This window comes from Saccopteryx bilineata, chromosome 4, assembly GCF_036850765.1.
Source record: "Saccopteryx bilineata isolate mSacBil1 chromosome 4, mSacBil1_pri_phased_curated, whole genome shotgun sequence".
In the NCBI taxonomy this organism is placed as follows: Eukaryota; Metazoa; Chordata; class Mammalia; order Chiroptera; family Emballonuridae; genus Saccopteryx; species Saccopteryx bilineata.
The window spans coordinates 194906657-195047731 of NC_089493.1; the positions used below are offsets into that span (position 1 = coordinate 194906657).

The window sequence follows — 141075 nt, forward strand, 5'->3', positions numbered from 1 at the left end:
ATTTTATTGTACTCACTTTATTGCATAGCTATCCGACTCTCCTTCCCTCTACCCATCCCACAAGCCATCTCTTTATTTTCGATGCATTTCAAAATGAGTTGTGACATCACTGCCTTTCACCCCTAAACACTTCAGCACACATATTGACTAGAGTCCAAAATTTGTTTACAGTCCTTTCTTTTCTTTTGAGGTAAGTATGCATGCAATAAAATGCACAAACCTGAAACATACCATTCAGTAAATTCTGACAAATGCATACCCCTATGCAACCCATATTACCGTCGAGAGAGAACAGCACCGTCACCCCTGAAATTTCCTTCCTGCCCCTTGCCCATCAATGCACCTCACCCCTTCCCCCTCAGGCAACCACCATCTCTGACTGTCCCACCACAGACTAATTTTTGCCTGTTCTAGGTTCATGGAAATAGAACTCTAGCGGATGGGTGCTTTGGTGCAGCAGTGTCTGACTTTGAGAAGCTGCCCACGTGGTTCTGATGAGCCAACAGGGCTGGGAACCACTCAGGCACAGGCCCTTCTCGTGGCACAGATGAGGAAACTGAGGCTCAGAGCGATTTGGTGTTAGGTCACAGCTAATGAGCTACAGACAGGTCTCAGAACTCGGGCCTCCTCGCCGACAGCCCCTTGTTTACTGTACAACCACGGGGCTCCTGGGAGAGTGGTTCTCCAACACGGGCATCATCGCAATCCCTGGGGGGCCGTAGCTCTGGGGCGGGGCCCAGGAATCTGCATGTCTAACAAGTTCTCAGGCGAGGGTGATGTCGCTGGTGGAGGGACCATGGTTGAGAACAGCTGTTAAAAAGCCAGGAGTGGCCCTGGCCGGTTGGCTCAGCGGTAGAGCATTGGCCTGGTGTGCGGGGGACCCGGGTTCGATTCCCGGCCAGGGCACATAGGAGAAGTGCCCATTTGCTTCTCCACCCCCACCCCCTCCTTCCTCTCTGTCTCTCTCTTCCCCTCCCGCAGCCAAGGCTCCATTGGAGCAAAGATGGCCCGGGTGCTGGGGATGGCTCCTTGGCCTCTGCCCCAGGTGCTAGAGTGGCTCTGGTCGTGGCAGAGCGACGCCCCGGAGGGGCAGAGCAATGCCCCCGGGTGGGCAGAGCTTCGCCCCTGGTGGGCGTGCCGGGTGGATCCCGGTCAGGTGCATGCGGGTGTCTGTCTGACTGTCTCTCCCCGTTTCCAGCTTCAGAAGAAAAAAAAAAAAAGCCAGGAGTAGGCCCTGGCTGGTTGGCTCAGTGGTAGAGCGTCGGCCTGGCGTGCAGAGGTCCCGGGTTCAATTCCCGGCCAGGGCACACAGGAGAGGCGCCCATCTGCTTCTCCACCCCTCCCCCTCTCCTTCCTCTCTGTCTCTCTCTTCCCCTCCCGCAGCCAAGGCTCCATTGGAGCAAAGATGGCCGGGGCGCTGGGGATGGCTCCTTGGCCTCTGCCCCAGGCGCTAGAGTGGCTCTGGTCGCGGCAGAGCGACGCCCCGGAGGGACAGAGCATCGCCCCCTGGTGGGCAGAGCGTCGCCCCTGGTGGGCGTGCCGGGTGGATCCCAGTTGGGCGCATGCGGGAGTCTGTCTGACTGTCTCTCCCCGTTTCCAGCTTCGGAAAAATACAAAAAAAGCCAGGAGTGAAGGTGCCCCGTTGGAAGCCGACCACGCCATTTCCACCACTGGCCAGGATGGGTGAGCATCGGAACAGGTAGGAGCCGGAAGGGAAAGAGATACGGATGGTGACCACAGGGCAGCGGGGTGTCCTCACCCCAAGCTGGCTCTCCGAAGACCTTTCTCAGCATCTCCATTCAGCAGTCACTCTGAAGGGCTCTGATGGGTGTGTTCCAGCAGAAGTGTCCCCACTTCACCTCATTTCTTTCTTGAATTGGGGGGAGTGTTCCCCTCTCTCTGTGGAATTATTTGCATGGGCACCTCCCTGAGGCCAAGGCCCTCCTCCCTTCATTCAGCCTAGTGTATCCAGGTATTTTCAAGACCCACTGGCTACTTCCAAAGGCTGGGAGCAACCCCGTCTGGAGTTCCCCGCCAGGACAGGACCCCTCGCTTGTGGTATGGGTAGCACGGGGGATGAGAGGAGCTTCCCAGGGGGGCACACCAGATCACTTTTCATTCTCACACTTACAAATTGCTCTTAATGGGCATTAAGAAAACAGCGAACCTCTGAAATAGCACCGACCATCTTAGTCTTTAAACGGTTACCCTCCTTAAATGCATTGAAGTTTAAAAGAGGAATTGACTCAAAGAACCGATCTGGACAGACCAACGAAGCAGGTATGTGGCAAAGCGAAGGCCTGTGAGGCTGACTGGCGTCTGAGAAACGCAGCTGGGGTGGACTCCGGGAGAACGCGGGCGCGGAGTCCCGCAGAGCGGCGTGCCCCGCAAGAAAACGCACATCCTTTCTCCTGCAGCCTTGTGATCGAGCGATCAAGGGATCGATCCTTGTGCTCAACACACACACACACACACACACACACACACACACACACACACTGTCCTTCTTTTGCATTTGTATTTTGTGGCTTATTTTGCATATTATTCTCAGTATCTTACAATAACTTCTTTCTCTAAAATATGTGAATTTACATATTCGCTGCAATTTTAAAGTGAGGTTTTTACAATGCTTTGGGAGGAGAATGCTTTGTCCCCGAGGAACACATTTTTCAATATTATAATGAAAGTCAGTTGGAAGATAAGACTCTGCATGTGGAAAATTACTTTAGAGACAAATTTTCAATATCTTTTTTTACTTAAAAAAATGAGTTGTGTTGTTATTAAAAAGCAACTTTATTCAATTATGTTTATTCCTTTTCTTTATTTTACACTCTTACTCATTTCGTGTAGATTCGAGACGACTTCAGAAATAAAAACTTTAAAAAATGAAAACTTAGGCATCAGAAGCAAGAAGTCAAGGTGAAGAAAAATAAAAAACGCCAATATGCAGGTTCTACAGACCCAAGTGGTTAATGTGTTACTATAGCTGAGTTGAGCATTCGGCTCTGAGCTCCCTGGCAGCTGAAGGAAAAAGAGACACCACCTTTCCTTGACTTCCATTTTGGGAAAAGAGGAAACATATCAGTTCCTCGGGGAAAGCAGAGCTTTCTTGTGGGACTTAGCAAAAGATGAAGTTTATTACGACGGAGGGAGCATTGCATGATGTAATGGACCATGACCTTGACACTCCTAAAGCAAAGAGAACACGATTTCTTCCCTGACACCACACCATGTTCCATAATGCTCACCTGAAAGTCCTCTGTGCAATGCTGCACTTGAAAGTTTCTATTTACGACCAACCAAAGTGTTTTTTTCAAACGTTTAACTGTTGACACCGTCTTCCCAACAAGGACTCCCAAATTTACATTCTCCCAACTCCAGATTCATATTCTCAATGTGTCCCCACATATCTCTTCTTGGGCTCTAATCCTAACCAAACACACATACTGCAAAAATGTAAGAAGGAGGTTCTTGTGTGTGTGACAGGGACAGAGAGAGGGACAGAATGACAGGAAAGGAGAGAGATGAGAAGCATCAATTCTTCGTTGCGGCTCCTTAGTTGTTCATGGATTGCTTTCTCATATGTGCCTTAACCGGGGGGCCACAGCAGACCGAGTGACCCCTTGCTCGAGCCAGCGACCTTGGGGCTCAAGCTGGTGAGCCTTGCTCAAACCAGATGAGCCCGCGCTCAAGCTGGCGACCTCGGGGTCTTGAACCTGGGTCCTCCGCATCCTAGTCCGACGCTCTATCTACTGTGCCACCGCCCGGTCAGGATCCTGTGCTATTCTTGAAGCTCATGAAATTATTTTCAAACGTTTTCCAAGGAGAGGTCCCATAGGGTTCCCCAGGTTGCCGAGGTACCTTTAAAACGGATCAAGGGCCTGACCAGATGGTGGTGCAGTGGATAGAGCGTCGGACTGGGATGCGGAAGGACCCAGGTTCGAGACCCCGAGGTTACCAGATTGACCACGGGCTCATCTGGTTTGAGCAAAACCTCACCAGCTTGGACCCAAGGTCACTGGCTCCAGCAAAGGGTTACTCGTTCTCCTGAAGGCCCACGGTCAAGGCACATATGAGAAAGCAATCAATGAACAACTAAGGTGTCACAACGCACAACGAAAAACTGATGATTGATGCTTCTCATCTCTCTCCTTTCCTGTCTGTCTGTCCCTGTCTATCCCTCTCTCTGATTCTCTCTCTGTCTCTGTAAAAAAAAATAATAATAATAATAATAATAATAATAAAACGGATCAAGGACTGATCCATGAAGGTGAAGATGTGGGGGGTGTCAGGTATCACACCAGAACGCACAATCAATATTAATGAGGGACTGAAGGATAGCAGGCGAGTCGCTTCACCTCTCCGTGCCTCAGTCTCCTCACCTTGGAACTGGGCTGCCTGTGGGGATCAAATGAACAGGCGCTGCCCATGCTGGCAAGGGTCTTACAGAAGAAGAAGCTGGACTCTCCTTGGGGAGGTGTGCCGCTCTCACCTGTGCAGCCAGCGCGCCATCTAGTGGGCACCGAGGGCAGTGAGGGTGGCCAGCATACACACACCTGGCCCTTTCCTGTCCCACGTGGCTCCATGTCTATGCAAACCAGGAAGTCAGACGAGTCTCTCCGTCTTCCGGGCAGGGCAAGGTGGAACTCCAGGGCTGGGCTGCCTGGGGCAACCACCGCCTCTGTCCCTCCATGCCTCACTGGTTCTCAGACAGTGACCCACCAGGGCTGGTTCAGAAGAAACAAGACTGGACAGGTGAGGTGAGCAAGACCCTTGACTCAGCACTAAACCGAAGAGCATGCCAAATGACTCGGTCATCAAGACATTTTTTAAAAAATTTTTGTTATTGAATTTATGGGGGTGACGTTGGTTCATAAACCCAGATATCTCCGTGTAACAGTTTGGAAAAATCCAAATTAGTGCAAAAAAAAGATAACGGTGAACAACATTTCAAATGTTAAAATCAAGGCTGGCGGAGTATTCCGACATCTCCATCGGCCCCAGGTTATGATAGGGCCCCCAGGGCAGGGGGACAGATCCTATGCCTTGTCACCGTGGCCCTTGCGGGACCAAGGGACTCCTGCCACACCAGCCAGGTGGCCAGGCTGGGCCAGAGCCTGGAGCCCTGCAGTATGCCGTAACCAGGAATGACGTGACCCTGAAGAAACTCCAGTCCCTGTGGGGACTCAGCGTAGAAGGGGGAGAAGATTGGTTTAAGCTCCCCCTGCAGTGAGGAGGCGCCCACGATGAAAGGGGCCACCCCTGCCCTCTGGGTCCCACTGTCTTTCTGCTGAGACGTACATGGGACAGGAGCAGAGTGGCGGGGACCTCTCTGTCTGGGCTTTGAAAATCGGCGACCCGGGGGAGACAGCGCCCAGCCTCAAGCAGCAAACTGGGTCTCAGGAACAGCTGCCACCTGCCTAGCGGCCCCTTGCAGCAGACAAGGACACACCACCCCCCACCCCACCCCATCACTGCAGCAAAGTCCCTGAGCTTCCCGGATCCCTTCACAGATGTGTCATGGCATCGTCAGACAAGGTTAACGCCCACGGGCTTGGTGTGCTTTTCCCACCCTGCGGAAGCCCAGCTGGGGCAGGGGGTGGGGGTGGGGGTGGGGGTGGGGGTGGGGGCAGCGGGCAGCCTGTATCTCCAAGGCAAACAGAGCTGCCTCCATACCTGTGACTGATCATGTTTACCTTACCGATGATATCACCTCCGTGGGGCTTCCTGATCGGTGTGACTCAAGCTGCTGGTCAAGGTGACTCATGCCCTGAGCCACCCAGACAGGCGAGAATCTGGCTGGCTCCGGGGCGGAGGGACCCAGTCTTGGGAGAACCAAGCTGGAGGGAAGCCCAGACAGCAGCTTCTGTCAGGAGGCATGTGTGTAAATCTCACGGCATCTCATCACCATTTCTCAAGGGCTCCGCACTGGGGGAAGCGTCTTGTCCAAAGACGCACAGCAAGCATCAGGAGGATTTGCTTACTGTCTGGTGGCTCAGGCCGCCAAATCGGGCCAGGAGCCATGACTGCAAAAGGCAGGGAGGTGACAGGGGTACTACTCCAAGGAGAGGCAGGCAAAACTAGGTCGGAAAAAGACCTAGCAGTCCCAAGGTCACAGCATCCCCCTGGCTTTCTCCAAAGCAGTCTCCTCCCAATGGTGACCTGGGAGCCCCTGGTGACCCAGGAATAGTGTCTTTCGGCCTGGTCGCCTGACTCAGCTACAGCTGTCCCCTCCCCTACCATCACAACTGCTAAAGGTGGGTGATTCAGATTGGGTGGGTCACCAAAATGTAATGAATCAACAAGTGTTATAAAGGGTGGAAAAGGTGGAGGGGTTAGGACAGGGTTTGGGAACCTATGGCTCGCGAGCCAGATGTGGCTCTTTTTTTTTTTTCATTTTTCTGAAGCTGGAAACAGGGAAAGACAGTCAGACAGACTCCCGCATGCGCCCGACCGGGATCCACCCGGCACGCCCACCATGGGGCAACGCTCTGCCCACCAGGGGGCAATGCTCTGCCCATCCTGGGCGGCGCCATGTTGCGACCAGAGCCACTCTAGCGCCTGAGGCAGAGGCCAAGGAGCCATCTCCAGCGCCCGGGCCATCTTTGCTCCAATGGAGCCTTGGCTGCGGGAGGGGAAGAGAGAGACAGAGAGGAAGGCGCGGCGGAGGGGTGGAGAAGCAAATGGGCGCTTCTCCTGTGTGCCCTGGCCGGGAATCAAACCCGGGTCCTCTGCACGCTAGGCCGACGCTCTACCGCTGAGCCAACCGGCCAGGGCCCACATGTGGCTCTTTTGATGGCTGCATCTGGCTCACAGACAAATCTTTAATTAAAAATAATAATAATAACGTTAAAAATATAAAACATTCTCATGTATTACAATCCATTCATTTCCTACCGCTCATGTTCATGGTTACTGGTGACTGGAGCCAATCACAGCTGTCCTCCGGGACAACACCAAATTTTTATTGGATAATGCCTAACATCCACGGGTCATTGTATGGCTCTCACGGAATTACATTTTAAAATATGTGTCGGCCCTGGCCAGTTGGCTCAGTGGTAGAGCGTCGGCCTGGCATGCGGAAGTCCCGGGTTCGATTCCCAGCCAGGGCACACAGGAGAGGCACCCATCTGCTTCTCCACCCCTCCCCCTCTCCTTCCTCTCTGTCTCTCTCTTCCCCTCCCGCAGCCGAGGCTCCATTGGAGCAAAAGACGGCCCGGGCGCTGGGGATGGCTCCTTGGCCTCTGCCCCAGGCGCTAGAGTGGCTCTGGTCGTGACAGAGCGACGCCCCAAATGGGCAGAGCATCGCCCCCTGGTGGGCGTGCCGGGTGGATCCCGGTCGGGCGCATGTGGGAGTCTGTCTGACTGCCTCCCCGTTTCCAGCTTCAGAAAAAAAAAAAAGAAAGAAAGAAAAAAATAAAATATGTGTCATGGCCCTGGCTGGTTGGCTCAGTGGTAGAGCGTCGGCCTGGCGTGCAGGAGTCCCGGGTTCGATTCCCCGCCAGGGCACACAGGAGAAGCACCCATCTGCTTCTGCACTCCTACCCCTCTCCTTCCTCTCTGTCTCTCTCTTCCCATCCCACAGCCAAGGCTCCACTGGAGCAAAGTTGGCCCGGGCGCTGAGGATGGCTCTGTGGCCTCTGCTCAGGTGCTAGAATGGCTCTGGTTGCAACAGAGCAACACTCCAGATGGGCAGAGCATCGCCCCCTGGTGGGCAGAGCGTCACCCCTGGTGGGCGTGCCGGGTGGATCCCGGTTGGGTGCATGCGGGAGTCTGTCTGACTGCCTCCCTGTTTCCAGCTTCGGAAAAATGCAAATATATATGATATATATATCATATATATATATGTATCATTCATGGCTCTCTCAGCCAAAAAGGTTCCCGACCCCTGGGTTAGGAAGTACAAGTTGGTTGTCACAGAATAGTTGTGGGGATGTCAAGTATGGCTCAGGGAACATATAGTCGGTACTATTGTCATGACTACGTACAGTGTCGGGTGGGTACTAGATATATCAGGAAGATTACTTAGTGGGTTATAGAATGTCTAACAACTGGGGTGTGCACCTGAATCTGATATAACGTTGTATGTCTACTGTAATTGAAAAATAAAAAATTATTTAAATCTTTTAAAAAAAGTGTTACAGAGACTAAGCTGATGGTTGCCAGAAGGTGGAGGGTTGGGAAGGTAAGGAGAAATAAATATCTTATGGGGGAAAATAATATTGGCTTCCCGGATAGCTAGATCCAGGTGAGCCAGAAAGAAAAAGAGAAGTGTTAACTCTGCAAAAAAAAAAGTGATGGTGATGATGATGATAATGACAATTACTTGAAATGCATCTGCACAGTAGTCGCGCAACCTGTGAGGAGTGGGGGAATTCCATGTGACTTCACCAACCAGACCGGGAGCCTGAAGGTAGGGGGGGGGGCGGTGACAGAGCCGGCCAACCAATCCCAGCGTGAGCTGTAATCTCTGTTGACAGGGGAAAAGGGATGGAGTGATCTGGAGATCAAAGGCGGATTTAGAAAGGGGAGGAGCGGGGAACAGGCGGCTGCCTCAGAGAGTAAACCCAGGATCCTCTGGCCGTCTCCACGGAGCCCGCCCAGCCACACCGGGCCTCCTCCTGGCCAGCAGGCCCAGGAGCAGGGTGACTGCCCAGCCTGTGCAGCTGCTCATCACCCCTGTGTCTTCTGAGGAGGAGCCTGGCTGGGTGGCTGTGTCTCTGAACAAGAGCCAACCGGGAGAGCAGGCCCCTCGCTGCCCTCAGGGTCATCTGGGGTAATGTCTACCCCCCCACACTCCTATTGATCAGGACATGGAGGCTCGGGAACACGATATGACTTGATCCAAGTCACCCAGGGATCGTTTTCACCGAGTGAGAAACTAACTTCACAAGACCTTCACCCTGCCCACTATGTCAGTGTGGGTCAAATCAGTTTGTAAATATGATATATATGTTTGCTCGCAGGGTCGTTACAGCCTAAGGCAGGGGTCCCCAAACTTTTTACACAAGGGGCCAGTTCACTGTCCCTCAGACCGTTGGAGGGCCGGACTATAAAAAAAAAAACAACTATGAATAAATCCCTATGCACACTGCACATATCTTAAAGTAAAAAAAAAAAAAAAAAAAAAAAACGGGAACAAATACAATATTTAAAATAAAGAACAAGTAAATTTAAATCAACAAACTGACCAGTATTTCAATGGGAACTATGGGCCTGCTTTTGGCTACTGAGATGGTCACTGGCCAGTTCCATATTTGTCACTGCTAGTAACAAGTGATATGACGCGCTTCCGGAGCCGTGACACGTGCATCCCGTGTCACCGGAAGTAGTACTGTACCTGAGCCACGCTGCGCTTTGCGGTGCTGCCACATACAGTACTCCAGGAGTACTCACTGACAACCAATGAAAGAGGTGCCCCTTCCGGAAGTGTGGCAGGGCCAGATAAATGGCCTCAGGGCCACATGCGGCCCGCAGGCCATAGTTTGGAGACCCCTGGCCTAAGGCTTAGTTTTAACGCTAAGCCTTTCCCACCCTTTTAATACTAAGATCTTCTCAACACTAAGCTTTTCCCCACACCCTTGACTGTTGCATGCTGTGGGGTGGTGCACTCTCATGAGGAATCCCATTATGCCTCAGATAAGTGACTTTGTATCAGAGACTTTCTTGTTTGTATATTGGATTAAAGGTTTTGATTTCTACAATATAAAATGGGTCAGAGGAGCCCATGCTAGAGGAGAGCAGAGAAAGGCCATGTGGAGGAGAGAAGAAGCAGACAATATGGCGGAGTGCTGAAGGAGAAGCCAGTTTGTGCAGAGAGAAGGAGATGGGGAACAGAGGTGAATAAGGCTGGTGAGGTAGAAACCTTTGATTCTAGGAAACTCGGATAAGTCAGCAGCTTTGGGAGCCCTGAATGGAAAGGGAAGTGTTTTCCCACTGTGTGTATTTCTTACCTGCCGGGTGCAAGCTAGGATTAAAGCTAATGGCCCACCAGTTCTTGGCTCAGTTGTTGCATCACAGTCTGTCCGAATCAAATGCAAACCTGCATGGGCCAGGTGGCTGTGATGGTGGCCGTGGATACTGGCTTTACAGTCAGGCACCCTGCCCTCGGGCCCTAACTCATCTCAGTGGTGGAGACCCATCACCAACTCACAAAGGGGACAGACCCGGAGTATAGGGCTACTCTGATGTCAATGTCACGCTTACTATGGCTTGGAAAGGTTACAAGGCACCAATGCTTCCTCCTCCCAGCTGCCATTTCTACCCAGAGGGAGAATTCACTGAGTCTACACTCAAGAGCAGGGGTCCCCAAACTACAGCTCGCAGGCCACATGCGGCCCCCTGAGGCCATTTATCCGGCCCTCGCAGCACTTCCGGAAGGGGCACCTCTTTCATTGGTGGTCAGTGAGAGGAGTATAGTTCCCATTGAAATACTGGTCAGTTTGTTGATTTAAATTTACTTGTTCTTTATTTTAAATATTGTATTTGTTCCCGTTTTGGTTTTTTACTTTAAAATAAGATATGTGCAGTGTGCATGGGGATTTGTTCATAGTTTTTTTATAGTCCGGCCCTCCAACGGTCTGAGGGACAGTGAACTGGCCCCCTGTGTAAAAAGTTTGGGGACCCCTGCTCGAGAGTCTACTCCATCACCCAGCATCGAGTTCAATCAGAATGAGAGGAAATGCAAGACACACAAGTGTTTTGTCTGCAGAGTATCGAAGATCCAACCTCTGGAGCTCTGGACGACATGGTGCCATAAAATCTCATCTCCTTTCACGTTTGGGAGAAAACCACTGTGTGAGGAGAAATCTTCCAAGAATTATGAACTCAATTACAGGTCCAGAGACGGGTCATCATTTTAGCTAATAATAATAATGCAGCAATGCTTTCCTACCCGGCACCCGTGGGGATACTGTCATTGTTGTTGCTGTTGTTGTTTTGTGGGAACAATAACTGACTCCAAAGCAAAGTGGATGATTAGTCCTTACGAGATTTTTATTTCCCAGGTTTGAAAAATGATCCAGAAACATTTTATTTTCTTGGAAAAGTGGGTGTAAAAATGATGTTCTTCAAAAAAAAAGTAAAATAAGAGTGCTTTTATCAAGTAGCCTAAGGAAATGAACTCACAGATAATCGGAGGTTTTCCCCGGGAGTGTCCCGACGGTCATAACATTCCCCGCTTTGTCTCCATAATTTTGTTCTTATTTGGCAGTCCATGGGTCTTTTTGTTTTATCTCCAAAATATGGTTATCTCCCAAATAAAGAAATCGAAATGTATTAAAATTTTTAAGAGCCATCTCTCCCCATTTGGATTTTTTTATTGGGAGATTCATTCCATTTGTGTATGTGGACTTCAAAACAATCTCACATTCCTCCCAATTTTAATAACAATATATGTCACTCGTGAAGGCTTTCAGCTGCAAAGAACACAAAACGAACGCTGTGCTCTCTGATGCTGTCAGGCTCCCTTCTCTCCCTCTCCGCTTACCAGTCTCAATTTGTTCATTCCAGCCTTGTTCACTGCTGCTGTTTCCAAGCTTACAAGGTGATGGCTACTTCTTCTTCTTTTTTTTTCTTTTTTTTTTTTTGTATTTTTCCAAAATGGGGGGGGGGGGGGCGGCTGCAGACAAGACAGACTCCTGCATATGTGCACAACCGGGATCCACCCGGCATGCCCACCAGGGGGCGTTGCTCCATTGCAACCGGAACCATTCTGGCACCTGAGGCAGAGAGGCCATGGAGCCGTCCTTAGCGCCCAGGCCAACTTTGCTCCAATGGAGCCTTGGCTGCAGAGGGGAAAAGAGAGAGAGAGAGAGAAAGGAGAGAGAGAAGGGTGGAGAAGCAGATGGGCACTTCTTCTGTGTGCCCTGGCTGAGAATTAAACCTGGGACTTCTTCTGACCTGTGGTGGTGCAGTGGATAAAGCGTTGACCTGGAAATGCTGAGGTTGCCGGTTTGAAACCCTGGGCTTGCCTGGTCAAGGCACATATGGGAGTTGATGCTTCCAGCTCCTCCCCACCTTCTCTCTCTGTCTCTCCTTCTCCTCTCTAAAAAAATAAATAAATAAACCTGGGACTTCCACACGCTCTACCGCTGAGCCAACTGGCCAGGGCCAAGATGATGGCTACTTCTTACACAGACATCACATCTGCTTCCTAGGAAGTTATTAGGGGGTTGCCTGAACCCAACTGTCTCACTTTGGATCCTCTCAGCAGACCTTTGTTTACTTTCTCTCTTAGACACAGAATAGAACTATATCTATTCTGCCACTCCCAGCTGCAAGGGAGACCAGGAAAATCATGAATTTTTTGCTCTCCAGCCCCTACCCAAGGAAAGAGTGTAAGGTCGGTGGATAATGGGGGATGGTCATGTGGGGAACTCAGACCCACGAACTTTGGCTAGGACCGCCCACAACCAAGCGCGCCAAAAGGGGCTTTGCAGGAACCGTTTGGAAAAAAGCGACTGTCTACCAGCCAATGGGATTTTACCACGTCATGTTAGCTCGACTTCCCTAGAGGGACCCCTTTAAATATCTCCCACACGGTTTAATTCGTACAACTTCCCCGGCCTCCATCTTACCTTGGGGCCAGGGAAACTTGCCGGGCGGGATGCGTGCTCTGTACTCAATAAAGCCTTTTGCTATTCCACACTTGGTGGCTCGAGCCCCATTCCTTCCTTCTCGGCGGGGAAAAATACCTTACAAAGAGGGATGGAATACCTGCAGTCAGAGGTCTGTTGGTTACCTTACCAAGGCTATACAGCAGTTACAGACTTTAAATGAATCTGAATCCAACAACTAGTGTACAGAACGCATGCTTTTCATTGGTCAGTGCACCCTACTGAAGACTATTAAAATAGGGAAGCACTTTCTGCTAGTAAGAGGTGTTAGACCGCGGGCCTTGAGTTCGGCTGAGAAAGAATTCAGAGCTAAGAACTCTAGTGAAAGAGAAAATTTATTTAGGAAGTCACAGAGGTAATAGAAATGAGCCCGCTGGGCTGCGTGGACCCAGGACACAAGTCACAGAGGCAAAAGAAGGGCCCGTGGAGCTTAGGAGAAAGAAAGCAAAAGATGCATTCCTAAAAGAAGAAGGGGGAAAGGCAGGGATATGCGAGAGAGAGAGAGAGAGAGAGAGAGAGAGAGAGAGAACATACTGGGTTATTTGCCTTAGGGTTTTTATCTGTTTTCTAAAGGTAAGAACCCTAGAGGAAGTTTCAGGAGAGAATTTCAAGAGAATATTCATCAGCTTTCCAGCTGTGTCGGTTCAGGGTCAGGGTCTCTGCTGACTGGCTGGCATTAGAGTCGAGGGTCAGTGGTCACTGCAGCTGGTCCGGAGGTCAGCCATGACATGACTCCATCTGGTTTTGCCGCTTCTCTGGGCCTGGAGCTGAAACACAAAATGAGGCCTAGATGCTATCTCTAGTTTGACCCAAACTCTTTCTTCTCTGTGCTCAACTGACCAGGCTGAGACTTTGTTCCTACGATCATTTGATGTGGGTCAGAACTCTACTGTCCCGAGGGCTGAATGCTTAAGGGAGAAGGAGGCAAGTGAGTCGGCTTGAATCAGCTGTCTGCCTCAGTTTCCCCATTCCACTTGCCAAGGAATTAATTCTCTTTGCTTCTTACTCTCCTGCTTCATTTCCACCGCGAAGTTGTGATTTCCACTCCCGGGCCCCGCATGCTGCCTGACATCATAGCCAAATGCACGCTAAAAGTTTTATAGTGATTAGAGACTCATGGGACATTACTCCCGGCTTAAGTGGTGAAGTCTGCCTTTCGCACTCAGCAGACTTTGCATTGATTCCTAAGCCTTCTTGGGCTCCCTGCTCAATGTCAATATGTTGGGGACATTTTTAAAGAAAGACATAAATTACTGCTCAAGGCTTTTGCTTAATTATTTATAATTGCATGCATTTGCCTAATGGAAATTTTCATCTCATGCTGAATTTCAAGATCCTCGGAAGCTAATACTTCCCCTTTGAGCAAAAACTGTCACATTCTCTCATCATGGATTGCTCTCATAGATCCACGGAAATTCAGAGTCAGAGCAGAGAGGCACAGCGACAGACACCGGGAAAGGTTACAGAAGGTCTGAGCTGTTTTCTGGGAAAATTGCACTAGCAATGCCAGAGCCCAACGTTGAAAGGGCTTGTGTGGTGAGGTGGCACCTGGCAGGTGTATGGACACAAACACAGGTGTGCGACAGGTGGGAGGTTCAGACAAACAACAACAACAACAATAAAAACGGTCATCAAAGGCCAGCCTTTACTCTCCCTGAAAGAGAAAGTGTTGGAAATCGACTCATCCTCATGGAAAAAGAATATTTCACTATTTTCCACCCCTTCCCGCCCTCTGCTGTTCACTCTAGGGAACTGCTTGGCAATCCAGTTTCAGCCTTCACCGCGGTGAGGAAGGCAATAGGGCAGAAAATGAGAATTGTTGTTCCTCAGGCTGGACAGATTTCTGTAGAAGCAATTCGGAGTGTCTTTTCCCAAGTCTTCCCTCTCAAGAAAAGCCCCAGCTGAAGGTAAACGTGTCCCGGAACGTACTGCACCCGTGGATCAAGAAAAAGTATTGGGTACACTGCGCAATGATTTTAAGAGCTATAAAAGAGGAAATTTGCCGATGCGGTCAATGCCTGGAACTTGCTAAATAGAGAAAACAAATCTGCTTAGGAAAGCAAAACCTGGAACTTTCTCTGCTGACGTTTTCCCACGGGGAGGAAAAAAATATCAAGACAAGGCCAACGAAGATTGGCGGGATCCCCTTCCACGCATCGACCGTTTCCCCCCATGAAAGCCAGATCTCCGAGGCGTTTCCAGGACAACAGCCCACCCCGCGTCTCTCCCTTCCTGCCCTTGGAAAAGTGAAGGACGTTCCGGTTATCCTGGCCTCTGGCGGACAGCCTCTCTCCCCAGCGGATCACCCGCACCCGGAGGTAGACAGCCTTCAGACTCAGTGCTGGGAACAGTGTAAAAAAGACAAAACGTTTTTTTCAGAAAATGTTAAAATTAAAAGTAACTTGAAGACCAGCTACCCTCGTTCAGAGGTGAAAAAACTGAGGCCAAAAAGTGGAAAAACGCCTGGCCCGGTCCTACTGCCCGGGTCCCACTTACTGGGTCGAGGCGAACGGGAACACGATCCCCGGCCTCCCGGCCCGGCCCTATCGCTCTAGGCGCTGTCTCAAGTGGAACCGACAAAGGGCCTTTCAGGCTTCTGGGTAGACAGAAGAGGCAGGATTCCTCCAATTACGAGCATTTGAAGTTATGGGTCAGAGGTAACAGAAATATTTTAACAAATAGCTGAGTTTGCAAGAAAAAAAAAAAAAAAAAAAAAAAAGGAAACCTCTCCAGTCCAAAAAATCACAAAGAGGAGAAAAACCAAGCCCTGGAACAGATGATGTGGCCACCTCCGGGGCGCGGATGGCAGGACTGGAGCCGGAAATGGGCCCAAACGGTTGGACGTTTCAAATGTTACCTGTTTCACGGGTGTAAGGACTTGAGACCTGTGCAAGGTGGAGAGTGGACACTACGGCCCCTTTACACAGGTGGGGGGCCTCAGAAGACCGCACGTCAGCCAGTAGGAGGGGCAGGAGGGAAGGACAGAGGAGTTTGACTTAACTGAAGCATTATTAGGAGAAAATAACATCCTAAGAGAACTTATCTCATTGGGCCTGTGTCACGGGGCGGGTGCAGAGTCTATATTTTATACTTCCCCGTGGAATGCCTGCCAGGAAATAATGCAAAACTTTTCTGGAGAAATACTTTACAACTCAGGTCCACAGGGTTCTTCTTACAGAGGAAATGGATCACCACCAAAGGTGGCTTCATGATAACAAGGTGGATTGCGTCCGCAATCCACCACGACAGAGAACCAGCAGGCACAACCATGGCAGAATAACACAACACACGACCAAACAAGATAAAACAAACAGAAACCACACAGAGACACCTGGTAGAGACTATAAAAGAATACTGTAAATGATTAAAGAGAAAAGGAATAGGAACCATAAGGAAATAACACTCCGAAAACGAAACAAAGACCTATATAACAAGAGACTGGATTAGTCATTTAAAACCTTTCCACAAAGCAAAGTTCAAACCTAGATGGCTTCCCTGGTGAATTCTACCAAACATGTGAAGAAAAATAAATACCAGTTCTTCATAAAGTCTTCCCAAAAACAGAGGATAAGGGAACACTTCTCAACCCCTTCTATAGGGCAGCTATTACCCCTAATATCAAAACCAAAGACTCACAAGAGAATAACAGATGACTATTGCTTATAAATATAGACACAGGCATCACCAGCAAAATATAATATTAGCAAACTGAATCCAGCGATAATATAGAGGGATATATACCGTGACTAAGTGGAATTTAATCCAGAAATGGAAGGTTGATTCAACATATGAAAAATTAATCATTGTAATAATATGTCACATCAACAGAATAAAGGACAGAAACCATATGGTCATCTCAATAGACACAGAAAAAGCATTTGACAAAATCTGATACCCCTTCATGGTAACATTCAATAAACTAAGAATTGAAAGGAATTTCCATTGTTTCTTGACCTTTCGGCTAAGATGAAGTGTAAAGGGAATTTCCTCAGTCTGGTGACTATTAGAACTAATAAACAAGTTTAGGCCTGACCAGGTGGTGGTGCAGCAGATAGACTGTCGGCCTGGGATGCTGAGGGCCCACATCCAAAACCCTGAGGTTGCTGGCTTGAGCATGGGCTCATCCGGTTTGAGCGCAGACTCACAAGCTTGAGTGCAGGATCATAGAGACATGACCTCGTGGTCGCTGGCTTGAAGCCCAGGATTGCTGGTTTGAGCAAGGGGTCACTGGCTTGGCTGGAGCCCTCCAGTGAAGGCACATATGAGAAAGCAATCAATGAAGAACTAAGGTGCCACAACTATGAGTTGTTGCTTCTTATCTCTCTCCCTTCCTGTTCTCTTTCTCTCTCTCTCTCTCTCTTTCTCTCTCTTACTCGCTAAATGCTCACTAAAAAAACAAACAAAAAAAAACATGTTTAGCAATGTTGCAGGTTACAAGATCAATATACACAAATCAATTCTATTTCTATACACTCAAAATGAACAATCTGAAAATAAAAATAAGAAAACACTTTCATTAACAATAGCATGAGCCCTGGCTGGTTGGCTCAGTGGTAGAGCGTCGGCCTGGCGTGCAAAAGTCCTGGGTTTGATTCCCGGCCAGGGCACACAGGAGAAGCGCCCATCTGTTTCTCACCCCCTCTCCCTCTCCTTCCTCTCTGTCTCTCTCTTCCCCTCCCGCAGCCGAGGCTCCATTGGAGCAAAGATGGCCCGGGCGCTGGGGATGGCTCCTTGGCCTCTGCCCCAGGCGCTAGAGTGGCTCTGGTCGCTGCAGAGCGACCCCCCGGAGGGGCAGAGCATCGCCCCCTGGTGGGCAGAGCGTTGCCCCTGGTGTGTGTGCCGGGTGGATTCCGGTCGGGCGCATGCGGGAGTCTGTCTGTCTCTCCCGTTTCCAGCTTCAGAAAAATACAAAAAAAAAAATTAAAAAAATACAATAAAATAAAACAATAGCATGAAAAAAATACTTAGGAATAAATTGAACAACAACAAAAAAAGTGCAAAACATATACTCTAAAAGCTAAAAAAAACATTGTTTAAAAAATATGTGAGAAGACCTAAATAAATGGAAGAACATTCATATTCATGGACCAGCAGACTTTTGATAAGGATTTTATCTGAGTGATTAGGGCTGAAATCCACAGGACCAGAAAAGGCTGTGCTGTGAGGGTGGGAGAGGGGTGGGGTAGAATGTTTTAGGCAGAGGCAACAGCTAAGGGAAAAACTGTGCAGCAGAAATGAGCTGGGCATGCTGGAGAAGTTAGTGCTGCCTGGATTGGAAGAGAGTTACAAGAAAGTAAATGAGTGTTCAACTCACATTTGCTTTTTCATAACAAAAGCACTCCTTCCTGCCTGATAGTTTAGCTGTGTATAGAAATCATACCTCTCTTTCCCATCCTCTCTCTTGGTATGTTATGTAGGAATGTGCCAAAATGACCATTATCAGCAGGGACCTCCTTCGTCACAGACGGTAGAATTCTCGTGGACACCCCAGGGTGCCCCTCACGGCAGAGAGCCCCTCAACAGGCCCCACAGTAAGTTCCGAAGAAGAAAGACATCAACCTCAAAACCACAGCCTGTTTGGAGCGTGGCTTTTCAAAACCTCACTGATATTATCACCGGCAATTGCGTGTTACAACTTTGGTTAACGTAAACAGGACATCTGATTATTTAATCTCAAGCAGGATCTAACCGAGGAAAGCAACCTTGGTCGTCCAGCCCGGGGGAAGGTGTGGTACCGATTTCCTCTTCTTCAGGTCTGTGTTCTGGGCCATTGGAGAGCGGCTACAGGGCTGTCTCGGCACATAGAGAAGACTGGTTTGTGTTTGTTTGTTAGGTTTTTTTTTTTTCCCCTAGTCCGAGGCAGCTTAGGCCCGGCGGGTCAGAGTGTGACGTCACCACATCAATCTGGAGACCTGTTAAAGCCAGAGGCCACTCCTTGCCTTCTCCTGAGTCATTCCGTTCTATTGATTCACTTCCCTTCACTCTGAGCATCATGAAGTCTCAGGACAAAGATGTTGACCTGAAACTCACAAACATACTTTAAAGAACCGCACGCGAGTGGCCTTTTTGAGAGCGCTCCCACCTTGTGACACCTCTAGCACGCCTGACTGCACCTCTGCTGCAGCTGCCATTGCCGTGTCCCCGAAATTCTGCCTCCTGCACATGTATTCCGGGCTCGGGTCAAGCCCTGTTCAGTCTGCACTCCTGCGGCCCCAGCACAGCGCTGGGCACAGACCAGCTCATCAACCCTCACTTGTTCTTTTGTTCAACAAACACCTGCCAGGCATTCGGGTGCCAAGCACTGAGCCGGGGGCTGAACGGCACTACCCTTAAGGTCGGTACCAACCAAGAACTGACGCTTCTTGAAGACTTCTAAAGGAGCAGATTGGTCCTGACCAGGAAATTATTTCTATAAAGGAAGAGTTTTAAATGGCCAAATGTCTGAAGATTTGCATACCATTATGAACCTGGTCGTTCGATCAAATTCCAACTTTGGCAATCAAATCGGGCCATCTGAAATACTTTCCAGTTTTATGGAGGCTTGTTAATCTGTCTCTTCTGGCTCTAAATCACACTGCTGAGCCTTAGGGTGTTAAAGGTTAAGCCTCTGTTCTCTTCCCAGCTCCTCAGGTGACTGCCTGGCAGCTGAGGTCACATGACCCCATCCATCAGAAGGCACAGAGGGAAGTTCTAAAGGGTGATCTTCAAAGGCAAGGCAGTGATTTTCAAGTTTAAATGAAAATGGAGATTTTTGAGAACCCTAATTCTTAACGGAGGTGATTATAAGGACACAAGCACATCTCCATTGGCAAGTACAAACCCAATTGGCAAATATTATGAGCCTAACGCTAGAAACCTGTTAAAATAGGAGGCAGCTGCTTCAGCTGCCCGAAACCTAGATTGATTTTCCCCAACATCCAAGAACATGTAACCTTTTGGTTGCTAAGCGTGATACATTTTATACCTTGCAAATCTGATAACATCGCCCCGGAGTCCAAGTGTCTGTTTCTGTTCTAAGTCCAGCAGCATCTCATACACTTGGAGTTCTCACCTGGGCCACACAGTGCCTTCTTTGTCTGCATTTCCTAGTGAACTTTATCACAGGAGCAGCTGAGACGCCTCTTATCCTAACAGCCCATAAAAGATGCAATTGCACCCAGATAAGAGTTTAAAAAATGAGACTATTGCCTCCCACCAAGTTTGTTGAGTGAATGTTTCAGAGGCTAAGTGGTGGTTCCGACTGGGAGACGCCTGTTCTGGATCCTCCGGGTATAGGCTGGGGCGGGGTAGAGACAGAACAGGAAGTGTCAGGAGCCACTGCACCGGCTCAGACTCTTGAGTCCTGAAAGGAGTTGCCTCCACACCTCAGCTCGGCACGGATTTCTGAATCTTGTCAATATCATGGTGAAATTGCACTGAGTTAAAAGGTCGTTCCTAACGTAGAGTTTAAACACGCACTCCCATTCCCGTAACCAGATCTTGGCATTTGTTAATGTTTGACTTTATGAGGAGCTTCCCAAACTGCACACGGTAGGCTCCCTTTCTTCGTCCATGGAAACCCGGGCCATGGGGTCCCTCAGATCTTTGGAGTCAGCGAGAGGGTGGCGCGAGGAGGGGGCAAGAGGGGAAATCCAGGCAAGTGGTGGACGGGGGCCCCTCTCCCCGCGGTCTGCAAAAAGGCAGGGTTGGGAGTAGGAAGGGAGAGCCTGCGGAAAGGGTGGTCTCGGGGCCTCCGAGACCGGCTCCGTGCGGGAGCCAAGAGGGTTCTAGGACCACAGAGGCCTGATCGCCCAGTGCTGGATCTGTCCAAGCGGAACTGAGCCCAGGACTTACGGTGTCTGCGCCACCAGGGGCTTCCCGCCGGAAGCGAAAGGGCACAGGTTGGCTGCCTCCTTCTGCCCTCTGCCCGCCCCCCAACCAGAGCGCCACAGGTGAGGGACGCCCCGCCCACGTGGTCCACCGCGCCTCCGCCCCGCCCACCCAGGCCCCACCCATTGCCGCCGCAGGTGGGACGCCCCGCCCATCCTGGCCGCACTCCCCCGTGCCGCCCCGCCCACAGAGGCCCCGCCCGCCGCCGCCGCCGCAGGTGGGACGCCCCGCCCACCCTGGCCGCGCTCCCCGTGCCGCCCCGCCCACCCCGCCGCTTCAGGTGGGGCGCCCGGCCCGGCCCGCCTGTCCAGCTGGCGTCAGGCCGCGCCTCTGTGCTCCTCCGGGTCTTCCGCAGCGACGGCGGCGGGGCGGCGGCGCTGCGAGTTTTTGACATTTCGGCGGCGGAGACGCGCGCCGACGCTCGCGGGCCCGCGGCTGTGGCGGCAGCCGACCCTCGAGGGCCTCTCCGTCGCGGCCCGGAGCTCCTGCCGTCCCAGATCGGGCGGCCACGAGGCCCGGCCGCGTCCTGCCCGCGCGCCCGGCGGCCGCAGCCATGTCGAAGGGCCCGGAGGACGTGAACCGGCTCACCGAGAGCACCTACCGGGTACGCGGGCCGGAGCCGGGGCTTGGGGCCGGGGGGCGGAGGGGCCGGATACGCGGGGCCGGGGGGCGGAGGAACCGGGACGCGGGACGGTGGGTGCAGAGGGGCCGGGACGCGGGACGGAGGGTGCACCGGGGCCGGGACGCGGGACCGGGGGTGCAGAGGGGCCGGGACGCGGGGCCGGGGGTGCAGAGGGGCCGGGACGCAGAGAGCGCCTCCCCTCCCCGCCCCCCGCTGCAACCGTCGGAGCCTCGCCGGGAGCTGCTTCGTTTGCCGCCCGGGGGCCTCGGGGGAGGCGGCGGAGGGCGGGCCGGTCGGGGCTGTGTCGGGGGCCGCGCGCGGCTCCCAGCGACTCCTCGCAGCCCGGGCAGCACCGGAGCCCGGGACCGGAGCGCCGGAACCGGCGCTGCGCGCGCTTCCCCGGGGCCGGACGGCGCGGGGAGGCCAGAAAACCGCCCCTCCGACCAGCTGCACTCGGCCTTCCCCACGGGCCGTCCCCTAAAGTCCGCGGGGTCGGAGGAACGCCCGACGGCGCCGTCCCGCTGACCGGACCTCGCGGGGCGCCGTGGTGGCCGTTCTCCGAGCCTGAACAGTCCTCATGACACGACTCTCCCAGTAACAGAGATTTGGGATTAGCGGCCCGCGGAGGAAGTTTTAAGTCCTTCCTAAATGAATTCCCATGGAAATAAGATACGTGTGTAATCATCTGCTATTAATAGAACACAAAACGACTTTTGTTTTACGTGCGGCTTAGGCTCCTGGAACCCCGGAGACTTTTCACCCTTTTCCAAATTTATTTATAGTCCTTTCTGAGGCCCACAGAGTGATCCTTTTTATAGACTTTTTGGTGGTGGTGGTAACCCTAAAACGTGGTTTCTAGATTTGCAAGGTCTGTGTGAATGAATTCCTGAAGGAAGAAGGGTTGGTTGACTTTTGTAGGGTAAGGATTTTGAAAGAGCATGAAAATATATTCATAATCCATCTTTAGAAGTTCCAAGAATTTAATTTCCTTCTTCTGAATAAAAAGAAGTGCTGTAACCTGGGAATTGTAATCTGTAGATACTTGGGCACCGCGGACACAGCATTGTGGGGCTCATGACGTCACTGTGACCAAAATCTGGTTTCTTAGGTGTTTCTTTAATAGAGGGGTTTAGAAACCCCGGAAATTTGAATGTTAAAAGTTTTACATTTGTATTAGGGTCGTTAATATTTAACTTCCTGAAGATGCCGGGTCAGGCCGCAGTGGTGCCTTCTCAAGCCGTGTAAATGAAACAGTCTTAGTTAAACTGGGGGGGGGGGCTGGGGAGTAGCAGCTACTCTGATGACTTATCAGTTAAGGAAAAACTGCATGTAATTGAGGAATGCAGATCATTGCAAATTTGAGGCAGAGTCCAAGATTCCGCAGGGCCACCAAAGCTTTAAAAAGTGAGCACACAGATTCCTCTCCTCCTGGCCCCTCTCCCTCCAAGAATCAGGCACATTATCTTTGCTATCTGAGAGGAGATAATCAACTGGAGACAAGCAGTCAGGTGCTCCGAGGTAACTTGGCTTTGCTTTTCTCCTCCACTTATTCCTGACTTTCACTTTCAGGGATGACTCAGTTATACCCAATTACAGTAGTGCCTCCAATGCCAATCACGTGGGCATGTCACATCACCCAAGGAACTGGGGCAGGAAGGGAAAAGTGTGGGGTTCATGGTTTTGGGTTACTTTACATGTATTTGTCGATGTCAGGCAATGTAAATAGTTTGCATAGTTTGCGAAGTTATCCCACACTGAAGATCAGAGACCAGTACATCCCTCATGGCTGTTCATTCCCGGGTGATTTAAAACATGCTAAACGCTCACAGATGGTTGTTGATGGATTTTTTTTTTAATCTTTTTGTTTAATCTTTTATTTTTATTGATTTTTAGAGAGAGGGGAGAGAGAAAGAGAGAGAGAAAGGAGAGGAGCAGGAAGCATCAACTCCCATATGTGCCTTGACCAGGCAAGCCCAGGGTTTTGAACCGGCAACCTCAGTGTTCCAGGTCGACGCCTTATCCCACTGTGCCACCACAGGTCAGGCCTGTTGATGGATTTAATCGCCATTTCCTTGTTAATATTTTAGGGTCCTTTGTTTTGTGTTGAGATGATGGAATAAGATTTTTCAGTTTACTCTGGCCACGTGGCTCAGTGGATAAAGCTTCCAGCCAGTGCACCAGAAGTCACAGGTTTGACCCTCGGTCAGGGAACAGGGCACATTAGGAGAAGCAATCAATGAGTACACAACTAAATGGGACAACCTAGTGAAACAATGAGCTGATGCTTCTCTTCCGCCCTCTCCCTCTGTTCCTCTCTAAAATCAATGGGGAAAAAAAATTTAAATAACTTAAAAAAGAACTTACAGCTCCAGACAAGTGTATATACCAGGGGTCCCCAAACTACGGCGGGCCGCATGCGGCCCCCTGAGGCCATTTATCTGGCCCCTGCTGCACTTCCGGAAGGGGCACCTCTTTCATTGGTGGTCAGTGAGAGGAGCACATTGACCATCTCATTAGCCAAAAGCAGGCCCATAGTTCCCATTGAAATACTGGTCAGTTTGTTGATTTAAATTTACTTGTTCTTTATTTTAAATACTGTATTTGTTCCCGTTTTGTTTTCTAATTTAAAATAAGATATGTGCAGTGTGCATAGGGATTTGTTCATAGTTTTTTTTATAGTCCGGCCCTCCAACGGTCTGAGGGACAGTGAACTGGCCCCCTGTGTAAAAAGTTTGGGGACCCCTGGTCTATACAATCTGTGACATGAATACTGCTAGCTCCTGCTTTGGCTGTGATGGAAGTGCATGCACAGTGAAATTCTACATTCCTGGTTCTAACTGGAAGCCTGACTGACATCTTTCACCTCCTGCTCCTGGGGTTCCTGTTCGCCAAGTCGCTTCCCCACTACCAAAACGGAAAACAGTGTAAGCCTAATATGGTAAAAATCTACTGGCAGTGTGTTGATGAGTCTAGCTAGGTCTTAAAAAAAAGAGAGAGAGGGAGGGAGACTTCCTTCTTTGTTACCTAGCAATCTACAGTGTTTTACTAATTGAACCATAACCTAACCGGGTGTGTTTACAAAAGCCGCCTGCAAATGAGATTTTTATGACTTGCTTGTTTGGGTTTTTTTTGTTTTTGTTTTTTAAATACTCAGATTTCTTCAACTTTGAAATAGGGGTAAATTCTTTAGAGAAAAATGGGGATTGTAAAGTAGCGCGATCTTCTGTATGCAGTATTAAATATCTTTAAATATTTACATATTTGCAGAGTTTTCTAAATATATACTTAGACAAATGGTTACTGGAGAGCCGCGCTGAATCCCAGGAGGATATGTGTTTTACGGCCTCACAAACAAATGGCATGATAATAAGCCCCAAAATGTCAAGTAATGTTATTGTTGCTAATGAAGAATTAAACCAAAGATTCTTCCCTTTTCCCAGACTTCCGTCTGTAGTATATCCCATAATTTGCAGCTTGCTTGTGACTTTGCATGGTTTTCTGATGAGTATATGTATATGGTTTAGTGGCATGAGAAAGATATAAAGTTCAAAAAAAAAAAAAAAAAAAGAAAGTCTTTCAGAGTAACCACAACCTTCCTAAAAGTTAGATTTGGTCAGTCTTAGGAAATTGAGGAGGGATGAGTGACATCATCCAGGGATGTCATACCTACATTCCTCTCGCTAAAGCAGCAGTGAAGGGGGAAGATTAAAAGAGAAAGAAGGAATGGGGACACAGAAGCCTTTGCTTAAATACCACCTTCTTGGGGAGGCCTGCTCAAACACTGTTTAAAATTGCAGACAGCGTCATCCATCTTGAGACCCTACCTGACTACCTGTTCCCTTGGAGCTCTTACTGCCTTAGGGTATAATATATTTATTATGTTGATCTCTCTTCCCACACCAACTAGAATGTGAGCTCCCAAAAGAAAGGGCTTTGTTTTCGTTGTATTTGACCACTTAGAGCAGGTCCTGGCACATAGTAGGTGTGCGTGTGTGTTGAATTTATGGACCTTTAGTAAGCACCTATCTTATGCCAAGTTCCCACCCTGCCTTGACACTTTATAGAGTGTTTGTTTCATTCTAAATATACATCTGCTGTCAAGGTCGTGTGTTTACCGTGGAGAGACTGAGTCCCAAAGCCTGTTTGAGTGGCCAGTGCCCACATGCCATTTACCCTGCCAGCCTCTGCCCCTCCTGTTTTTGTCTAGTAATTTAATTTTTAGAGACTAACAAATGCACAGACCAAATACCTTTTTTTGATGTGGTGATCTCAGATGTCACCCACATTTTCTGTCATTCTGGTACTTCATCATCACTGGCATGTTTTCAACAAAACCTTGTTGTTGTTGTTTTAAAGACTTTATTAATTTTACAGAGAGGGGAGAGGGAGTGAGAAGTAGCAAGTCATAGCTGCTTCACTTTAGTTGTTCACTGATTGATTGCTGTATGTCCCTTGACTGGGCAAGCCCAGGGATTCGAACCTGCGACCTCAGTGTTCCAGGTTGACACTTGATCCACTGTGCCACCACAGGTCAGGCCTTTCTTTTTCTTTTTTTTTTTTTTTTTTTTTTTAAGAAAATAAGGTCCTGCCCTGGCCGGTTGGCTCAGTGGTAGAGCGTCGGCCTGGCGTGGGGGGGACCCGGGTTCGATTCCCGGACAGGGCACATAGGAGAAGCGCCCATTTGCTTCTCCACCCCCCCCCTTCCTCTCTGTCTCTCTCTTCCCCTCCCGCAGCCAAGGCTCCATTGGAGCAAAGATGGCCCGGGCGCTGGGGATGGCTCCTTGGCCTCTGCCCCAGGCGCTGGGGTGGCTCTGGTTGCGGCAGAGCGACCCCCCCCCAAGGGGCAGAGCATCGCCCCCTGGTGGGCAGAGCTTCGCCCCTGGTGGGCGTGCCGGGTGGATCCCGGTCGGTCTCATGAGGGAGTCTGTCTGACTGTCTCTCCCCGTTTCCAGCTTCAGAAAAATACAAAAAAAAATAAAAATAAAATCCTACAAATAATTGTGGGCACACTATATACAGATGTCTGAGAAATATGTTATAATAACTAAGTCAAATATTAAAGAAAAATATATAAAGTCCAAGTGTGATTTTATGGTAATTAAACAAAATAAATACGACAAAATTAAATTTATTCTGACATTAAAAAACATTTTTATGTTACTTTTTTGAGTTATGCTTTTTAGAGTTTGTAAAAAGGAGTTAAAAATTAAAAAACGACAAAAAAGTTATCTTTTTATTTATATAGCTACATTCTTAGTAAGATTTAGTAAATTCGGTTGGTTCCGGTGCAAATGTGTTAAGTTTTTTCATTCTTATGTTTATGAGAAACATGAGTCTGATGTGTCCTAGCAATTTCTTCAATGTTTGGGCATATATTTGAAAGGCAAACTCTTATTTCCTCCCCAATACATTGAAGAATTCCTCTCTTTTTACTCTTAATTGTGTTGAGTGCAGAAAACCCCCACCATACATATATCATCTTAACTTTACACCAAACAAAGGCTAGAGGAAACTTGCCTCCAGTCTTTCTGGGGAACATGGGGGGTAGTGTAAACAATCCAACACCACAACTTAACAGTCTTTTGCAACCTAATCAGGCAAGTAAGTGAGGTGGGGGGTTGGGCAGACTGTCAGCTTACAGCTAATTCCCCACACCTCTGTCCCCCAAAAATCTAAACTCCAAAACTCTGTTGGTTTTTTGGCCCCCAACAGGCACATATTTCTCTGGAATACCACAGGGCACACCAGTGCGCCGTGGCACATACTTTGAGAACCACTGGTTTGATGGTTCGCTTTCTCCACTTGGGTTTAGTTGGGGATGTGTAAGTGACCGTCCCTGCCTAGTTGGTTTCAGTGTGGCCTGTGCTGCACAGGTCTAGCTTTTGAAGCTTAAAATTGCCTGTTAGGTTTATTGTTGGAACTTTACACGATGTCTGATCATCTTCGTCCGTTCCCATCACACTGCTGTCTTCGGGTGTGCTGAAGATAAAATGGGATTTGCAGAAGCCCAGCCACCTTGCTCTTGGCACCATGGTGATTAAAAAAAGGGGGATAGCAAAGTCACGTGCTGGGCACAGGCAGAAAGGCTGCCAGGCACCACTGTTAAGCTGAACGGGCCCCATGTCGTCGCCTTTTGTCTGAGGAAAATGGAAATACAGAGCCAAACAATAGATATCTTTTTCTGTCATAACATTTTTTTCTTGGTTAGAAAGAGGTTTTAAAACTATGATAACATGATTGCCCGGCAGATAGAGCAGCAACCTTTATTATGAAGCCTGGGAGACTGGGACCACTTGGACACATGACACCGTTCGCAAGTGTCAGGTTGCTTCCAAGTTGACATTGGTGACATTATTCCAGTTTTGGGTATGAATTCTTGCCTCGCATGTCTGTTGCAATGAGCCCCTGGGAGACTTGCAAGGGAGTCCTGATGTCTGTGGAATTGCAACAAATTGGATTTTTGTTTTCCTCGGCATTCCACACAGCTGTTTCCTCTGCAATTCCAAATTAGAAGTGGCTCTAAAAGCAGCACAAACATTGGCTGCTATTGGCATTTGCAAAAGTCTTTTTGCTTTCTAAGGCTTTATTACACTATAATATATGCACAGAAAGGTGTACTTTGGTGTGTGTAGGTCACTAAATTATCACAAACTGAACACGCCTGTGTAACCAGTACCCAGATCAAGAAGCGGACCAGGACCAGCTCCGTGGACGCCCCTCACATCCCTCCTTCCCAGTCCCAGCACCCCTTCCAAGGGCGTCTAACTTCTGAGAGCACAGAAATCAGTTTGGCCTGTTTTGTCTGCCTCTTTTCACTCGGTGTGCTCATCGGATTCACCCATATTATTGGAGTGATTGTAGTTAGTTCGCTCTTTCTTGCTGGATAGTATTCTGCTGTGTGGATAAATCGCACTTTATCTCTTCTCCTGAGAGGCGTTCGGATAGTTTTCAGACGCCCCTAGATTTTATGAACATTCTAGTACGTGTCTCCTGGGCATCGGCCTTCCTTTCTCTTGGCTGTATATATAGACGTGGATTTGCTGGGTTATGAGGTATTTGAATGTTTAGCTTTGGTAGGAACGGCTGGGCAGTTTTCCAAAGTGATTGTACCAGTTTACATTCCCATCAGCAGTGTGTCAGAGTTCCTGCTGCTCACTGCATCCTCGCCAGAAGTTGATATTTTCCTTTTCATTTTGGCCACTCTGATGGGTGGAAGGAAGCAAATGAAAAATTGTAATTGAAAAACAAAACAAACAAAACGATTTGACCCACGCTTACCAGACATCCGTAACCTCAGCAGAAGCCTGATGTCCATATGAGTTACTTAACGTCAGAAGGACAGAACCAAGACCTGGGAACGTGGTTCCGAGACAGGCCTACGCTTGTGGTGTTCAGTAGAATGAAACACAAAGTAAACTAACCTATCATAGCTGAACACATCAAAAGGTTTGTGTAAGAGGTGTTGGCGGAGATGAGCCATATTTGAACAAACTGGAATGCTGGGGGGCATGCAGTGTTAGGTTAATTGAGTTTTCCTGTTAATTGAGTATTAATGAAAGTACCTTTTACGTTTTCTATGTGACTTTTCTTGACACTGTTCCTACTTGACTGTTAAAGGCATGATCGACTAGTTTTTAAAAAGAATTTTAGTGAGTTGCAGTTGAGTCAGGAAGTTTAAAGGCTAGTACTTTCTAATGTTTTTATTTATTCATTTTGTTTTGTTTTTTGGGGGGTTTTTTGTGCCTTTTTTTTTTTTTTTTTTTTTTTTTTTTACAGGGACAGAGTCATAGAGAGGGATGGATAGGGACAGACAGACAGGAACAGAGAGAGATGAGAAGCATCAATCATTAGTTTTTCGTTGCAACACCTTAGTTGTTCATTGATTGCTTTCTCATATGTGCCTTGACCGCAGGCCTTCAGCAGACTGAGTAATCCCTTGTTTGAGCCAGCGACCTTGGGTCCAAGCTGGCAAGCTTTTTGCTCAAGCCAGATGAGCCTGCGCTCAAACTGGCAACCTCGGGGTCTCGAACCTGGGTCCTCCGCATCCCAGTCTGATGCTCTGTGCCACCGCCTGGTCAGGCCTTTCTAATGTTTTTAATTTGAGTCTTCTCCCCACTTAGGTTGTACATACTTGAGAACAGGTCCCCCAAATTATCCCTCTTAGCATTTACAACATTCATATTTTTGTGTGTGTGTTTTGGTTTTAATCTGTTTCTCAAAACTATATTTTTCTCTGATGCCAGAAAATTTCCAAAATTTCTCTTGAGTATTTATTATGCTGCAAGTAAGTCATGAAACCCACAGCCCAGAGATAACAGTATTCGTTCTTGTTGACCCTCTTTTTAATATTTTTCAGTACATCTTTCCATGTCCATCAGTAATTCTGTGCCTTGTTCTGATGGCTCTACAGAACTCCACTCTTTGTCATAATTTATTGATCCTGTCCTGGGTTGCTCGGCATAAGATCGTTACTGGTACTTTGCTGTTAAAGCGCTGCAGGGAACATCATTGCAGGTAAAGCTTTGTAAAGCTTTGCACAGATCTGTTGGAGTCTTCCTTAAACTAAATCTCCAGGAGGGAGTGTGGGTCAGATTGTAGGTACAAGCATGTTTGCTACACAACACAATGCAAAAGTCCCTCCAGAAAACATACCCCAACCAGTGAAGTGGATCTTTTCAAACCACTTCCTTTTCTATAACCCCACGAGGACTTTTGAACAGTAGTAAAACAGGCATACTTGTAACATACAGTAGTTTATGGACGTTGGCCAGGAGAAGACTCGATATTTTGTGTCTACCACTATTGGGTATAATTTCCTCCATAAACTTTGTACGTGTGGACGTGTACAGAGTAATTACAGCTCTCTGACCTTTCAGGCTTGTATACTTTTGTTATTTTCCTCAACCTTGACTTGATCTTTCTATTTATGTTTTCCAGACCTTGAGTGTCTTTCTAGTTTATCGTTTTGGGGGGGGGACTGTGTTCTGTTTGTAAGGGCTGCCTCAAATCATTGTAGATAAAGTGGAGATGTGTAAATAAGATAAAATGTTGCTGGTTTCTCATTCAAAACTAAATGAAAAGTATTTCTGGAATGTGTTTCCCAGCCCAGGGAACAAAAATAAAAGAACACCCCACTGATACCTAACCAAGGGTTCTCAGCCTTCTGTTCGAGAGCTACCTGTGCTTTCGGGGGAAGAGCAGGCAGGAGAAGGTGCTCAGGTGTGTTGCTTTTATTTATTTGGTACTTTGCAGGCTTAAAAGTTCCTACACAATGGCAGTTCCTTCACTAAAACTATCAAAGCATAGTAGTCGTTAACTCCCGAGTTAAAGTTAAAGGAGACTTTACTTCTCACTTGTAGTCTACCTTCTGGAGTGTTTACATTTTCTTCTGTGTGTGGATGATTTTTATGTTTAAGTAAGCTTTTAAAAAAACATTGATTTATAGATTCCATTTTAATGGGTAAAAAGTTCTAAAAAACTAAACTAATATGTACCATTCCCTTTCTCCATTTTGCAAATTAGTATTTCAGAGAGCAACTTAATTTAAAATCTTACCTTTTTCTTTTAATTTTGACTTGTAGGGAGTCCTTTTTTTTTTTTTTTAAGATTTTATTTATTGATTTTAGAAACAGGAAGGAGCGGGAAGCATGAGCTTGCAGTAGCTGCTTCTTGTACATGCCTTGACCAGGCAAGCCCGGGGTTTCAAACCGGCGACCTCAGCATTCCAGGTCGATGCTTTATCCACTGTGCCGCCACCACAGGCCAGGCAAGAGTACATTTTTAACAGTTACTCACCTGAGACTATGACTGGAACAGAAAAAGAAATTCTAAACTGAAAACACCCCAGTTCCAGTTCTAACAGTTATCTTTTTCAAGTCTTGTTCCTGATGTTACAAGCAGCAGTAGCCTCAAAAGGTGCAAAAGCAGTGAAGACAAGGGCAGGAAAAGGCACAGAGGAGTAACAGCCTGCCCAAAGTAAGTAGGGATAAAAGTTCAGCTGATTAGAACGCGCGGCCCAGAGTAAACATGAGAGAGATTGGGGTTAGGGGTCAGAACAGATCTCAGATGATGAGGCAGCCATCAGGCACCCGAAGTGCTCCTCTCCCTCCGCCCTGCCCCGGCCCTGGGTTATGAGAAGGGAAACCCCTGCTAGTAGCAGGAGGGGAAGGAGAAGTTCAGGAGATGGCCCTGGTCACCTTCCTGTGCTTATCAGAGACAGATGCCTGGGACCTGAGCTAACAGACCCGTTCATTTCTGGCAAAAGAAAATCAGGAAAATCACAATGATGATTCCTTATACTTAAAGAGCTGTGATTTTTCCTTTTTTTCTTTCTTTTCTTTTTTTTTTATATAAAACTTGAATGGTTTTAATAGGCTAAATAGCATTTATCACAGCTTGGGCTTCATGGTTAAGGTGCAGGACACCAACTGTGTCTGACAGTGCTTTGTATTTCAAGATGTGAAAACCACTTGAAACATGCAAGGCATTGCTCCTATTAGACACTCATTCCAGCCCTTTGAGAAGAGGACTTCTGTAGCTAGCCGATCCATCCTTCCTGCTATCCCAGATTTTTGTACGTACTTGATTAATGTCATATTCCTCCACTTGCCCTTGGGCCCCAATTTTCTTATCCGAAGTAAGGGTGATAACAGTACCCTCCTCCTATGGTGGTTGTGAAGATTAAATATGGTAATACGGGAAAGCACTTAGAGCAGGGTGCCAGCTGTTTGCAGGTGGTGGCCTGTGTTTGCTTCACTGTAACCACCACAAGAGCGTTGGTTTTCATCTGTTTACTGTTTACCCCTGGTATCTCATTCTGGGGGGGGAGGGGTGACTGACACAGGCGGAGCTGAGCAGGCATCAAAGAGTGCTGAACAGTTACTGACAGATTTTCCTCTCTGTCAGTGAGCTCTCCACTCCTTGAGAGGTTTGGGGGGTTTCTTTCTTTTTTTTTTTTTAAGCCTTCATTGTGCTGTTGCACAGTGAGAACTCAACCATCTGTTGAATAAACACTGAAGATCTATGCTTATCACACAGTTGTAACTAAAACCCTCAGCCACTCTGTTGTCATCGGGACTAAGATAGTGCTCACAGTGATAGCTTCCCTGGTTTGAGCACCTGTTACAGATGTGCCTGGCTTATACCACCTACACTCCTCCTCTCAACATCTTTTGCATCACAGCTGTGCCAAGCGCAGTGGTCACCACTGGGACCCACCCTGCAGGAAAGACTGTCTGTCCTTATGAGAGGACAACAGGGCCAAATTTTAGTATCTCGGGCCTTTCCACTCCACCTCGGCCTGCCCGGCGCCATCAATTAATTGTGTCCTTGCCCCTGCCCCACCCTCTCTCCCAGATTTCTTTGGACTCTATTTTGTCTCGTAATGGAAATACTGTAAGAGAGAAGGAAAGGGATAATATATCAATACATGCAGGTTACGTTCAAAAGGAGGTGTTTTTTTGCCTGACCAGGTGGTGGCACAGTGGATAGAGTGTCGGACTGGGATGCCGAGGACCCAGGTTTGAGACCCCGAGGTCGCCAGCTTGAGCGCGGGCTCATCTGGTTTGAACAAAAGTTCACCAGCTTGGACCCAAGGCCGCTGGCTTGAGCAAGGGGTTACTCGGTCTGCTGAAGGCCCACAGTCAAGGCACATATGACAAAGCAATCAATGAACAACTAAGGTGTCGCAATGCAAAACAAAAAACTAATGATTGATGCTTCTCATCTCTCTTCGTTCCTGTCTGTCTGTCCCTGTCTATCCCTCTCTCTGACTCTCTCTCTCTGTCTCTGTAAAAAAAAAACAAAACAAAAAAAACCAACAACAACAAAAAGGAGGTATTTTTTGTTTTTTTGTTTTTTTTAAGGCAATTTGTAAGAAGTCTTCGGCAAGTTGGACAACAACAAAGGAGAATTTTGAAGTTTTGCTTCCCCTTGCTGGTATCTGAGAAATATCAGTAATAAGCTGGACCCATTTTTAAATTATTTTGGGGTTTAGTGCTCAGATAGTAAGGACTGTTATTTTCATACAAAGCAGAATGACCCTTCTCATGGAATCTGGTTGAGGGAACTTTTCTAGAGTTATTCCGTGTGTTATTATTATTAGAGACATTTGGAAAGAACTGGTGAACTTTAAAAAAACAGCAACGATTGGCTCAGTGGTAGAGCGTCGGCCTGGCATGCAGGAGTCCTGGGGTTTGATTCCTGGCCAGGGCACACAGGAGAAGCGCCCATCTGCTTCTCCATCCCTCCCCCTCTTCTTCCTCCCTGTCTCTCTCTTCCCCTCCCGCAGCCAAGGCTCCATTGGAGCTAAGTTGGCCCGGGCACTGAGGATGGCTCCATGGCCTCCACCTCAGGTGCTAGAATGGCTGCAGCTGCAACAGAGCAACACCCCAGATAAGCAGAGCATCGCCCCCTGGTGGGCGTGCTGGGTGGATCCCGGTCGCGCGCATGCGGGAGTCTGTCTGACTGCCTTCCTGTTTACAACTTCAGAAAAATACAAAAACAAACAAACAAAAAAAACAACGAATGTCACTTGCTATATGAAATCAGCAACTTACTTTGATCTAGGAAAGTTCCTATCACCTGTTACATATTTGGGGGCTTTCTAAACAAATGATAGTGCCCATAAGACATTCTGTCCTGTAAATTCATTGCTTGCTCTTTATTCCGTGACACGCCTTTTAAAAACATCTAGGCAGGCGGGAACCCTTAGCCAAACAGTCTAGTATGCTGCATAGCCTTCAAAGTGTGTGTCTTTTGATAGCTATTTAAAACCCAGCAACTAAAGTTGCTCTTTCCTTAACCTGTGACATTTGCCTGTGATAAAGTTATGTATTTCTAAGTGATATTCAAGTAATAAATACTAAAGGTGTTTGCATTTCTTATTTTTGTCACATTAATCTGGATTACCTTGGTATTTTTTTTTTTCACTCCTGTCTCCCTAACAGAACGTGCATTATTTTCAAGAGCCTGGCCCTGTCCTCATTTATCTTAGTGTTCTCTAGAGCCCGTGCGGGGCTGGGCTCGGCTCACTGTAGGTGGACAATAAAGATTGAACAAGTCTATGTTGTTTCGAAGGCCCAGATGTGAGAAGGGCTTGACAGAGAGAGTGGAGTGAATTGTAAATGCACACGTTATCTAGTACTTGCTGTGATCTCATCCGTGTCCCCTCTCTCTCTCTCTCTCTCTCTTTCTCACACACACACACACACACACACACACACACGAAAATACCAGAAAAGAGGCACATTTTCAGATTCTGATGGAAAGTTCTACAGTAGTCGTCGTCCTGGTATGGAGCTGGCTATAGGAAGGATTGTGTTTCCATTGTTTCAAACAAGAACACGTACCTCTAATGCACCAAGCAAAAATGGATACTCGTATTATCAGAGTTGGAATTTGAAGAAGTGGTTTTTACTTCACTCTCACTATTCTGAAGTTCAAGGTCCAAAAATTGCTTGAATTCTGGGACAGGGTCCCTAAATCTCCTGTCCGATGGAAGCCAGTGTGGACTGGATGTTGTTACAATATCTGATATCTTGCTAATTGCTAGGTTTAGGAATGCCTGCATTCAGCCCCAAAGCTTTCTTGGCACTTCCAAGAAATGTGGTGGGTGTATGTGTGTGTGTGTATAACTATGTGCAGTTAAAGGATCTGCTGGACTTGGACCCAGTGTAATCGTCTGCACTTAAACTACAAGGAAAAGCAGTTTCAAATGATTCCCCCCTCAGACAACTGTAAAACTTCTGTCTAGTGTTAAAAGTAGAATGAGACTTTCTAGTATTAAACGAGGTTCAGACCATTAGTTTTTCTCCGGGTAATTTTTATCAGATGGTCATGAACTCAGATTTCCTGCAATTTAGTTCTCCCTCCCTCATTTAAAAAAAAAAAAAAACAATTGAGAACATATATTCTTACACTAATTTACTGGGCGGTGGAGCTCTGGGACTTAATTTTCTAGATACGCTTGATAATTTCTGCCACGAGGTTTGAACAGTTTCTAGGGCACACTTCTTGCTTTTCCCCACCAGCGTGTGGTAGCTGGGCTGTTTTGCTTGATTATACTTCTACTTCAGAATAGCTCCTGACACCTAAATGAGGAGGGAAGAGGGGAAGTGGAGTGTGTCACAGAAATCTCTTTCTTTAAACAAAGAAGTAAAATGGAGGTGTGCTTTTAGTAGCGTATCGATGTGGCGCTGTACACACCTTTCGGAGTAATCGCACTGGTTCTGATCACTTGGCGGGTATTTAAGGAGCTCAGGATCTTCTAGCAGGTGTTTTCAGAACTCTCTGAGAACACGCTAGGAGAGGGGAAGCCCAAAACGGTGGCTCTGTGCCTTCATTTCTAGCATGCCCTTTGCGCTCTGAAGGACCGCTCTGGCAGAAATAACATTGTATCAACCAAAACCTGGACTATGGGTAAAAGAAAGGAAGAATGAAGGCAGGACAGTGATTAAGTCATGGAAAGTTTTCATGGAGCGTTTTCTCTGGGGGCTGAAGATTTCCTATGAAAGTCTCTTAGCAGGACACAGTAATTACCAAAACTTAATTTATTTCCTGGAGACACATATATGCCAAGCTCCTTCCCCTCTCACACCTGGAAAGACAACTGCTAATCCAGCAGGAGATCTGTCTCAGAATAGCTTGGTTATCTTTTTCTACTAATGGGTCCAGTTGATTTTCACCATGGGAGGGAAAGGTGCTGTGATAGCTACCTGGGCATAAATGTTTTTGCAGACCAGTAGCACTTTTTCTGGCAGGTCGAGAAGAAATAGCTTTATTGAGGTATGAGCTATGAATGTAAAATTCATTCATTTTAAATGTACAAGTCACTTGTTTTCAGTATAATCACAGAATTGTATAACCATCATCACATCACAGTCCAACTTGATAACATTTCCTTCATCCCCCAAAGAAGGTCCTTTGTGCCTGTCTGCTGTCGTTGCTCCTTCTCGGCCCCAGGCAATCACTGATACAGTTTTGGTCTCTATAGAGTTGACTTCTCTAGACATTTTGTAAAACTGGAGTCATACAATTCGTGGTCTCTCGTGACTGGCTTCTTTTACTTAGCACAGTGGAGTTCATCTGTGCTGGCCGTGTGTGTTAGCTCTGTTTCCTTTGGTGGCTGGACAATATTCCAGGGATGAATGTAGCAACATTTCATCTGTCCACCAGCTGATGGGCATTTAAGTTGTTCCCAACCAAGGTACTTTTTAAGGGCCGTATTACTGTCTAATGCCTAAATCATTGAAGTGTCAGCTTGGGAAAACCATAGGGTTGGGAAGCAGAATTCAGAAAGGAAAGCTGTGGTGTTTTCAGGCGTTGTAAGCCAGTTACGACTTCATAGGTCGAGACAGGGCAGAACCTTGCAGCTTTTGTGACCCTTGGTTGGAGCTGTTAAAACGGTGAGCTAATGACGTTGAAAGCGGTGGCCCCATTATGTCGTCCCCGATTTTCGAGGCTACTTGGCCCCCTGGATAATTGTGTGTGTGGCAGTGTGTTCAGACGAGCTGAAGTCACATCATGCAGCTGATTCATCCATGAGCGTGTATGCTACATTTCTTATCTAACTGCGGCTGCTGAGTAAGTGCACTCGGGGCATTCGATGGTTCTTGGTGCTGCTGCTGCAGTGGTCCTTGGCCTTCATTCACAGGCAGTTCCCACTAAAGACACGGAGTAAACAGATAGTAGTATCAGGTGAGGTAGTGACAGGCCTTTTGAGAAAAGAGAATCATAGAGCAGCAGCCCTGGCCAGTTGGCTCAGCGGTAGAGCGTCGGCCTAGCGTGCGGAGGACCCGGGTTCGATTCCCGGCCAGGGCACACAGGAGAAGCGCCCATTTGCTTCTCCACCCCTCTGCCGCGCTTTCCTCTCTGTCTCTCTCTTCCCCTCCCGCAGCCAAGGCTCCATTGGAGCAAAGATGGCCCGGGCGCTGGGGATGGCTCTGTGGCCTCTGCCCCAGGCGCTAGAGTGGCTCTGGTCGCAACATGGCGACGCCCATGGTGGGCGTGCCGGGTGGATCCTGGTCGGGCGCATGCGGGAGTCTGTCTGACTGTCTCTCCCTGTTTCCAGCTTCAGAAAAATGAAAAAAAAAAAAATAGAGCAGCGAGAGAGGGGGAGGCTGGAGCTGCCACCCTCCACAGGAGGGGAGGCTGGAGGGAGGTGTCTGTGAGAGGTTTGGAGCCGAGACCCAGCTGGGTGGGTCCCCAGGAGAAGAGCTTTCCTGCGGGAGAGCAGGTGTGATGGGCTGGGTTTGGCCTGCTCCCAGAGTACCCCAGAAGGGAGCCCTTGTGCCCGGAGCAGTGATGGCGTGAAGGCCGAGTGGCCACAGCCCAAACCTGCTTGATGGCAGGAAATACCCACCTGTCTTTAAAATGACAAGTCTACTGTTGACATCTGTGATAGACATGAGAGTGGAGGATAGCTTTTACAGTCACGCATCGCTTGACAATGGAACCACTGTGAGAGAGGCATCACTCGGCAGTATCGTCACTGTGTGCACATCAGTCGCACAGGCCTGTATGATACAGCCTACCACACACCTAGGCTACAGACCCGCACAGCACGTCACTGTACTGCACGTTGTAGGCATTTGTAACCCAAGGGCAAGTATTACATTTGTGTATCTAAGCATATCTAAACATAGAAAAGGTCAGGTAAAAATGCAGTATAAAAAAAGATACAGGTGTGTAAGAGCACTTACCACGGATGGGGTTTGCAGGGCTGGAAGTTGCTGGTGAGTCAGTGAGTAAGTGGTCAGTGAAGGTGAAGGCCTGGGACATTACTGTACACTACTGACTGGAGGCTTTATAAATACCATACACTTGGGCTACTCTAAATGTATTCTTTTAAGCCCTGACCGGATCGCCCGGTTGGTTAGAGCATTGTCCAGAAGCACAGAGGTTACTGGTTTGCGCCCCGGTCACGGTCCAGAGACAGATGTTCCTGTCTCATGCTCATTCTCTCCCTTCCACTCTCTAAAATCAATAAAAAAACAACAATACACATTTAAATTCATTTTTAATAGGGTTATTTTATTCGATAATAAATTAATGTTCGCTTAATGTACCTTTTTTCCCATTGATTAGGCGGGCGGTGGAGGGAGAGAAGCATCACTCTCGTTGTTCCACTTAGTTGTGCGCTCATTGATTGCTTATTTGTTCCCTGGCTGGAATCGAACCCATGACCTCGGCACGCTCTGTCCACGGAGCAACCCGGCCAGGGCTTAATGTAACTTTTTTACTTGATAAACTTTGCAATTTTTTAAAAAGCTTTTTGACTCTTAGAACACTTAGTTTAAAACAGAAATATATTGTACAGTTGTGTAAAAAAATTTTTCTTTATAACCTTATTCTAAAAGCCTTATTCTTATTTTAAAATTTTTTTATAACTTTAAACTTTTTTTGTTAAAAACTAAGACACGCACAGTAACCTAGGCCTACACAGGGTCAGGGTCAGGATCAGGGTCATGGTCATCGTTATCGCTGTCGTCCACCGTCCACCTCCACACCTTGTCCCACTGGGAGGGCTTCAGGGGCAATGACCTGCGGGGAGCTGGCTCCCCTCTGACGGGGCCTTCCTCTGGAATACGTCCTCAGGGGCCCGCCTGAGGGTCTTCCCGAGCAGGTGCCGCTCTTCAGAAACCTGTCCTTGGTGCTGGTCGGGTTTGTTCCCTCTTTCATGGTCGACTTGCTGACAAGCAGAAGATTCCCCTTGCACATTCCTAGTAGTGGAAACCTTGTCATGTCGGTGTCCCTGTTTGAAACTTTTTAAGGAGCTTGTTGAGGTCTACAGAAGTTTCTGCTAAACGCTTCACTTGAATTCTCTCGGGGGGTTCTTTTTCTTCTGCAGTTTCTGGGATACCATACATAAGTTAGACAGGAATAAAGTCAGTCAATATGTACCGAGCTGGACAGGTCTCAGAGGCGTAATGTTATCAATAAAAAAAGTAAGATGTAAAAGTGAAATTATTACATGATGCCATTTATCAACTGCACAAAGCAACATTAAATGTTAATTATGACTAGTATACATGTGTGTATAAAAGTATAAAATACATCTTGGTAAATTAGAAAGTTAACATCAGTCTTAATTAGCAGTTCCTTCTGGGGAGGAAAAAAAAAGGGTTATGAGACTTGGCTGAGGTGGTTAAAACCTCATGTGGTTTTGTACTCTAGTTCTGTAGTGTTTTAATTCCTTTTCAGCAAAGGAAATCGGTATGACGGTGTTAACCATTATTCTTGTGAGGTAGTCTGGGAATCTTCGTTTTCTTTTCTTCCTCCCCTCCTTGTTTGCCCGGGCCGAATTGGTCCCCTATATTGTGATGCTGTTAGATTAATTAGAGCCATCAAAAAAATCAGGAGCAAGATTACAAGAAAGCTTCTGAAAAGAAAGTATTGTAGACACTCCCCATAATTTCTTACACTGAAATGGTGCTCCATCCTAACCGTTTTTAGCTCACTTTGTTGCATAGCTCACTTTAAGGCAGTGGTCCTCAACCCCCGGGCTGCGGACCGGTACCGGGCTGTGGGCCATTTGGTACCGGTCCGCAGAGAAAGAATAAATAACTTACACTATTTCCGTTTTATTTATATTTAAGTCTGAACGATGTTTTAATTTTAAAAAATGACCAGATTCCCTCTGTTACATCCGTCTAAGACTCACTCTTGACGTTTGTCTCGGTCATGTGATACATTTATCCGTCCCACCCTAAAGGCCGGTCCGTGAATTAAACTGGTCCGTGGCCCAGAAAAGGTTGGGGACCACTGCTTTAAGGAACTTGTACTGAGGCCGAGGGGTGAGTGCAAAGATTCGTAGGAAGGTTCCCCGGGGCCTGACACCGCTCCTGCGGCCTGTGGGACCTCCCGCAAGGCTTTTAGATACAATGCCTCAAAGATTTGGTGTCTCATCTGTAAAATGGGGATGATAGTAGTCATGTTGTTAGGATCTAGTGAGACAACCCGTGTGAAATAGTAGACGTCGAGCCTGAAACATAGTAGCACCCCTTAAATGTCAAAATGTATCTCAGATGGAAAAAGGAATAAAATGTTCTTAACTGAAGAAAGCAGGTAACACTTTCAGTGTCCTATGTACTGCCCACTTCTCTAGCGGTTTTTGTATTCATGGTCTCTCTCATCCTAAGGTGACACTTTGAGTGGAAGAGCCAGTGTCATTTGTTTGCATGTTACAGAGCAGAATTTGAGGTGCCTGGAGACATCTGTAGAAACAGGAATGTTCATTCACTTGAAGACTGGACTAACATTTTAGAGCTCTTGCGGGGATAATTGACTACACCTGGTATGGTATGCACTAAGTGTCAAGTGCTTGGAAGAACACATAGGAAGTGCTCCATAAGCATTAGTTATTATCTCATTGAATCCCCGCAGGCCTCATGAAGTAGAAATGATGGTTACTCCCATTTTGTAGGGGAAGAGACTGAGGCTTAATGGGGTGCCGATGTGATTTTGTTCAAGGACTGGAGACCAAAGTTCTTTTTCATGTCGTGTCTCCTTATTCCCCACACCAGCCCCAGGCCCATTGCTTTGGGGATAGCGTGTTATACATTATAGACAATACAGACTGATTTGTAATGCACATTGATAGCTAGTAGCAAAAATATATCCATACAGACTGAAGGGGAACCAAAACCTTTCTACATTTGACTGATAGGAGACATTTTTGGGGTGTTTATATATTTGAATCCTAGTATTTCTGCCCCAACTTGATATTTCTTCAAACAAAAAACATCTCAGTTGTCTAATTTTCCTTTACTTGGCTTGTGCACCCCATTCAAGATGGGTATGAAAAACACGGCTCTTCTTACCATCTGTTAGCCCACAAGCTGCTGCCTTTTTGCCACGTTTACTCACTGACATTTTCCCTAAAGGCAGGGACATAATCAAGTATTGACAATGTTAGTCGAGTGCAGCGGCTTTCAACTCCACAAGGAAGGAGGAAGTGAGATTTTCTACAAATGAAGTCTACCTAGAGATGTTCTTAAATATGTAATCCTTCTTAGCAGATGGTCTTGTCGCATGCAATTAAATTATGCCTTGATTGGTTTAAGCATTTGCAACATTGCTGAATTAATTTTAATTTGCATGAGGTTGCACAGAACAAAATAATCTGGAAAGTTTCATGAGTTACACGTACTACCTGAATCAGGTCATAAAACAATATTTACATAGAGAGTCTTAAATCTTTTTTTTTTATTTTTTATTAGAGAGTCTTAAATCATTTTTGAAGCTTATGCCAGGGTGAATATTACCCACATTTTTTTCAACTGAGAAAAATAAAGCACTCAAATATCAAATTATTTGTCCTTGGTTGTAGGGAGAACTGAAAAAAGAAATAGGGAAAACCAAGTTTTAGAAATTTAAAGTTTGTTCAGTTTAACTGTCTAGCTAGTCATAATTGTATTCATTTATGCTTCCTAGTCTGTAGCTCTAGGTTGGTAAAAGTAACAATTTTTCAAAACTGCAAGAAAAAGTGGTGAGGCCGTTAAGGCCATCATAAGATTGTATAATTCATTTTATTTATTTATTTATTTTTAATTTTTTTTTTTTCAGAGACAGAGAGAGAGAGGGATAGACAGGGACAGACAGACAGGAATGGAGAGATGAGAAGCATCAATCATTAGTTTTTCGTTGTGTGTTGCAACACCTTAGTTGTTCATTGATTGCTTTCTCATATGTGTCTTGACCGCGGGCCTTCAGCAGACCAAGTAACCCCTTGCTCGAGCTGGTGACCTCGGGGTCTCGAACCTGGGGCTTCCGCATCCCGGTCCGACGCTCTAGCCACTGTGCCACCGCCTGGTCAGGCTATATAATTCATTTTAAAATTATGGTCTGTCGCCTGACCTGTGGTGGCACAGTGGATAAAGCGTCGACCTGGAATGCTGAGGTCGCCGGTTCAAAACCCTGGGCTTGCCTGGTCAAGGCACATATGGGAGTTGATGCTTCCTGCTCCTCCCCTCTTCTCTCTCTCTCTCTCTCTCCTCCTTCTCTCCTCTCTAAAATGAATAAATAAAGTCTTAAAAAAAAGAAGCCTCAACTCTTAAAATTATGGTCTGTCACTCCACAGAAGTGGGGGGGGGGGTGATGCATGAGAGATACGGACCAGTTAGAAACCTGGTGAATAGCGCCTGTAGGATCCCGATGGCCTGTTGCTCAGCATTTTGTGTGGACTAGCTCCCCGCCGAGTCCCCAGTGCTGGTGAGATTGTGCCATGGAACCAGCCCCTCCTCACGTGAGAACTGGCAAAGGTAGACCGGTCAGATTGCCAGTCATTTTAGTTCAGTCTAGACTAGCCATATCCTTCTCTGAATGGAAATAACACATTCTGGTTGAAACGAGTTTGGCGAATTACCCTCCCTGCCGGGCAGTAACTAGTGGAATACATACTAAGCTTTTGTTATTGGGTATAATAATAAAACAGGGCTTCCTGGCCTGTTACTACCTTTTATCATTTATTTTGTTTTTATACTTGGTATCCTAAACCCTTTACTCCTGGTTTAAATTAAAATGGGGTTTGTTCATTACTACTAGTGATTCTCTCTAACTGTTAGGCTCTGTAAAAAATTCAGGTCTTCACAAGCCGTGATACAGCCTGACCTTTGACCCAGCTGTTGTCCTCTCCCCAAAATATGGGACCCGTTCAGTTCACAGACACCCACTGCTACGATAAAATCTCACAGGTCGCAGAACACGAGGCAGCACTGCTCTTCTGTTTCTGAGTTTAAATATACATGTACTTCAGTTAAAATCACTAAATTAATGGCCAAGAGCCAGCATAGAAATGGATTTTCCACTGTTCAAAGAGGCCAAATTTTTTACAGGGGAAAAATTTCTGTAGCTAAACCTAAATAAGAAAGAATTGATGTATATGTTGAATTTTCCAGCTTAAAAACTCTTGTATATATTTTCTGTGAACTGATTGTACTCTCAAGTCTTAAACATTTTTTCCCCAGTAGAATCATTTTTAGATAGTGATTTATGCTTGATGTTAATTTTTAAAAGTTATCATTAATTCATTGTTGTTGACATTTTTTAGATAAGTTATATGTCACCATTTCAAGAATTATAGAAATACATCAAATTATATTTTCCCCTTATTTGAATACACTAGACTAAGAATAATCTTAAGACAGAGCGAAGATTTGGGCTTCTTCTTGTGACTTCTTATATGCTAGAGGACAGGGCTAGTTCTGCATCAGTTTCCTCATATTCTTGCCATCCAGACTCAGCCTCATAAGATTATTGTAAGAATTTTAAATGAGGCCCCAGCCCGGTAGCTCAGTTGGTTAAAGTGTTGCCCCAACATGCCGAGGTCTTAGGTTTGGTTCCCAGTCAGGGCATGGACAGGAATCAACCAGTGAATACATAAATAAGCGAAACAACAAATCATAGTTTCTCTCTCCCTCTCCCTCTCTCTGCCTTCCTCTTCCTCCCTTCCTTTCTCCCTCAGATCAATTTAAAAAAAAATTTTTTTTTTAAATATTTTAAACCTAGCTTTATTTTTTATTAAAACTTATATTCTTGCCTGACCTGTGGTGGCGCAGTGGATAAAGCGTCGACCTGGAAATGCTGAGGTCGCCAGTTCAAAACCCTGGGCTTGCCTGGTCAAGGCACATATGGGAGTTGATGCTTCCAGCTCCTCCCCCCTTCTCTTTCTCTGTCTCTCTCTCCTCTCTAAAAATGAAAAAATAAAATAAAATAAAAAAACTTATATTCTTACCCTCTAGACTTGGTCTCATAAGATTATTGTAAGGCTTTTAAGTGAGATATTTGAAAAATAGTTTTATCTTTTTACAATAAAGTAACCATTTTCTAACAAAATTATTAGATTTAAAAAAATGTTTGAAATCTCATATATTGCTGGTGGGAATGTAAAACACAGCCACTCTTGAAAATCATGTGGCAGTTTCTTATAAAGTAAAACCTATCCCTGCCGTATGGCACAGCAATTGAAATCTCAGGTTTATCTCGGAGCTGCGAACGCTTACAGTTACACAGAAACCCATTATGTGTGGTTGTCCAAATATCTGGTTTATTTGAAATTGCCAGAAACTGGAAACCAACCCAAATGTGCAGTGGGTGAAGGGATGGATGACTCGTGGTACCTCCTTACTACGGAATACTACTAGCAAAAAAAAAAAAAAGAAAAGGAGGAAACTACTGATACACTCAACGACTTGGATGGTACTTAAGGGCTTTAAGCCAATCTCAAAAGGGCACATGACTCCGTTTATATAACATTTCACAGTGACACCATCATAGTGGTTGAGATCAGTGGTTGCCAGGGGTGAGGCTTGCTGGGGGTGGTTGGCTGTGAAGGGAAGAGGAGAGAGATGTTTTGTGTTAATGGGACAGTTCTGTGTAATTGTGGTGATGGTTGTACAAATCTGTATATGTGATAAATAGAAACACTGCCTCCCTTTAAAACAAATGAGTGATACAGAAACTGGTAAATCCAAATGAGGTCTGCGGCTTAGTTAACAGCGTACCAGTGTCAGTGTCCTGGTTTTGATACCGTGCTGTGGTTACGTAAGGTATCCTTGGGGGGAGCACACATCAGAACTCTCTGTGCAATTTTTACAACTCCTTATGAATCTTAAACGATTTCAGAATAAAAAGTTCCAAACAAGGAAGTTGAGGAAAGAGGTAGAAGGAGCAGCCGGGGCTGCAGGTTCCGAGTTCAGGTGCAGAGGAGTCCTCCCGTCCCGCAGAGAGGCCGCGAGGCGCTGACTGCGGGCTTTGCGGCTGCCGGTGCAGGTTCCGAGTTCAGGTGCAGAGGGGGCCTCCCGTCCTGCAGAGGAGACCTCCCGTCCCGTCCCGCAGAGAGGCCGCGAGGCGCTGGCTGCGGCTTCGCGGCTGCCGGTGCAGGTTCCGAGTTCAGGTGCAGACCAGGCCTCCCGTCCCGCAGAGAGGCCGCAAGGCGCTGGCTGCGGGCTTCACGGCTGCGGGCTTCGCGGCTGCCTGCGTGAGTGAGGCTCGTCAGCTGGCTGGCTCGCCTGACACAAGGTGAGTGGACTTCAGTGCAGCATGGTAGACGGACCACGTGTTATTCTACCCTTTTGTTATGAGAATACGTTAAAATGGTGGCAGAAGAACTTAAAAAATACAACACAAAACCCTGTCAATCCATAGTGTAGAGACCTGAGAAAGAAAATTATCAGTTGACCAAAGGCCTAAAGGAATTTGGGGCAATAGAGAATGGGTAGAGGAGTGGTAACTCCCCTGAGAAAACCCGGGGAGCAGAGCGGAGCGGAACACTGAGCCTTCACTCTGCAACAGGAGTTGTACAAGGTCGTTCACTGCCACCTTCCCTTTCCGACCCCAGCCACCACTGCTGCCGGCTGACTGGAGATTTAACCTCAGTACACCGACTGGGAAACACCAGCTGAGTAAAACGCAGGGATTCAGCAAAAATCAGCTCAGTAAGCCCTGGCCGGTTGGCTCAGTGGTAGAGCATCGACCTGACGTGCAGAAGTCCCGGGTTCGATTCCCGGCCAGGGCACACAGGAGAAGCGCCCATCTGCTTCTCCACCCCTCCCCCTCTCCTTCCTCTCTGTCTCTCTCTTCCCCTCCCGCAGCCAAGGCTCCATTGGAGCAAAGATGGCCCGGGCGCTGGGGATGGCTCCTTGGCCTCTGCCCCAGGAGCTAGAGTGGCTCTGGTCGCAACAGAGCGACGCCCCGGAGGGGCAGAGCGTGGCCCCTGGTGGGTGTGCCGGGTGGATCCCGGTGGGCGCATGCGGGAGTCTGTCTGTCTCTCCCCGTTTCGGCTTCAGAAAAATACAAAAAAAAAAAAAAATCAGCTCAGTAAACTGTGGAATTCCCAACCCCCTTCCTGACTGGGAAAGCGACCTCCTGGTGGTTGCCCCTCCCCCCACCCACCCACTGATTGGGAATTAGAAACATCTCTGGAATGACCCAGTGGCCTCTGGTTACTGTTGCATGGCCCGTTTGTCCTCAGCTGACCTGCTGTCCGTCATTCCACATGAAGCCTGTGAGGCCGCAGCCACCCTGCACACGCACCCACACCTGCAAGCTTCCAGCCAGCATTTTAGGGTTTTCTCCTAAACCCCAATTGATCAGGGCAGCAGGCAGTTGAGGAGACCCTCCAACACAAGAGACAGGTGGATACCAAACAATGAGAAGAAATAAATGAGGGAGGAGGTAGCATGGGGAACTGGAAGAAAATACCCCAAACTACAGTTTATTAAAATAAGAGACAATATTGCATCCATAAAACAAGGACAAGATACTTTTAAAAAGGAATAATCAAAAATATTTGACAGAGCCCAAATTGAAAATATATCAAAAGTTTTTAAAACTTAGTAGGTGAGTTGGAATGTAAACTTGAGGGTATCTGTCAGGGATATAGAATAAAAGGTGGAAAATTGAGAAGGAAAGGAAAAATCCTTGGAGAATAATTCCAGGAGGTGTAAAGTCCTCATCAGAGCTCCATAAAGAATGAAGAGATGAGGAACTACACAGGAACATTTTTCAATCCTGAAGGACATAATTTTCTGTATAAACTAGGGTGTTTTGAGTGCCCAGTAAAATAAATGAAAAAAATACCTGCACTGAGACCGACCATTACGTGGTTTCAGAACACAGGGATAAGGAGAAGGCTTCCAGAGATAAGCTTCCCCCCCCCAAAAAAAAAATATATATATAGAAAAAAGAAATGATGGCCTATTTCTTGATAGCAAAATGGGATAGTGGAGCAGCATCTTTAAAATTCTAAGGAAAAATCACTTCATTCTCTAATACCCTGGCCTGCAAAATGTCAATCAGATGTCAAGATAAAGGTAATTTCAGCCATGTGGGTACTCACACTTACCTCTCACACATCAGTTCTTAGGTCATTGGAGAATGAGCTCGGGTAAATAGGAGTAAAAGAAAAGAAGATGTGGAATCCAGTTCATGAGACCTCTAGTCCAAGGGACCAGAAGGGGACACGCAAAGCCAGCAGCATAGCAGGGACACTCAGGCCACACTGAGCTCGAGGACGGAGAGTCCTTGGAGGAAGTTCTGGCGGGGGTAGGGGGGTGAGGTGGATGGAATGGCAGGTTGGCTGACAGCTTTGTGTGTTTGAAAAATACTATTGGTAGGCTTCTGCTAGATCCCGACAGAGTGTGTGGGGAAACGTGAAGGTAGACACACAGAAAACTAAGCATAGGGTGAGGAGGTATTGAGATAGTTGTTGTTCCCAGGAGAAACAAAAAGGCTGGACCAGGAAAGGAACTGTAATCCTCAGTACATTCCTTGCTTTGTTGTAGTGACCAATATTTACAAAGTAATACCAAACCCTGACTATTGACTTGCCGGGAAATTGCCGTTTAACTGTGTGGGAAGGACCGGGGAAAGGAGAGCGGGGTGGGGTGAAGAGCCACGTCCGCACCTCCTCCGCAGAAAGCCTGTAGTTACTGCCCAAAAGCGAGACGTTAGACTACTGCTTAAAATGAAGGCCATAAGTACGAGAAGAACAGCATAGTTGGGAGTACTCTTGGGAGTAAGGCCGGGGGTGGGAGAGGTAAGGGGGGGCGGGCATTGGTAATGAGCCTTTATCACTGTTTGACAGTGAACCCTTTGTCTCCCGAATAGCCTGTGTCAAGTAGCTGCCCTGTTGAGTGTTGCTTAGTTTTTCATTCTTTTTATCACCTGGTCGTCTCGGGAATGTTACACATTTTGGGAGAGGGGCTGAGGAGACTTGAGTAGTCTGTCTGGAATGATTGACACTGTGACGTGAAGCTTGTGGTTCGTAGGTGGAATAAATCTATTCAGTCACTACGTGTTTGGACTCAAGTCAGAGTCCCTTAGGAATGATTCCTGTCTGGGCTTCAGATTTAGGATATTTTAAATTTAGACTAACATTCTAAATAATTGCCTTATACTTGTCATAGCATTTGTCTCTAAGTTTATGAAAAACGTGACATTTGCAGAGAGCTGTGGCACCATGAAAGCCATGGGGGGGGGGGGAGGAACCACATGTTCCCATCCACTGCTGTGCACGGGACTTAGAGCACAGTGGTTACCCTGTAAGTACCGAATAAAGTGGTTACTGGGGGAAAAGCCAGTGACCACCTAAAAGAAAGTATCGTGGAGCTATCAGCCACGCTCTCCCCCACCCCCTCCCCTGGTAGTTTGGCACAGTCAAAATGAAATCTCTGGGAAATTTCTGCCTAGGTGTCAGCCGAAGCATTGCCCATGTAATGAAATCCCCACCACTCGAATGACAACCAACGAGCTGCTTAAACCCAAAAAGGCGGCCCCAGCTGATGGGCTCACAGTCCCTGCGGGGTCTGCTTTGTAGAGACAGCCTGTCGGCTCCTCGTTCCGTTGACAGTCAGATCTAGGTGACCTGTGGGCAGTTGGAAGACAGCCCAGGGTCAGGGACACCTTACCAGGGAGGGCGAGCACCCTGCCCCACCCACCGGGAAGGAAGGGCTCTCTTCACTCTCAGGTCAGCGTCCATGACCTGTAGGCTGTCAAGCCAAGTGTGCACAGGCGTCCCGGGCTACACGGTCAACCATCTAACGTTCCTGGGTCTACTGTCCGCTTACTGTATTAATTCGTTTGTTTTGTTTGTTTGTTTGTCAGAATGTTATGGAACAATTCAATCCGCGGCTACGAAACTTAATAAACCTAGGGAAAAATTATGAAAAAGCTGTTAATGGTAAGTCTTTCTGTTTTCTAAATTTATAAATATAGAGCACATATAAAAGCCATTCAGTAAATAGTTTACTTAATTATTTTTAAATGCTCAATATTGAATTTTTAAACTATCTTGAAATTGGTGGAAAACATTTACAAATAATTTAATCTACAGAACTTTGCAATAATAGGATGTTAGTATATTTGAAATGAGTAAATTGAATAAGCTGCTGTGAGTTATATATTTTAATTATCATCATATTTTATTGACTGATTTGAAACGGTTCGATCTTTAATATCATTGCCATAAACATGTTTTCTTTTTCAACCTAAGTATTTATGAACTAATAACATACTTAAAATATTTATGTTAGTATCCTGCAGCATAAGAAGTATTCTCCTTTTATTTGTATAGAAGAGTTTTTTGCTTTAGGGTGTATGACTTTGGATAGTAACATGAGCAGTAAAACTCTAGCCTGAATGGAAAACCATCTAAAATAAGGGTTGAACTTAGATTCTCAATTTAGAACGAGTGCTTTCTTTTAAATGAACATGAACATTGGCTGTTTTCTCTCTTTGAGAACCTGAGGTGTTTGCTGGTTTGAAGAGGTTTCATTTGAGGAGGCTGACACGCATCTACACATGCATTTTCCTACTTAAAGGTGAATGTTGTCAATAATCACCTTAAAAACTTCAGATGCTAACAGTCACCAAATTCTAACATGGTCAGAACAGTTTTCCCTTGGTAGCAATCATCAGCCCCCAAATACTCAGGTCCTGGTCCACGAAGACCACCGAGGAACTAAAGTAGAACACTTAGGTTTCTTTTTTTTTTTTTTGCATTTTTCTGAAGCTGGAAACAGGGAGAGACAGTCAGACAGACTCCCGCATGCGCCCGACCGGGATCCACCCGGCACGCCCACCAGGGGGCGACGCTCTGCCCACCAGGTGGCGATGCTCTGCCCATCCTGGGCGTCGCCATGTTGCAACCCTCCTGGGTGTCGCCATGTTGCGACCAGAGCCACTCTAGCGCCTGGGGCAGAGGCCACAGAGCCATCCCCAGCGCCCGGGCCATCTTTGCTCCAATGGAGCCTTGGCTGCGGGAGGGGAAGAGAGAGACAGAGAGGAAGGCGCGGCGGAGGGGTGGAGAAGCAAATGGGCGCTTCTCCTGTGTGCCCTGGCCGGGAATCGAACCCGGGTCCTCCGCACGCTAGGCCGACGCTCTACCGCTGAGCCAACCGGCCAGGGCCAGAACACTTAGGTTTCTAATGGTTAGATTTGAAAAAGCCTTCAGGTCAAGTTTTATGTCTTTTCTATCTCTCTGGTTTTTCTCTCTCACCATGCCCGGCCTTTGGGTGTTCCCTCTTGGTATTTTGAAAATACACTTGTGGCCTCACACTCCTTCCGCAAGAGCATGCCCCAGATTGGGGGGTGGGGGGTGCTGACCTGCCTTGTGATGACGGGTGCCCTATTGTTGCAGTCCTTGGAAAAGCAAACTGCTTATTTACTTCTGGATCTCTGTGCTGTTTGCCAGATGTTTCCAGTGTCAGGAAGTGAACCAGGCCTGGGATTGGTTCTCCCTCGCCCTCCTGCAGTATCAGTGACTTCGATGACTTCTGCGGGTGCCCCTCCCGCTTCCGAGGAGCCAGCTGACTGCCTTGATATGACGGCTTAGTCACAAGGCTGCAGAGTCATGGCTTCCGATGCCCCTGTGAAGAAAATCATCCTGACCTGCAGTGATTGTTTTTTTCTTCCTTTCTAGCCTTTGTGCTTCTCTGGGGCAGCGTTTTACAAGGCGACTCAGTGAGTAGCCTGCCACTTAGCCTCCTGCTGAAAAGGCTTCTCCCTGAGGGTGCTTGTCACTTTAACACCCCTGGGGGACTGTTCAGCACTTGGTAAGGTGTTTCCAGAATTTCTGTAGACCATCTGGTCTTTTCGCTGAAGCCATTGAGAAATGTAGACAAATGTGTGAAGTCCTTGGTGAGGATTTGTAGGACGGTTAAGGATGCCAGGTGTGCAGTCAGCAGTGAGGTTATAACTCAGGCTCAGGATGACATGCACAGCTAAGGAAGAGTGTGGGATGAGCAGGGTCGCTGGAATTGGAGCCGTGGGGATGGCAGGTGAGCAGGCAGGAGGCCTTGTAGGAGCTGCGCTAGTTGACGGATGTTAGGTTTCAGCAAGCAGACGGCTGCGTATGAGTACTTCAGGCAGAAAGGCCAGTATCCACGCCAGGCGAGCACGGGGGAGAGACTGTTGGGGAATACTAAAATATGTGATGGAAGAGGGTCAGATTATTAATGCATTTCAGTGTAGCATCGCAGGAAACTGCCCGAAACGTGGAGGCTTAAGACAACAATAGTTGATTATTTCTTAATATCCTGTAAAGGCAATGCTGTTCTCTGGACCCCTCTGTCTCCCCCCTGCAGACGTAGCAGGTTTCTTGAAGAGCGCAAGCCCCTGTGAGTTAGACTTGCTGGTACCTCATTGGCCAAAGCAAGTCACATGACCAAGCCACCCATTCATATATAGGGGACTACACAGGCTGGGAACTCTGGGAGGTGTGATTCAGTGAAGGCCATTATGTAAAAATCTGTCATGAACTCTGTGCAGTGTGGACTTACTGTTCCAGCAGTAGGAGGCCCTTGAAGGTTTTTGAGCAAAACTATAGCCTAATGAAATCCTATTTTAAGGAAAAATTACCTGAGAAATATATACGTAGATTAGACTGATGAAGTACTTGGTCAGCCACTAAAACAGCACTAATATGAGAGTGACTTCAGCATTGTGGCAGAGTAAGAAGAACAAGTCAGAGAGCTGTTAACAAAGGGTGCCCCATTCAACACCCCAGACACCTGAAAGAGTCACGCGTGGGGACAGCTGCAGGCAGGCCCTGCCACCGCTGCTCCAGCTGGCACGGCAGCTGGGCAGGAGCTGGGCAGCAGTGTAAGAGTTCCTCTCCCTGAAAAAGTATCTCCCTTCAGTGTTCCTCGCCACAGCGGAATGGGAGAGGTGGCCAGGAATCTGTAGATAACACGGTGTTGCCGACAGCCGTGACTGGGAGGGTCGGGCAGAACCGCGAGGTCGTAGACGTGTGCCTCCTGTGCCCTGCGCACTCCGGCAGAGCCTGGTGAAGCCAGAAACACAGCAGGAAAGGGAGGTGGCTCTGGGAGCTTACAAAACCATTTCCCCGCCGCAGTGGTGGTGCCCCCATAACCAAGGTGAGCTGGTCACAGAGAGGACACCGTGATCCCAGAGATGCAAACAGTGCAAGTAAGAGAAAACAAAAACTTGCAATATAGCACCATCTACTGGAAAAACAAAGTACCCTACCTGTCAACCTGCTGCACTGTTGAGAGCACAATAGTATCTGGACAAGAGAGCACTATCTCCAATGCTCAGGCAGAGAAACAGCCCTTCAAATACTGTCAGCAACAGAGGCAACGTGGAAGCATAGCAAAAAATGAAAACCTCCCCAGAAACCAACTCAAAGTCATGGAAGACAGTGATTTAAGTGGCAAAGAACCCAAGATTGCAATTATGAAAAAACTCAAGAATATACAAAAAAACCCAGAAAAGTAGTTCACTGAACTCAGGAATAAAAATAATGAAAAAAAAAATGGAGTACTTCACCAAAGAGATTGAAACTATATAAAAAAAGAACCAAACAAACCCTGGAGCTGAAGAGCTCAATAACTGGAATGAGGAAGGCATCAGAGAGTATTGGAAATAGAGCAGTCCAGGTGGAAGAGAGAGTTAGTAAACTCAAAGATATAAACCTAAAGAGGAGCCAGGAGGAAGAAGAGAGCCAGGAGTTTAAGAAAATAAAAGGAAAACCTCGACAAGGACTATCTGATGACACTGGAAAGAGCAACCTGAGGGTAGTGGGTGTATCAGAGAGAGAGGGAGAAAGTGCGCTCAAGGAAATAATTTATGAGAACTTCCCAAGCCTCTGGAAAGAACTGCATTTTAGAATAGAGGAAGCTAAGAGAATATCTAATTATGTCAACACAAAAAGACCTTCTCTAAGATATAAGTTACTCAAACTATCAAAAATTAATGACTAAGAATTCTCAAGGCAGCCAGGGGGAAAAAAGGACTAAACTACAAAGTAAACTTCATTCGATTATGATCAGATTTCTCGGTAGACACGTTATAAGACAGGAGAGAGGCCTGACCTGTGGCGGCGCAGTGGATAAAGCGTCGACCTGGAAATGCTGAGGTTGCCGGTTCGAAACCCTGGGCTTGCCTGGTCAAGGCACATATGGGAGTTGATGCTTCCAGCTCCTCCCCCCTTCTCTCTCTCTGTCTCTCTCTCTCCTTCTCTCTCTCCTCTCTAAAAATGAATAAATAAAAAGAAATTAAAAAAAAGAATATTCCTTTAAAAAAAAAAAAAAGACAGGAGAGAGTAGAAGGAAATATTCAAAATATTGAAAGAAAATAACCATCAGCCAAAGATAACATATGCAGCAAAGCTATCCTTGAGCTATGAAGGAGAAAGAAGGTTTCTCCAGACAAATAAAAGCTGAGAGAACTCGCTACCACAAGACCTGCATTACAATAAATGTTAAAAGGAACTCTTCTGCTGGGAAAAAAAAATGTATGAAAAACTTTGAGTAAGATAATTAACAGGGCTCTGGCCAGTGGGCTCAGTGGTAGAGCATGTGGCAGTCCCGGGTTCGATTCCTGGTCAGGGCACACAGGAGAAGTGCCTATCTGCTTCTCCACCCCTCCCCCTCTCCTTCCTCCCTCTCTCTCTCTCTCTCTCTCTCTCTCTCTTCCCCTCCCGCAGTCAAGGCTCCATTGGAGCAAAGTTGGCCTGGGCTCTGAGGATGGCTCTGTGGCCTCTGCCTCAGGTGCTAGAATGGCTCTGGCCACAGCAGAGCAACGCCCTAAATGGGCATGTTGGGTGGATCCGGGTCAGTTGCATGCAGGAGTCCGTCTCTCTGCCTCCCCGCTTCTCACTTCAGAACCCCCCCCCAAAAAAATTAACAGACATTGAGAGAAAACTGCAAATCTTCAAAATAAGTTATTAAACACTTACAATATAAAGGTTGAAGGGGGGAAGGGACATTAAAATAACTACTACAACTTGGTTAATGAATTAACAACATAAAAGGGGAAAATTTATGGCCCTAGCCGGTTGGCTCAGTGGTAGAGCGTCGGCCTGGCGTGCGGGAGTCCCGGGTTCGATTCCCGGCCAGGGCACACAGGAGAAGCGCCCATCTGCTTCTCCACCCCTCCCCCTCTCCTTCCTCTCTGTCTCTCTCTTCCCCTCCCGCAGCAAGGCTCCATTGGAGCAAGGATGGTCCGGGCGCTGGGGATGGCTCCTTGGCCTCTGCCCCAGGCGCTAGAGTGGCTCTGGTCACGACAGAGCGACGCCTCGGAGGGGCAGAGCATCGCCCCCTGGTGGGCAGAGCGTCGCCCCCTGGTGGGCATGCCGGGTGGATCCCGGTCGGGCGCATGCGGGAGTCTGTCTGACTGTCTCTTCCCGTTTCCAGCTTCAGAAAAATACAAAAAGAAGGGAAAAAAGGGGGGGGAATTTATGACAAAATCATAAAAGGGAGGAAAAGGACTGATCAGTTACAAGTGTATGAAAACAGGTAATCGGAAGAGAAAGGACTAGTGTTCTGATGAGGTATTTCACAACCATGAAACAGAAGTCCAGCACTGAGGCCATGAAACATACAAAAAGGAAATGAGGAAAAAAATCATAGAAACTGCCTAACTAAAACAGCAGACAGAATCACAAGGGAGAAACAGAGCAACCAGAAATGAAAAGATAAAATGGCTGCAGTAAGTCCTCCCTTATCAGTAATCACCCTAAATGTCAATGGACTGGACTCACCAATCAAAAGGTAGAGCAGTGGAGTGGATTAAAAAACAAAACCCAATTATTCGTTGCCTGCAAGAGACTCATCTCGGCTCCAAACAAGAACATAGGCTCCAAGTGAAAGGGTGGAAGTTGATACTTCAATTCAAGCAAATGCACTCACTAAGGAAGCAAGAAAAACGACTAGAAATCAGAAATGAAACAGAAGTTAACAATGGATACTACAGAAGACTAAGGATTATACCAGAACACTGTGAAAGGCTGTATGCCATCAAATCTGGCAACCTAGAAAAAATAGATGTAGTCTTAGAGCTATAGAACCTTACTGGGCTGAACCCCAGGAATTCCAGGAAGAACTGGAAAACCTTCGTCATCTGATTACTGGTAAGGACATTGAAACAGGAATCAGAAACTTCCTGAAAAATACAAGTCTGGAACTGGATGGCTTCACTGGTGAATTCTACCAATCATTCAAAGAAGAAGAAGATTTACTACCTGTCTTCTCAAACTTTTCCAAAAAAATTGAAGAGGGAATACTTCCTAATTCATTATATACATATAAGGCCAGTATAAACCTGACGCCAAAACCAGGCAAGTTCAGCACAAAACAAGAAACTACAGGCCAGTATCTGATGAACATAAATGCAAAAATTCTAAAGAAAATAGTACAAATTGAATACAACAATACATTAAATATATAAGACATCAAGATCAAGTGGGGTTTATTCCAGGGATGCAGGGATGCTTCAGCAGCTGCAAATCAATCTTGTACAACACATTAACAAAGTAAAAGCTAATCAGATGATTATATCAATAGATGCAGAAAAAAGCATTTTGGCAAGATACGACACCCATTTATGATTAAAATAATAAAATGGGTACGGAAGGAAAGTAGCCCAACATAATAGAGGCCCTAGATGAGAAATGCTTAGCTAATATACTCAGTGGTGGAAAACTGAAAGCTTTTCCCCTAAGATCAGAAACCAGAGAAGGACGCCCACTCCTGCGGCTGTGATTGAACGTGGTACTGGAATTTCTAACCAGAGCAATCAGGCAAGAGAAAGAAAAGGCATTAAATTGGGCATGAAGCAATAAAACTGTCACTATTTGCAAATGACATGACTCTATCTAGAAAACCCTTACAGCTCCACAAAAAATCCACTGGAAACAATAAACATAAACAAGTTGCGGTATCAAAACAAATATACAAAAATCTATTGTGTTCCTATATACTAACAATAAAATACCAGAAAGAGAAATAAAACAGTTCTATTTATAATTGCAACAAAAAGCATGAAATACCTAGGAATAAACTTAACAGAGAAGGCGAAGACCTGTACTGAAAACTACAGTACCTTGTTGGAAGGAATTGAAGAAGATACAAAGAAATGGAAAGATGTTCCATGTTTGTGGGTTGGAAGAATTAACATTGTTAAAGTGGCCGTATTGCCTAAGTCAATACATAGACCCATCAATATGCCAATGACATTTTTTCACAGAAATAGAACAAAAAGTACTCAAATCTGTATGGAACCACAAAAGACATCGAATAGCAAAAGCAATGCTGAGGAGAAAGAACAAAGCTGGAGGTATCACGCTCCCTGACTTCAAACTATACTACAAAGCTACAGTAAGCAAAACACTGTGGTATTGGCAGAACAGACATGAAGTCCAGTGGAAGAGAATTGAGAGCCCAGAAATAAACATAGACATATATAGGCATCTAATTTTCAACAAAGGAGTCAAAAACATACCGCCGGGAAAAAGGAAGTCTCTTGTATAAATGGTGTCGGGAAAACTGAAAAGCCACATGCAAAAGAATGAAACTATACTATTATCTGATACTATGCAAAAAAAATTATCCAAAAAAGGATTAAAGACTGGAATGTAGGACCTGAGACAATAAAATTCATAGAAGACAACATAGGCACTAAATTATGGAACTTGGTCTCAGAGGGGTTTTGTGAACTTGACTCCATAGGCCAGGGAAGTAAAGGAAAAAATAAATGAACGGGACTACATCAAACTTAAAAGCTTCTGCATAGCAAAAGAAACAATCAACAAAAATAAATGACAGCCAGCTGATTGGGAGAAGATATTTTCAAGCTATATAAAATATATAAATAACTCTTACAACTCAACTACAACAAGAAAAGCAATTGATCAAAATTGAGCAGAGGAGCCTGACCTGTGGTGGCGCAGTGGATAAAGCGTCAACCTGGAAATGCTGAGGTCGCCAGTTCAAAACCCTGCGCTTGCCTGGTCAAGGCACATATGGGAGTTGATGCTTTCAGCTCCTCCCCCCCTTCTCTCTCTGTCTCTCTCTCTCTTCTCTAAAATAAATAAATTAATAAAAAAAATTAAAAAAAAAAATTGAGCAGAGGACCCAAACAGACCTTTTCCGAGGAACTGATAACAGGAAGCGATGCTCAACGTTACTAGTTACAAGGGAAATGCAAATCAAAACACAATGAGATGCCACCTCACACCTTAAAGACTAGAACTACCTACCGTATGACCCACCAATTCCTCTTCTGGGTATCTACCCCCCCAAATTTGAAAACGCTTATTTGTAAAAATGTGTGTGCCACTGTGTTTACTGTAGCATTATTCATAATAGACCAGACACAGCAACAACCTAAGTATCTTTAGAAGATGATTGAATAAAGATGTGGTACATATATGCAATGGAGTACTACTCGGCCATAAAAAAATGTGAAATACGCCCTGGCTGGTTGGCTCAGCGGTAGAGCGTCGGCCTAGCGTGCGGAGGACCCGGGTTCGATTCCTGGCCAGGGCACACAGGAGAAGCGCCCATTTGCTTCTCCACCCCTCCGCCGCGCCTTCCTCTCTGTCTCTCTCTTCCCCTCCCGCAGCCAAGGCTCCATTGGAGCAAAGATGGCCCGGGCGCTGGGGATGGCTCTGTGGCCTCTGCCCCAGGCGCTAGAGTGGCTCTGGTCGCAACATGGCGACGCCCAGGATGGGCAGAGCATCGCCCCCTGGTGGGCAGAGCGTCGCCCCTGGTGGGCATGCCGGGTGGATCCCGGTCGGGCGCATGCGGGAGTCTGTCTGACTGTCTCTCCCTGTTTCCAGCTTCAGAAAAATGAAAAAAAAAAAAAAAAGATAAAAAAATATGAAATACGCCTGACCTGTGGTGGTGCAGTGGATAAAGCGTCGACCTGGAAATGCTGAGGTCGTTGGTTCAAAACCCTGGGCTTGCCTGGTCAAGGCACATATGGAAGTTGATGCTTCCAGCCCCCCCCCCCCGTCTCTCTCCTCTCTCTCTCCCTCTCTCTCTCCTCTCTAAAAATGAATAAATAAAATTTAAAAAAATATATATGAAATACTACCTTTTGCAATAACATAGGTAGATCCTGAGAGGATTAGGCTAAGTGAAATAAGTCAGGTGGGAAAGGGCAAGAACCGAATGATTTTGCTCTAGTGGAATACAAACCAAAAGCAATAAACAAACTTGTAAGTACAGACAACAGCAGAGTGTGGGGGGGGCGGGGGGCGGAGAGGACACATGGTGACACATGGTGATGAAAGGAGACCAGGCTTCAGGTGGTGAGTACACACTGGAGTAGATAGATGTCATATCATGAAGTTGTACGCCTGTCATTTATATCATTTTATTAACCCCCAAAATTTAAATAAATAAAACAGAACTAATAGGCTTCATTTCTTAAAACAATAAGTGGTAGAAAAATCTCTTAATGTGTTCACAGAGGGGGCCAAAATTATGAAAATGTTATTCTATTTATTCTGGATAAGTTGTATGATTTTTTAAAGTTAATTCAACTTTATCATAAAAACAAGGATATTTTACTAGACTTAAGAACGTTAAAGAGTTTCAAATATAAGTCAACAGATAATGAAAAATTTCACTTCCATGTGTGGGTTCAAACCAAAAGTTTTGTTTAAATATTGTGTAATCCTGTCTCCCACAAATTTGTTTTTCAGCTTGTCAGTACCTTGGCAATTTAAAATCTTCATACTGAAATATTACATATATTAACTTGACAGGGTACTGGCTTTGAGCTTGTTTTTAGGTGGAGTCATCTCTCTTTCAGTTCTCAGGCCAAAGAGTCAAAAAAAGAAACACTGTAATTTAGCTGAGGAAATGCAGTACTTGAGCAGGAGGGGTGTGTACTCCCTCCGACTTGCCACTGACCTGGGGATATCTCAGACTATCTCCACTAACATCACTGACCCAGGCACTGACCCCCGTCAGTGTTGTCGACTGCTAGACAAACTTAAGTAGTGACTTGGGAAGTCTACATAAATGCTACTTGTTGTTCTTTTTTTATGGTTATACTTTAAGGTTGTCCTCAGCCTTAGGAAATAACTACACTGTCTAGGAGGACATCGTGTTTCCTACACTTGCATACGTAGAGTGTAAAGGCTGTGACTTTAAGGTTGGGAACCCACCGCTTCTGGCACTGGCATCAGGAGCAGGCAGGGCCTCCTCTGGGCAGTTCCCCAGCGCTGGTCTGAGACGAAGACCCCACAGCTCACCAGTGGTGGGGGCCTCTGCCCCTGGCACCGCTACCATGCCCCAGCCCTGCCTTCTGAGAGCCACCCCTGTCGCAGCCCAGACCCGGCTGCAGCCGGAGGGACTGAGGGAACCCTGAAAGAAGCATCTGTGTCGCTCCCTCCCTCCCTTCCTTGTCTGAGTGATGATTTTGTGTGTCGCCTTCCCTGTCTAGCTATGATCCTGGCGGGAAAAGCCTACTACGATGGAGTGGCCAAGATCGGTGAGATCGCCACCGGGTCCCTTGTGTCGACAGAGCTGGGTGAGCTGACCGTCATTACGCGTAAACCCGACCTGAGTTGCGTTCCCCGGAGCCTTTCACCCTGGCAGTGCCGGGAAGAGCGTGCAAAGTGGGCCGGAAAGGAGAGCTCGCCCAGCGCTCCAGCATGTCCACTTCCGGCATGACTGAGTCCTGTGGTGTGTCGTGAGTGGGGCTTAGGGGACAGTGCAGGGCACAGCTGGTGCCTGGCCTCCCGAGTCCCTGGGCAGTGGGCTTCTGCCTCTGAGTCTTGGGCTCCATCCTTCCCCCTTTCTCCTTCCCCCTTCCTCCTTCCCCCTGCGGCGGGAGCCTTGACCTACATTCTGAGCTGAAGGAGATGGGGCCGGGCCTCCTGCCCTGGCAGGACTGTCTCCTGTGACTCACCTCACAGAGTCCGAGTCCTTGGCGGTCCGTTCTTGGCTCTCGTGGCTTCCACAGTTGCTCTTGGTTGTGATTTTTCCGGTCTTGCTGGTATGAATTGGTCTCCTGTGCACACGTGGAGGGCAGCCACACCCACGGCGGTGCCAGCTGCCAGAGAACCTGGGTTTTTATTTACAGAGCCAGTTCTCTCTGTACCATCTCCGAAGGGGGCAAAGGTCCGGGTTTTTTTTTTTTAATTTTTTTTTAATAGCCCCACACATCACCATCAGTTTTTAAAACTTGTTGACTATGTTTTATTTTGCAAAGGGTAAAAGTTCTGGCTTCAACATGTTCTAACTTGGAAGGTTCAGAAAGCCAGAGGGAGGCCCTGGCCGGTCGGCCTGGCGTGTGGGGGCCCCGGGTTCGATTCCCGGCCAGGGCACATGGGAGAGGCGCCCATTTGCTTCTTCGCCCCCCCCTTCCTCTCTGTCTCTCTCTTCTCCTCCCGCAGCCGAGGCTCCATTGGAGCGGGGGTGGCCCGGGCGCTGGGGATGGCTCCTTGGCCTCTGCCCCGGGCGCTGGAGTGGCTCTGGTCGTGGCAGGGCGAGGCCCCGGAGGGGCAGAGCATCGCCCCCTGGTGGGCGTGCTGGGTGGATCCTGGTCGGGCGCATGCGGGAGTCTGTCTGACTGTCTCTCCCCGTTTCCAGCTTCAGGGAGATGCAAAGAAAAGAAGAAAAAAAAAAGCCAGAGGGAGAGGTTGGTAAAGTGTGTGTGGTTCAAGGAAAGTGGGTGTGTCGCCAAGTCAAAGGTGGCAAGGGACAGCCGGGGACCGGCGTAGGAACCTGCACCAGAAGTTCGGGTCATCCACCCCTTCCTACATCCGCCATCTTGAGGACAATTCCTCACCGCCCCGTGGAAGCAGAGGAACACCCGTGCGGTGTGAGGACAGTGCCGGGTCGGAGGCCGGGCTGCCCGGTGTGCAGTGGGTCTGGATGCTCGTTCACCTCGGACAAGTTTTGTGCTTGGAGTATTGACCCGGAGCCTTGAAACCTGTAGACACAACCTAAGCCTGAAGTGTTGCTTTGGGATGAATAAGTCAGTACTGCGGTATTTAACAGAATCGGCTACACCCAGAACATTTTCAGAACCCTCCCTGACTGGGTCCTGGTGGTGCCGTAACTTCCACGTGTTCTGGGGGAGGCCTGACCTAGAACCACTCTGCCTCAGCGGTGTCAGTTTAACGAAGTACACACGGCGACATTTGAGGGATGGCTGAGATGGTTACAGAGTCCCCAAAACACCCAGTTTGCATTGGACACGGTGGGGGGAATGTATGACCCTGGCCTTAAAGCGTATGGTGCTCTGACTCCTTCATTCCATCTCTCCTTTTTGTCTTATGATTCTTGTCGCTGTTTAAATGAGACCTCTGTTCCTTCCGCACCACGTTGTACTCCGCTGTGAGTTCAAAATGTTGATTCGGCTGTTTCCACAGCAACCAGGTTGCTAGGAACACAGGCTTTTAAAACTTCAGTTTCGGTAAGGAAAATGTGTGGCAATGGTGAAGCTTCAGTGGATGTGTATTTTATTCAGAGGGGATGGAAATAAGTTTTAGAGGTCTAAACTTTTGCGTTGCTTAGTTTGTTTTTGTTTTTTTATTAAAGTGTAGACTAAATTACCCTATATCCATTTAAATTCCATGTATGGAACTGGAGTGGACAGTTCATAGCAAAAGAGGTAGATATATGGTAAATTGTGTTTTTCTTATTTTTCAAGAAGATTTGATTGAGTTACTGACTCTTGGTGTTGGTATGCATAACCTTTCTTATGAAACAAGTGATACATTCCATTGGATAAAACTGTGAAAGAGGTCTTACATATGTGAAGATGAGTCATTTCAAAATGGTCATTCCTTAAGAGTGTTGTCTCTGGACACTGTTTACCTGCACAAGAAGACCCTATCATTTAAATTTTTTTTGTTTAAAAATATGACCCTAGATGAAGAATGGGATGCTGAAGAATTCCTATCATTTCTAAAACTTGGATTTTGAAAGTAGTTTTTATTTTGATATGAATTAATTTTTTTTTTTTTTTTACAGAGACAGAGTCAGAGAGAGGGATAGACAGACAGGAACGGAGAGAGATGAGAAGCATCAATCATCAGTTTTTCGTTGCAACGCCTTAGTTGTTCATTGATTGCTTTCTCATATGTGCCTTGACCATGGGCCTTCAGCAGACCGAGTGACCCCTTGCTAGAGCCAGTAACCATGGGTCCAAGATGGTGAGCTTTGCTCAAACCTGATGAGCCCACACTCAAGCTGGCGACCTCAGGGTCTCGAACCTGGGTCCTCCGCATCCCAGTCCGATGCTCTATCCACTGCGCCACCGCCTGGTCAGGCTGAATTAAAATATTTTTAATGTTGCTATAGAACACATAACATTTCTTTATACAGATTTTTACATGAAACTTCTGTTGAATTCTGATATTTTTGTACTTTGGGAGAAGGTGAAGAAAATAGACTCTGAGTGAAATATTTACTTACTTCATAGAAATCTGTAGAGGATTCAACTTGGGAAACTTGGCCAAATACATTGTGAATGTTGGTCAAGGCAGCCAAGCTCAGTGTTTGTCTCTTCCTGCTTGGACAGGGTGGCTAAACACTGCCGGAGGAAACAGACTGGGCTTTTCCTTTGTCTGTCTTGTGGCTCAGCCTAGTAAGGCGGCTGCGGCAGTTCCATCTCCGATTTCTGGTTCTGGGTGTTTCCCATTAGATACCCGGCTTTCAGCATCCGCTCACCCGATGACATGTGAACAATTTAAGATGTTTTTGCCCAAAAGTAACAAAATACCCAACTAATAGTAGTTTAAGCAATAAAGATGTCTTCATTATCCCACATCAGAAGGCCGTTTGTTTGTGAACAGCTTTCTTGAGATAGTTAACATACAATACAGTTCTCCCATTTAAAGTGCACAGTTCAGTGGTTTTTATTATACTCACAAGATTTAAAATTACTACCACAATCAGCTTTAGATTATTTTCATCATCCTCAGAAGAAATACGATAGCTGTTAGTAGTCCCTTCCCGCTCTCCCCCCCAATGCCAGCCATAGGCCACCATTAATTGCCTCTTTAGATTAGCTTATGCTGGACGTTTCATATAAATGGAATCGTACGTAGGATGTGTGGTCTTTAGTGACGGGTGCCTTTCACTTAGAATAATGGTTTCAGGGTTCATTCATGCTGTGGCGGTGGCATGGATCGGCACTTCCTTTCTGTTTGTGGATGGTTAGTGTTCCACTGTGTCTGTACAACACATTTGGTATCTCCATTTATCCTCCCTTTAGCTACTTGGGTTGGTTGTTTCCACCCTTTAGCTATTAGAAATAATGCTGCCATCAACATTCATGTACAGCAGGAGTCCCCAAACTACGGCCCGCAGGCTGCATGCGGCCCGCTAAGGCCATTTATTCGGCCCCCACCGCACTTCCAAAAGGGGCACCTCCTCCATTGGTGGTCAGTGAGAGGAGCACTGTATGTGGCGGCGCCGCAAAGCGCAGGCGTCGCTCACGTACAGTACTACTTCCGGTGACGTGGGACTCGCACGGCACAGCTCCGGAAGCGCGTCATAACGCTTCTTACGGCTAGCAGTGACAAATATGGAACCTGACATTGACCATCTCATTAGCCAAAATAGGCCCATAGTTCCCATTGAAATACTGGTCAGTTTGTTGATTTAAATTTACTTGTTCTTTGTTTTAAATATTGTATTTGTTCCCGTTTTGGGTTTTTTTTACTTTAAAATAAGATATGTGCAGTGTGCATAGGGATTTCTTCATAGTTTTTTTTTTATAGTCCGGCCCTCCAACGGTCTGAGGGACAGTGAACTGGCCCCCTGTGTAAAAAGTTTGGGGACCCCTGCTGTACAGCTTCTGTGAGTACCTATGCTTTTCTCTTTCTCTTGGTTATATACTTAGGAGTGGAATTGCTGGCTCATGGGGTGACTAAATTGAACCTTTTGAGGAACTGCCAGACATTTCCAGTGAGTGCACCGTTTTACATTCCCACAGCAGAGTGAGGGTTCCAGTTTCTCTGCATCCTTGCTGCCCTTTTCCTTAGTCATCTGAGTGAGGTGAAGTAATACCTCATTTGAATATTGTCTCCCATTTCCCTAGTGGCTGATGATCTCGAGCCTCTCTTCACATTCTTTTTTTTTTTTTTTTTTTTTTTTTTTACAGAGGCAGAGATAGACAGGGACAGACAGATAGGAACGGAGAGAGATGAGAAGCATCAATCATCAGTTTCTCGTTGCGCATTGCGCCTTCTTAGTTGTTCATTGATTGCTTTCTCACATGTGCCTTGACCGGGGGCCTTCAGCAGACCGAGTAACCCCCTGCTGGAGCCAGCGACCTTGGGTCCAAGCTGGTGAGCAATTTGCTCAAGCCAGATGAGCCCGCGCTCAAGCTGGCGACCTCGGGGTCTCGAACCTGGGTCCTTCCGCATCCCAGTCCGACGCTCTATCCACTGCGCCACCACCTGGTCAGGCTCTCTTCACATTCTTACTGGTCATTGCATATCTTCTTTGGAGAAATGTCTGTTCACATCCTTTGCTGGTTTTTTATTGGGTTATCTTTGAATTATTGAAGTTGCAAGTTAACTTTTAATGTAGTTTTGCTTTTATGGTTTGATTCTTTTTATGGTTTATGCAGTAGTTTCATTGCATGAAATTCTTTAGGGCCTGAAGTTCAGATGATGCTATCTATTATTGTACCTCCTGATTCTCATTCTTGAAGTATTCTTCCTGTAAGGGTTTAATTGTCATCTTATTGTTCTCTTCCGCATTGGGGGTCATCTGTGGAGGGTGTTAAACTTTTGCTATTGGAAGTTACCAAGAAATGAAAACGGGACATGCCAAGCAATGGTGCGGCTTCTCCGGTTTAAATAGTATAGTTTACTTCTTAAAAAATAAAAATAATTGATGTCCTATGGCTTGCCATTTGATAAAATTCTTGTAAATTATTTAGAATTTGCACAGCAGTAGAAATGGCCCCTTTATTTTCTGTTGTCTCCATACGAACAAAGGTATTCTGCAAGTTTTACAGGGGAAGTGATTCAGACTTTATGGAAAATACTTAAAAAATCTTAAAATTTGTAAGTCATTCTAATTACCTGAAAGTTAAGAAATAAAGGCAGGTTTTCATTTTCTATAAACCTTCCAGATACACAAGCTTCCCCCAAAATAGTCATTTCATGATCGTTTTCTCTTAAAAATAAAAGGTCCTTTATGAGTAAGTAGTCTGTTCCATTTTGTAGAGAATATTCAGAAAATGTGTCATTGCTTTTTTTTTTCAACTATAATTAAAAGTGATAGGAAAATATTAATGATTCAAGAGAAATACCAAATTTAGGTCGTTTTTATGCTGAAGACTACAGTAGGAATTGGCATACATTTTGAACTCTCTTTCAAATTTATTTTGCTACAGCATCACCTTGTATCAGTTGTACTTTAACTGAGGAGTGAGCAAACTAGAGCCAGGGGGCTGGCCAGCACCTGTCTGCATATAAAATTGTATGCCCAGAACGTGGCCATTTGTTCATATGTTGTCTATGGCCGCTTTCAGACTACAGTGCAGAGCTGAGTGGTTGTACCAGAATTTTAGCCCTAAAGACCTGGCCCATTACAGGTCCTTACCGTGATGGTGGAAGACCGTTAGTGTCATACAATATCTCAAATGTGAAGACTGAGTGATCTTGTGAGGGATTTGATCATCCTTCTTCTCCAAAGACAAAGCAGTTCCTTCCCACCTGCAGTCTAGGTGCTTGGGTATGATATACATGAACAACATGATCCTAACAACCACGGTGGTATAAGAAGATCAGGCCCTGGACGGTTGGCTCAGTGGTAGAGCGTTGGCCTGGCGTGCAGAAGTCCCGGGTTCGATTCCCAGCCAGGGCACACAGGAGAAGCGCCCATCTGCTTCTCCACCCCTCCCCCTCTCCTTCCTCTCTGTCTCTCTCTTCCCCTCCCGCAGCCGAGGCTCCACTGGAGCAAAGACGGCCCGGGCGCTGGGGATGGCTCCTCGGCCTCTGCCCCAGGCGCTAGAGTGGCTCTGGTTGCAACAGAGCGACCTCCCGGAGGGGCAGAGCATCGCCCCCTGGTGAGCAGAGCGTCGCCCCCTGGTGGGCGTGCCAGGTGGATCCCCGTCGGGCGCATGCGGGAGTCTGTCTGACTGTCTCTCCCCATTTCCAGCTTCAGAAAAATACAGGAGAAAAAAAAAAAAAAAGAAGATCAAGAGCTAAACCATCTTGCCTGACCAGGCGGTGGCGCAGTGGATAGAGAATCAGACTGGGAAGCAGAGGACCAAGGTTCGAAACCGCGAGGTCGCCAGCTTGAGCGCAGGCTCATCCAGCTTGTGCACAGAGTCACTGGCTTGAGTGTGGGATCATAGACATGCTATGGTCGCTGGCTTGAGTCCAAAGGTCATTGGCTTGAGCCCAAGGTCACTGGCTTGAGCAAGGGGTCACTCGATCCCCCCATCAAGGCACGTATGAGAAAGCAATAGTGAACAAAGGAGCCACAATGAAGAATTGATGCTTCTCATCTCTCTCCCTTCCTGTCTGTCTGTCCTTATCTGTCCCTCTCTCTGTCTCTGTCACAAAAAACCCCACAAAAACGAAATCATCTTGCCTTGTTGGGAGCAGTGAACAAACAACAAAGAGACAGAAACCAGAGGTCAGTAGTCGGGATTTGGCAGGTAAAATATTTCAACCCACGGTGTTTTAACTGTTAAATAGTACAGCATAGGAATAATAATTCACGTGACTCAGGTTGTCAGGGTGTGTGCCTGTTGTCACACACATAAATCTTATCACATGTGCACAGTTCAACGCAAGGAACTGTACTCATTTAAAAGAGGAAACTGAAATTTGTGCAAAACTTCCAGTTTTGTCCCCAAATCAAACAACATTTATTTTTAAAAACTTCAAAAATATTGAAAAGGTAGAAAAGAAAAACACATGGTCAGGGAAAATGTTTTGGCAAAATATTTAAAAGAAGCTTTGAACCTGATTTAACATCTTTAAAGCATAGGAAAATAAAGCTTGTTCTCATTTATTTCTCAAGTAATAACAGGAGACTTTCTTTGGGGAGTTCACAGATTTACTTTGAGGTCCTTACGGCTCACCATTACATAAATTTAGACTGTTATTTTGTCCTGTTTAGTCAACCATTACATTATTTTGAATCAATTATTAAATTGCTTGGGCCATTTTCTTAAATTGGGCCCAAAACAGAAGATTTTTATTCCCTCACCACCAGGGAACATAGGAAATCATAGGTTTTCTTTTGTTATTGATTAGAATATTTATAGGTCATGCAATTTAAAAAAATATTTATTATAGTTTTGCCTTATTGATACAATTCAGCTTGTCAGTCCTTAGGTCTTAAAAGTAAGAGAAAAAAATCTGAAATATTTCAAAAGAAGTGTTAAGAAGTCACAAAAACATTACAAATATTTTCTTAAGGTCTAGATAAAATAAAAGAATTCATACCGGAGTTGATGAGAGAGCTAAGTTGAGCCAAAGCAGTTATTACTGACCAAAACCATTTATGTTTTAGTTGCAAGTTGGACTCACTTTAAATGGATTAAAGTTCATTCTGCAAAAACAGAAAACAATCAATAGGGAATTTATTTTATTTGCTGAACACAGCCCCTGCCAGGCACTGGTCCAAGCACCTAACAGATACTAACTCCTCGACTTATCGTTACAGCCTTGTGAAGTACCTACTACAGTGTGTCCATGTCCGTAAAGTCATGGTGCACTTTTGACTGGTCACAGGAAAGCAACAAAAGACGATAGAAATGTGAAATCTGCACCAAATAAAAGGAAAACTCTCCCAGTTTCATACCTATTCAGTGCAGTTCGATGTGGGCTCACGCACAGATTTTTTAGGGTTCCTTAGGTAGCTATCCCATATAGCCTCTACAGACTCGTCACTGACTGATGGCCTACCAGTACGGGTTTCTCCACCAAACTGCCGGTTTCCTTCAACTGCTTATCCCACCGAGTAATGTTATTCCTATGTGATGGTGCTTTGTTATAAACGCACCGATATTCATGTTACACTTTGGTCACGGATTCGAATATAGCGAGCCACAGAACACACTGAACTTTCTCTGTACCGTCCACATCGCGACTGGCATGGCTGTGAGCTGCTCCGCTTGTATACATGGTGTTACGTCATCATCTGCGCATGCGCACATGCTGCCACATCATCCTACAGAAACTGGGAGGGTTTTCCTTTCATTTGGTGCAGATTTCACATTTCTATCATCTTTTGTTGCTTTCCTGTGACCGGTCAAAAGTGCACCATGACTTTACGGACACACTGTATTATATCCATTTTACAGATAAGGAAAGGGAGTTCAAAGAGAAGAAGTCACTGCTGAGGTCTCCCAGCCATGTGGCCTGTCAGACCCGTTTAATTGTCTACCTGTCGGAACGATGTGCTTCTTCTGACATGCTTTATTTTGAGGCAGTCAGGGTAATCCTGCCCACTGTCGTTTAGCGGATAAAAGATCATGTTAAATAGCACAGCATCATGTAGTCTGAAACTGACTTAACATGTATAAGTCAGTATTTTGTGTTTCCTTCAGACATAATCAGGAGTTGTTAAAAGAAAAGCACTCCTTCTCTCAGCTTTGAAGTAACTAAATGTGGAAATGATGTACTATAATTATTTTAAAAAAGTACTAGGGATGTAAAAGCTAAGTTGCCAAATCGACATTAGTCAGGTTAACATTTATTGCTTCCCGACGACATGATGGACACATCCTGAGTGTAACCTGCTGCGTTGCTGCCTGTTTTTCTCGTTACAGTTAGTTGTACTTGCCCGTTCTCTTAACTCGGAATTTTGAAGTGCATGAAGAGCCAATGATCTTGTTTAAACCAGTTTTCACAATTATTTAAATTGGTCTTTCTTCTTGAAGGATATCAAGTGTCCTGTCGACTCGAGACAGGGAGGCTGTAGGGGTTCTCACGCTCTCAGCCATTCCACAGAACAGCTGGTCATGGGTGGGGGGGTGGCTCTGGGGACGCAAGGGACTCGGCCTCACCACCACCACCGTCTCTGTTCATGAGAGCCACTCTCATCCTCTTACAAGTGTGCAGTCTCCCGCTTTGTGTGTGGCACCGTGCCAGGCCTTGAAGTATGTGTCAGAAATAAAACCGCTGAGTTATAGCACAAACACAGGCCGGCAGGGGACTTTAAAGCATGCCAGGAAAGGGACGTGGGCCCGTGACAGGCTGAGGAAGGGGGACACGCCAAAGACAAGGAGAGGTTAGAATCGGGACGTGAGTGAGGCCTGTCTAGGCACACACCCCCAAGCCTGCCGTGATGTCATAGAGGAGGGTGACGGCCTTGGTTGGGACGAGGTAGATTCCTTGTTGGTGCAAGTGGAGCTCTGAAAGCTGGAGGAGTGGATGCACTTCCTCTGCTCCTCTTTCCTGGAGAGTTATTGAAAGTGAAGATGCCGACGGGCACATGAAAAGATGCTCAACGCTGTGGCTGTTAGGGAAATGCAAATCCTAAGCATAGTGGGGCACTGGTGCACACCCCGCAGAGCGACTGCAGTTACAAAGACGGACAGTGACCAGTGTTGATAGAGAGAGATTGGAACCCGCAGGCCTCGCCGGCAGGAATGTAAGAGGGAGCCTGGCAGTTAGTTAGTCCCTCCGAATTTGAACCGAGGTGCCGTACTCAGCAACGTCATTTCTTAGATTCTGTTCAAGAGGCATGGCAGGCCCCGGCCGGTTGGCTCAGTGGTAGAGCGTCAGCCTGGCATGCAGGAGTCCCGGGTTTGATTCCCAGCCAGGGCACACAGGAGAAGCACCCATCTGCTTCTCCACCCCTCTCCCTCTCCTTCCTCTCTGTCTCTCTCTTCCCCTCCCGCAGCCGAGGCTCCATTGGAGCAAAGTTTGCCTGGGCGCTGAGGATGGCTCTGTGGATGGCTCTGTGGAGCCGCTGCCTCAGGCGCTAGACCCAGCGGGTCCCGACCCACAGGTTGAGAACCACTGCGCTAGAGTGACTCTGCAGCAGAGCAACGCCCCCTGGTGGGCGTGCCTGGTAGATCCCGGTGGGGCGCATGCGGGAGTCTGTCTGACTGCATCCCCATTTCCAACTTCAGAAAAATACCAAAATATAAATAAATAAAAATAAAAAATACAAAAACAATAAAAAATAAAAAGAGGCATGGCAGCTGCACCCACACAAACTCAGCAGCACTAGTCACAGTCGCCAAAAGGTGTTAACAACCCCTGCATCCAGCAGCTGATAGAAAATGTAGTGTATCCACACATGGAAAAATTAGTCAGTGATCATTTTGGAAAAATGAAGTACTGACGATACACGTTGCGACATCCTTGGTGAAAGCAGCCAGATTTAAAAGGTCACGTACTGTATGACTCCCATTTGTATGGAATTTCCAGAGTCATCAAATCCTTAAGGGACAGGAGGCAGCTTGGTGGCCGCCAGGGGCAGGGCAGGTAGAGAATGGGAAGTGACTGCTCAGAGGGCTCAGGCTGTTCACTTTGGGGGGTGGAAATGTGTGACCTGGACACTGGTGACGGTTGTACGGCATTGTGCGTGTAGTAAATGTCACTATTGGTACATTAGGTTATGTGTGTTCTATCACAACCCTGCCCACATACACACAAAACCTTAAGTGTGCCCCCTTTGAGAAGTTCCCATACGCAGTGTGTGAGTTCACACTAACTACATTAGTAGAGATTGTCCTAGTTCAGGGGGCCCGTTCCCCCGCTTCCGCGCCCCCTCGCACGTGCACCGGGCCAGCAGCCGTGTTACCGACATCCCAGCCTGACCTCCTCCTCTGCTCTCCACCGCAGGAGAAATCCAAACACCTGGATTGGAGCCCGGGCGGCTCAGAACTCCTGGCCACACCGGTGGCTCTGGGCTTTACAGCACGTCCCACCCGTGCCACCTTACGTCCTCAGCACAACCCCGTGCAGAGGATTCGCTGGCCCGACTCGGCATGAGTAACGCAGTACATGTTGGTATTACTGGAAATACAGAATTCAGGAATCTGACTTAGTTCTCACAGTGGTCCTCTGGGGTGGGGGGTGCGGTCCTTCGCAGCGTCTGTTGTAGGGATGCTCCAGAGGGTGGGGTGGCAGCAGCTATAGCAGATGTGCTGTCCCTGCCCCGCGCAGTGACACTTTTGGTGAGACAAGGACGTGAGGGACAGATTTGAAATGTTGTTGATCGACTAAATGAGTATATCAGATAAGAGCATCAGATTCTTCCATTCTAACTCTGAATGAGGTTTCTCTAGTCTCTCTGGAAACCATGGCTGTCATTTACAGCATGAATAAACTTGGTCCCCACCTTCCAGATACCTGCAACAGCCTGGCCAGGTGGTGGCGCAGTGGATAGAGCGTCGGACTGGGATGCGGAGGACCCAGGCTCGAGGCCCCGTGGTCGCCAGCTTGAGCACGGGCTCATCGGCTTTGAGTACAGCTCACCAACTTGGACCCAAGGTCGCTGGCTTGAGCCAGGGGTTACTCGGTCGGCTGTAGCCCCACGGTCAAGACACATATGAGAAATCAGTCAATGAACAACTGAGGTGTTGCAACGAAGACTTGATGCTTCTCATCTCTCTCCCTTCCTGTCTGTCTGTCTCTCTCTCTGACTCTCTCTGTCTCTGCCACACACACACACAAAAGGCACCTGCAACATGCATAGTGAGGGAGAGGGAGATTATGAAAATGTACACATACATGGCTTAACACGGGACCACAGGCCAGGGGAGAGGCTCAGAGACTACAGGGTGTCACGGGAACAGATGACCACCCCGCACATAGGGTAGAGGAGGTCAGAGGAGGCTTTAACATTCCTGACGGTCAGCATTGCAGGCCAGAAGGATGGTTTTTTCTGGTGGAGGGAACAGAAAGAGGACAGGACATTTCAGTTTGCCTGAGATTTAGGACTCACGAAAGGGGTGGTGAGAGGTAACAGGTACAGAGTCAAACCGGAGCCTTGTGATGTTGGGTGCTGAGGCTGCGGATTCCGTTTGCATGTCTCATTTCAAGCAAGAATTTGTATGGTTAGGACTGAAAGGTTCTAAGTTACTATAAGCTGAGTAATATTTTAGGAGCATGGGTTCAGATGAAGTAACAATTACAAGGTGACTACCGAGGCAAATTACCTGGCAGGCTCCTGACGACTACAAACTGGACTCACAGTCCAGAGGGAGCCCGCCCCTGTAACTCCTGAGAGCGGCAAAGCTGGTGTGTGTGGGGCAGGTATTTATGATACAGGCCCTGGCCGGCAGGCCGCGGCTTCCGTGGTGGTACCGACAGGAATGTGTGACTCACTGAGGTCCCTCTTGTCTCTGCACAGATGTGTAAGTATCTTCACCTTCTCTGCTTTTAGGCTCTGCCTAATCCTGCCCAGCTTCCCACTGCATGTTAATATTTTGAAATAGCTTCTAGTCCTTTATGAAGTCTAGAACTGTACTTTCATTCTATAATCAGTATTAAAATTTATTTTGTTTTTTTTTAAATGAACCTAATAAACAGTTTCATACGATATATTACGTTGTTACATAACACCTGTGGCTATACAAAAACTTGTGCATTGCTTTTTAAAATTTAGCTATTTGTGCATATTTATTTGATTTCATAAGTAATTCATTTACTTATTATTTTTGACAGCTACCTACATTTCACTTCTTTGAATTTTTCCTCTGTTGGTACTAAGATGGAGTCCCTGTTCTGGTGAAGGGGTGAATTAATACAGAGTTTGTTTCTTCTTAGCTTTTTTTTTTTTTTTTTTTGAGAAATTACCCCTTAACTGGAAAAACAAAAGTCATTCTATGGTATTCTGAAAAGCACATAAAACTAAATATTCAGTAATCAAAGGATTGCAGTAACTTTTCTTTCCTCATTTAAATTATGCTGTTCATTCCCATGAGCACCTACTACCTGAGAATCACTGTTCTAGTCACTACAGATAAATCAGTACATCAAAGTCCCTGCTCCCTAAGGTGCAGGTGGGGCCCAGTTTGGGTAGAGCGGTCAGAGACACGCAGTAGGGAGGGAGCGATGTCTGGGGAGACCGTTCCTGTGGGTGCTGGCAGTGCAAAGGCCCTGAGGCCTCCTCAGCTTGGGTCACAGCATGGAAACCAGTTGAGATGTAGTTAAGAAGGGAAGAGAGGGGGAGATGAGTCCTTGAGGCAGAGCAGGCTCAAGTGGGGGCAGGTCTCGTGGTAGGGCCTTGTGGCTCATGGTAGGATGGTTGCCTGGGTGGGGTTGGGGGCCTCTGAAGGTTTTGAGCTCAGGAGTGGTTTGACTTAACATTTTAAAAGGTTCTTCCTGGCTGCTGGTGGAAAGAGGGAGACAGGTTGGGAGGTGGCTGTGGCTGTTGCAGTCCCGGTGAGAAGGAATGATGGGAGGGAAGGGGGAGACAGCTGGGCTTGCTGGGCGTTGATGTCAGGCGTGGAGGAGGACGGTGGTGTTGGGTCAGCAGGCTTTGCTTTCAGACGTGTTAGGCTTGGGGTGCCCGTTAGACTGAGTGGAAGCGTCGATGTGGCAGCTGGAAATGTGAGTCTGGCATCCATTGTGTGAACGTGTAGCTCTCTGTCCCTGGGAACAAGATGGGCCCTGCTCTGCTTGCCCAGCGACACTGATACTTAACTCTCCGTGCCCTGTGGCTTCCCTCAGCCCCAAACCAGCAGTTACTCAGGATCACATCAGGTCAGATGCTTCACTTCTGTGTTCTCATTTCATCCTCGCCAGGTCCTATGAGGGGCTATCAGTTTACATGACCATCTTCCAGATGTGGGGAGGCCTACACCCAGCCCTCCCCGCCCCGGGGAGCAGGGCCCGCCGGTCAGAGGCAGCCCAGCCCTTCCCCTGTGCCCCTTCTCCAGTGGGAGTTACATGTATGCCAGGCAGTGGGGCTCCCTGCCATCTGGACTGGGTCATCATGGTTTTTAATATTTTATTTATTGTTTTCAGAGAGAGGAGAGAGAGAGGGATGAGGAGGAGCAGGAAGCATCAGCTCGTAGTTGCTTCTCGTATGTTCCTTGACCGGGCCAGCCCTGGGTTTCAAACCAGCAACCCCAGCACTCCAGGTCGACACTTGATCCACTGCGCCACCCCAGGTCAAGGCTAGATAATCATGCGTTGATGCCTCCTTACTTCCTGCAGTGTTTCAGAATTTCAGGTTCATCCAGCCAGGTGCCCCTGGACCACTCTGTCTGACTTGGAGTTAATTCCTCTCTCCGTGTCAGCGGGCCATGACAGGTGGGCCGCAGAGGGACTGGTTTTCACGGGTCTGGTACTTTGAGGAGTAGTCTCACCACCTTGGTGTTACTTCCTGCCAGACCCAAACACACTGGGCTGAAACAGCCTAGTGAGTGGGCCGGCCCTTAGCCGGTGGACTCATGCCTCTGCTACTGCCCAGCCCCACAGGTGGCCATTCCCTTTGAAAGCAGCCCTGATAGTTCAAGTGTTCTAGCCAGTGAACACTCTGAGTAGACATCCCTTCCTTGTGAATCGCATATATGGGCATCATTCCATCCTCAGGCGCCAGGTAGAGAAAGTTAGATTTCCTTTCCGCAGGGTTTTCCTTCGCACATGTGAATGAGGCTGCAGAGTAGTTGAAAGGGCAGGCTCGGGATCAGATGTGGGTTCAGATTCGGACCGCACCACCTGGACGTGTGTAACCTTGGGAAAGTCACCGGAACACCTCAGTCCCCTCCTCTGCATGAGGAGAGGGATAGCACCCTCCCTCTTAGGCCGTGAGGACTAACTGAGGCCATCTCCGTACGGCAGGCAGGTAACACAGCGCTGGGCACGGGAGGAGCAGGTCCCTGCCAGCTGTCGCTCCCTTTCGGGACCCCACAGGGTCGTGCTGGTGCCAGTCTGTCATCTTCCGCTCTGAGGGGGAAGGAGGATGGCGTTTGAACTGGGCGACAGCACAGGGCTACTCTGTTTGTTCTCGGTCTGTGTGTCAGTTGTCAGTGTGGAGTAAGAAATGTAAGGCCTGACCTGTGGTGGTGCAGTGGGTAAAGCATCGACCTAGAACCCTGAGGTCGCCAGTTCGAAACCTCGGGCTTGCCTGGTCAAGGCACATATAGGAGGAGTTGATGCTTCCTGCTCCTCCTCTGTTCTCTCTCTTTTCTCTCTCTCTCTCTCTCTCTCTCTCTCCTCTCTCTAATAATAAAAATGAATAAATAAAATTTTAAAAAAAGAAATGTAATACTAAAAATGGATACTAAAGCTTGTGAAATCTCCCCTAAATCCACATCAGAATAGGATCACCCAATGTTTACGTGGGGGGTATAGTTTTAGATCAAAGGAAAAAAATAACTTTTGACTGAAAGTTGGGATCTATAGCCTTGGTTTTGTTCTTAAACTTGTTCAAGTAGAAGGGATTGATTTAAATAAAACAACAAAAGAAACCATAGTTTGGTTGAAAAAGTTCTTCACTTAAAATATGTAAGATGGGCCCTGGCTAGATTGGTTAGAGCATCGTCCCGAAGCACAGAGGTTGCCAGTTCGGTCCCTGGTCAGGGCACATAGAGGGCCAGGCTGATGTTCCTGTCTCTCTCTTCTTTCCTCTCTCAAAAATCAATAAAATAAACATTAAATTTTTTATTAGTACGTAAGATGGTTTTACTCAGTAATACTGAACTGAAACTCGCTTAGGACCCTCTCTCTCTCCCTGTGCACTGTCTGCGTCTTGGTGACTTAGGGTCCTCTTTAACATTCATGACGAACTTTTCAAATTCCAAATGTAGCATTTTTAAGCTTGAATGGAAATGTTAATTAGTGATACCATAAGGAATAACTAGTTACCGACCTTATTCATTATTAATAGTATATCTGCTTTCATTTCTGTTAGTATCAAAATGGTTATATTTTAGCCTTAGTCTACTAATCACTGACAAAGGAAGATGAATTATTAATGTTAACCTACCTCACTTGGTATAATAGCTTGTAGAAAACTTAATCTTTTAGTGCTGTATTTTACATTCAGATGTAAATAAAACAATCACTTGCAATTTCTGTAGGGATGTAAAACTGATAAATTATTTCTGTGTGATATATAATTGATAAACTTGAATAAGTCAGCATTGTCCTTTTAGCTAAGAGTAGTACATCAGAGTCCTGCTTGGGAGGTAATTGTTCTTCATTGCAAATCCTGTACTTGAACTGGACGGCACTGGCGTACAGCCGGCAGGCTAAATTAGTTTGCTAGTAAGCAAAACTGAAATGGTAATAAACGTTTCATTTGTTCTCCGAATCAATTTGTCATTATTAATGACAGGATCATCACCTGAGCCCTGAGTCTCCGGGCTCCTCGACATGACATTTAGTTACAGTTTCCAGAGAGCACCTCTACTAGGTATCCACCGTGGGTACAGAAAGGCTAGATCTCAGTTACTCTACACTTGTGCTCTACCCGGCTGACAAGACTTGATTTGATAATATCCAGAATATTTTATTTTTAAAGTGTTTCTTGCATACAGATTAAGAATTCATATGTCGGCCCTGGCCGGTTGGCTCTGTGGTAGAGCATCGGCCTGGCGTGCAGGAGTCCCAGGTTCGATTCCGGCCAGGACACACAGGAGAGGCGCCCGTCTGCTTCTCCACCCCTCCCCCTCTCCTTCCTCTCTCTCTCTTCCCTTCCCGCAGCCAATGCTCCATTGGAGCAAAGTTTGCCTGGGCGCTGAGGATGGCTCTGTGGCCTCTGCCTCAGGTGCTGGAATGGCTGTGATTGTGGCCGAGTGTCGCCCTAGATGGGCAGAGCATCGCCCCCTGGTGGACATGCCGGGTGGATCCCAGTTGGGCACATGCGGGAGTCTGTCTGACTGCCTCCCTGTTTCCAACTTAAGAAAAAGAAAAAAAAAAAAAAAAAAAAAAAAGAATTCATATGTCAGTCACACAGGGTTTGCTGGTTTTCATTCTTCCCTCAAACCTCAAGTCATCCCTTTTCTTAAAGAAAAAAGAGAGTTGACCGTTGCTGTCTGGCTACCTCCTTACGTCACTTCTCTCTGATGGCCAGACTTGCGGAAGAAGTGGTCTAGACGCGCCAGCTTGGTCCTTTCTGCTTCTCCTCTCCCCTCCTCTCCCACTTTGCACAGGAAACCGGGGACTGGAAGGACTCGGACACTGGGCGTCTGTGTGTGTCCGCTCTTGGCCTGGCTCCCTTGCTCGGACTCTTAATCCTCGCAGCGCAGGCTGCCAAGCCCCCAGCGCTGCACCCACACCGTCTGGTCTCGTAGCTTCTTGTTTGGCAAACTGAACATTTTGTAAACAAAAATGTCACTTGTTTCATTTTTTGTTTTTTGAATCATCCTGTTTGTGATTCAGGATCCTCTGAGACTGGACCTCTGTGTCAGTAAACCTTGGTTAAATACAAGCTGCCAGGAATTTGTTCCCAACGACTCTGAGGCTGGAAACTGCTCCATGCTGGTGCCGGTCCTGCCTGGGGGCTCGCTTGGCGGGCCCCCGGGTCACGTGGACAGATGCCGGGCGCCCACACGCCAAAGGCTGTCTCACAGAAGCCTCTCTCTTCACCTAAAAATAGCTGTTTCGGTGGGGGAGGGAAAGGATGGCAAAGGGGTGACCGGGCATTCAGGTTCAACAGAAGTAATTTGTCCTGTAGGAATTTCTATTGGTAAATACCGTATTTACTACAGAAATAACAAAAATACGATATTTATTACAGAAATAAAATCGGTACTACAAATGTCACCTTTGGAGGGGTCGGGCTTTTGCTGGAGTTTTTTTGAACTGCTGCCCCTGTGATCCTCTTCACTGCAGTTACCCTTTCGTTCATTTGTTCAGTGTATTTATTTACTGACCAGACTTTTAAGACCTGTCATATGCCAGACAGGCACTGGGGGCACACAGGGAACTAAGAATCAGATTGAGTTCTTGTCCAGGGATAACTTCCAAAAACATCAAGCACTGCGTGTTTTGTCCCCAGAGCAAGGTGCTGGCTCCTCATTGCTGCCAGTTGCAGATGGCTGCTGGGATGTGTGTTGCTGTTGTTAGTTCACCGTGTTTATTTGTTTAGAGCAGTCATCGGTTTATAGAAAATTGAGCAGAGCTTCCCCAGAATTCCCACACACTCTTTTCTCCCTCCAGTCTCCCCTGTTCTTAGTATCTGGCACTGGTGTGATATATTTGTTATCACTGAAGAACCAATATCAATACATTATTATCAACTAACATCTGTAGTTTACATTAGGGTTTACTCTTTGTGTTCTGTGAATTGACAGATGTTTAATGACATGCACCTACCATTATAATATCCACTCCCCACCTCCCCCCATGCTTGGCAACTGTCTTGAGAATGTCATTGTCTGTAGTTCTGAGAATGTCATGTTGTAAGTATGTCACCTTTTCGGACTGGCTTCTTTCACTAAGCGACATGCACTTAAATTTCCTCCATGTCTTTTTGTGGCTTCACAGTTCGTTTCTTTTTTACCTCTGAACACTATTCAGTTGCATGGCTATACCATCGTTTGCTTATCCATTCATCTTGGTTGCTTAATTTTGGCAATATGGATAAAACTGCTATAAACCTTCTCATACATGTTTTCCTCTGGACATAAGATTTCAGGTGATTCAGGTAATGGTAAGACTGCCTTTGTAAGAAACTGCCAGACTGCCTTGCAGAGTGGGCGCCCCATTTCGCATTCCCACCAGCAATAGCTGTGAGTTCCTAGTGCTCCACATCCTCGCCTGCATTTGATGTCGTCTGTTTTATGGAGCTTAGCCATTCTGATAGGTAAGTACTGACATTTCATAGTTGTTTTCGTTTCCAGTTCCCAATGGCATGTGATGTAGACCCATCTTTTCACATGCTTATTGCCATCTGTGTATGTCTTTTTTGGTGAGGTATCTATTCAGATCTTTTGCTCTTTTTTAATTGTTTGCTTTCTTATTGTTTGAGTTTTAAGAGTCCTTTATATATTTTGGGTACAAGTCCTTTATTGGTTGTGTTGTAAATATTTTCTCCCAGTTCATGATTTGTCTGCCGTATATCTTACTCCATTCTCTCCCTTTCAACCGTTCTGTGTCTGTATTTAAGATATCTTGAAAGCAGAATAAAGTTAGGTATTGTTGCTTTTTTAATCCTAATCTTCATCTTTTAATTGGACTGTATAATTTATTACATTTTTGCTTTCTATTCTCTGTCTTTTGCCCCCCCCTTATCCTCTTTTGCCCCCCCCCCCCTTAGCTTGGTATTGATAGTTTGTTCTTTTAGGTACTGCCCTGGAGGTTTTCAATGTGTGTCCTTTTTTTTTTTTTTTTTTACAGAGATAGAGAGTGAGTCAGAGAGAGGGATAGATAAGGACAGACAGACAGGAATGGAGAGAGATGAGAAGCATCAATCATTAGTTTTTCATTGCGCGTTGAAACACTTTAGTTGTTCATTGATTGCTTTCTCATATGTGCCTTGACCCCGGCCTTCAGCAGACTGAGTAACCCCTTGCTGGAGCCAGCAACCCTGGGTTCACGCTGGTGGGCTTTTACTCAAGCCAGATGAGCCCGCGCTCAAGCTGGTGACCTCGGGGTCTCGAACCTGGGTCTTCCGCATCTCAGTCCGACGCTCTAGCCACTGCGCCACCGCCTGGTCAGGCGTGTGTCCTTTCTTATCAAGGTCAGGTGTTAGTGGCACTCTGCCTCCACCTCAGACCACGAAGGAACCTTAGAACACCGCGTAATCGTAATTCTGTTGTGTGACTCCTGTCCGTCCCACTTGTTTTCATAAGATGGGCTACATCGGGATCCCTGGCAGAATAGCGGTAGTCTGAGCGCAGGGCGCTAATTAGACCTGGTGCTGCAGTCGGTTAAGTCAGAGGCCGGACCTCTGGAGGAGTGTTCTGTGGTGCTCCCCTACGACGTATTTGCGGTGCTCCCCTACGACGTCCGTGCTACGACGTAGTCTGCGATGCTCCCGTACAACGTATCCGCGGTGCTCCCCTACGACGTAGTCCGTGGTGCTCCCCTACGACGTGTCCGCGGTGCTCCCGTACGACATATCCCCGGTGCTCCCCTATGACTTGCTTGGCATTCTCCCTTCATGCCGCACGTCATTGACTGGTACAGTGTCAACACAGACCAGAGGAGGGCACCTCCGATTCCATCTGGGGACTGAGTTTAAATAGCCACTGGGAGCTATTCTTAGGTGCTGGCAAAGCCTTTTCAAGCTGGGTCATATGTCCGTGACATAGTCTGCCTCCGTACTAATTCCAGGTTGGTGACTCTAATCTGTAGACCACATATGTGTGTATTTAACATCTCCCATCTGTGTGGAGTTAGCTCTTGTTTCCATTCTCTCTTCTCCTCATCACATTTATATTTGGAAAGTTGTCAGAAAAGAGTATATCCTCTGACATTTTGGGTCAGTTCTGCTTTAGTCCGTACAGTGTAACTTCAGGCCGGGTTGACCTCCACCCTGTCATGTTAGTGTCTGATTCTACTTGAAGTGACATGAGGAAGTAGCATGTGGCTCCGTCATGGCACTGCGCTCTCTTGAGACAGTAAACGCATCCTGATTACCCATGATCAGATACAAGGGGAAGAAACGCTGATGTCTTTGTGTGCAGCATGTGTTCTGTGCTCCTGGGGTCCATGAGGAGTAGTCTCCACTCAGTTCCTCTACGTTTATACGTTTTTACTGTGAATTAATGAGGAAGTGGATGATAGATTAATTGCCCAATGACTAAGCTATATCTCAGATGAAAACTATGTGTTTATACCAATAGTCATTTAATTTTCATTTAACTTTAAGTCCACACTGCCTATTATCTGAATATATACCTTTATACTATATTGTTAAAAATGTTGGACAGATTTGTTCCTAGTTTCTAAAATTAGGTATTATTTATATGACTTTTAGGGGAAAGTTGGTGGCAGATAATTGACTTTTAATTACATCAGGTTCATGATTTTAAAATACATACATATTTAAGTTCCTGTAATATTGCTATTTAAGAATATAATATGTTCAGATTGAGTCACATTACTGTTCGTACGACGAGTTTCTTCCCAAAATGTTTTTCCCAGAAGGGGAAAAGGGAAATGGCAGATTCAGTACCGACGGCGCTGTGACTTCTGGGACCAGCACGTTAACTCCTGTTTGGTGTGTATTTAGTTCTGTTCCATTAGAATCTGGGCTCTGCTTTCTCAACTCCACCCTTTTTTTTTTTCAAAAAAAATTTTTTTACTTAAATGTAATTTATGAAAATTACAGGTCTTTTCATTATGAAATTATGAAAAAGTAGGTTACAGGGCTGAGAGTAAACAGTCGTGTGTGATACCAGCTTCAGACATAAAGTGACACGAGGTGTTGAAGAATAAACTTCTGTAGGTTAAACATAAAGACTGTTTTAATTTTCTGTGTCAAGACACACTTCTGGCAGCTTGCATAGTCACAGCAAGGATGTTTTTTAATCCTTCTTATGGCCAAGGGCTCAGTGGCCGCCGCCAGGAGGTTGGCGTTGTAAGTTCCGGGCGTGGTGCGGGGCAGGAATAATAAGGCCAGGGTCAGGTGGTCGGTCCTGCTGCAGAGTGAACGGGCTTTTCACCGCGCAGCCTGCTGGGAGGAGCTGGGTGGGAGGGCTGAGAGTGACAGGGTTGGGGTGGGGGGCATGCGGAGGGGGGGCCTCTAGGCCAGAGCACCCAGTTCAGCAGTGTCCACACTGGCACATGCTTCTGAGAGATCCACCTTATATTAGACGGTAGAAATCAAGCTCATGGTGGAAGGAAAACATGGGAATGCCTTGGTTCTAGCTCTTAACTCACTCTGACAGATTTAAGCAGAACTTTTTAAGTAGATCCAGTTTGCCAAGAATAGAATGCTTGATCTTCAGATCATTGAAGTGGGCTTTTTGTTGTTTCTCTTCTCCAAGCAGGAGTTCTTTATGGGTCTAAAACAAATGTTCAAGTAACTGAGATGATTTCAATGTCTGAAATGATCTAAAGCGATATTAATGTAATTATATTCTTGGTCAGGCGAGGGCTTCCTTTGTGAAGCACTTTGTTTCATGTTGAACTGTAGGAGAACTTAGTTGTGGGATAAATGAAGTCAGTATTAATGAGGATGGAGAGGGGGTATTTTGATAACTTGGCAAGGGGGCCCGAGTGATGGAGATATGTCTGCCCTCCCTCTCAGTTACCCAGCAGGCTCCTCTGTGAGAGGTTCCCGGAAGCACACCATGCTTCCAGTTATAGGCTATGTTCCTATAACCTTAGAAGGTTATATCTTTAGAGGAGCCTGATTTTTTTTTCCATTGATGGGGGAGAGAAAGAGAAGCATCAACTCGTTCCACTTAGTTCTTCCATTTAATTATGCACTCACTGCTTCTCCTATGTGCCCCGACCAGGGATCGAACCCATGACATTGGTTCACCAGGACGACACTCTGTCCACTGAGCAACCTAGCCAGGGCCTGCCATGATTATTTGAAGCAGTGCTATTCACAGTGGGCTGGCTTCATGCTGAGAAGTTGTTTATCTGGGACACACAGGGAGGAGTCTGGGGGAGTGACATGTTACATTGCATTTGGAAAGATCCCTCGCATCTGTTAGGAAGAAAGTCCAGAACAGAACGAGCCGGGAGCCAAGAGAAATGACAAGAGCATAGACGGGGGAGGGGGCTCCTTAGAGGTCCGGCTGGCGGGTTCCAGTGTGTTGAAGGTGGGCAGACTGGGGAGAGTCCTCCACCTCTCGTGGAACATAGACTGCCCGTGTCCTTCTCTCCCGGGTGGGGAAGGGCAGGCACGTTGGTTACCCAAGGCGGCAGGATGAGTAAGGGGCATGGTTCCACCCTAGAAGTGGCCCAGACGATGGCACCACACGAACAAAGGGAAGAGTCCTTGTCATTGGGTGTCACACCGACATGACTGGCTGGCAGGCAGCCAAGAGCTGGGGCTGGAAATGGGGGAGAGTTTACTTTTAGATGAGGTGCCTACTAGGACATCCAAGTGGACATGTCCAGAAAGGGGTTGAATTTCTGAGACTGAAGATGAGAGAGAGATTGGACTAGTCATTTCAAAGTCAGGTGAATTAAAAGGTCTGGAGGACAGGGCATAGTGGAGTCACCATCTGAGGGGGGTGGTGGCTGGAGTCACCGTCCAGTCAGATTCTCTCTCCTTCCTCTTGTCCTGCTGCACTTGTCATGTTACCTCTCCCTCAGGTGCAACCTTTGTTTCACCTGAAGAATCCCTTTTTATCTGTCCCCTGGACCGTGGGATGGTCTGCCCGGCACATTGTGTGGGTTGGTATGGTCTGGTGGTTGTCCTGTATGATCCTCTGGTTCTCCCAGTTCTTCGCTATCGGACCTGTTTGGTTCCTGTGGATAAACTGGCAGCAAGAGGTTCTCGTCCACCTTTATCAGAGTTCAGGAGGCATAGCTTTTTTTTTTTTTTTTTTTTTTTTTTTTCCTGAAGCTGGAAACGGGGGGAGAGACAGACAGACTCCCGCATGCGCCCGACCGGGATCCACCCGGCACGCCCACCAGGGGGCGACGCTCTGCCCACCAGGGGGCGATGCTCTGCCCCTCCGGGGCGTCGCTCTGTCGCCACCAGAGCCACTCTAGCGCCTGGGGCAGAGGCCAAGGAGCCATCCCCAGCGCCCGGGCCATCTTTGCTCCAATGGAGCCTCGGCTGTGGGAGGGGAAGAGAGAGACAGAGAGGAAGGGGAGGGGTGGAGAAGCAGATGGGCGCTTCTCCTGTGTGCCCTGGCCGGGAATCGAACCTGGGACTTCTCGGAGGCAGAGCTTTGCTTTGCAGATCAAGTGGTCATCTTGCTGCTTTTTTGGAATAAGGCTCCTTGGTCCTGGAACGTTGTCTTCTGTCATGTGAGATGTCCCGAGTATTGGCGTGGTCCCAGGAGACGCAAGGCAGAGAAGTCATTTGTTCTATATAGATCGTTACTGTAATGCCCAAGAGAACTTTTTGTAAGCAATTTTTAAAATTAAACCAGGTCAAGTAGGCTCAGGGAATGAGTGAACATAAAACAATGAGTCCTATGAAGTTGGCATTCTTTTGATGACTGGTGTTGTGGAGTGAGTTTGGTATCAGCTACAACCCTCTGGCATCCACCCCACTGTGGGGACGCGGTCTGGGTGGCGGGGACGGTACGCTGACCGGCTCTGAGGGCAGCAGTGGGCTGGGCTTCACTGTTTGACTTTTCTTCTTCGTCTCTTAACAAAAACCGCACGGTGGCTTTTCCCCTAACATCTGGTTTTGTTCCCAGGCCATGTCCTCATAGAGATTTCAAATACCCACCAGAAACTTGATGAGAGTTTTAAAGAAAATGTATGTGAACTCTTTTTATATTTACAAGATGTATTTATTTTTAAATTTTATTTCACTTAAAGTCTCAACTCTGGTATTAGTTTTTTATCATTTGTTGTTAACAGTTCAAAACATTCCATAAAGAGATTATACAAGAGCTGGAGAAGAAGACAGAACTTGATGTGAAATACATGAATGTGAGTACTTGGCTCTGTCCCGCCTCCGTGAGTGGGGCTGGGGGGCGGGGCAAGGGGGCTGCGCTGGCCTGGTCTTGCCTGGTGCTGAGCCCGAAGGGACCTTCCCCACGGTGTGCTCAGCAGCAGCAGATACAGATGGAACTTGGTGTTGAGTGTGGACACAGTTGCACACGGCTAACAAGGTCCCCTGGGGTTGAGTGGGCTTGTTTTTGCTAACACTTGGGATCTTTATTGAAAAACATAGAAGAGATATTGGAAGGAATCAGACCACTTCTGGAAAGCATTGCTTTCAGAGAACACACGCACGTTGGTGGCATCTGAGCCTGTATTGGACAGCTGTTGCACACAATGGGGGGAGGGGCTTGGGAGGACACTGTCCGGGGCTCGGGGTCTGGCTGTCAGAGACCGCTCCAGCCGGGTCTCCTGCTGCCGCCTGGCACTGTCAGTCCCAGCGGTTTTCTTCTCCCACTTGCCCCTTGCCCCAGCACAGAGAGCTCTTGCCAGCCCCCCCGAGTGCCACCCAGGGCCCCCTTTCCTCTCGGGAGGCCGCCCGGTGGCAGTAAGCCACGCCCCGCATGCGCATGCGCTGTGTACCTGGAGGAAGGCTGCAGGACCGCCTGTCGCTGCTGCGGGCAGTGATGCCAGGCACTTGACACGCACCGTCAGATCTGTGTCCTTACGGAAACTGTCGTGGAGGTGTCGTGTTATCCTCCCTGCAGAGAGTGGAGGGCAAAGATGGACCTCAGGGGAATTAGTGATTGCTGAGGTCACATGGGAAATGAGGGAAGAACCCATATTGTAACCCAGGTCTCTGAGGCTCCAAAAAACGGTTGCACAGCACCCAGATACCGGAAGTGATTGTACCTACTCATTTTCTGTCTTGAAATGCTAAGTCATAAAACAGGAATATGAGATTTGATATTATCGGTTTATTCACCAAAGCACTTACCACCCCATGTCCAAGCGCCTTTGAGGCCAGAAGAAAAAAGAGAAGGAAAGGCGTTGTTGTCCTCTGGGAGCTGCCCTTCTGGGCAGGAGCCCGCCGTGGGACCAGAACTGTAGGACAGAGCAGCGCGCCTTAGAGATGAAGGGAGAGGGGTGTGAGGCGGGGTGTGCGGGGCTGCGCCTGGTGAGAGGGTGTGGGGTGTGAGGTGGGTTGTGCGGGCCCTGCCAGGTGAGGGGTGGGATATGCAGGGTGTGCAGGGGCCACGCCAGGTGAGGGGTGGGATATGCAGGGTGTGCAGGGGCCACGCCAGGTGAGGGGTGGGATATGCAGGGTGTGCAGGGGCCGTGCCAGGTGAGGGGCGGGGTAGGCAGGGTGTGCAGGGGCCATGCCAGGTGAGGGTGGGATATGCAGGGTGTGCAGGGGCCGTGCCAGGTGAGGGGTGGGATATGCAGGGTGTGCAGGGGCCGTGCCAAGTGAGGGGTGGGATATGCAGGGTGTGCAGGGGCCGTGCCAGGTGAGGGGTGGGATATGCAGGGTGTGCAGGGGCCATGCCAGGTGAGGGGTGGGATATGCAGGGTGTGCAGCGGCCATGCCAGGTGAGGGGTGGGATATGCAGGGTGTGCAGGGGCCATGCCAGGTGAGGGTGGGATATGCAGGGTGTGCAGGGGCCGTGCCAGGTGAGGGGCGGGGTAGGCAGGGTGTGCAGGGTCCGTGCCAGGTGAGGGTGGGATATGCAGGGTGTGCAGGGGCCGTGCCAGGTGAGGGTGGGATATGCAGGGTGTGCAGGGGCCGTGCCAGGTGAGGGGTGGGATATGCAGGGTGTGCAGGGGCCGTGCCAGGTGAGGGTGGGATATGCAGGGTGTGCAGGGGCCGTGCCAGGTGAGGGGCGGGATAGGCAGGGTGTGCAGGGGCCGTGCCAGGTGATGGGTGGGGTGAGGTGCGGGGGCCGTGCCAGGTGAGGGGCTGGGTATGCAGGGTGTGCAGGGGCCGTGCTAGGTGAGGGGCGGGATGGGCAGGGTGTGCAGGGGCCGTGCCAGGTGATGGGTGGGGTGAGGTGCGGGGGACCACACCAGATGACGGGGGTGGGGGGGTGGAGGAGTGAAGAGTGGGGGTGCGTGCCAGCCACGCCCAGTGGAAATGTAACACATCTGCCTGGGGGTTCCTATCGGCTGCTGCAGTGAAGTGAGTGCAACATTTAACTTGCAGGCCACTCTGAAAAGATACCAAACAGAGCACAGGAATAAGTTAGATTCTTTGGAGAAATCTCAAGCCGAACTGAAGAAGATCAGAAGGAAAAGTCAAGGAGGACGCAATGCACTCAAATACGAACACAAAGAAATTGAGGTGAGCTCTTCGCTGACTTGGTTTTGTCGCTGATGGTCTGTACCGTCTACTGGGAAGCAGGCCCCTCAGTCAGCCCCTCTGTATCCACTTAGTGCTGGGCTGCCCCTGAAGTTAGAAATAAGCATTTTGACCTAGTCTGAGCTGCTGCAGTTTCCCAGAGGTAAGGAGAATCAGTCAGTGTCCTCCTGAAAACAAGCATTTTCTCCTCACTCAGGGAGTAAGCCTGGGTGTCCCCACGTTACAGCTAGAGAAATGGGGCTCCGGGTCAGTCATACGGTTGACACTTGGAGCTGGGGTTTAAACTCAAAGTTTCCGGTTTCCAAGCCCACAGCTTTCCAATAGAACACGATCTTACCCCGAGGACCAAGTAGTAGTTTGTGCAGATTGCCCAGTGGAATGTGAGGCCTCTGGCGTTACAGAGCGGCCCCATAAACCCCATGTGTGAGTCAGGGTTCCTAACGAGAAGGATGCTGTCTGCTTAGATCAGGTTACACCTTTGTTATTTCTGTCTAATGTTTATCTGTGCTTAGTCGTGGTTCCTCTGTCAAAATAAACCAACTTTACAGGTGGGAGGAGATAAATGTCAGGCTGTGTAGCTGTTTGATTCCTAGTCACACTTGTGTAATTATCTTTTCCTAGTACATAGAAACCGTTACTTCTCGCCAGAGTGAGATCCAGAAATTCATTGCGGATGGCTGCAAAGAAGCGCTGCTGGAGGAGAAGAGGCGCTTCTGCTTCCTAGTGGACAAGCACTGCAGCGTGGCCGGCCTGCTGCAGCACCACCACTTGCAGGTGGGCGCGGCCGCGTGCCTCCGGGTCCTGTTGTCTGGGCGCCCTTGCGATGGCCCCGCCCCTGCACGCCCCAGCGGGAAGATTTCAAACACATAGTGTCTGGCCAGCTTGAACAAGTAAACTTTTAGAAATGTAGATGAAATGTCAAATGGCAGCTTTTATCATATTTAATTAATTTAGAATACATCCATTTTGAAAATCTTTCAGAAAATAACATTGAATGATTGAGAAAGGTCACTTTTTCCCTCTCCTCCCCCGGGAGTCTGCTCTTCTCCGGCTCTCCCGAACGCGCCTTGGGCTTAGGGGTCTTTGTGAGAAGCACAGAGTGAGTGTCCCCCCAGAAGTCTGAGGTGCTTGCTTCCCTTGAGGGTCCCTGTCTGTGGTGTCACTGGAAACTGTGTCCAGGCCACAAATCCCAGCTGTCACGGCTTCGGGACAGCTGGCCGGAGCTTCCGGTCTGCCTCTTCAAGGTGGCCACAGTCTCGCAGCTTGTGTGGCCGTGAGCTCCCGTCCCCAGAAACCTCCACCAAACGGGCTAAGTTTCCATTCCTCCCTTTGAAGAAATAAGTCTGTTAGGCTGATGTAAACACCCGGAAGCAGCCCTAATGGACGTAGATTATTCATTGTTATTCATCACAATGTGTGTGGACAGTGCTCTGTGATCCCGGATGCTGTGTGAGAGCCTGTATATAAGGCAGCTTCCTGGCCTTGTACGTATGCTGTTACGTAATCTATCAAGATTTTTTGCAAATTTAAGGAATATTCTGCCACCACATTACCTAGATCTAAACTTGTTACAGGAAAGACTGCTGTCTGAGGCGACCCCTTTTGTCGGAAGCGCGGGTGTACTGGTTGCCATGGTGAGGGTGTCCGCTGGGGGGGTGTCGGCCTTTGGTCGGAAGCGCGGGTGTACTGGTTGCCGTGGTGAGGGTGTCCGCTGGGGGGGTGTCGGCCTTTGGTCGGAAGCGCGGGTGTACTGGTTGCCGTGGTGAGGGTGTCCCGCTGGGGGGGGGGTCGGAGGAGCCCTGGAGCCCTTGTCCTCTGGCGAAACCCTGTCGGCACTGGAGCGCCCCCCTTGTGGAGAGGCAGCCTGGCCGACTCCCCAAGAGCCCCAGCTGTTGGCAGTCTTTTCTCCCACGGAGCCCTGGGTCCCACTGAGGCTTTGTAGAGTGCTACAAACCAAATCTGCGTCTTTCTGTACTCAAGCCTGAAAATCCCGTTGTGCCTCCTCTCACCCCTGCTGACGCACCCTAGCCCTTCCAGTGGCTCCTGGGTGGAGCAGGCCAAGCACTGGGGGTGTCGGGGTGACAGGCAGGACTGAAAGGGTTTAGGGGAGGCGCTTTGCCCTCGCTTCGGATTTCCATCAACACCCCACACCTGATGAACACAGAACGGTGTGGTTGCTATGGAAACAGCTTCAGGAAAGGCTTCCTACTTCCCTTTCCCAACCAGATGGCTGCCCTGGAAACCAGGGTGCCCTGAAAGGCATTTGGGGAACCCCCAGCGGTGAGGAGCAGCACCTCTGCTGCCAGGGCATGGGACACAGCCCAGCCCCTCTGCAGAGCCCCGGGGTGCCAGCCCGGAGGACCAGAGTGTCCCCTCAGCTCGGCTCTTCCCTCGGTCCCAGCACAGGTCTGAGTCACTGCCCGAACACGTCAGCCCAGTCCTCCTGCATCTGAGTCCGCCCCTGCCCTGCGGCCGTGTGGAGGCGCCTCTTACAGGAGTGGGAGGGAGCAGGTGCTGGCTGGCATTTCTTGGGCCCCAGGGAAAGCAGTGGTTAATACAGATTGCTCCGCCCTTCCCTTTTAGTTTTTGAACTTGTTCTTAATCATTGACTATCCTTGTATTAGTCATAAACTCTATTCACACAGAGGAAGAGGATAAATGCTTCTAGAACAGAAGCCTGCATCCTTCTCAGCAAATAGCAGATACTCCGAGATGCTTAAACTGCTCACTGAATTTAACTCCAGTCCTTCTGGTGATATGTGATCAGTGATACTATTTGATGGCAGTTTTGTTTGTCAGCTCTTCAAACAGTACGCATTTGTCTTCAGTTTTGTTTCCTTTGGATTTACAGTCTGCAGAATTACTCAATTCCAAACTGCCCAGGTGGCAGAAAACTTGTTGCGATGCCACCAAAGTACCAGAGGAAATCATCAACATGATAGAAGAAATAAAGACCCCTCTCCCCACCCCAGCCTCCTGGACGCCTCAGCCTTCCCCAATGACCGAGAGAAGCAATGTGGTAGGAGCCGGTTATCTGAGGTTTCAGTTGTGTATTTACAGTACGATCTGCGTGCCTTTGTTAGTGGGAGCCACGGTCCCCCTGGATCCGCAGGCCAGCTCTCCTCACTCAGTGCAGTCGGGATTAGCTGTGCACATGCTTCCTACTGTGTGCAGCTCTGTCCTCTTTTGTGTTAGAAACTTGATTGTTACTGTTTTGAATTGTAATGATTCCAGCTTCCCAAGTTTAACCTCAGTGAAGGACATACAGGTGTCTTAGAGAATAGATTAGCAGAACTCTGATCATTTAAGGCACTTCAGGGGGAAAAAAAAGTCACCAAAATAGTGGGTCTGAGCGGTTTGCTCTTCTGTGAATACGCTCCACCAGCCGGTGGAGATCCTAAAAGCCATAAAAACAGCCATCAGTGGTTGCCAGGGGGCGAGAGGGTGGGGGAGTCACTGCTTTGTTTTGTTTTGTTTTTAAAGATAACTGCTTAAAAAAAAAAAAGACAAAAATGGGGGAAAAAAAGTGGTATTCTTAAAATAATTCAAAATGGGTACAGCCCTCCAGTCACTAAGAGAACCCGGGGAAAACGGGCGGTAAAGCCTGTACGGCAGAGGGTCCGGGAAGCTGTGATCCGCTGCTGTGTCGTGCTCATACTAGGCTGATGGGGACCGCACGGGCTGGGAAAGGTCGTGACCCTCCATCTACATGTCCCCCCAAGGTGCCCCCAGCGCCGTCAGCCAGAGCGAACCCCAGTCCTTTGATCGACATGTTTAACAACCCAGCAACAGTTGCCCAGAATTCAGGTAAGACATTCCTTTTAAAATAACTTTAAAAATTTAAAATATTTGCCTGACCTGTGGTGGCGCAGTGGATAAAGCGTCGACCTGGAAATGCTGAGGTCGCCGGTTCGAAACCCTGGGCTTGCCTGGTCAAGGCACATATGGGAGTTGATGCTTCCAGCTCCTCCCCACCTTCTCTCTCTGTCTCTCTCCTCTCTAAAAAAAAAAAAAAAAAAAAAAAAAAAAAAAATTTAAAATATTTTAGATACATGTATCGAGAGGTAGAGATAAATGCACGTGTGTGTGGCACACGTCATGTGTGTGGCACGCGTCCGGCATTGGTGTGGGCAGGCTCAGACCCCAGAGCCAGTGAAGGTCAGAGTTTATGGTAAAACTCTGAGACATTGTGCCAGTGACGCACTTCTGACACATACTAATTCTCTGTACTGATGGGTGTGTACAGGAGGAAGTAGTCTATTGAAAGGTGTTATTTTAAAAATAGAACATAATGTGCAGAGAGCTTCCCACTGTGTCCCGTATTTGGTGTCAATTGTAAATAAAGTGTCTTTTTTTTTTTTCTTCAATATAACAAGTTGTAAAAGTTCAGGTGACAAAATTACAGTTATTAATCTTACTAGTAGGCTCAGTTTGAATTGCAATCAGTGACTTTCATCCTCTCCAACAGCGGCATATCATGCTTTCTGGCAGCGTAAGTTGTAACTGCTTAAGTTTCTGAACTCCGTTGATTATATTTCAGTGTATCGAGACCAGTTATTGTTTGCAGACATTTCAAAGGGTTTGGTCAGACTGAGCTCTGCCTACAGCAGAGTCCCTGGCACCTGGGACCCTGGGGACTGTCTTGGTGGCCAGCCTGTCTCCATCTGCGGTGTCTCCCAGGGCCCTGCGTGTGAAAGCCATGGCATCTGAGCGTGTGCTGGAGACCCCGGGTCACCCACATGCAGCTGTTGGGGGAGAGAGACTGCAGAATGGCAGCTAGGAAGATAATCTGGAGTCATTTGCCTTTGAAGGAAGGACTACAAGTTACTTGCAACATAAAGTTAAAATAGATAATGTTGCACGCATCCCAGTCATTCACATGATTCTTTTCGGTAAAAGCGAAATAAAACACTGGTGGGTTCGGCACCGCTCAGGTAACTAGAGAGCAGTGCGAGAAAGCAGGTTATGTTGTCAGTAAGACTGCAGGAAGGAGGCAGAAGGAGACCTTCCGTTGCTGTAAATACTAGGTTTGCAAAATCGGACTGGAATCAAGTAGCTCCGTGATTGGGAGTGGCAGGTGTCAGTCAGTATTTGAATGGAGACACAGTGCAAAACGGAACAGAGCGCCTCACACACTGGCCGGGGTGCCAGGCCGCCTGCTGCGGGTGCCCGGCTCTGCCCCGTGCCGGCTGCAAGGCCGCGGAGGCTTGAGAGCGAGGGCCGGTCGCTAGGTGCCCGTGCTCACGGCAGCGCTCCCAGCTGCCTGCTGCTTTTTGTGGCCCGAGTCGGGTGGGAGCCGAGGCTGCCCCCGCCTGCGGTTTGTGGGGGAGGGTCTCCTGAGCGTCCTGCGAGGCGGTGCCCCTTTGTGTCTCCTCGCGGAAGGATCCCCCAGGGAGGCCCCGGGCCGGGCTCCACCTGTGCTCTGTGCAGTCCCTGCCCGGCTGGGCTGGGCTGTCGCTCATTAGAGAGCCGTCCCTGCCATGTTCGTTTCCGGCAGCTGCTTCGGAGGACCCCAGTTTGCAGCGGTCAGTTTCTGTCGCCACTGGACTGAACATGATGAAGAAGCAGAAGGTGAGAACCATTTTCCCGCACACGGCCGGCGCCAACCAGACCCTGCTGAGCTTCGCGCAGGGCGACGTCCTCACCGTGCTCATCGCCGAGGACAAGGACGGCTGGCTCTACGGGGAGAACGATGCCACCAGAGCGTGAGTCTCAGGCGGCCGCGTCCCGGGTCCGTCTGTCTGTCCCAGGCTGCCCCCTGCACGTGCGCGAGTGTAGGGAAGGCTTGTGCACGAACAGAGCATCAGATCCTGAGGTCGCCTCGGAAAGGAGATTAACTGTCCTCTGATGTTTCGTTTTATTCTTTTAACTTGAACCCGCAACCGCGGCAGCCTGGGATGACGCTCTATCCACTGACCCCAGACAGGGCCAATTTTGATTTTTGTTTGTTTGTTTAAAAAAAGAAAAAAAGTGAATGTCTGACCTGTGGTGGCACAATGGATAAAGCGCCACCTGGAATGCTGAGGTCACCGGTCAGAAGCCAAAGCTTGCCGGGTCAACGCAGATACGATAAGCAACTACAAGTTGATGCTTCCCACTACCACCCCCTTTTTCCTCTCTCTCCTCTCTAAAATCAGTACCTAAATCTTTTTACCAATCAATAAATAAAAGGTGGCTGATTTCTCCAGGATGTTCTGCAGATCAGATGTACTTTGGGACGTAGCATGTAGTTTAAATGCATCCTCAGTTCAACCATGACTGTGTGCACAGTATGTTAAATTGATTTTCTGTGTAGATTATTCATCTATTAAATAAGACCAATACAGAGGGCAAAAGATAAAGGGAATCCAAATAAAATTAACACTGTATATATTGATAAAATACACCTTGTGTCATGTGGTGAAAATGGACCCGTCGGCCCCTGGGTTGTCCCGTGTGTGTGTGCTGTTCACTGGTCTGCGGCTGATGGCACACCCAGCTCTTGTTTCTCGCCCCTCATGCGTAGGAGGGGCTGGTTCCCGTCCTCCTACACGAAGCCGCTGGAAGAAAACGCGGAGGAGACAGTGAGAGCGCCCTCGCCGAGGTAGGCCTGGACTGTGGCTCGCGTTACCCAGCAACAGGAAGCTCAGCCTGCTGTTCTCAGGACCTTTTCTGTGTCTGTGGGAAAGCCCTGATCACGGGACCAAGCGGGAGGCTGCCACCCCTCTCTCACTCCTAGAGATACTGTTCCACGGGCTTCACTGAGGCCACGGTGAAGTCACACCCCTCGGGAGGCCCCACAACCCACGTGGCCTCCAGGCCCACCTTGCCCTCGGGGCCGTACAGCCTGTGACCCTGGGGACACGCTGCTGACACGCTTTCCCGCCTGGGTTTCCTGGCCTGTCCCTCTGTTTTCTTTTGCCTCCCCAGCCTCCCCCTCGAGCTCCTTATGGGCCCCTCCTGCCAGCCGTTGGCACACAGCTGTTCCCGGGTCCCTCAGCCCTTCCCTCCCTCTGCTTCCCGGGCAGGCCGGCCTGCTCCGTGGTTTGAACTACATGGACGGGTAGAGCCCCCTGAACACCTCTGCCTGATAGCCCCTAAATCTGGGCTCCCCTCCAGATGGTAACTGTCACACGGTGTGTGTGCTGTAACCTCCGCCCTCACTCACCCTTCCGGGCTCAGTCTGCCCTAGTTGTGATCGGGAGGTGTGCTGGGTCTCCGTGTCCAGCGGCGGGATCCGCCCTGACTGTGTCCTCTGGTCTGGGCTGGCAGCCCCGCCCCAGTGAGGAGCGTGAGCACGGTGGACTTGTCCGAGAAGGTGTCCGCGGCCGTGGCCATCCCGCCGCCGGACTACCTGGAGTGCCTGTCCGCAAGAACAGCTGCGGAGAAGGGAGATGTTTCCAGGGCTACTTCCACCTTCAAAGCCCCGGTGTCCGGACCAGAAACCACACCTCCTGTGAGTAGAGCCAATGTCCTGTGGACCCAGGTCCCGTGTAGGGGTCTGGGGGGGTGGTCGTTCCCGCCGGAGCATGGAGGCGGGGGTTTCTGCTGCTCCCAGAGACCCCCTTCACTGGCATACGGCCCTGCCACTCCCCGCTCCGGACCCCTGGCTTCTGCCTGACCCATCAGCCGCCACTGACACTCAGCAGGTGCCCGGTTTGCCAGCTTGTATCAGGCCTTACTCTTGCCTCGCTTGTGGTCATGGCTGCAATCCCTTCGTCGCGTAAGTCACCTTTTTCTGCACTTTCTAAAATGTCCCTGTTACTCTCTGAAGGAAGGTTTAAGGTTAAACGTGGTGACCTAACGTCTGCATGTTCGAGAAGTGTTTGCTTGGTGCCGCGTGCTGTGTGGGCATCACATGTGTGTCAGCTCTCATCCTGAGCGGCCCTGTAAGCGCGTCAGGGGACAGCTGCCATTCCTTTTACAGCGGTGTCTGAGTGCCAGGCGTGGGCGGCCTCCAGATGTTGTGAACAGAGGGTCACATGCCAGCAGCACCCCTGCAGCCGGGAGTCAGTCCCTCAGCCCTGAGACAGGGGGGCGTGCTACAGCAGAGGACTTCTGAGAGGGTGACCCTGTAGCTGACGCCTACATGGCAGGGAGCCCCCCGACAGGTCAAGAAGACGAGCTTCCAGACGGAAGGAATAGATTTAACACTCCCGAGCAGGGCACATGCTGGGTGCTTTTTGCGATGTACACTGCACAGTAGAGGCGGCGGCTCGGAGGCGAGGGTGGCTAAGGGCAGACTGGGGAGCGCCTGCCTGACAGTGCCCGTTTGCTTGGCGGAGGAGTGCGGGGCGGGCAGACTTAGTGCTGAGCAAGTGTGAGGACAAACACCGGTCAGGTCGGCGTTCTGAAGGGTAAGGAAGGGAGCCTGCTTGCAGGGCTGAGGCCAAGGGCTCATTTACAGTTGGGGGTCAGTTAGCTCAGTGGTAGAGCGTCGGCCTGGCGTGCTGGAGTCCCGGGTTCGATTCCCAGCCAGGGCACACAGGAGAAGCGCCCATCTGCTTCTCCACCCTTCCCCCTCTCCTTCCTCTCTGTCTCTCTCTTCCCCTCCCAGAGCCAAGGCTCCATGGGAGCAAAGTTGGCCAGGGCACTGAGGATGGCTCTGTGGCCTCTGCCTCAGGTGCTGGAATGGCTCTGATTGCGACTCCCCAGATGGGCAGAGCATCGCCCCCTGGTGGGCGTGCCGGGTGGATCCCGGTCGGGCGCATGCGGGAGTCTGTCTGACTGCCTCCCTGTTTCCAGCTTCAGAAAAATATAGTTGGGGGTCAAGATCTAACAGGAAGCCAGCCCGTGCGCTGGTGCCCCAGCCCGGTGCAGCTGCTCTGCTAGAGCTCAGGGATCAGGGAGGGGGTGGAGGTCAGGGGGCATGTGGCCGCCGCACCCAGCCTGCCAGCCTTCCTCTGGAAACACGCCCAGGGCACCGTCCGAAGTCCAGTTGATGTGGTAACTGCGTTTTGTTTCGGTTGTGGTGTGGCCCTCTCTGCAGAGCATGTGGTAGCCATCACCCTGCTTCTCATGGCGGGGCGGGGGGGGGGGCCTGACCTGTGGTGGCGCAGTGGATAAAGCATTGACCTGGAATGCTGAGGTCGCTGGTTCAAAACCCTGGGCTTACCTGGTCAAGGCACATATGGGAGTTGATGCTTCCTGCTCCTCCCCTCTTCTCTCTCTTTCTCTCTCTCTCTCTACTCCTTCTCTTCTCTCTAAAATGAATAAAGTCTTAAAATAAATAAATAAAAATTCATTGGGGGGTGCTGCACAGCTCTGTCCTCACTGTCACCACTACTGGTGGTCTCGGTTCACCTGTGAGCGCTGCACAGGGGGCCTCTCCGGAGCAGGAGCCGTCCTAAAAACGTGGCCTGTTTCCACGTGAGCTAGCACAGGTGATCACCGCAGGATCAGCAGGAGGTCCAGGCTGCTGCAGGGAGGACAGACCGGTTCTCCAACGAGATAACCCGGGGGAAGGTGAACATTGTCTTTAATAGCCTCAGGCAGCAGCAGCGGGAGGCACCCAGTCTCCGTGTCAGGGAGCAGGAGTGACAGCAAGGGCTTCTTCACAAATGACATTGGAGAATTATGGGTCAGACAGAAATGTCCCAGAACTGCCCCGTCCAGGACAGGAGCCACTGAGCACAGGGGCAGCTGAGCACCGGAAAAGTCAGTAGTGCAACTGAGGGGCGGCATTTGTATTTGTTATTTCTTGTGAGAGAGATGGGGAGCGTGATGAGAAGCATCGACTCATAGTTGTATCACTTCAGTTGTTCCTTGATCGCTTCTCATACGTGCCCTGCCTGGGGGGCTCCTGCCAAGCCAGTGACCCTTTGCTCAAACAAGTGACCATGGGATCATGTCGATCCCATGCTCAAGCCAGCGACCTCAGGGTTTTGAACCTGGGACCTCAGTGTCCCAGGTCAACGTTCTCTCCACTGTGCCATTACTGGTCAGGCCAGAATTTTTCATTTTAAATTTGTTTAAGTGTAATCTGGTCATACAGCTAGTGGTTGCCATGAGTTAGGTGTAGATCACACAAACGAGAGCAGTGTTCCAGTGAAAAACCGGATTCAGAGCAAGGTGGCCGAGAAGTACAGACCGTGCGGGAACCCTGCCCAGGAGCCCTCGAGGGCGGGGGACACAGCCCTGGAATTTTGTATCTCAAAAGTTCTTACACCCAATGGGACTGATCGTTTCTTTCCTAAACTGAAATGTTTAAACCAGCTGATGATGTTGGCGAAAAGTATGCTCTCTCTCAGCCAAATGCAGGGAGTCCTGGGAGCCAGCAAAGTGTTTTTACGTGTCGCTTTTACATATAAGCAACTGTCAGTTACTCTCAGTTACACATTGTTTTGTTTAGACAGCAGGTCATTTAGACTTAAGTACACGAAACACCCCATACCGTGGGATGGAGCATTCCTGAACCCACCAGCCTAGCCAGCGCTCCTGCTGCCCTGTGACCTGGAGGACAGTCTTCTCCCTCTGGGCCTGAAGCACGTTGTTCTTTGTGCGCTGTGTAAAATGATCAGATAACTGGGCTCTGAAAGGCTGTTGAACAACTAAGCCCTCCTTCGTTTCAAAGCGTGCCTGTGCTGAGCCGTACGGGCGAAGTTCTGCCTCCGTGCGGGCCCTGTGAGCCACCTCGTGTGTGTCTGCTCTGCTCCTTGAAGTGGGCACCTTGGTCTCAGAAAGAGCCTGTGAGCCAGCCAGGGCAGTCGGCTTTTCTCTGGCTGGGCGTCTGTCCTCAGTTTAAGAAGGTCAGAGGTTCTGAACTGGGAGGTGAGTCCAGCCCACAGCTGGGAACTGGCTTCTGCGGTCATGTTTAGAACGAGCATTCGGGCTGCTCCTGTTGCAGATAACAGCTGACCTCTGGCCGGCTGCAGAGAGGAGGAGGCAGCAGTCCAGGGAGGACCGGCAGCAAGCATACCCTCAGGGCCAACTCGGCACCAGCCCCGCCCTCTGCAGAGTGGGGGCCCACCTCACCCTGACTGGGGGCCGTGGAGGTCCCTCTTCCTGAGTGTCTGCCTGCCCCCTGGGGAGTGGGCTGTGCTGGGTGATCTGAGCTGACCGGGACCTGTAAGCTGGGACCAGCTGGTCCCCTTCAAGGCCGGTGGGCCTGTGACGGGCCCCCATGCAGAAACCTGGGTGGAATAGTGATACCGTGCGAGTCAGCAACTCGGGCTGAGGGGGTGGGGGGAAACCACAAGGTGTCCTTCACTCTGCCTGTCCCTGCTTGGCCACCGTCAGCGGCTGTGGGTGATCTTGCTGTGTGGTGCCAAGGCCTTCACTGTCCTTACTGTCCCGTGAGTGGCCCGTCCCACTCTCCTAACAACATGCCTGGTCTCCATCGGCACCTGGTTTTGTGCCCTGGTGATCTCTTGTGGGGACACAGAACGTGTACCAGGCTGTGCCCACGTCCGCAGGTGTGGGCCCAGCCAGAAGGCCCAGCGCCTCCAAGCCTCGCTTTGTCAAGTGTGAGCACGTGCGGGCGAGGACGTGGGAGCGAGGACCTGGGGGCGAGGACGCGGGGGCGAGCACGTGGAGGCGAGGATGTGGGGTGAGGACGCCGGGGCGAGGACGTGGGGGGAGGATGTGGGGGCGAGGACGCGGGGGGCGGGGAGGACCTGGGGGCGAGGACGCGGGGGCGAGCACGTGGAGGCGAGGGCGTGGGGGGAGGACGTGGGGGCGAGGACGCGGGGGGGGGGGGAGGACGTGGGGGCGAGGACTGGGGGCAGCACGTGTGGGCGAGGACGCAGGGGTGAGGATGTGGGAGCGAGCACGTGCAGGCGAGGACGTGGGGGGAGGACCTGCGCTGCCCGCTGGGGGAAGGCCCGTGGCGTGTGCAGGATCGGTTTTCCTGTCTACTGGCTGCGGGGTCTTGAGCGGCAGCTCCACTGGTGTGGCCGAGGCACGTGCTGTGGGGACAGGGACGAGCGGTGGCTCCTGGACCCAGCAGGAGGCATATGGAGCCAGCTAGGTCCAGGGACAGAGCACCAGGAAGGGCCTATGGAAAGAAACCCTTCCTGCTGGACACGGCAGCTTTCGCCAGACAATGGAGGGTGAGACCAGATCAGGGGGTGCAGAAACCAGGACACCCCAAACCCTGCTGACGGCCTGAGGGACACTGTTGTGGGGGGGCTCAGACTGGAGCTTGAGGCAGCAGATGGGCCCGGTGTCCCTCCGAGGGCTCCCTGTGTCAGCTGGGAGCAGGCTGGTTGGGCTGTGCTGTGCTCAGGTTTGGGAGTGCGGGGGGGGGGGGGGGGGGGGGGGGAGGGGGCTGACAACACGCCGGCTGTAACACGAGCTATCCTTGCTGGACGCAGAGGGCAGTGCCGTGTCCAGCGTGGGGGGGGGGGGGTGCTGAGGGGGAAAGGAGGGAGGGCAGGCCGGCCTGGGGACCGTGCAGAGTGACTTCACAGAGCTGGGACCAGCTCCAGATGAGAACCAGAACATGACCCTGTGCTCAGCCCCACACTGGGCGGCTTCAGGCTGTCAGCTTAGGTTATTTGGTCCTCGGCACTGTTACTTCTTGTCGCTTTCCTTCGAGATAGACTGGTGTTTCTTGTCCATCTTTGTTCCTCTCCAGCGCTGTTCTCTAAGCAGCTGTTCTCTAAGCAGCCCGCTGACACAAGGCTCCTAAACCTGTTCTAAAGCTCCGTGGGGGTGGGGCTGCTGGGAACAAGCCGAGGCTCTGCCATGGTGCTCGGGACGGTGGGGTTCTGGCTGCTAGATCAGGGCAGAGCCCCCCCCAGACGTGACACCCATGGGAGACGGTCCCGCAGACGACGTGGTTCCCAGTGTGTCACGGGGAGACCAAGCCAGGGGACCCAGTTTGGCAAGGAGTGCGCTTCCCAGGCCGAGAGGACTCAGCTGCCCCTCTTCCTGCCCCGGGACCTCCACACGTGGGGCTCCCGTGCCTCCCAGGCCTGGGCCCCGGGGCCCCGCTCTGGGCTTTCTGCTCAGGCAGTACTTTTGAGCACGAGTGGGATTGTGTGACACAGGCATCCTGGTGTGTTTTGCTCCCTAAATCGTCATGTCATATGCACGCTACACCAGGAATGCTGGCTCCGGCCGACGGGGGGCTGCGCGTGCCCTGTGGGAGAACCCGTTCAGAGCCGGCTGCGTGCGCTCAGCAGGCAGCTTCTCGGTGCTGTAGTGAGGAAGGCGGAGTCTCTGGACTCTGCCTCCGGGTGCTGGCGCTCCCTATCAGGATGACCTTGCTGGCCCTGGGGTTCAAGGTCAAGGTGTGAGGTCCTCAGAGGCCCATGGACAGCAGGCCCAGTGTCCCTAGCCCTCTGCCCTGAGAGGTCCAAAACCCAGTAGACTCTCCCAAGGAGCCCTGGTCCGGGCTTCCTGCTGGCACCGTGAAGTCCGAGCTCAGTGGTCTGGACCTGGACCACAGGGGGTCCTGAGCTCTCGGGATGGTCAGGTCGCCTGGCGCCCCTTGGTCAGACAGCGGCACGCTGCCCTCTCCTGGGCAGCCGTCAGAGCAAGCCCTGCGGGCTCAGACCAGCTGTGAGGCGGATTCCTAAAGCCTGGGAGCTATTTGGAGTGAGGGCAAGAGGCGCGCACACCTGGTCCTTGGCCCCGTAGGAGGTGAGGCCCAGTGCTGGTGAGGGCGGCCAGGCACCTGCAGGGCGCAGGTGGCCCCTGGAGACAGAGACAGCGTGGACTCGTTAGCCTCCTCTTTTCCTCACTTTGTGGACGTGCCTGCAGGACCGCGATGTGGCAGGCTGCACCAACCCGCGGGCACCGAAGCCCACAAGGTTTTCTTACTCAGGTTTTCACAGCTTCGCCCAGGATGGACCCCAGGTGCCGCACCTGGAAGGCCGTGGGCGAGGAGCAGCAGGCCCTGTCCCCTCCAGGTCTGAGATGTCCCAACACGTGGGAGGGTCCCTCGCCATCTTTTAAAATGTTTTCTGTTCTTGATATAATTCTTTCAAGTGAATGTAGATGTGCAGATAAAGGAATTGAGACTCCAGGACACCTTTCAACACTTGTAACTTAAGAGTCCTTAGTGGTTTAGATGTCTTTACCGTTGGGTCTTATTTAAAATGAGCCTTCTGGCCTGACCAGGCGGTGGTGCAGTGGGTAGAGTGTCAGACTGGGATGCAGAGGACCCAGGTTCGAGACCCGAGGTCGCCAGCCTGAGTGCCGGCTCATCTGGTTTGAGCAAAGCTCACCAGCTTGGACCCAAGGTCGCTGGCTCGAGCAAGGGGTTACTCCGTCTGCTGAAGGCCCGCGGTCAAGGCACATATGAGAAAGCAATCAATGAACAACTAAGGTGTCGCAGTGCGCAACAAAAAACTGATGATTGATGCTTCTCATCTCTCTCCATTCCTGTCTGTCCCTGTCTATCCCTCTTTCTGACTCTCTGTCCCTGTAAAAAATAAAAAATAAAATAAAATGAGCCTTCCGTAAACTCCACCTTTCTCTTTCTCACAGGATAATACAAATGGGACTGCAAAGCATCCCTTCCTCAGGTATGTTCACTCTCTCTAGGAAACCCTGCCAAGCTGCCCTCCCCGCTGCTCAGGGCCTGGCGTGGTGTCCCCAGGAGGCCAGGCCTGTGGGGTCAGGAGAATGTGGCCACCTTGTTCCCATCACAGTCTACAAAGGTGTCTGCCTGGACCCGGAAGGACGGTCTCCTGATCACATGCTGCACTTGGCAACTTAATCCAGGCCCGGCCCAGGTGGCTGTCCTACCTGACTCTCCCATAGAGGACTGCAGAGACCTAAGCTCTCCTGTGTCCAAAATGTTTGCACTTTCGGACAGCTCTCTACCAGGTGGCTTAGTTAGAAAATGCTATCTGAATTTACATAAGGAATATAATCTTAGAGAACAGGAACAATAGTTTTTAGCTCCTTTAAAGCCTAATTCCCGCCTGACCTGTGGTGGCACAGTGGATAAAGCATCGACCTGGAAATGCTGAGGTCACCGGTTCAAAACCCTGGGCTTGCTTGGTCAAGGCACATATGGGAGTTGATGCTTCCAGCTCCTCCCCCTTCTTTCTCTCTGACTCTCTCTCTCCTTTCTCTCCCTCTCTGTCTCTCTCTCCTCTCTAAAAAAAAATGAATAAAAAAAAAAAAAATTAAAAAAAAATATATTATTAAAAAAAAAAAAAAAAAAGCCTAATTCCCCATGTGATATTTCTGCAGACATTTTTCCTTCTTCCCCACAGTGGAGAAAACCCCTTTGCTACTGTGAAACTCCGACCAACGGTGACAAATGATCGATCAGCACCAATCATTCGATGAAAACATGGCCAAGGAATTCTTCTGGATCTTCTAATGTTAAGTTCTCACTTGCAAAATGATAGGTTGGTTTTTGCTGTAACTGCTGTAACACTTCACCAGAGGGTGCCTGATTTTAAATGTATTCTACCTGAGCAATCAATATTCAGTTCCACATAGTTGGGTTTATACATTTCTGTCTTTAAGATAAATCGAGTGACCAACTCAATCATTTAAAGTATTTTCTTCCTATTCTGTTCAAAAAGCCGTAAGTTTGGTTCCAGTCCTTACTGGATCGTTCTTTAAATATCCTATGATTATTTTTTAAATAGAATATGGGATAGTCTGCTTTCATGACTGGCTTTCTGTACCTGAATGCAAAAGAGAACAGTTGCACCTGCTCTTAAGTATCATTATGGTGTTTATCTGAAGAATAATCTTAAACTATATAAATTATGAGGATATGATATAAAATTTAATTTTTAACTTTTGCGTAGTGAAATGCAGAGCTCCCCAGGATGGAGAGATCCCATCTGGTTTAGAGTCGGCTGTAGCGCTGAGACGTTCCCTGTCCCTGTCACAGCTGTAATACCTAGTACTCGATCGTGCCCGAGAGCTGCTGACCTTGATGGTTCTGAGTAACCAACCAGAGTGACCAGTGGAAACCCACCAGGCCGTGACACACAAGCCTGGCTCATAGGGTCACACGTGCGCCTAAGGAGTCCACGTGTGGAGACCAGGGTGCTCTCGCTAAGCTAGGGGACGAAAGCTGCCGCTGTCACCGACCTACCCTGACACCTTCCCATCAGATACCAACACACAAGCAGTGCCCCTAGAGCCGGGAGGCTCCCTGGGAATCCGGTGGCTGGGAGGGGTCCGCGTTGAGCTCTGCTGTCCCGCGTCGGGCCCCGGGCTTCTCGGGGAGGGGACTCGGGGCAAGTGGCCTGGTGCACCAGTGGCCGTTAGGGATCTGGCCCTGTTTTGGAGGAGTGGTGAATCCTGAGTAAAAGTCACACCCAGGCCACTTGCTGTGCGGGCCGGGAAGGGGGCTTGCTACTCAGAGCTCCTTTGGTCTTACCGTAAATGTTAGCATTTCTCTGTAAGCTTGAAATGGGCCACAGACAAGTACAGGTAAAAGCAGTGTGAGACTTTAGGGTCATTGTCCTATCCTCATCCTGGCTGGGTCACCAAGGAGGGCGATGACCCCAATAGTCCCCCAGGACTCAGGCAGTGCAGTGTCAGGCAACACCTGTCTTGAGAAGATGCTCCAGCCAGCAAAGAATCCCCATTCAAACTCAGTAAGTGGCCTGCTGCTCCTCCCACCATTTAGGGAAGAAGAGCGCTCACAGAAGGCTCTATGTTGCCTGACCAGGCACTGGCGCAGTGGATAGGGCGTCGGACTGGGATGTGGAGGACCCAGGTTCGAAACCCCGAGGTTGCTGGCTTGAGCGCGGCTCATCTGCGCTGGCTGGCTTGAGCAAGAGCATAAGGGTCAGTCTGCTGTAGCCCCCGGTCACGGCACATGAGAAGGCCAATTCAAGGCACAAGGCACATATGATTCTCATAACCAAGAAAGTGCCGCCAACAAGGAATTGATGCTTCTCAACTCTCTCTCCTCAACCCTCCCGTCCATCATCCCCTGATCCCAATCCCTGTCCCTTCCATCCCATCCACCCTACCTGCCCCCTCCCATCATCCATCATCCCTCGTCTGTCTCCTCTAGTCTGTCGTCTGTCAAAAAAAGAAGCCTCTCAGAAGGGGGATGGGATGGGGCACAAGACCCCCTACAGGTTTTTAGAGGCCCCGCCCCACCTCTACCCCTCTACCATTCTGGCTTGTTACAGGGATGTATAGGCCCACTGACTCCCCCACCCTTCACAGAAGGGACTCCAGTGGTCACTTCTCGGCCGCACACATGGACGGGATGGGAGGGCTAGCCTTGTCCTTGGCACTGAGGTGCATCTCTGTAAATGTCAAGGTATTATGTCTCATTATAATAATAAAATATAGACTGAAAAACATTTTTGAGCTACAAACGCTGTCAAGAAATAACAGAACGGAACCACGCTGCAGCTGATGACGGGTATGTTGTCTAAAACAAAACTCTGTAAGCGGCAGTGTGCAGACACTAAATAAGCAGAACCAGGTGAACAATGGTATGAATCTCATTTATTTAAAACAGTATTTCTCACCTTTCTCAAACTGAAGACTGCAAAAAAAATAAAAGCAGTGCTTTATTGAGTTGTCGTTAATCCTGGGAGTAGTGTCGCTGTGTCCACACTCTGTGACCCGTACCCGTGAACCCCTCGCAGGCCAAACCCGTCCCGCCTCCCTTTACAAAACAGTCCTGAAGCTTCATCAGATAGAGCTATGCACACGACATTTACACTAGAAAAGGCAGTGGGTGGGGAGCTGGCCGCTCCTTCAGGTGAAGTTGGCTCCGCAGTTGGGGCATCTCCGCTTCCTCAAGGCGAAGCAGCAGATGAAGCCGAAGGGGAACAGGACGATGGCCAGGAAGATGCCCAGGAAGGTGAAGGAGTCCTCCAGCACCCCGACTCTGCAGAGGGAGAGAGAGGAGGGCCCCCAGGTTAAGGCCCCGCACACCTCCCTGTGCGGAGAGGACAGGCCTGCCACCAGCCACCACCCAGAACGGGAGGAGGGCGGGAAGGGACAGGCGGGCGCTGTATAATCTACAAAAGCAGCAGCAGCACATACTGATTTTATAAAAAATTCTTGCATCTCTGAAAACAACTAAGTATATTTTCTGTGTAGAAGTTTTTTAGCCCTTACAGAGAAATTTCAAAAATAGGGATAGTGTTAGAATCTTGATTTTTATATTGGGAGGAGGACAACAGGTTTTAGTGAAAGACTAAAATCAACCACATTCACACAATTCTGAAAGACCACTTATCTTCAAATATCTCATCTCAAAGCTTCTTGTTTCAAAGAAGAGTTGCATTGACCTTAAATGTACACAATATGTAATTCTTAAACCACCTTAAGGAGATACACCCAAATCATGTGCCAGTGACTACACATCAGAGACCTAAAGCCACCACTCAGATTCAAGGGTCCTTTTCAAAGGCCCCAAAAGTGGAAGTAGCCCTGACCGGTTGGCTCAGTGGTAAGAGCGTCGGCCTGGCGTGCAGAAGTCCCGGGTTCGATTCCCAGCCAGGGCACACAGGAGAAGCGCCCATCTGTTTCTCCACACCTCCCCCTCCCCTTCCTCTCTGTCTCTCTCTTCCCCTCCCGCAGCCAAGGCTCCATAGCCTCTGCCTCAGGCGCTAGAGTGGCCCTGGTTGCAACAGAGCAACGGCCCAGATGGGCAGAGCATCACCCCCTGGTGGGCATGCGGGTGGATCCAGGTCAGGCGCATGCGGGAGTCTGTCTGACTGCCTCCGTTTCCAACTTCAGAAAAATACCCCCCAAAAAAAGTATAAGCAAGCTGTGTGCTCAGCACCACCTCTACCCTTCAGGCTACTTCTGAAAGTTCTGGACATGGCTTGAAATGAAAATAAGTACAATAGCCAGCTCAGCTTCAAGAAGAAATGCTTCACTCCCACCAGACAGACCTGGCAGCCAGAGCAAGCCCACAGGACCCAGCTGCTCCCTGTGGACCCGGGCACCTCTAGCCTCGCCCAACACCCCTTTCTGTGCCCCTTCCCCGCATGCCACCCCAGCCTCCCTGGTCCGTCTCAAGTCCCCTTCCCCGCCCCTCAGCCTGCTGTTGGCGAACACTAAGATTCCCTGTGCCCCCCACACTCGGAAGCGCCACCTTGTGTGGAGAGGACAAAGCTTTAAACAGAAGAGCAAACAACTGTCAAGGTGAAAAGTGCCAGAACAGGGCTCCCACCCCTCAAAATGCCCGAGCTGCTGCAGCCCCGAGTCACAGGCCAACGTGAGGGCTGCCACCGTGCACAGCTGCCGGCTAGCGTGGCCTGCACAACCCCAGCGCTTGCTTCCTGCAACACGGAGTCGGGAAGAACTGCCAGACTGGAAAAGAAATACATGCTACAAAACTAGGGGTATTTCAGAATGAATACGAAGTGATCAAGTATCCCCTAATTTGTGTGAGCAGTGTGTATACACACACACCAGGCTAAGAGGAAGTCTGGTTTTTAGGTTTTTAATAGCAAGAAGTCACACTCAGTCCCCACCTCCCTCCCACCTGCTCAGAAGGGCCTGTTGGCAGTTCCTATGTCTTGTATTCTGAGTACTACAAAGGCTGGCGCTGGTCCCTCAGCCCTCCTGGTGGCTGGCCCTGCCCCTGAGGGTCCAGATCCCCAGCTGAGCAGCGCTACACCACGCGGCCCGGCCTCAGGACCCTCACAGACCACGAGTCAGGACAGGCAGCACAAGAGCCAGCTGAAAAAGCACCTCAGGCCCGTTGCCCAAGGAAGGGATGAGGGCTTACAGGCAAGTCCTGCCCACCAGCTGTGTCCCCACACCTCTGTCCTCAGTCATGGCCAACAGTCCCTACAACTAATGATGCAAATCGGGCCCATCCCAGAGCAGCTGGAGGTGGCCCGCCAGCCTCGGCCCACTTGGCGCTGGCCCCGTGCAGACTCCACATCCCTGCTGTGTTCCCCCAAGAGCATGGGAGAAGCAGGGGGCAAAGCAAACCAGGCCTCCCGCCTGAGCCCCCTGCACCAGCCAAGGACCTTTCAGAGGGGACACTTGCCCAGCACCCCCTCCAGGGCAACGAGGCCCAGAGGACTGTGACGACCTGGCCAAGTGCCCACCTGTACTGGACATGCTATGTAAGCTCACATGACAATCATAACTGTTAGGAGGTGGAGCCTAGAACCCAGTGTGTCCCCTCTGCCTTCCAGCTTGCTGTGGTCTCCCCGTGACCCTGCCCATGTGCACTGTCCAGTTGACTGGTTGCTGCTGTCCTCTCCGGCCAAACATCCAAGGTGGCAGCCCCCACCTGCCTCTTCCCTCATTCTCTTCCCTCTCTGAGGAGGTCAGTCCTCAGGTGCCAGCCCTGCGGCCCAGGCCTACACATCTCACCCACCGTTCCAAACACCAAAACGCTCTGAAAGACTGCTCTCCTAAGTTTCCAGCAAACTCACCAGCAGCCACGTGACCTGCACTGATCTATCCGCTTAATGTGAATATTTGTACCTTGCTACAGAAATACTCATGTTTTGACTACAAGCACCGACTGCCCCAGACCTCAAAAGCAGTATTGGTGTCATTTACAGCTTTTTAAAATCCCGACCACTCTGACCCAAGAAACAGTCTGGTCTCAAGGCCAATCCTGATGCAACATGCGGGTGCCTGGTGCTGTGGGGACCCCATGTGGGAGGGAACTCCCGGCTCAGGCCTGGGGTGGGGAGACCCTTGCCCGGGGAACACATGCTGCCCCCTATCGGCCTCACAACCCACTCTTCCTTTCCAAAACCCAGAAGCCCCCAGCAGCCCTAGATGGGTGAGTGTCTCAGCTGGCTCAGACACACACTGCACAGGAGGCGGTCTGGAAGCTGGAGAATTGGAGAACTCCTTCTGAAAACGCTCATTTAACTCCTGACTCTGACCTTCGGGAGAAAGCGGCCACTTGATTCCACTGACAAGCACACAGAACGGGCCTGGGTGGGCCCCAAGGTGAAGAGGAGGAGGCCCTGCAGGCCACATGTCCCCAGAACACCCCAAGGCCAGGCACCCAAGGAATAACATTGCCCTCCCCCGAGTCCCCACAGCAGCCCACCAGGAACCTTCCCTGGGCCCCTTGCGAGAAGCTGGAGCGCAGAGGAAGGAGGGCCCTGTCCTGTCCGGGCACCCACTGGTGGAACTGGGCCAGCCCCCCAGGGCCGCCCACCTCTGCGCCTGAGCCGCCCTCACACAAGGATAGCCTCCAGGAGGCCTTCCTCCAGATGGCCCAAAGCCAGTCCCTTCAGAGACCAGGTCCCATGTCCCCTGTGCCTGGAGGGGCAGTGCTCAGGACCAGGGAGCAGCCAGCCACTCCGGGCAGCTGGGGACAAGCCCAGTGACCAGGGAACCTCAGAGCAGAGTCCCGGCCTGGCCAGGGCAGGAGCCACGGGGTCACCTGCCACCTGACCTCCCAAGGGTGCTGGGCACAGCTCTGCGTGAAGGAGGACCTGTGGGGCACACTGGACAGCGGGGTTGGCCTCTCGCTGTGGGCCGCCCAGGCTCGGTCCAGGGGCAACCAGACCTGGAGGACCAGCAGGGGACAGCCGGCCCTGGACCACAGTCTGCACAGCCCGGAACATGAGTCCAGGCTCCTGCGTCTGCTGTTGCCCCGCAGGCCAGGCCAGCCCTCAGGGCTGTGACAGGGGCAGGCACGTCCCGGCCATCTGTGTTCTAGCTGGTCCAGCCACAGCCAGCTCCCCAAGGCTCTGTCCCAGGCCCCTCCTCTCAGCCTTCCACAGTCCGCCCTGCCAGCCCGTGCCCTGTGTCACGTGCTCGCGGCCGCCTCTGCTCCCAGAACTCTCCCAGGGTCACCAGAGTGCCCTTGCTGACCACCCAGAGCCACCATCCTGGACCCTGAGAGCTATTCCTTGAGCCTCTGACTTGGTTCCCAAGATCCTACTTGTTCCTGGATTCCCTCCTACCCCTCTGGTCACCCCCAAAACTAAATACCCAATGACATCCAGCTGGGATGGGGCGGGAGCAGCAGGTGTGGCGCAGGCCATGCCCCACACCTGCTGCTCCCGCCCCATCCCAGCCCAAGCCCTGCTCGGCAGGTGGAAAGCCCAGGGTGAACCCACCTTGCCAGGCCCAGATCCCCGGCCCACGGTGCTGCCCCTCCTCCTGCCTCTAGGAGGCGCCACATCCCCACGGGAGGACCAGTTCAAAGAGGCCCAGGGGCCTGGCAGCAGCCGGGGTGGCCGAGGGCCAGCGATGGGGTGAGATGAGGCGCACACTCATCTTTTGGAATCTACAGGAATGCTCATGCAGTCGGCTAAAAAGAGAAGACGAGTCAGGCTGCCTGAGGGAAGGCTAGACATGGCAGAGTGACAAGCAGCACCTCGCACACAGACCTCACTCAGAGGAAGTCAGCCGTGTGACTTCAGCGAATTCCTGCCAAGCTGCCAAGGAAGGAAAGGGACAGAGCTTGGCGGGCTGGACGGAAAGGGAGGCAGCGGTGTGGTCACTGAGAAGTGGCCCGTCTCCCAGCCTTCCGATGCCAGGCAGACAGTGGCCGCATGGCCGGCGCCCAGGGGAAGCCTCTCCCTTCTCCCGGAGGACTGGCATGCGCACCCCCACACCACTGCAGAGAGAGCGCAGCCTCGGGACCCGGCTGGGGAGAAACCAGCGGCAGGCAGGCCCCTCACTGCTGGCACCCAGCTTCTCCCCCAGCAGGAGGGCCCCAGGAGGACAGGCCTCAGAGGGAGTCTGTGTTTGCTCCCAGCTCGGTCCCCTAAACTTGTTCTCAGAGCACCCACCCCCCTCACTGCCTGCCACCTGCCCCCTGCGGCAGGAAGATGGTGATTCCAACCTGCAAGAACCCTGGTTCCAAACGCAGCCCCTGCCCTCAGCCATCTCCAGACCCTCCCCAGAGAGGAGGGCACAGCCCGACGCGGCCCTGACTCGGACTGACGGGGCGCAGGGCAGAAGTCACAGGCCTCCCACCCTCGGGGAGGGGAGCTATCAGGAAATGCTCCCCCGCCCAACAGCCCAGCCAGTGTCCTAGACCCTTCACAGCCCTGGGGACATCTCAGCCTTGGCTCCCGGCCTCCACCGGCCACAAGGGCCTTGTTGCTGGTTTCCACTCCTCTGAACTCAGGGGCTTGGGCCAAACCAGAACCTCACAGACCAACCACCCCTCAGACATCCCCACCTCCCAGGTGGAGAAACAGGCCCAGCTAGTGACCGGGGGGGCCGGGATCTGTACCCAGCTCCTCGGGAGACACCGCTGGGAGGCAGTGGTCAGACATGGTGGGGACACGCTGAAATCCCAGCCAGGGCCCTCTGCTTCGGGCCTTCCTGATCCTCCCTGCAACACCAGCCTGCACTCCTGCTTAAAATGTGAAGTTGCTTGAACACCCTTCCCTCCCTCCAAAAAACAGGCCCTCGGAATCCTCCTGCTAGACTCAGTGGCAGCAGAAGAGCTGTGAGCACACCAGGGCTGAGCACCCAGGGCCACCCTCGGCCAAACACAGTGGGTTTCCCGTCACCCACCTTTTTGTGCAACTTCCCAAGATTCCAGATGGCTCTGTACAAGGGACCAAGCCTCAACTCTTGCCCTGCCCCGCCTTGTATGACCAGCCTCCCAGTCCATGCCCCCTCCAGTCTACCCACATCCCTTCAAACCTCAACAGCTCTGACGCCCCCTGGTGCCACACAGAGCGAGGTGCATTCAGAAGAAGACGGAATACCTGCCTTCCCCACCCTCCACCTCCCCCTTCACCTTCTCTAAAGGCCTAAGTTTCCCCAGCTGCCTCAGAAGACCCCCTTCCTGAGTTTACAAATGGGGTCCTGTGGCAGGCACACAGCTCCAGGGGCTCCCCCTGCCCACAGTCCCCCTTCATCAGGCACACGGTCCACTGAGGGGGTCCAGTCTCTTGCCCCCATCTCGGCCACACCGCTGTCCCATGTGCCTCCGATATCATTAATTTCCCTTTGATTCCATTCCGGGCCTTCTACATACGCTTTTGAAATTAAGTCTACGTGTAAACCAGGGTTTCTCAATCCCACATCAGAGATTTGAACTTCCTCCTCCCAGACAGAAAACAATTCTTGCACCGACTTTCTAAACTGTCCAAGCACTCGAAGCAACCAAGGGCAGGGACCACGTCGTATCTCAGTCTGAAACCTCAGGACCCACGTGGAACAAGCATCTAGCCAGCTGTACTTCAGGCCCCACAGAAACTGTCATGAGAAGACTGGGAGGCTCCACTTCAGGACATGAAATATTGCTCCTGCCCAGGAGAAAGAACCACGGGTTTCCATCCCGATTCAGCTAACAGCCCTGCCGAGCACGAAGCAACGCTGAGAGCTGTCCCTCCCTCCCCTGGCCTCTTGAACATGCCACCAGAGTCGGGGCTCCCCTGCACACACGCTTCAGATAACCCCTTCCTGGGAAAAGGAAACCTTCCGCCACCTTCAAGAGAACCAGGGATGAGAGACTGTCAGAACAACTGTTAACATTTCTGTACCCCATTCACTCCAGACACAATGACTCAACTCTCCAAGAAACGGAACCCACCCGGCTGCCCTGGAAACACATTCAGACTCAGGAAGACTGGGCCCACTCTTGCCCACCACAGTTTCTCTCAAGTCCAGACTGAGCACCCCAATGACTTTGCCTTTACGGGACTGTGTGTGTGTGCGCGCGTTCTCAGAGGCTTCTGGGTGCCTGCCCCCAGGCCTGTGACATACCTGCAGACCGGGCAGCCTCCGACGACAACGATGGAATTGGCAGGGTACCTGGTGACGTTCCGACTGTGGATGTTGTAGACCCTGGGGTGGTGGGTAGGTATCCCTACGGGCAGAAAGGCACGTCAGCAGAGGGTCGGGAGAAAACACGGGAGTTGGAGAACCACTCCTGCCCTTCCTTCCTCCCCCGCCACAAAAACCCTCTCCTTTTCAAAATCAAGACAACAGCTGCCCCCACTCAGGGCTTCCTAGGCGTTTTATCAGGTGCTAACGAGCAGACAGAGCCTCGTTAATCAAGTTCATCTGAAACGGGGCTGTGAGGCTTCCCGGGAAGAGCGGGCCTCCGGCGTGCAGCCCCCCGCCCCCCCAAGTGGGCTGCGGGCGCTCGGGCAGAGCCCAGACGCAGGGGCCCAACAGGCTTCCCGGTACGGGCGCTTTCCCCGACCCTTGCCCGAGCCTGCGGCTCCGCGTTCCCCGAACCGCGCGCAGGTCCCGGGCAGCGCCCGGAGAAAAGTTGGTGTGGGGTTAAAGGTCGCCGGAGGACTCGGCCCCAAGTTGGCTCCCGGGGCGCCCTGCGCGCTCAGCCTGCCCCGGCCCCCGGAGCACGCGCCCCGGCCCTGCCCCGGCCCACCTGTGACGAGGTAGGGGTAGGGCGGCGGCGGGGGCGCGGCGGGGATGGCGCCGTAGCCGTGCGGGCCGCACGCGAAGTCGCCCTGGCCAGCCTCCAGGTTGTAGGCGGGCGGCCGCTCCTGCAGCAGGGGCTTCTGGTCCATGGCGGGCGGCGCCCACCGCGCCCGGCCCGGCTCCCTCTCCGGCTCCCTGTCCGGCCCAGACTCGCGGGGACGCCCGGACGGCGCAGCGGCGGATCCCGCTCCGGGCGGGCGGCGGCGGCGGCGGGGGATGGCCCCTAGCGCGGGCGGCGGGCGGGATTCCCCTCCGCGCCTCCCCCCGCCAGTCACAAGACCTGGGTCACGTGGCACGGCTGCGGGCGGGGGAGCAACGCCCGGCGGAACAGCGTCTTAAAGGGGCCGCCCGGGACCTCCCTGCAGGCCACCTGTTGGCGGTGACCCTAGTGCCTGGTCTCCCTGCCTGGCATCCACGACTCCCAGACCTCCCACCGTGATGTAGAGCGCGCACGCAGACGCTGCCCTAGGGTCATGATGACCTTTATGGCCCGCTGACACTCAGCCCAGCGCGAGGGCCGCCCACCTATCTCCGAGGGCCGGGCCCACCCACCACGGGTCAGGAGCCTGGGGCCGGGAGGGCCTGGACAAGAATACTGGCTCTTCGAGTACCCCCGCCGCCCTGTGAATGTCACCGCCCCAGGTACCGCCCCAGGTACCAGGGCTTCGCATACTTAGTCACACGGGATCCCAATAAGGGTGTGGCCAGAGTCAGTGGAGCAAACTCCTGCAGGAAAAAGGCCGGCGTGTATCGGAACCCGGCCTGCTCCCACTCAACTGGGGTTTGTTTCTTGACAAACGGTGGTTTACAATACAGATTACAAATAACTCCCGTTCTGTTAGGACAAAAACCCCAAATACAGTACTGGGCTCCTACTGTGTGACAAGCACTGTCCCATTGTTGTTTCTCAATTTTGCTAATTTTCACAGCAACTCAGGAGTTATTCCTAATTTACACACCAGAGACAGGTTCAGAAGAGGGGACCTACCGTATTTCCCCATGTATAAGACGCACTTAATTTGGGGGCCCGAATTTGAAAAAAATAATGTAGTACATAAAGTTATTGAACTCAACTTTTATTCATCTACAACTATGAACGCAAAAACAAGTGCGAAGAGGCAGGAAATGCCAGTAAAAAAATCTACAACTGTATAAGATGTACCCAGTTCTTAGCCCCCAAATTTTTCCAAAAAATGTGTGTCTTACACATGGGAAAATACAGTAACACACATTTCAGGAGAATACTGTCAGGCTCCCTCACTGAAGCTTTTCTTCTTTTTTTTTTTTTTTTAAGCAAAAGAGACTGAAGACAGTAAGGAAGAGAGAAATGAGAAACATCAATTCATAGTTCCGGCACCTTAGTTGTTCATTGATTGCTTTCTCCTATGTGCCTGGGGGGGAGCCTCCAGCTGAGCCATTGACCCTTTGCTCAAGCCAGCAACCTTGGGCTCAAGCCAATGATCATGGGGTCGTGTCTATGATCCCACGCTGAAACCAGGGACCTGTACTCAAGCCTGGGTCCTCTGCATCCCAGGCCAGCGCTCTATCCACTGCACCACCACCTGCTCAGGCAAAGCCTTTTTGTTGTCACACCTAATGCTTAATTGGTTTGTAATAACACTTCAAAAAAATATCTGCAAGCATCACGCCCCTCACCTTAGTAGCTGAAAGCTCACGGCTTAAAGCTAATTTATACAGAAGTTCCCACCCACCCCCATCCCCAATTGGTCCATTTTCATGCAAATTAGGACTCCAGATCTTCAGTTTGACTGGTCCAAAAGAGCACTGTCCCGATTGGTTGGATGGAGTTGCAGATTGCTCAGCTGAAAATGCTAATAAGGATACAGCTGCGCAGCTCTGATTGGATGGAGAAAGTCTCAGTCCTATTGGTCCAATTTTGATCCGAGGTGCTCTCTTAGGAGGGTCAGCCCAGCTGGGCTAAAAACACACTGCAGGAGGCCTGGAAGACCAGTCTGTAGCTTTTTCCCTGAAATGCAGGGCGTGTGAGGGACCTTTGTGTAACATTGGCTGCTAGACTTGGGTTATTAATTTGATCCCAATTAACCATGAAGAGTCCTTTTTGGCAGGGTCAACATCGTCATATTTCTTTATTACAAGGTTAGCTCCTAAAAGCCCATTCCCGCCTGACCAGGCGGTGGCGCAGTGGATAGAGCATCGGACTGGGATGCAGAGAACCCAGGTTCAAGACCCCAAGGTCACCGGCTTGAGCACGGGCTCATCTGGTTTGAGCAAAAGCCCACCAGCTTGGACCCAAGGTCACTGGCTCCAGCAAGGGGTTACTCGGTCTGCTGAAGGCCCATGGTCATGGTATATATGAGAAAGCAATCGATGAACAACTAAGGTGTTGCAACACGCAACGAAAAACTAATGATTGATGCTTCTCATCTCTCTCCGTCCCTGTCTGTCTGTCCCTGTCTATCCCTCTCTCTGACTCACTGTCTCTACAAAAATTAATTAATTAATTAATTAATTATTTTAAAAAGCCCATTCCCATCATCCTGCCAATCCTGGGGGGGAGGAATGAGGGGTGGACCCAGTAAGGGTGTGGCTAGCATTCCAGGGAAAGCCAGGTCAAGAACAGAGACTGGCTGAGAGTGGCTAAGGCGTTAGGGGTCGGGCAAGGGCCTGGCCTGGAGTGGTGTGGCCCTGGGCTCCTCGGAGCAATTGTGAGACATGAATCAGAGGGTCAAAGCAGCTGAAGGTGAGAGCCCCTGCCAGCGGAAACTGGGGTGCAACCCCATGCCATACCTCATTGGCCAGTGAGGAAAAGTGGGCTTGAGTCAGACCTCCTAACACCGGCACAGCTGTGGACACCCACATGGGAGCCCGTTCTTACCTGCCTTGCAAACTGCTAACAAGCAGCATCGGCTAGCTCAGTGATGTTCTGCCCTGTCAAACTAAATAAATGTAAGTTGGCAGCTCTCCCTTCAGTTTCATGGTTAATTTCCCCTTCCTCACAGGCCTGTTTGCTAATCAAACTCCACAAAATCTGTAGCCTCTGGCTCCCTTCTCTTCCAAAAATTGATCTCCCCGCCCCGTCCCAGAGGAGCCCCCAGGCTGGAAATCCTTATTTGTGAATGACACAGTGAGGCTTGGGGCTTTCCCAACACCACTTTGACAATGACTGCTAAATGACAGAGCAGGATGCCCCCCTTCATTCATCCAGCAAACTGAGTGTCACCTGCTATCCCTGGTTCCACCATGACAGGCCTGGTGGAGAGAGAGATGACTGACCAGGAACACAAAAAAAGGAGCCTGGTAGGGAATCGGACAATAAGCGCATGACATTGATGCAGTGAGAGGGTCAGAGGTGCCGATGAGCCCCGGGAATCTGAGAGTGCCACGGAGGAAGCCCTCCCTGCCTGGAGGGCCGGTGGTGACTTGGCCTGGGAGACCGAGGGATAAGCATTCTGAGCAGAGTGAACTGCAGCCCCAAAGGGTATGCCGCAGCCCACGGCCTGCCAAGACTCTGAGTCACTTGGTGTGGCTGGAGCCCAGGGAGCATGTGCAGGAGGCCAGGGTGTGGCCGGATGGGGGAGGCAGGTCCAGATACTGCCTCCTATAAAAACTTATAGCAGAACTGCAGTTTAAACGGGGAGAAGAACCTGACCTGTGGTGGCACAGTGCATAAAGCGTCGACCTGGAAATCCTGAGGTCGCCGGTTTGAAACCCTGGGCTTGCCTGGTCAAGGCACATATGGGAGTTGATGCTTCTAGCTCCTCCCCCCTTCTCTCTCTCTGTCTCTCCCTTTCCTCTCTAAAATGAACAAACAAAAAATAAATAAAAATTTATAAACGGGGAGAAGAAGCATCGGAACAGTGGCTTTGGCCGCAGTGTGAGGAGTAAAGAACTGGGGGGGAGGGTCAAGGAGAAGGGGCAGCTGCAGAGATGGAGAGGAGGGAAGGTGTGGAAGAGGCGAAGGACCCACTCAGACTTGATGACCTCCTGGGTGGACTGGAAGACTCAGGATGCTCAGGTTACAGCGGTGCCGGAGCCAGGGTGTAGATCAGGAGAGGCAGGCTGAAGGGGGAGGAAGGAGGCCGAGTTCGCACCTGCTACTTGGAGCGTGCGTTATCCAGAAGTGGTACCTAACCCAAGGGCTGCCACGCAGGAAGGTACCTGGGAAGGATCAACCTACGATAAAAGGTCCGAGACAATCTCAGTCACTTACAGCCGTTCACCCACTCGACAAATATTTTGGAGCACATATTTTGCCTGGGATACAACAAAACCGGCGACATTCTGCCTTGTGGAAGCCACACTTTAACGGGGTGGGTGTACTGGAGAGCAGTAGGGCTGGGGGAGGGGTAGAATAAGCAGGGGCCAGGGCGAACAGAGTAAGGCAGACAAGGTGGTGGGTAGCATTTGATGTTTCTGTGTGTGTGACAGAGACAGAGAGAGGGACAGATAGGGACAAACAGATAGGAAGGGAGAGAGATGAGAAGCATCAACTCTTCGTTGTGGCACCTCAATTGTTCATTGATTGCTTCTCATATGTGCCTTGACCAGGGGGCTACAGCAGACCGAGTGATCCCTTGCTCGAGCCAGCGACCTTGGTTGGGCTCAAGCTGGTGAGCCTTGCTCAAAAGAGATGAGCCAGCGCTCAAGCCGGCGACCTCAGGGTTTCGACCTGGGTCCTCCATGTCCCAGTCTGACGCCCTATCCACTGCGCCAGCGCCTGGTCGGACTGATTTTTACATCGGTGCTAGAGTCGGCAAGTGGAGGTGAGCAGAGCCGTGAGGCCAGGGGGACCAGCTTCTATGTGTGTTTGCTAGTTTGTTTTAGGAGATGGGAAAGGTAACAGTCTGTTGACAAGCTGGAGGGAACAATCCGATCCAGAAGAGGAAGAGGACAGGAGGCGGCAAAAGGGGGCGGGGTCTAGACCGGAGGAAGTGATGCTTGGGCAACGGCACGGTGCTGGTAGGTGGCTGACAGGAGGGGCTGCTCTCTCCTGATGGCTCATTTTCTGTATGAAATGGGAAGCAGGTCAGCACCTGAGACTGGGAACATACGAGGAAGGGGTTTGAGAAGAGGGGAGGTATGCAAGTCAGCGAGGAGAAGGGTGCTCACCCAGGCTAGAGAGCCAGGATTCCTGGTGTAAGAGCTGACTGAGGTTGGCCATGCTCACTGCACAGGGAGACCAGGGTAACCTCGCCTACAGCATGCTTTCTATCTCAGTTCGTCCTCCGGCCGTCCCATAAAGTAGGCATTGACATCCCCCAATGGCTTGATAAGGAAACTGAGGCACAGAGACGACTCCCAGCCAGGAAAGGTGGCTCTTCAGAACCCAGCACCAGCACACGGGCCGGACCCTAACGATCACAGTGTACTGACTGCCTCCATGCAAGGTGCACAAGAAAAGTCAGCCACCATTTGCCATTTTAACAGAAATACATTCTTTTTTCTTTTTTTTGGTATTTTTCCGAAGCTAGAAGTGGGGAGACAGAGAAACAGACTCCCCCATGCGCCCGCCCAGGCTCCACCGGCATGCCCACCAGGGGGCGATGCTCTGCCTATCTGGGGTGTTGCTCCGTTGCAACCAGTGTCATTCTAGTGCCTGAGGTGGAGGCCATGGAGCCATCCTCAGCACCCCTGAGCCAACTTTGCTCCAATGGAGCCTTGGCTGCAGGAGGGGAAGAGAGAGACAGAGAGGAAGGAGAGGGGGAAGGGTGGAGAAGCAGATGGGCGCTTCTCCTGTGTGCCCTGACCAGGAATCAAATTCGGGACTTCCACACGCCAGGCTGATGCTCTACCGCTGAGCAAACCGGCCAGGGCCCAGAAATACATTCTTCTTGAAGCCCCTGAACATACCTTCCTCTGGCCATATTTTTTCGTTAGCTCAAATTCTGCTCTTCATCTACTTTTATACCATGTCTCCATTAAAAGAAATTTTAGTATTGCCATTTCCATTAAAGTGAATATGATTTAAGTGCCACATGTACGTGTTTCTGCTAAGAGCCCTCAGCAGGGGTCCTGGCGGGGCAGTGGAGCCAGAGGAAACCCACACAAGGAGCGTGCCCTTCCTGGCAGGCTCGAGAAGTGCTAATAACCCATCACATGAGCTTCTTGCGCATATAAGCTAGCATCTCACATGGCTGGGATTGTGGCAAAAAAAAAAAAAAAAAAGAAAAGGAAGCAAATATTATTTCAAAATCCAAGGCTGTAACCAATTATAAGTGCCCAACTCAGAGAAAGGTCTCACCAAATATTTGCTGAATGTTTGCTAAATGTTTATCTTAGACAAACACTGAGTTTTAAGTTTTATAGTAAGCCTATGGTAAGCCTTACAATTCTATTAGGCAAATATTTCTAAATATTTTATAAGTTTAAGCACAAGACATTTCTACGTGACATACAACTTCATGCCAAGTCACAAGGTAAGTCTTATCACAAGTAATATATATGTTACTACGATAAAATCAATAGTACACCCTCCATTCTCTAAGAAGTGGTCCACGCTATTAATTCTGCCCATAGACTGCACTACTTGTGCAATAAAACCTAGAAATCATCTCCTTAGGTCAACATTTGCTAGCAATTCTCACAAAAACAGAGAGGAAATTGAGGATGGCAAGTTCCTGGCTGAGTAAGTTTCCAAGCAGCTGTACTCAAAGCCCTGAAGAGCCCTGCAGTATTCATAGGTGTAGTGACGTCATACAGACTAGTAAGAGGCTAAAACATGGAAGTCAACACGTTTGCCGCAACCACACACAAAATTAATTTAAACATCTTTTATCTCTGTCATATTCAGAGTAACAGTACAGAGTGCTTTTCCAAGACCTTGTGATTGGAGGCAGGGGGAGTCCCAAGAAAACCTCAGCTAAATTTGGATATTGAGGCATAAAAAGCAAGTGGCTTGTGGCTGGAACGACACCTGGTTCCCATCTGGATTGTTCTACAAACTCCCTGTGAGACTTGAGCAAGTCACTTTTCCTCTATGAGCCACAGTTCTTACACCAAGATTTCAACATCCTTTCAGAACTGCGTCTCCTCAGAGGAGGCACTTTTACCTCTTCACCTTCCAGAATGACAGAATCCCCATTTCTAAACAGAACTTCAAGGGAGAAACTGCCAGGCTCCTACTGCGTGTTGGACACTGTGTAGCTCTTATCAGGGCCAGGGCAGTCAGATATTATTGCCCCAGATTTACAGGTGAGTTAAGAGCCCACATTCCCTCTGCATCAGGTCCAGCGATTCCCCCTGTAGGCCAGGATAGTGTCTTATCTCTGTATCCCCAATGCCTGGAACACTGTAGCTATTCAGTAACTAACTATCTAATTGCCCAGGGTAATTTGGCTAGCAAGTGAGGACTCAAGCCTAGGTCCTCCCGCCTCCAGAATTGAGCTCTGGCCCATAGACTGTGAAGTGTCCTTCCTTAGGCTAAAAATAGGTGGCCATTCCCAGTCTTAAATAAATCTTGAGCGCCCAGATCATAGGGAAGATGCCCATGGAGGCTGACTAATGTTCTTTGGGATCTCACGCTGTGGTTTTTGTGATGACAGAGTATCACTCAGGGGAAGTGCTGTAACTGAAACTTTTCTTCCCTCTGTCAATGGAAGTTACTCAGATTTACAGAAGGTAATTCCCTTTGAAATCTGTCACCATTGCTTATGATAGAACCCACGGTGAACTTGAAGGGACCTTGTTACAATTCACAGAGCACTGAATTTGGTGACAACCAGGCATCTTCTTTGGTTGGGGGAAGCGACTGCTCACTGCCAGGTTGAGATGGAAAGGTCACCCCCTGGGTAAGACCTGTGTAAACCGCCCCCAGATGGTGATTTCCACAGGGCCCCGGCAGGCCCTCCTTCTCTCAGCCCTTAGTCTACTTTGCAGCGACAGGCAGAACTCAGCTCTCCTGCAGGACGCAGAGTGAAGCAGGGAACCAAGGCTCTGGGTGGTGCTTCATAGAGCCTGGGGTTCAGAAAACTGCCGTGGGCAGGAGTCCTCAGGAAGAAGAGAGGCCACCTCTGCTCCCCAGGCCTTCTCCTGTCCCCTCATCCCTTCTCCTCCTCTCAGATTCTTTCCTTCTCTCCCCTGTCCAGGACCACCCTGCCCACCCTCCCTGGCCCTGTCCGATGGCTCCTACCTGCTGCTTGCACTGTGGACATGGCTGGCTTCAGTGTGCCGCCCCTGGGCAGAGAGCGGGAGCCTGAGGGCCCGACTGGGAAAAGCCCCCTCACGCTCCAGCCGAAGACAAGCAGAAGCCAAGGACATGAAGGAGTGAAGGAGGAAAGAGCCACGGGAGAGGAGCCATCTCGGGCGGGTGGGGCGGCCTAGAAGGAACTGGGCAGGGCCCAGCCTCCTGGGGGACAGAATGCAGCCTCACAATCTGCCCTGGCACGAAGATTCTCAGGTTCTGAGCCTGGAGCCCCACCGCCAGGAGGAGTCTCACGGCGCCACCTACCGGATTTCACTTGGGGAGCTGGGAAGTTTCGGGGAAATTACTCATTTAATACCACTGCCAAGGGGATCCTTGTTAAAAACTGTAACCATCAGAGGTAGGGACAATGGGGACAGCCAGGTGAGGACAAAATTTAACGGGCACCAAAGACAAAGTCCCAGTGTCACGTTTTCCCTACGTCCCTAAAAACCGTCAGCAGAAACAAGTGGGGGTGAGGACTGCAGCCCTGTCTATGACTTGGCAAGAAGGACCCCCTGGATTCCACAGACCAAGCCCCCCTCAAATGAAACCATCATGCACGCGTCTGCTTTTGTGGGTCATTTCCCTGACTTTCCAGGACAAGTTCCTTCTGCACTTCCAAAGGAGCCCTAAGAAAAGGGGAAGCTCGGTTCCGTACCTCTGCCCGGAGGAAGCAGGTGCACAGGCACCATGTGTAGAGGGGGTGTCCGCGCCTGCGCCCAGAGAAGCAAGGGCTTGTGGGAGGGGCCGGCGGGGTCTCCTCTGTGGGTTTCTGCTCCCCGGCTGGCAGTCCTTCAGGGTGGCCGCTGCAGTTCCAAAATCGGAACAGGTGTGAAATGCAGAAGAGTTCTGAACTGCAGGCTACATACTACACACACTGCCTGAGGAATCCGCTTCCAAATCTGAGCTATCACCCGAGTTCACGATTACAACAAGCAAACTTCGGTCAGCAACCTTCAGCCCTCGTTACTTTCAGTGAAAACATATTCCCTTCCTATATTTCTACATATGGGAACCGGGACCGGTAGTTTGTTCTTTGTTTTCATTTTTTAAACAGCCTTATTGAGGTGTCGTTGTGCATTCTGCCTTTTAAAGGCGACCCAGCCTTCCTTTCCAGCTTGTGACTGCAGGTCCTGGTCTCTGTCATATCCAGTCTCTCTGAAACCACTTCACACCAACTATCAGAAGAATCATCTTTAAGAGCCATTAGCTCAGCCCTGCTTCACAGCACTCCCTGCTTAGAACCCTCAGTGGCTCTCCGCTGCCCGCAATATCAAGTCCACACCCTTCTGTGTACCAGCTGAGATCCCGTGCCCCTGTGAGAGGCACCCTCCACATGGGCCAGCCTTCCTACCCTCCTCTGAACTCCCATATCCCTCACTTGGCACGTTTCCACGGGAGCCTGAGTTCATTGGTGTTGAGGCAGAGAGGGAGGAAGGGCTCTCCCACAGCGTTCTGATTCAGCCTAGGCTCCAGGAGGTCAGGCTGCCTGGGTTCTAGTCCTCCATGTCCTTGACCTACCAACGAGGACACCCGTGATGCAGTCTCCTCTTCTAGAAAATGGGGCAGTCACTGCAGCTCCTTCAGTGGATTTTTGTCAGGGGCAAACAGGGCAGTGGGTGGCTCCTGCCTCTGGGTACCAAGTGTCTGCATGAGGTAAAACTTGAGAGTCCCCTGCCCCTCCACAGGTGTCACAGTGAAGGCTTTAGCGTGGATCTTGTCACTGTTTTCCATTAGTTACATGTATATGCAATTTACCAGGATGGACTTTCTCCCCATATGGGATCACACCATGTTTTGTTGTACAATTTGCTTTTCTCATTTGGAAATCTTTGCAAACCCATCCAGATACCGAGGTGCCAAGATGCTGATGATCTGTCTTCTGTCTTACTACCATGTAGAAGATGTCCATCAGCTGGAAGGCCAGATCCTCCACGCAGATCCCAGAACCCCCTTCTTTGTTGACTAGGCTACGAACTGTCCCAGGAGCATCTGGTACGGAGAGGACATCCACATCCCTGTACTGTTTAATGCTCAATTTAAGCTCTTAGGCCTAATGATCCAAATTTTACAAATCTTTGTGGGATCTTTCTGCACATCTAAATAACAATTGCAAATATTTAAAGTAACTCTTTTTTTTTTTTTTTTTTTTTTACAGAGACAGACAGAGAGTCAGAGAGAGGGATAGATAGGGACATACAGACAGGAACAGAGAGAGATGAGAAGCATCAATCGTCAGTTTTTCATTGCAACACCTTAGTTGTTCATTGATTGCTTTCTCATATGTGCCTTGACCGTGGGCCTTCAGCAGACCGAGTAACCCCTTGCTCGAGCCAGCAACCTTGGGTCCAAGCTGGTGGGCTTTTTTGCTCAAACCAGATGAGCCTGCACTCAAACTGGCAATCTTGGGGTCTCGAACCTGGGTCCTCTGCATCCCAGTCCGACGCTCTATCCACTGCGCCACCGCTTGGTCAGGCTAAAGTAACTCTCTCAAACAACACAACCCACAGTAATAAATATGGCACGTTTGCTTCTTATGAGCATTGCAAACACCTCAGAAAGCATTAACAAAGCCAATTTCTTACTCTAAATATCAACATCATGGATTTAACTAACATGGTCATTATTTCCTCTACTTTTTAAAAAATACTTTTTTTAGGTTACAGCTATATATACATATATGTACTTTGAAAATTTTCCAGGTTGAAGGTCCCAAAGAAAAAGAATACTACCCCTAACCACCTGAATCAAGGCATTTTGGTTACAGATGGGCTGATTCTTGGCTAGGGCTGTGTCTAGTTTGCTCTTCCCAACACTATCAGATTAAAGATGTTTTAAGCTTAAACCCTTCACATAGGTTTCGTTCTCTACAACTTTGTGTCCCCGCTAAAATGATGCATTTTAAAAGTCTAGCTTGGCGGTATTACAGAACCCATCTTTGGATTTTTATGATTGATTAACCCAGTCTTATCTCTGTAAATAGTGACTGGATCTGTTAGCATTATTAAAAATTTATGCTTGCCAGCCCTGGCTGGGTGGCTAAGTGGATCGAGATTGTCCTGGAGCACCAGGTCACAGGTTCGATCCCTGGTCAGGGCACGTGTGAGACGCGCTCAGAGGGTGCACAGTTAAACGGAACGACTAAGTGGAAGGAGTCAATGCTTCTCTCTCTCCCTCCCCACCTTCTTCTCTCTCTAAAATCAATAGAAAAAACTTTTTTTTAAAAATTACGTTTGCCTTCTTAGTATTGTATTAAAATTAGCAAGGCTGCCCCGGCTGGATAGCTTAGTTGGTTAGAGCATCATCCTGAAGCACGAAAGTTGCAAGTTTGATTCCCAATCTGGGCATTTACAAAAAACAGGTCGATGTTTCTGTCTTTCTCCCTTCCTCTCTCTAAAATCAATAAATAAATTTTTAAAAATAATAATAAAATAAGCAAGGACCTCTAAAAATCTATCGCCAAGAAATGAAGGATTCCATTTCTCGGTTATATCTTCTCTTGCAGACATCCGGGTAGTGTACGAGCTGAGAACACAGTGCTCAGCCTGCGCATGACCTGGCTTTTGTGTGTGAGCGCTGGGGCGGGCATCTCTGGTTCTTAAAAGTAACCACCAGTGCTGACAGTCCCTGCTTGTTCTGGGGCCACTGGCTTTGTTTCCTGGTCCCACGCATTTACCTATTTTTACTTACAGACAGAAACACATACACAGCATCACTTTGTAATCAGGGAAAACAACATACCCATATGTTCATAATCTCCTACTGTATTAGTTTCCTAAGCTACACAACAAATTACCGCAGATCTAGCAGATTAAAACAATGCACATTTATTATCACAATGTCTGTGGGTCAGCAGTCAGCATGGCTTACTCAGCTGGTCTTGCACTCAGGGTCTCACAAAACTGCAATCCAGGAGTCCACCCAGCCCTGGCCAGGTAGCTCAGCTGGTTAGAGCATTGTCTCCATACGCCAAGGTTGTGGGTTCGATCCCCAGTCAGGGCACATAACAAGAATTAACCAATGAATGCATAAATAAGTGGAATAACAAGTCGATGTTCCTCTCTCTAAAATCAGTAGATGAAAACAGAAGGAGCGGGCAGACTGCGTTCTCGCCGGGAGGTGGGAGGGGAAGAATCTGCTGTCAGCCCCATTCACGCTGTCGGCAGGACTCGGTTCCCTGAAGCCGATGATTCTGCTCTGTCTGTGATACTTCATAGATACTTTTCCCTCTGGCCTCCACTTCCACAGTAAGAGAGGCACTGAATTAGGAGCTCTCCATGGTCCCTGCCCTGCTCCTGTGCCGTGACGAAGTTCAATACCAGCTGTCCTGAATTCAGGGTCTGTCATGGAAGACCCAGAGAGAGACCCCTGTTCCTCTCCCATACCTCCCCCCCGTCACCAATGCCCTGTCCTTTCAGACTCTGGAGAGTTGACTTTCTTCAATTGTTGTCAGGAGACCTGTTTTTCTGCCCTTTCCACAACTGATAATCCTCATTCCCACTTCTGCTTTTTTTATTTTAACCTTTACTTCTTGTTTCTTCTCCATCCTAACCTTGCCACTTCTCGCCCAGGCCAGGCAGAGGCCCAAGCCAGCTCCATCGCTTACAACGTGAGTCACTCAGCCTCTGAGCCTGTGCCCTCCCCTGTGGAATGGATGGCAGGGGGGACGAGGTGAGAAGGCGCGAACGCATACAGCACTCACTGCCAGTGGTGCCTGGCTCCCCGTGGGCACTCACACATCACTAATATCTGTACTATGATCTCTGCTTCTTTGGGTTTGGGGCACTCGGCCATGTATACTGCTGCTTAGAGTTCCAGAAACATTTCAGAAACACTGGGTTCAGCACTATTGCATGATTGACAGAGGGCTGCTTTCAGGACGACAGACGTCACTGTATGTATCTTCAGTGTTTAGGACAGAGGACTGGCTGGGCTGCCGAGAGCTCCGTGGTCAGCCACAGGACAGAGCTCTGGCTTCTCCCCACCTGACTCTGCCTCCCTTGGGAGTCTCACTTCTGCCGCAGCTCCCGTGCGCCTTTACGCTTCAGCCTTGGCAGGACTCACTGCTGCAGGCCCCCCTCTGCTCCAGCGGACTCCTACACAGCCACACCTCATCCCCCACCCAGTCCCCACTATCCCACGTGTCCTACCCACCTTCCTTCTTCCACTGTCCATTCTCATTCAGCCTCAGATGAAGGTGACTCTTCCTGAACCAAGGGCAAGTGGCCCCAGGCCTCTGCGCTCTCCTCCTCTGCACGCTCCCCACTCTAACCCCTCACATGCTATGTTGTAACTGTTTTCTCAGCTGTCTTCCTGGCCACGCTGTGAGATCTCTGAGAGAGTGACTTTCTTACTCAGACCGAATTTCCAGAGCTTAACGACTGCCTAACACATAACAGGTCCTCACTCTGTATCAGTGGACTGAATACCCACCCTCAACTCCCCAGACCACAGTGCAGGCAGAAACCGGCAGGGCCGGCCTGCACACGCATCTCCCCGTCTCCACTCCGCCCCCACCTCACTAGCGACCTGTGTGCCACGGTGGCTCTCCTAAAGCTGCTGCCAGGGGCTCTCGCGCATTCAACGGAGGTGAGGTCATCCCTGACCTCTTTCTGGTGGCATCTATCTTTGCTAACCACTGTCCATTTTGAACTTTTTCTGTAGAATCGCTTATTCCCTGGACGTAAACTCCTCATCGCAAGTGGCTCATAGTCTCTTTACTTTGAATCTGTTTATAGTCACCCTTGTTGGCAAAGCCCAGGAGCCAGTGTCCAGGGGTGAGCCTGCTGCGCCTTGCTCCTTGGCCTCAGCTACCCCCTCTCACCACTCAGCCAGGAGTGACCGACTCCCACGGTGGTCCCCACAGTACAAAGCTCCTTCCTTACAACCCGCTGATTAAACTGATTTCAGAACTTACTTTTCCTTGTGATACTTAAGGTGGTAGATGAAGCAGCTAAAAATGTGATGTTTCCCTCCCTCTCCCCCATCTTTGGCAGAGGGCAACTTGCAGCAACTGTAGATGAGTGAGACACAAAGTTCATGTGCACGTCCAGGTCCACATGTTTAAATACAGGCAGCACGTCATGAAGTAAAAAAGCATTTTTTTTGTTTCTAAGAGAAAAAACTGTAAAAAAAACCCCAAACCTAAAACACAGACAAACAATGGGCTCAGCCTGGAAGTCAATGATAGTCACCCATGCCTGAGACACAGCTGTCTGAGCTCCGCCTGGTTACACAAAGCCACGCAAACACAGCGAGGCCAGCGTTCCTTCACCAAACATTTACAGAGCGCTTGCTGTGTTTTGGGTTCTACACTGGCACTGTTGGGAATTCAGATTGGCCAAGAGACCTTTACCCCTGGAGCAGAAAAGGTTCAATGGAGGAGACAGATAGTTAGAGGGCAGGGAAGACTGTAACCCAGTGGTTTTCCACCACTGGTCCACGGACCGCCGTCAGTCCGCCAGAAGTTTTGTGCTGATCTGCAAAATAGCTAACCACCCTGATATTCTATCCAGCAGTTGAAAAACAGTGCTGCAAGCCATCTGGGTTTATTTGAGTTGTATCATTAGGGGTGAAGGAGGATAAACTGATGTCAGCAGTAAAGTACAAGGGCCAGGAATAGATAAGAGAGCCCAGGTTAATTTGTTGAACGTAAACTATGCTCCAGGAAGCCAAATAAAACTTGCACTCATACCTTTAATTTAAGCCCTAACATTTCTGTACCAGGAGGCATAGGGGGCCTCGGTATTGATCTCTTGGGCCAGGAGCCTCTCAGACAGGACCCACCTTCCCTTGCTTTGTGCATTACTCTGCATTGCACCATGTGACGGCTACTGGTTGGTTTGAGGAGCTGCTACTGACAGTAAACTCGAACAGTATGTTCATAACCAAGTATAATCTGTGCAATATCCGTACGTAAAAGGAACATACTATAGCCCTGGCTGGTTAGCTCAGCTGGTTGGAGCATTATCCCAGCATGCCGAGGTTGTGGGTTCAATCCCTGGTCAAGGCACATACAAGAATCAAACAATGAATGCATAAATAAGTAGAACAACAAATCAACGTTTCTCCACCCCTCCCCCTCTCCTTCCTCTCTGTCTCTCTTCCTCTCCCGCAGCCAAGGCTCCATTGGAGCAGTTTGCCCAGGCACTGAGGATGGCTCTGTGGCCTCTGCCTCAGGCGCTAGAATGGCTCTGATTGCAGCAGAGCGACGCCCCAAGATGGGCAGAGCATCGCCCCCTGGTGGGCATGCCAGGTGGATCCTGGTCAGGCGCATGCGGGAGTCTGACTGCCTCCCCGTTTCCAACTTCAGAAAAATACCAAAAAAAAAAAAAAAAAAAAGACTCAATTAATTAATAATAACTAGTTAATTTAGATTTTGGCTCCAGAAATATAACTTGCCAAACAAACCTATCATACCTAAAATGTCTTTCATTGTGTTTTACAGTCATTTATTCACACACAGGAAGTTTATTATTCACCTACTCCAGAGGGATGTTCCCTGTCCCAAACCCTCAGCTCTCTTCCCAGCACAGAAACAGAGCTCCCCTGACTGCTGCCACAGGATCTGCCTGGGTAGGAACCACTGAAGCAGGTCCCAGCCGCTGCTCTGCTGAGCTCACCACAGCTCTCCCAGGGGACAGGGCACCAAGGATGGATGTCACCTCCCCCGTCGGTGTGCAAGTTGGGCGCAGAGCCGGCTCTGCCACAGCGCCCTCATATGTTCCTCCACACCCACCATTCCAAAAGCCAGCAATCTACCCCGGCCAGAATCAGAACCAGCCAAGATGTGCTATTCGCTCTTCCCCTAGAAGAGAAAGCTTAGGGAAATTTTACAGACACTTTTGAGAGTAAACGGGATGAAGCTGGCTGGACAGATGTCAGGACCAGAGGCATGAACGCAGACACGGCCCCTCTAATTACAGATCTGAGAGTGAAAGACAAAACAAACGCCTCTGGAAGATGATATCCCTAAGACCTTGAGAAAAGGATTTCTACAGAAAAAAAAAAAAAGGAAAAGATACAATTCAAGTACTTTAAAATCAAGAACTTCTCTTTATCAGGACACCATTTCATGCAACATCCACGACCAACAAAGGACTGGGATCCAGAATATAGAAAGAACTACAATCGGTAAAAAACAAAAACAAAAACAAAGAACAACTATCTAACGAAGAGACACTTGAGAAAACAGGAAGTGCAACTGGCCTAATAAGGTCATGAAGAAGTGACCTCAGCACTAATCAGGGACACGCAGTGAACCCTCCTAGACACTGGACGTGGAAGCCCGGCGTCTTCTAGGGAAGTGGGGACCGGACAGTGCGTGGGCAGCACGCCAGACACCAGGGCCCCGCAGGACTCCGCGCTTCTGCCCAGGTCACAGAGCGGCCACTCCGAGCACACCACCCAGACGGCGGCTTCTGCCCCGGCCGCGCCCCGCTCCCTGCCTGCCGGCTCCAGCGGCCGGGGCTTGGGGCGACTGGCGGGTCGGGTCCCAAGGGGAAAAGGGCCAGGACCTGGGGGGTTGGCAGATCGGGACCTGACGGAAGGAGGGCCGGCACCCGAGGGGGGACTGGCGGAGACCTCGGGCGAGCACAGCCGGGTCCTGCGTGGCTCCTCGCTTCTCCGAACGCAGGCGGCCGAGCTCGCTGCCCCGAACCTCCCGGCACCGACCTCTACGCCACCCCGCCGCGACCCCAAGACCGGCCCGTGACGCAACGGGTCTCAGCCAATGGTGAGAGCCCTGTCTGTGCGTCACGTTGAAGCCAGCCAATAGGCGTGGGCCCGGCTGCCGCTTCCTCCATGCCAGCTCTCGGGTCTGCGGAGGAAAGATCGGAGCGACCCTGCACGCCCGCCCCGGCCCAGGTGAGTGGAGCAGTGGCGCCCCAGTCACTGCGGACAGATCGGGGCAGCGCCTCTTCCCCCGGCGGCTGCGATGGCCCCGACAGCAGACCGGAGGGAGGGACGGAGGGGCGGGCTGCGCCCTTACTCGTTCCAGCACCGGGGTTCGGGCGCCGCCCCCGCCCACGGGACGCAGCGCCAGGTGATGGCCCCACGCCAGCCTGTGTCCTGGAGTGACATGTGAGAAGAGAGAGGGCTGCTGGAGCCTGGGGGGTTCAGAGGCTCGCACTGGGAGGAGCCCGCCTTCCCTCCTCTGGGCAGTGGTGGGAGCAAATCTTGTCGTGGGATTAGCGCAGGCAGATGGTCAGGGCCCGGTACTCCCACGGTGCTACTGGTAGCCGGGCAGGGTGCCCACCTGTCGCCCAAGTGCACGGAACCGGAATGCAACCAGCTGACCCACTCGCGGCGCTAGGGATGGGGTTGGGGAGGCGCTCCTGCCCCAGGACCTGGGCGGACCCTGCTCCACAGGACGGATTCTTACTACCATGCATGTCCTGCTGTTTTCTCCCGCCTTTTTGGACCCTGATGTCGCCTTCCAACAGCCCCTGCAATTGGCAGGCTGTAAGCGACTTTAGCTGCCAGGGCTCTTGTTTGCCCAGGGGGTGGGATTGACGGGGTGTAATAGGAAAACAAACCAGTAGACAACCGTTCAGGTAGGATTCTAAGACAGAGACTCCCGGAAGTAAATGTTCCAGGAGCTTCGTTGGAAACGGTGATCCTGCTCCCCCACCCCCCCCCTCCCTTAGACACTTTTGGTCTCTGAAGAGATCTCTTCATCTGAGGGTGGTGAGCAGAACTGACTGAACTCCACTGGAGGTCACTGTGCCAAAGTCCTCGGTGAACCCGAAGTTGCTTTCTTGAAAGATGTCCATTCCATCCCTTCGCCCTTATAAAACAAAGCAATGACAGGACCCCAGAATGCTCGAACCATTCTTTCAAGAGTTCTCCCACCCAGTGACCCAGGGTCCCTCCTGACAGGTTACCCGATCAGCTCACATCCAGGTAGTGGCCTGTGAGGAGTTGGGGTGGCACCCTAAGGGCCTGCAGTTGACCTAGGTAGGATGTCCCTCCCCCCTCATCTTCAGCTGGGGAGGGACTGAAGCCCAGGCTCCACTCTGAAGGGAGTTTACAAACACAACCCCCACCGTCCTTTCTTTGCAGTAGTCTTCCATTAGGTGCCCTGAAGGTTCAATTATGTCTGTATGGCAATTACTGCTTAGTCATTTCTCTGAGGGAAACTGTATCAAATACAAGTCAGTTACCATTCATTCAGCTCAATCTGCAGAATGAGCCTGACCCAAATGGTCATGTAATACAGTGAACTGTCAGCTAAGAGGTATCTTTAAAGACTGGATTTATATTAAAATTGCTTCTCACCCTGGCCAGCTGGCTCAGCAGTAGAGCCTCGGCCCGGTTTGTGGAAGTCCCGGGTTCGATCCTGGCCAGGGCACACAGAAGCAGCACCCATCTGCTTCTCCACCTTTCCCCCTCTCCTTTCTCTCTCTCTCTCTCTCTTTTCCCTTCCTGCAGCCAAGGCTCCATGGGAGCAATGTTGACCCGGGCACTGAGGATGACTCCATGGCCTCCGCCTCAGGCGCTAGAATAGTTCCAGGGGCAAGGAGCAACGCCCCAGATGGGCAGAGCATCGCCCCCTAGTGGGCATGCCTGGTGTATCCCGATCAGGCGCATGAGGGAGTCTCGCTGCCTCCCTGCTTCTCAGTTCAGAAAATTACAAAAAAAAAAAAAATTGCTTCTCCATCTTTTGGTTAAGATCAAGTGTGGGTTTATATTAAAATAACACCATAGGAACCAACATTCCCCCCCAAAAAACACCTTTTTCCCCCAACAATGTATGATGAGGATTTTCAAGCATACAACCAAGGGGAAAGAATTACACAGTAAACACCTACACGCTCACCACGTAGATTCTACTACTGATATCTTACGATATTTGCTTTCTCACATACCTGTCCACCTATTATGACCTGACTGCTAACCTTAAGAAAGAAAAGGATTATTTACTTAAACTTAAGTGATGTTTGTCTTCCCTGGAACAGTATTTCCATTTTAGCTCCGGGAGTTGGCAGTGTGGTGGCTGTAGGTAGCGGTAGTTATCTGTAACTTCAGTTGGAGACCCACTGTGTGCAGAGCACTGTTAGGTGCCCAGGAAGTGAAGAGGCTGAAGACTCAGGCTGACCAGAAAAGGACTTGGGATGTTTTGAAGAGATAGAAGATAAGTGGCAATTTGTGGTAGCAAATGCCAAGTAATGACATCGGTAACACTCATTGAGTTCCTGCTGGGTACTGAGCGCTATTATACACTCTGTACCTGTATTATCTCATTTAATTCTCACAACCATGTAAATTGGTCACGGTTCCTTTTTGCCTTTTACAGCTCAGGATACTGAGGCACAGAGAAGTTAGTGGACTTCTGATAATGCTGGAAAGAGGTGTGGCCAGGACCCAAATTCCCAGTCTGAGTCTGGGGTGGTTCTGGGCACTCAGCCATGGTGTAGATGCCAGCAGGGAGATCGAGGACCCCTGGGGGAAGGGTAAAGGGGTACCTGGGCATTGCCACAGCTCTTCCGGGGGACCCAGCTCAGGCACTGGACTCGGGTGCCAGTCTTCAGATGGCTCCAGAAATCTGGTGTTCCAACTTCCCGTGTGTGTGACTGGGCGCCAGTGCCCTGGGCAGACAGATAGCAGTTCTGCGTCAGCGCCCCTGGGGCATGTGTGCTCTGCTCAGCTGGTCAGGCTCCCTCCTGGATCTTCCCTCCACTTCCTGTCCTGATGTTTCTCAAGTTTGGCTCCTGTCCCCTTTCTGTTTCTTATCGTTTCGTCAGATCTTTTGCAACTTGTCACTTTTTTTTCTTCACTTCTCTTTCTTGGGGTTTGTAAGACACTTTATTCCCAAAGAGCCTATTTGCCTGTGGCGGGCGCCCTTGTTTTCAGACATTGCCCATCTCATGTTGACATTCGAGCCACTGGAGCTCCGGAAGCACCCACATGCATAGCGTGCCGCAGGAGCAACCTGTGCCGGCTCGCGGTGCCAGACTCTGTCTCCTGGTGGCTCTGGTTCCCAAACCAGACTGGCTGTGTTCTGACCTTCGGGCTCTTCCCTCCATCCTGGCCCAGGGGTGGGCTCAGTCTTATGCGGATGAGCTTCCCACTGCTGTGTCCCCTGCCACCCTTGTCCCGCCGCTCTGTTTGGCTGCCATGGGTCTGGCCATGTGGCCCTACCACAGTGGGGGACTCATCCCTTCCAGAAGCCAAGGTTGCAGGAGTTACACCCCAGGATTAGCAGCACAGGCAGCCTGGGGTGTGTGGGTGGCCAGCGGCAGAATGCAGTGGTTGCCTCGCCCACACCCTGCCAAGCAGAAAGAGGACGATAGAAAAAGGAACAGGCAGAAAGAGAGGAATGGGAAAGCGAGGGAGGAGGTCACACACAGAGAGCAGAGACGGGACCCTCACACCCCTGCCACTGCCGCAGGGCTCCTGCTGGACCGAGAATCTGGCTGGGGTGCCAGGCTCATTCGTGGTCGCCCCACCAGACACATATAGGAAGGTCTAAGGCAGGGGTCCCCAAACTTTTTACACAGGGGGCAGTTCACTGTCCCTCAGACCGTTGGAGGGCCAGACTATAAAAAACACTATGAGCCTGACTTGTGGTGGTGCAGTGGATAAAGCGTCGACCTGGAAATGCTGAGGTCGCCGGTTTGAAACCCTGGGTGGGCTTGCCTGGTCAAGGCACATATAGGAGTTGATGCTTCCAGCTCCTCCCCCCTTCTCTCTCTCTGTCTCTCCCCTCTCTCTCTTTCTGTCCCTCTCCTCTCTAAAATGAATAAATAAAAAATAAAGAAAAGAAAAACACTATGAACAAATCCCTATGCACACTGCATATATCTTACTTTAAAGTAAAAACAAAAACAAAAACAGGAATACAATATTTAAAATAAAGAACAAGTAAATTTAAATCAACAAACTGACCAGTATTTCAATGGGAACTATGCTCCTCTCACTGACCACCAATGAAAGGTGCCCCTTCTGGAAGTGCGGCGGGTGCCGGATAAATGGCCTCAGGGGGCCGCATGCAGCCCGCGGGCCGTAGTGTGGGGACCTCGGTCTAAGGGAACCAGCATGAGCGAGGGGACCTCCACTGTGAGGCAGAGGCCTCCTGGGGAGGCATCGAGACACATGTATGTTTGGGATTCATCTAAAATCTATGACTTCTCATTTGTCCCTTTGACATGAAAGACCTGAAGGCAAAATGACCAAATAATAATATCCATTAAATTTTGGAGGGTTACTTTTTTTCTGTGTACTTTTTTGTATATTTGAAAGCAGCCCTCATAATTAGAGAGAAAGAAAAGCAAAGAACAGAAAAGGGCCCCAGACTGGAAGCTGGGCCCTGCTGTGATTTGTGGAGTACATGCCCCTCTGTTGTCTAGACTGCGTTTTGCCACCTGTGGCAGGAGCCAGGCTGGGCTGGGAGTCTCTGGGGCTGGGAGCCTGGAGCTGGCTGTGGACACGACACTGACCCTTGCCCGCCACCTCTGGGTTTCCTGCCGCCACAGCCATGCCCAGCTCGGTGCTGTGGGCAGTGGATCTCTTCGGGAGGGTGTACACGCTGTCCACGGCCGGGCAGTCCTGGGAGCTCTGCAGGGACACCCAGCTGGAGTTCAAGCGGGTCAGCGCGGCCACGCAGTGCTGCTGGGGCATCGCCTGCGACAACCAGGTCTACGTGTACGTGTGTGCCAGTGAAGTCCCCATTCGCCGCCAAGAGGAGGCCTACGAGAATCAGGTGGGCGACGCATTTGGGTTGCTGAGTTGGTTGGTTGGCTAGGAAACAAGGCCTCCGCACCCCTGACTCCAGCCAGTTCCCACATTCTGCTAAAGATCCGAGTTGTGCAGTTTCCCGGGTCCTTGAGACCAGAGCCTCTGTCATCGCCAAGGCAGGCTGGGTAGGTTCACACAAGGGTACGGGGTTTCCAGGAGCCCAGGACAGGCCACGCCCTCCACTGCTTGCCCCTTGAGGCACTGTGTCCTGTATCCGGTTCTCTGTCTCTGGGGTCAGGACGATGGGCTGGCCGATCCCTGAGTTCTGGGCAGGCCCTTTGCTCACATCCCACTTAGAGAAGGGCCGGAGGGCCCTGTTGGCAGGGGCCTGGCCTCCCCAGCCACCTGCAGGCCTGACGCCCGTGCCTGCCTCCCGCCCTCAGCGCTGGAACCCTGTGGGTGGCTTCTGTGAGAAGCTCCTGCCTAGTGACCGCTGGCCGTGGAGCGACGTGAGTGGGCTCCAGCACCGGCCGCTGGATGGGGTGGCACTGCCCTCGCCGCACTGGGAGTGGGAGTGCAACTGGTACGTGGACGAGAGCTTTGCAGGGGAACCCACCGAGAAAGGGGTAGGTGAACTCGGTTCCACGCAGCTGCCCCGTGGGGAGGGAACGCTTTAGGCCCCGCCCCCCTCAGTGCTTTGCTCAGCGTCACGTGGCGGCCAGCCCCGGCCTGCGCCCTGCTTGCTCCCCACTTTCTGCACAGCACTCACTGGTGGGGATCCATGCTCTTCCTCTCTCCACCTGCTCCCCGCTTCCCCGGCCAATCACTTCCTTCCCACAGGACTTTATAGAGCCCCCCTCCCTGTGCCCTGTCCTTCAGGGGTGGACATACGCCATTGACTTCCCTGCCACCTACACGAGAGACAAGAAGTGGAATTCCTGTGTGCGGCGGCGGAGGTGGATCCGGTACAGGAGATACAAGTCCCGGGACGCCTGGGCCAAGGTCAGAGCCTGCGTGTAGCCTGGGGGCGGGCCCGCAGCGCTCCTGCTGTGGGGAGGATCCCACTAACCCCCACTTCTGTCCTCCGACCTATGCACAGGGAATGCCACCCCCACTCTGGGGACAGTGTGGCGTTGCAAGTCCCTTCATCTGGGAGAAGGCCAGAGGGAGGCAGGCCAGGCTGGCCCAGGACAGCACAGAACTTGTCCTGACCCTGGTCCCTCCACTGCCCTATCCCAGATGGGGCTCACTCTGCACTTCTTCCTTCCTCACCACCGGATGAGCCATGCTGGCTCTTGTATGGTTTCCATGACCCAGACAAACCTCCCAACTTAGGGACACGAGGCTTAGACTGGGGTCCGACATGGCCTTAAGTGAGGAGAAGGCCTCGAGCCCTCACCAGACCTTTCTGGAGCGTCCACGCACCTCAGGCTTGGAGTAGCCCAGAGTTCAGGGTGACAGCCCACATCACGGAGGGCTTACACCACAGGGCCACGCTCTGTGATCGGCCCCCCTTCTAGGTGTGGGACAGAGTCACAGTGGTCAGGTCACTGCACACAGAGCCAAGACCCTGGGTGTGCATCTGCCTTTCGTGCTGGAGCAGCAGTAACCACTTGGGGACAGCAGCTCGGGCCTGTGGCTGACAGAGGGAGTACAGGGTGGAGGGGACCCAGGGGCGGGAACCCTCTGTTCTGATGTGCGTGCTCTGTGAAGTCAGGCAGTTGTGCACTGAGCCGGAGAAGGAACGGCAGCATGCCCAGGGTTGGAGAGGGCATACCCCACTGCAGGGCAGGTGTCCACCGGGGAGGAGCAGCGCCATCTACTGGCCCAAGCGCCCACAGGCACTGATGGCCACTGCCTCGCACCTGTTCGTTTCAGATCCCTTTAAAGGACGACCCCAAAGAACCCTTCAACGACCTCTCTGTAGGGGGGTGGGAGGTCACAGACGAGCCCGTGGGCCACCTGTCCGTGTGGGCAGTGTCTCTGCAGGGAAAGGTAAGGCCTGTGCTCTACTGTGCCTTGGGCGGGAGGTGGCTGAGGGAAGGGTGGCCACCGTCAGGAGTGGGGAAAGAGAGAAGCTGACCTTCTGTTGTCCTCCCAGAGGTGGAGGAGGTACAGAGCTGCCCGAGACCTCCGTGCCTCCTGTCCCCACAGCTGGGGTTAGCCTGAGTTGGGGGCGTGTTGCCTGGGTCCCCAAAGTCACCCTTTCTGTGAAGCTTTCCTTCCTGTTGACCCACTGGGTCCTGCTCCTTCCAGAAGCCTCTGACCTCGCATTCTCTGCCTTGTTCTGGCCTGCCTCTCCTCTGCGCCCCTAAAGCACTGATCAGTGCCCACCCTTGGCTAGGATGCCATCAATATTGTCTCCTCAGACCGATTCAGAGTTCCCTGCCACCTCCCTGTGACACCTCTCCACAGCAGTGTCTGGAAGTATTGTTTGTGGGTGGGTGAATGGGGACAGGTAATTGGGAATGGATGGATGGGTGGGTGAATGGATATTTGGAGAGGTCCTTTTCTCAGAGCATTTATAAATTAAAAGGAATAAAACCAACCCCGGACAGCAGCAGCAACATGGATGGTCCCGAGTGCAGTGATAGAGTGTGCTTTGTGACAAATCAATATTCTTGACCACAAATTGACCAAAATTCTCTGGTTGGCTTTGGAGCAGTCACCGCAGGTTTTTACCAGGCTTACCTCTGGGGTCCTGTTGGGCCCGGGGCTTAGGTCAACCATGATTTTCTGTGAGCCACGTGGCATGATGGTGGGGAGCTGGCCTGGCGCAGAGCCCCCACCGAGGGGCCGCGACCACCTGGAAGCAGAGAGGAGGGAGAACAGGGGCTCAGGAGCAGTGTCTGTGGTGACCACATGCTGGCTGTGGGCCTGCGCGGCCCTGCCCCAGTCCTGCGGTCCATAAAAGGTGTGACCAGGACCCTGGGCCCCAGGAGGAGCTGGAGAGACAGGCCCCCAAACCAGCAGGGAGCAGAAGGGAGGTTGTTCAGACCTGGGTCTGCAGTGCGGACCGTAGGGGTGAGGTGACAGGGTTGGGAGTCCATGGTCCCCAGTATGGAGACAGCTCCCAGAGGGACCCACCCACAAACAATACTTCCAGACACTGCTGTGGAGAGGTGCCACAGGGAGGTGGCAGGGAACTCTGAATCGGTCTGAGGAGACAATATTGATGGCATCCTAGCCAAGGGTGGGCACTGATCAGTGCTTTAGGGGCGCAGAGGAGAGGCAGGCCAGAACAAGGCAGAGAATGCGAGGTCAGAGGCTTCTGGAAGGAGCAGGACCCAGTGGGTCAACAGGAAGGAAAGCTTCACAGAAAGGGTGACTTTGGGTCCCCAACCTTCCTGGACCACACAGCAATGTGTGGCCCCTCCAGATGCAGTGAGCCAGACAGTGCGGACAATATGAACAGATGGCAGAGTCTTAACTGTCTGATTATGCTGGTTGTCTTCATGTTAAAGAGAAAGGAAGTGGACATTTTAGACATTTGTGACTGGCCAGTGGTTTTCCTATGTAAATCACCGAGGTCAGCTTCCCCTAGGGCCAGGTGTTCTGAGAGCGGTCACCACTAGGGGGTGCAGGACACCCAAGCTGCAGCAGAGTTCTCACTGGACACTTGGTGAGTGAGGAGGGGGGTCTCACAGCAAATGAAGGGAGCCGGTCTGTCCCCTAGGACGTCAGAAAGCGAGGCATCGCACTGTTTAGCCGCAGTGAGGGGTCATCTCATCCGGCCCAAGGATCCCGAAGGCAGTTAGTTGGGGCAGGGTGAGGTCAGAGTGAAGTCAGGGCAGCCTGGTCCCTGTTCTCCCAAGACCCCACGCTCGGCCTGTGCCCGTGCTGATGCAGGTGCAGGTGAGCTTGAGCCCTGGTTCCTCCAGAGCCCTGGCCTGACCCCACCGGACCCTGCCTGTGGGTTTCTCTCGCCTCCCAGGTGTGGTACAGAGAGGATGTTAGCCACCCCAACCCGGAAGGCTCATCGTGGTCCATCGTGGACACCCCAGGGGAGGTGGTCCAGATCAGCTGTGGGCCCCACGACCTCCTATGGGCTACGCTCTGGGAGGGGCAGGCCTTGGTTCGGGAAGGAATCAACAGGAACAACCCCAGAGGTGGGAGCCATACGCCCCATACCGGGAGAGGCGGGGGTGCCTGGCGTCTCCCCTGCGCGCTCGCTGATGAGGACCCCGCACTTCCTTCTGGGGCTGGGTAGGAAGTTCCTGGGACGTAGTGGAGCCTCCCACCGCTGAAAATGGGATCATGCACGTCTCCGCGGGAGTGGGCGTGGTCTGGGCCGTCACCAAGGACCGGAGGGTAAGATGGGGTTCCCAGGGACTGGGCCCCAAGGCTCCATTTCACATTGAGGGTGGTGTGGGGTTTTGGGGTTTTTTTTTTGTTGTTGTTCTTATGGTCTGAACCCTTGAGAACAAGACTGGGAAGCTGATTTTCTGAAACCCTCGGCTAGCTGATTGCCTCCCCTTGCTCCTGTCCAGTGCCTGCCATTTCTATTTTATCAGAGGCAAGGCCAACAAAATAAGCTGATTTCAGGTTGCTTACAAGTTCTCTCTCCAACCCCACCCACTTTCAAGGGCATCCCCTAACATCCAGCGGGACGGGTCACCCACACATGAGATCGACCTCCAGTGCTAAAAGCCTGAGAAAGTGCGGATCGACTGCCCCTCAGGGGCCCCCACGCACTGCCCCCCTCTGAGAGCAACAGATTAAACGCACAGCACATGATTAATATGAGCCGTTTGCTCAGTGATAAAACAAATACTTGGTTATGCACGAGCTAAGGTGGGGTTCACACAGAGGTGCACAGGGAACGGGGCGTCGCCGTAGGTTCATAGGTCAGAGTCTGGATTTGAGATGCCACATGTGTCGTTTGCCACCACCACGGCCACCACACCCGCCCACGAGCCGTCCCCATCTGCTGGCTCTCACTGCAGGGAAACAGCCGCCACCTGCTGCTCCAGCCTGGTACCAGCAGATGCCACTGGTGTCTGAACCAGTGGGGAAAAGGTTCTAGAAAGATTCAGGCAGCCCTGTCTCCTGGGGAGATAACGCTCCATGCCCACAGCCAGAGAATGGACAGAAAGCCACCAGGACAAGCGTGACTCGGGGCAGGTGACCCTCAGCCCAGAGGGGCACGTGGCAAGGGTGCAGAGAAGAGGCACATGGGTCGACATGTCCTTCCTCAAAGATGTGATGTGCTCACGTGTGGCCTGAACCCGAGGATCAAGTTACTCATTTGTTCCTGCGCTTTTGTTAAAACAAAACAAAAAAACCACTCCGTGGCACCCCAGGGAGGCGTCTGTTTCTGCCTTCCCAGGTGTGGTTCCGCAGAGGCGTCAACTCGCACAATCCCTGCGGCACCAGCTGGATCCAGATGGTCGGGGAAATGACGATGGTGAACGTGGGGCTCAATGACCAGGTACGCGCGTGGCTCCACGCCCTGCTTCCTCGGGTGGGTCCCAGAATGGGGGCTCCTGAGGCTCCCCGCCATCCCGTCGGAGTGACATCAAAGGCGGGGAGTCCCAGTGCCTCCAGTCTCTCCCAGCCTTTGAGGGCACCCAGGGGGCTGGTTCCACCTGGATCCCAGAGCCCCCGCCTGTCTTGGACCGCACCCCCAAGGGGCCCCCAGAGCAGTGGCAGTGAGCAGACGGATCCAGGGGAGGGACATGCATCCTGGAGACAGGAAGAGTTTTGTTGAGAAGTATTTGGGGGAGATTAGCTCACCAGGCGAAGGACAGAACTGATCTTCCTGATGTCCTAGACACTGCATCTCAAACAAACATCACCCATGTGGTTCATGTGGCGTAGCCTTCTCCTGGTAAACAATGAGGGTTGGCCATTTTTGAGACACAACGTGTGAAGGTGACACGTCCCCCTGTTGCACGGTGACAGAAGCTTTTCCCAAGTGGCACTGGCCTTCCTCCCAGCTGTAGTCAGGGGCCAGACAGGCGCCAGCTGGTGCGCTCAGGGCCTGCCGGCTGGCCAGGGCCAAGTAACCATGGCCCCGAAGCCCTCCCAGCAAGACCACCAGGCACCACGGCTCCACCAGTCTCTGGGCCAGCTGGAGCCCCTTCAGGCTTCCCAAGGCTGGGCTGGAATGGGTTGATTCCCAGACCCCTGCCCTGGGCCCATCAGCTGTCCAGCACACCTTCCTCAGTGCCCAGAGGCAGAGGGGAGGAGGCCTCCTGGCCATCTTCCCAAGGAAAATGAGGTCAGAATCAAGGAGGCTGTTTTGTTTCTTTTTTTTTTTTTTTTTTTCATTTTTCTGAAGCTGGAAACAGGGAGAGACAGTCAGACAGACTCCCGCATGCGCCCGACCGGGATCCACCCGGCACGCCCACCAGGGGCGGTACTCTGCCCCCCAGGGGGCGATGCTCTGCCCATCCTGGGCGTCGCCATATTGCGACCAGAGCCACTCTAGCGCCTGGGGCAGAGGCCACAGAGCCATGCCCAGCGCCCGGGCCATCTTTGCTCCAATGGAGCCCCGGCTGCGGGAGGGGAAGAGAGAGACAGAGAGGAAAGCGCGGCGGAGGGGTGGAGAAGCAAATGGGCGCTTCTCCTATGTGCCCTGGCCGGGAATCGAACCCGGGTCCTCCGCACGCTAGGCCGACGCTCTACCGCTGAGCCAACCGGCCAGGGCCTGTTTTGTTTCTTAAGAAAGACAAGGACCACCCTCTGGGCTCACTGGGGAACAGCTTCCTCCCCACCAGAGACAAAACAGGGACATGGGTGGGCTTCATGTCCTAGCATAGCACCCACACCACCGCCTCCGGCCCCCGGTTGCCTTAAAGGCCAGGTCTGCCCCGGGCTGGGGAGCGGACAGGCCCTGCCCTCCCCCCCACGACCCTCTGTGCTCTGCTTCCTGCATCTGACTTTTGTCACCCCGCCATAGCCATGCCATCCACCTTCCAGCCCTAACACACAGCAGGATGCATGCGTCCTACTGCGGGTTCAGACGTGCCCTCCAGCCTTGGGGTGTCTCCTCTACCCCTTCCGCCACCTGCACCGCCCGAGGCAGGGGGCCCCCAGGTCTGCTCCGGCCTTCCCCCTAGCAGCACCTCTGTTCCAGGTCTGGGGCATCGGCTGTGAGGACCGGGCCGTGTACTTCCGTCAGGGCGTCACCCCGAGCGAGCTCAGCGGGAAGACGTGGAAGGCCATTGTCGCCAGCCGCGAGTGGGACCGGTCACACTCTGGCAGCTCCTCCAGTCTCCTCAGGTGATCCCAGGGCAGCCGGGCATGGACGCGTCTGCTTGGGGTAGGGCCGTCCGTGGCCTCGGTGGGCATTGTCTGGAGGGGGCTTCTGCCCAGCCTCTCAGCAGGGCCCTGGACCTCGTCCCAGGCAGGAAAAGCTGCAGCCCGGGGGGCCTGCCCTTCCGGTGCCTGCGGTCCAAGCTTGTCCCG

The 141075-nt window shown here is 50.2% G+C and overlaps 3 protein-coding genes and 1 long non-coding RNA gene across 5 annotated transcripts in view; 2 read left to right on the forward strand and 2 right to left on the reverse strand.

Moving 5' to 3' along the window:
- Positions 1-20192: 20192 nt before the first annotated feature.
- BAIAP2L1 (BAR/IMD domain containing adaptor protein 2 like 1) lies at positions 20193-102044 on the forward strand. 2 transcript variants are annotated; one of them, XM_066273348.1, is made up of 14 exons: positions 20193-20548; positions 48712-48787; positions 59305-59391; positions 84046-84107; positions 84212-84283; positions 86436-86573; positions 87213-87365; positions 89443-89610; positions 90314-90398; positions 92089-92296; positions 93097-93174; positions 93843-94026; positions 101007-101044; positions 101744-102044. In XM_066273348.1, the coding sequence occupies exons 2-14, from the start codon at positions 48718-48720 to the stop codon at positions 101817-101819; spliced, it is 1419 nt and encodes a 472-aa protein (XP_066129445.1). In that variant the 5' UTR covers positions 20193-20548; positions 48712-48717; the 3' UTR covers positions 101820-102044. The 2 variants fall into 2 exon arrangements, with proteins under 2 accessions (XP_066129445.1, XP_066129444.1); XM_066273347.1 differs by lacking the exon at positions 20193-20548 and adding an exon at positions 20775-21090.
- A 1900-nt stretch (positions 102045-103944) lies between these two features.
- BRI3 (brain protein I3) lies at positions 103945-112092 on the reverse strand. The gene is made up of 3 exons (XM_066273349.1): positions 111769-112092; positions 111141-111243; positions 103945-104352 (listed from the first exon to the last, which is right to left on the reverse strand). Exons 1-3 carry the CDS (start codon positions 111908-111910, stop codon positions 104220-104222), a joined length of 378 nt encoding a protein of 125 aa, XP_066129446.1. The 5' UTR covers positions 111911-112092; the 3' UTR covers positions 103945-104219.
- An 8562-nt stretch (positions 112093-120654) lies between these two features.
- On the reverse strand, positions 120655-125396 carry LOC136333751 (uncharacterized). Its single transcript, XR_010731083.1, has 3 exons — positions 125140-125396; positions 123542-123670; positions 120655-120791 (listed from the first exon to the last, which is right to left on the reverse strand). It is a non-coding gene; the product is annotated as an uncharacterized lncRNA (long non-coding RNA).
- A 2499-nt stretch (positions 125397-127895) lies between these two features.
- Positions 127896-141075, forward strand: part of TECPR1 (tectonin beta-propeller repeat containing 1) — a 27825-nt gene continuing 14645 nt past the window's right edge. The window contains exons 1-9 of the mRNA XM_066273354.1: positions 127896-128849; positions 133451-133687; positions 134106-134288; positions 134542-134664; positions 135541-135657; positions 137597-137771; positions 137873-137973; positions 138992-139093; positions 140744-140889. Coding sequence (XP_066129451.1) covers positions 133463-133687; positions 134106-134288; positions 134542-134664; positions 135541-135657; positions 137597-137771; positions 137873-137973; positions 138992-139093; positions 140744-140889 — 1172 coding nt within the window. The 5' untranslated portion in view covers positions 127896-128849; positions 133451-133462. The remainder of the gene's footprint in view (positions 128850-133450; positions 133688-134105; positions 134289-134541; positions 134665-135540; positions 135658-137596; positions 137772-137872; positions 137974-138991; positions 139094-140743; positions 140890-141075) is intronic.

What these genes read in the sequence shown, in the direction of transcription:
- BRI3 (XM_066273349.1), bottom strand. Translation starts at nt 111,910, where the DNA reads ATGGACCAGAAGCCCCTGCTGCAGGAGCGGCCGCCCGCCTACAACCTG. An exon ending in CTACCCCTACCTCGTCACAG is followed by an intron (nt 111,244 to 111,768) that starts GTGGGCCGGGGC and finishes TTCTGCCCGTAG; the next exon opens with GGATACCTACCCACCACCCC. An exon ending in GGAGGCTGCCCGGTCTGCAG is followed by an intron (nt 104,353 to 111,140) that starts GTATGTCACAGG and finishes CTCCCTCTGCAG; the next exon opens with AGTCGGGGTGCTGGAGGACT.
- BAIAP2L1 (XM_066273347.1), top strand. Translation starts at nt 21,040, where the DNA reads ATGTCGAAGGGCCCGGAGGACGTGAACCGGCTCACCGAGAGCACCTAC. An exon ending in CCTTGTGTCGACAGAGCTGG is followed by an intron (nt 59,392 to 84,045) that starts GTGAGCTGACCG and finishes TTTTGTTCCCAG; the next exon opens with GCCATGTCCTCATAGAGATT. An exon ending in ACGAACACAAAGAAATTGAG is followed by an intron (nt 86,574 to 87,212) that starts GTGAGCTCTTCG and finishes ATCTTTTCCTAG; the next exon opens with TACATAGAAACCGTTACTTC.